The sequence below is a fragment of the Motacilla alba genome, chromosome Z (assembly GCF_015832195.1).
Source record: "Motacilla alba alba isolate MOTALB_02 chromosome Z, Motacilla_alba_V1.0_pri, whole genome shotgun sequence".
Taxonomy (NCBI): domain Eukaryota; kingdom Metazoa; phylum Chordata; class Aves; order Passeriformes; family Motacillidae; genus Motacilla; species Motacilla alba.
In genome coordinates this window covers 17,350,253-17,484,805 of record NC_052046.1, presented here as the reverse complement: position 1 = coordinate 17,484,805, position 134,553 = coordinate 17,350,253, and the positions used below count along the sequence as shown (strand labels likewise).

The 134,553-nt window shown below is 39.6% G+C and overlaps 2 protein-coding genes across 13 annotated transcripts; both read left to right on the top strand.

Moving 5' to 3' along the window:
* The first annotated feature begins 25,121 nt into the window (after positions 1 to 25,121).
* Positions 25,122 to 73,010, top strand: ANKRD55 (ankyrin repeat domain 55). 12 transcript variants are annotated; one of them, XR_005255384.1, is made up of 13 exons: positions 25,124 to 25,757; positions 32,823 to 32,945; positions 34,767 to 34,897; positions 36,969 to 37,078; positions 40,326 to 40,386; positions 44,022 to 44,150; positions 57,126 to 57,310; positions 57,401 to 57,490; positions 58,950 to 59,117; positions 60,972 to 61,636; positions 64,110 to 64,205; positions 67,141 to 67,242; positions 72,300 to 72,318. XR_005255384.1 is itself a non-coding variant. In XM_038124880.1 (12 exons), the coding sequence occupies exons 1-12, from the start codon at positions 25,718 to 25,720 to the stop codon at positions 72,542 to 72,544; spliced, it is 2,046 nt and encodes a 681-aa protein (XP_037980808.1). In that variant the 5' UTR covers positions 25,122 to 25,717; the 3' UTR covers positions 72,545 to 73,010. The 12 variants fall into 12 exon arrangements, 9 of the variants coding, with proteins under 9 accessions (XP_037980808.1, XP_037980807.1, XP_037980811.1 ...); XM_038124880.1 differs by lacking the exon at positions 64,110 to 64,205 and having other exon boundaries at positions 25,122 to 25,757; positions 60,975 to 61,636; positions 72,300 to 73,010; XR_005255383.1 differs by having other exon boundaries at positions 64,110 to 67,242; positions 72,300 to 72,344.
* Positions 73,011 to 99,675: 26,665 nt separating this feature from the next.
* On the top strand, positions 99,676 to 132,509 carry IL6ST (interleukin 6 signal transducer). Its single transcript, XM_038124069.1, has 16 exons — positions 99,676 to 99,813; positions 106,859 to 106,939; positions 107,504 to 107,815; positions 109,620 to 109,752; positions 110,985 to 111,145; positions 111,481 to 111,632; positions 113,532 to 113,691; positions 116,020 to 116,102; positions 116,976 to 117,195; positions 119,368 to 119,544; positions 120,286 to 120,384; positions 120,977 to 121,123; positions 122,059 to 122,199; positions 123,452 to 123,548; positions 124,826 to 124,907; positions 125,775 to 132,509. Exons 2-16 carry the CDS (start codon positions 106,873 to 106,875, stop codon positions 126,495 to 126,497), a joined length of 2,754 nt encoding a protein of 917 aa, XP_037979997.1. The 5' UTR covers positions 99,676 to 99,813; positions 106,859 to 106,872; the 3' UTR covers positions 126,498 to 132,509.
* Positions 132,510 to 134,553: the final 2,044 nt, after the last annotated feature.

Below are 134,553 nucleotides of genomic sequence, written 5' to 3'. Positions count from 1 at the left end.
AGCCTACCCACTGGAACATCCACCAGCCCCAGTAAAGTTCAGTCCAGAGACTGAACCATGGACCACATTTGGCTAGTGCTACCCTTTTGCATGCACCAGTAGGATATTAAGCTCATGATAACTGTGACATGACGTATGTCACAAGTGTAGCCCGCTATTTGCTTCAGGACACTCGGCTTACCAGGAAATCTGGTCGAGAATATGGATGTTTTGGCGGGATGGTCAGGATGCCAGGGAGCAGGATGGTTTGAGGAAGCTGCTGATCAGCGCCAGGAACACAGTCAGCACATGGACAAGATGAAAATGTGGCCAAAGATGATAAAGAAAGCAAAAGGTACAGCAGACCTGGGGGATGGAGGTTAGGACAAGAAGCAGGTGGATCCTCTGTCCTACCACTGTCTCCCAAGACTGTTCCTTGTCTTCTGTTCTCTCTCATTCCTGGTCCCAGCTGACTTTTGGTCACATTCCAGGCCTGCTTGCTTGCTTAACTGTCCTCAATCTACTGTTACAAATGTTTTTATTGGCCAAAGACCTAAAGACTGGCTCCCCACCACACTGCTGTTGCCTCGCCTTGTGGTCTGCCCTTTCCTTCCTGGCTCCATTTGTTAGGATCCTTTGCTGGAGCAGCAGCAGAGGCGGTGGGCTGCCTGCCCTGCCTGCGGCGTTGGGCTGGGCTGGGTGGGGGACAGGGGGACAGCTCCTAGCCAGCATCCCCAGGCCAGGGCAGGCAGCCTGGCAGATAGGATGTGATAGAGAGAGCTCAGCATGGGCAGCAGGACACAGGCTGCAGCCAAGAGGCAAAATGCCAAATTTTAGTGGTGGCAGGAGGAAAGAGCTTCCTCAGAAGCCAGGCGGGAGCTGCTGCCATCCAGAAAAACACCAAAACTAGGCCTGAGGCAGGTGTTTCACCCCATTATCCCCTATTTTTGTTTCTGAGTTTTTCAGTCTTCTTCAATTAAAGCCGCTAGCCATCCTAGCAAGCTGTCCCTGTTATGGGGGGTTTAACGAGAGCAATAGATGCAATGGCACTAGAAAAAATCATACTAACATTTTGAAATAACTCCAGCAGCTGAGGGAATCTGCTAAACAGAAAACATAAGGGGTCTACCCATTCAGTTTAGTGCGTTTTGTGTGTTTTCCAGGGGTTAAAACTGATTTGAACACATCTTTCAGAGAAAGAGCCATTTCTCTGCCTTGATAGGTAATCATAACCACCAAGTACAGGGCTTACTGTCATTTAAAATTAATTTGGAATTCCTTTGCCCCCAAAAACTTCTGGATTTCAGTGAGAAAACTGACAGGTCCAGACATGCAACTTCACGCAAGTGTACTCCTTGTTCAATAAGTGTGCATGTTTTGGAAAACTACATAAACAGAAAATTGTCCCAATGTAAATGGTCTTATTTAGCAGTAGAAGAAAAACTTACAAGAAGCTAGCTATCTTACACAATGAAGTGCTCTAGACTCCTCCAGTATTATTAACATTGAATTATAATGTTTATAAAGGCATATAAATCTGAATTTTGTACACTAAACATTTACAAGACACAAATCGGTCTCTAGTGCATCTGACTCCATTTTAAAAGTGTAACTGCTAGATTGGTGACTGTACTGTAGCTTCTCCTGTGTTTTTATTTTAAATAAAAGCACATTTAAAAGCTGCTGTGTTTTACATGGAGCCTAATCTTGTGGAAATGCATCACATGTGCTCTGATACTTCTTTCCAGTAGCAGCAGATGAACTCATGTTTGTATGACCTAATGGCATATTAGTGGGACATTGGGATTAAGCTATTTAGACTTCCCAAGGCTGAGGTATTTTGACACTGATGCAGAATGAGAATCATGATTTTCAATCTTGAATGTATGGCCCCCATAAATTTAGGCAGGTATACTGAGGCAAGGGTTCTGAAGCTAACAAATTTCAGACACATGATGTCCAGTGGCACATAAAGTTTTGTGCCTATGGCCTTGTCAGCTGCTTGCCTCACACCCCTGCAGCTTATAAAGTCTGTAACATAAATGTGCCAATGGTAGGATTTGGCAAAGGGTCAGCATAAAAAATGAGATGAAAAAATCTTCATGTGAAAGTATGTTACAAGAAAAAGCAGAAGTTTTGATATCAAAGCAAATCCACTTATCTTCTTGCTTCTGTTTTCTAAGAAGAAGTGAAAGTGTTACGACATAAAGAAGGCTGCTGCCAGTAGTGCATTTAGCCTCAGAAAATAATGAAACCCTTGTAATGAAGCACCCGAAGCCAGGGGCTGCAGAAAGCAATGAAGGGTGGCTTAGTGGAGAAGGACCTGTGTCCTTAGAAGTGAACCTGCTGTTATGCAGTACTCAGATATGGTACAAAAATAGCACACACAGCATGCTTGTGTATAAATTTCATGTGAAAGATTGCTTTTGAACAGGAAGCTTCCCCATTACAGGAAGCATCTGGAACTGAGTGTGTTGCAGTCTAAAAGATTATTAATTAACTAGGCAGAAGAATGAATGCAAAGGTTTTTGAAAGTAAACTGGGAGAAACCTAGAGCTCCACAACCAACCCAGTGGGAAAATATGTAGTTCTTAAACCTGTCTGAAGATCTCGGTCATTTGGCAGTTATGTTGATTGATCACATGGAAGTGGATCTTGAGTATACAGCAAACTGATTTCTTCCCCCCTTCCCCACTAAAGTGTACAAGAAATCTAGTGGGTAGGACCAGGGGAAGCTCAGATCAGCCAGCAGGATCTCTGTGCTGGCTTGTGCACTTGTGGACATAGGGCCAGAGGCACCAACCTGTCCCACTGCCCTTTCATGACCAGGAGAAGTGGCTTGTGTGACATTGTGCATAATGCTGATGTACTCATAGTTTGCCTGCCCTTCTTGTTCCCAGCTGAGTCAAAGGAATGTTATTTAACTAACATTTGTTCAGATGTTGAAAAAGGAAGTTAAAGTATCTACCAATTTAGTTTGTAGCACATTACTGAATGCATGACTAAGAATGTAATACAGCTAACATTACCAAAACCTTAAATATATCATAGACAGAAGAATTACATTATAAGAAGGGTTTTTTTTCCCAGTGCATCTAACTGTTTTACTTCTGACATAATAAAAATGAAAAATAGGACACTTGCAACAGAACATTTACAATCTGTGATGCTGCTGTGGGATGTGTTATCTAAAATATCCATACAGAGAAGGGTAGCCAAGGGATGTGAGTATCTCTCACCACATTGTGATGGCTCTGAGTAATCACTTGTCAAATGTTAACATTACATAGAATACTCTAAAAATCAATGAAGAAGCCAGAACATGTTAGACCCATTTACCACAGCCTAATCAACCAAGTAAGCTCAGATTATTAAACTAATTATGAGTCGCTGAAATAATTAAGGATTCCCTTTTCACGTGATATTGTTGGAATTCTCTTTTACAGAACAAGTGCATAGTAAAAACTATGCATGTGTTCAGACAGTTGCTGGATTTGATAAACAGCCCTTGTTTCTGAGAAACTTTGGTAGCCTTTGTGAGCAACAGTCAGTGACAAATAATATGAACAAACAACCTATGTTCAGAGAGGTTTTCATGGAAAGATCACTTGAGTGGGGAGGAGGAGATAAAAGAGAACCTGATAACTGGCACTTGAGAGTGGCTCTGTAAACTGTGGGATTCATTTCCAGACAAATGTTCTCTCTATCCTGTTTGCACAGAGCAAAAGTAACCCCTGATGACTGATTACATTAACTGGATGTTATATTAACTGGATGTCTGCATTCCACAGATCTTTCCTGAGGATTTATACCATACCAGGTCATTTCTCATATTCATGGTTAATCTAGGATAAAGTCAGAAAACAACTTGACTTTTTCTGACAAACATCCAACAAATGTTACAGTCATACCAGCTGCAGCTTTCTGGGTAGGTTGATCCTCATTCATCATAGCTCTGTACACAGATACAAATACACGTATTTTTGTGTTCACAATCAACTCAAACCTTTATACAAGAGCTTAGCCCGGACTAAATTAGACACATTAAATTCTTCATTGTAAGCACTGGATTTGCTTCCTATATTTAAAATATAGTTCTGATTTCATCTTATTAGTTTTTTTTTATGCTAATTTTTATTTTGTGCTAATTAGAGCACAGCATCAAACTTTGGAATTAAAAGCAGATGCAGGTGCAGGACTGGCCATGGCCTAGTCTCAAACCATTAAGTGTTTGCTAACATTCTCTACATATTAATTGAGGTCAAATTTCTGGGAAAGACACAGGAGTCTCTGACATGAACTTAAATGCTTCCTGAAACAATCCATTTTGTTATCTTTACAAATCTGCCCTAACAGTACTGTGGACAGTGTAAACTATCAGTTCAAATATCAGAGCCACTGTATGGTACTTCAACCACAGAGGAATGTGGTTGCTGAGGAAAATACTATAAGCTTAACATGACTGAGAAGAGAGTGTTTCAGCTGCAGGCAAAGCCTTCTCCTTATCTCTCCTAGCCCCATTTCCCTACACTTCTCCTGAGTGTAGGGCCACCCAGACAGACGATGGGGCTACAGCCCTGACCCCAGAGCATGCCCCATGCCAAGCAGGGCTGGAACAGGAGCCAAACAACAGTATACCATCAAAGCCTGAGTCTTCTGTAAAAACGATGCCTGACCATCACTTTCACAAGGGTCATTAACCTCTGTGGGAATGATGGAAGTTAATATTTTCCCTTCCTTTCCCCAATTACTGTCCTGCTAATCATTAAAGCAATTCCTGGGAAAAAGATGAGGGTTCATTCCCTTGGGGCTGGGGTGAATCTATAGCCATTTTCTGGGTGGTGCTGCTTAGATGGGATTAAAATGGTAGATTTTTCAGGAGAAAGCATAAAACTCATCTTGGTTTTGATATTGCTTTTTTATTAGCTGCACATGACAAACTAAGACAGAATTATTTTAAATCCAGAAAGCACTCACATAACAATGGTTTTCAGCCTTTTTTCTCTAGGGCTGGCAATTCTTGGTACAGCACAGCACAGTTCAGTGGATATGAAGCATCCCAGGTATCATAATCAGAAAAACTCTGAATTCAGGAATTAAGATATTAAAAAGCACACAGTGTTCATACATCAGTGAAAGGACCACATTTTATCATTTTTTGCAAGGTGGGGTGGGGTTTTTTTTTTGGTTTTGGGGTTTAGTTTTGTTTTCTTTTGAAAAATAACCTGACAGGAAATATAAACAGGCATTTTCAGAACTGCATTAAAATTACTCTTTATCTTTCATCACATTTGCTAGCAGCTATGTTTCATTATAAACAGTATAAGTGAACCTGGAGAAACAATACAGATGAACATGAACCCATGAAAGAATGATGCAAATAATTATGAGGAGGTCTTACTGGACACTTTTTTTTTCCCCTTGTGCCTTCTTCTGCACATTTGTGCACTTTCTCTGAGAAAAAGGGCATTCCTTCCCAATTTTGCTACAACAAGTAAACTTTTGTTTATTTTTAGAGACCATTAGTGTCCTCATTTAAAAAAAAAATCAATGTTTATATTTTGCATATTTGTTTATAATGGAATTCTTACCACTTTAGGCCAACATACATCCTTCATACATCCTTAACAATTTTCCAGATTCACACAAATCCTAGAGAAGTTACACATCAATCTTAGGACTGTATGGGAAGTGGGAAAAAATGAGAAAAACTGGAATAAGAGAACAAGGGGATTGCCATTGAGTTTCTTGTAATTCCTGGCTTTCCAGTGTAAAATGGTATTTAATTCCACATATGAGTGTGCACAGGCATGTAAATGTAGGTTGTATGAAGAGAGAGAGAGATGCATTTATTTCTAGTGCACTTCCTCCTGGCAGGCTACTTCTACAGAATAAGCAGATCTGTGTGAGGCTTTATCTCTTAAGCACGACAAACCTCAGCTGAAGGGTATTCAACAGAGATGTCATGGACACTTGCAAGTTACATTTCACTTAAAACCAATCCATTTCTTTTCCCTTGGTCTCTCTTCACCTGTCATCTCATCATCTGCCAAATCTCTTTCAATGACACCACATCAGCTTGGATGATGATCTATTTCAGAAAGTTTTTAAAAATTTCTCATATATAAAGCTTTTATATATTTTCTTCTTGCATGGCAAATTTAGACATACTTTATATTTTTTATATCTCACAAATGAGTTTGATTATTTTTATATCACTTGACCCTATGAACGATTCAAACAAAACACTTGCGCAGCCCCCTTAGTACAGTGAAACATTTTGAATGTGAAGTTCATACATGTGATATCAGGATATATTTCTTGACCTACATAGACTTAGCCCAGAACTGACAGTAAAATAATTACAAGTAATTCAAAACTGAAGTTTTAAATTATGCTCTATTATTTTTGTTTCAGACAAGAAAAAATATTCTCCTCTTATTATAAATGCATATATTTGTGATGCCATATGATAGCAATGATATCCTGTCTCGTACGCACAAATAGTTCAGTGTGTAAGAAGGGAAAGATATAAGTACTGGCTCTAAATACTTCAGCATTTTTCATTTAGAAGTCAGTTGAAAGAACCTTGGAGCTGCAATCTTTAAAGTCTGACTGTCTTCACTTTGCATGCAGATAATTTACTGGCAGTGATGCTAGCTGTACAATAGATTGAGGAATGTGTTACACATAGTTTTCTTAAACATTAATTTGTTGACATGTGCTACCAGGTCACAGAGGCAGCTATGGGGTGATCTGTTGCAGATCTCACTGAAGTTCAATAAACCTGGAGCAGAGATGCTCTCATGCAGCAAATGGAACTACCTCATGGCAGTCAGAATTTGCAACTCTCAGTACTGGTTGCACAGACCAGAAATATTGTCTGTCCAGCATTGAGGAGATTGAGGGGAGACCTCATTGCAGTTACAACTTCTTCATGAGGGGAAGCAGAGGAGCAGGCACTGATCTCTTCTCTGAGTGCCCAGTGACAGGACCTGAAGGAATGCCCTCAAGTTGTCAGAGAAGTTTTAGGTTGGATATTTGGGAAATGTTCTCCACCCGAAGGGCTCCAGTTGAGCACTGGAACAGGCTCCCCAGGGCAGTGGTCACAGTACCAAGCCTGACAGAGTTCAAGAAGTGTTTAGAAAATGCTCTCAGGCACAGGGTATGACACTTGGAGTTGATGCTGTGCAGGGCCAGGAGCTGGACTCAGTGATTGCTGTAGGTCCCTTCCAACTCAGCTTATTCTGTAATTCTGTGAAAAAGAACAACTAATAATAGTGCATTCCTTACACCTTAAAGCTCTATTCTGCGGGTAAAACTGCCCAGACAGAAGGAAAAGTAATACTTTGAGGTTCTTTTTCAGAATTAAATTAATATTTATTGAGGCAATAAAGAGCTTTATTATTATTATTATTATTATTATTATTATTATTATTATTATTATTATTATTGTTATTGTTATTGTTATTGTTATTACTAATACTACTACTACTACTGGTACTACTTTTACTATTATTACTATTATTACTATTATTGTTATTTCAGGGCCAGCACAATGCTTGTAGTCACAAAGCCTCCAGAAGAAAAAGAGCATAGAATAAGCCAACATCCACAGCATTGTTCTGTAGCATTAGGCAGCATGATCTGCACTGTATAAATCTGGCTTTCTCCACCCTACATCCCCCAGTCCTATATCCCACTTACCTTCGCAGCTACACCTCCGTTTCATACCAGTGATGCTGCTGGTACTTTGCAAAACAGTGGTCTCTTTATTTCAGATGCCGAGAAATTAGAGTGAAAAAAGCACACAATAATAGTCCTATGGGCAAGAACTGCATGGGGCACAGAGGACACCGGGGAGAGGAGTGGCATGGCACAAGCATGGCTAGCTGGGACTCTGGTTTAGAGCATTACCAAGCTCTGCGTTATTCACAAGCACAGACACAGACTGACAAGAGGACACACCAACAGATAGGTCACTGACACCACCTCCAGGCAAGTGTTGGGGAAATATTCATGGATGACAAAAGATATCAGGCACAAACTGGGAAGGGTTACAATGATGGTCTCAATGACAATGATGATACAATGTGACAGTGACAGAAAAAGAAATTATATGCCAGTATCTCCAGTATTTTCTTTACATTTAATCTATTGTTGTTAACAAAAAATGAAAATGAAGCAAGTCTCTGATTGGGAACTATGATTTTTTTGTTTATTTGTCTGTTTTCCAGCTATGTCAAAGAGAAAGTATAGTTCAGTCAGTGCAAAAGTCACAGCCATTTTGTTTTTCTTATCCCTGACATGCTGTGTCTTTATCAGTAGAACTGTTTAGATAGTGAACCTGTATCAAATGGAACCTTAGCTAAAATATGTCCTCTGTTTTATGTCAAAGTTGGCTGATTTAATGTTTTTGATCTCTCAGCTAGGACATCAAGGCCAGCATTTTTAATAACTCTCACTAGGCAGAATAAAGACTGCATCTGAAAAAACAGGCAGGATATCATTGATTTGTTTCTGAACAAACAGGTTCAGAATAACAGCTCTTTAATCTGAAGACGATAGATCCTGAGATGGAATGAAGCACATAAATGCCAGCCAAGTTCAGTGAAAAGTGAATAGAATGTAGGTCATAATTTATTGTGATGTTATTTTGTGATCTACAAGAAGGCATTCATTGTGTTGGAAGTTCTTGAGAGAGACAGCTACTTGTGATCAATTGGTGTATTTGCTATATGTTCTTCCCTTTTGAAAGACTGGCTCTTTTTCCCCTGTCTATAAGGGGTTTTTTTATTTATCTACTCAGTAATTTCATTATCCTTCCAGAAACTTCAGCAAATGGGCTTATCACTGGAGTACTTCAGGTTACTAACTGGAGCACACATACCATCAGCCTGTATTTATGAATGCAAATGTGCAAGCTGTAGTGCCTTAATCAGTGAATTCAGAACTTACTGTGGTTGAGAAGAATATCTTAAGGTGAAGACTGAAAAACAGCAGTTTTACAGACTTGAGGGGCATTTCAGGATTTGCCCAACCATGATTAGGTAAACTCAATATTCTCTTTCATGGTAACATTCATGGAATTCTTTGAAGACAGTAAATGAGCAACAACTCATGATAATTGAAAGAGGACTAGAGAAAGATATGTAAGCAAAATACAATGAACATATTGTTTAAAAGTTGAGGAATTACATGTACGTAATTCCAATGCTTCATTACCAACATTACAATAAGATGATAAAACATTGCAATAGAACCACTCATAAAGAAATTTTAAAAAACCAAACCAGCAAGGAGTCTTATACCAAAGGAGAATGAAAATGTTTCGTGTTTTGGTGCTGTGTTAGACCAAAGGCATGTTCACATCAGGTGGTGTGCCAGTCACCAAGGCCAATGGTGAAATTAGCATGACATCTAGATCAGAGCGCTTTTCAACATTCTGCAAGCAGCATGCTTCATATCTCAGTTACATCAACAAGACACAGTAGGCACTTTAAAACAAAGTAAAAGCAGATTTTAAGGGACATAATCATGAGACATTCCAATTTATTAAAGCCTTGGCAAAAAAAAAAAAAAAAAAAAAAAAAAGAGCCAAAAGAGCATACAAAGAACTGAAGTCACCTTCAGACCCAGGGTATCTAATGAACTAAGGGCATAATTTCAACTTAGACTTATTGACCTTTCAGAGCTGATGACTGCAGCTTTGTTTTTGCAAGCTTCTACATCTTTACTTTCTAAAAAGCAAAACCACGGATGAAATTGCTTTAGATCAAGCTGGTATGCTTTATTTTGTGAGTGCTCCAAACATACTGAAAGACAGTTAATTTATCAATCTAGAGAGCACTGAAAATTTATTGGGTGAACTTATAGATATTGCTTATTTCAATGCCTGTCCTCCTAAAATCAGGGAAGGACAGAAAGCAGAAATAAAGATGTACAGAACTTGGAGAAAAACAGCAAAACCAACATTATATGGACACAATGAAGTTGTCAGTGGTATCTAGCAAAATCCAGCTCAATAAAAGTTTTGAAAAATAGACTGCTAGAATAACACACAGAAGAATTAAGAAATATTTTCTGCGTGTTGGTAAGGGTACATCACAATGAGCTACTAACAGACCTATCAGTAATGCAGAAGTAAGCAATTTGGTTTTGGCATGCCCTCAGCTGGAAAAAAATGGTATTAAAGGAGAATTGAGATATCTGAAGTCACTGTTGTATAAAAACATAATACTGTAATTAAAAACACCATACTTGTTATAAATGCTAAAACGTGCCAAAAATGTGATAAAATTAAGCAACTGAACAAACTTAAAAAGAACTTCCATATATCTACTGGCATAAGCCAAGTTTAGCTTCTGCATGACGTCTTCAGATATTGAGATATTTGAACTTAGGGAATTCATGACAAAACAAAAAGGTGAAGTATATATAGCACTGTGAAAAGAAATACCTCCTGAGAGATAGGGTTATCTTGGCTTGGATTGCAAGCTAAATGTAAAGTAAATTTTATCAAGCTGCTCAGAAATTCAAAAATATTTTCCAGGAACTGCTTGCATTTCACATGTGACTTCAGTGATTACAGAGAACATGCCTTCAAGAGTTACTCTCACTATTAATGTCAGTCTTGCTCAACTGATTCAACCTGATTGAAAGGCAAACCCATATTTTCCACCAGCATGGATTTTTTTCTTTTTTCACAGAAACTGGAATAGCACATGAGTGAAACATGTCTAAGATAAAGTCTGCATAAATGGAGGATATTTTTTTGTTTCAGTGGCTCTGGGTAATGTTCCTACAATTTGACAGCAGCTTTGAAAACATCACACCAAGGTAATTTCTTAACAATGGGAACTTCCACAGAAGTTCATAGGAACCATATCATAGTGCAAGCAAGAGTTTGTGAAGACACCAGTTCCATGACCCAGGGAACCAGGAGGACCACTGAGTGCTCTTTTAGTGTTCTGTTGACTATTAGAACTGCCCAATTTCATTTCAATTTGAAATCCTGCAAAAGAAGCACATGAATCAAGTTTCTCCAAGTGTAATTCTATTTCTTGTATTTCTCATGTGTCCTATATATTAAGAATGCCATTCATCTGACATGCTTTTCACATTTGCTCCAGGATGAGATTAGTTATCTGCTAGCAGAATCTGTTTTTCTCTTGGCACTAAAGGACTCCAGAGTGACTAGCTCAGAGCCTAGTATCTTCAGTGAAGAAATATCCACAGCATAGTTTAATGAGATAGGTGACATCTATGTAATTCTAAGTACAATATGCTTTATTTACAAGTACTCACTTATTCTGAAAGAAAAGGATTACCAAGTATGTAATGCAATCTCTTTCTTCTAGGATCTCAGTCCAAAACCAATGCCCATTTACAGGAGGGAAACTCTACCTTTAGAATTCACCCTGGTCAGCAAAGATAACAAAAAACTACCAAAGATGTCCAGCTATCTTTTACAGGAAAGTAAACATCTTCTATTGCAGCAGTAGCTGGATGGTTTCTTGCATCACAATAAATTTTAGGAGTCAGTTATTTTCCCTCACAAAAATTTCAGAGACAGAGTAAATTAGCTGAGCTCCATGTTTGTTAGTCTGCACAGTGTTAAGCATCATCAGCACTCACCAAGGAGGAGCCTTTATTAAACCAAACACCTCTGACTTGTTACAGTCATTTTTGAGGTAAATATGACAGGAAATTTGAAAGAATGCAACCTGACAATCTTTTCATTACTTTCCCGTTCCATATATGGATATAATGGATATCACTTGAACAGTCTGGCCTGTTTAGAATATTTTATCTAGAGCTATAACGTATGGAGGTAAAATATTTTTTCCCAGAACGGATTTGTAAAAATTATCAAAAAATAACAAGCTCCATGGACTAAAGAGGCCTCAGCAGACCTTGAAACTTGTTATTTTAATGTTTCTTGATGCTTAAGTTTTACCCTGGCTATGTAAAATATGCAACCATTTCACACACCGTCTCATATACTGGGAATCTTAAAGCCAGACAATGAATGCTTTCTGACGAAACTGTGGTTTCCATGCCGAATTTCTTCTAAACACATATCTTAATTTATTGATTAAAACTTGTTTGAGCTGTCTCCAGCAGATACTTGGATCAGCCAGCAAAGAATCAGACAACATATATTAAAAATTTAGCAAATGCCCTCCAAGCATGTCACACTCTCCTGACTCCTCGCTCACTATTTTTTTTCTCATTCTACTTAGTAATATGGATTTGTTTCCAGGATTGCTCCCCTTCTGCTGGTAGGCACAGGAAACAATCAGAACTGCCTGCAGAGAGCATGCTCCTTTTCAGACTGCTTTAGGTCCAGAGATTAAGGATATATTTCACTCACAAATTCCTGTGTTCCAAACACAGGGTGCCAAGGATTAGCCCAACTTTTCTTTTTGGGTAAAATGGTGTCAGTGTTGCCATGCTGGCTTTCAGCATCTGAGGATCTGCTCTGCTCTGCTGCCGCTGTTTGATCAGGAGGAATGATATCCCCCTTGAAATAAAATCAATCTGGTGATTAACCAGGTCTATCAGGAGAACCAGACTGACATTTTGCCATTCACTAGTTCCAGACATGGATCTATATTTGCCCTATGGGAGCTAGTATTGTGAGAGCATGATTCAATAGAACACTTTAATTACAACACAAGTCCAGTCCACTAAGCTGATGTTCCCTCCTGTGACTGCCTCAGAGAGAAGCTGATCTATGACTCCAGTATGAGAGTATTATTAGTAGTATTAGGCATGCCCTCAGCAACTATTGGAAAATACTCATCCAGGAAGAGTCTTCAAGTAGGCTTGATATGTTTTAGGAGAGGGCTTTACAGATAAGGTATTTTTATTAACATAAATAAGGGGTTGTTTCATAATATAGTTTTGGCAGTCTTTCAGGAATGGTGGCTTGCAAAGCCTTCAATATCTGAAGTCATGGAGGGAGAAGAGAAAACCTCCATGAAAAGTCTTTCCATTTGGGAAGAGCCACAGTAGCCAGATAATGTATACTGTTGAGATTTGAGTGTTCAGCTCTCCTAGATGAGCACACGAGATTACCCAGGGGACAGAACTACTATTGCCTGTGGCACACTGTGCTGAAACTGATGTGTGAGTGAAGTACCAAGCAAATACCACCTCCTTGCATCACCTTGTACTGGACAGTCTTCCTCCCTTCTCCCGTCTCTCCCTCCTTCATTCCTTCGCTTGCCTCTCCACGTTCTACCGAGAGAACTGCAAAAAGGTGTATATATAAAAGCTGTGGCAGACATAACAAGTGAAGGAGTCATAGCAGATGTTGAGCATTAGAGTACCATCTGGGGCTGTCTAATACCAGCTAAAACAGTCTCCTCCTCAACCACTCAGAAGGGTGGGATGCCACAGTTACTCAAGGTCAAGCCAGCAGAAAGAAAGGAAAGCAGAAACTCTGGCTCAAGCTTGAAGATGCTTACAGGAGCCAGCAAGATTGACCTATGCTATTAATTACTAGGCAGTATTAATCCAAGTGCCAGCTCACATTCTTTCTCTAATTACTTTCACTGATGTATCGTGACATCTTGAAATCACCCTTGACTCTGACTGTGTGAGCCAGATTCCAGAAATGCAGTGCAAACCACATTAGCAAATACAGGAAAAGTATAGACCCCCCCCAATCAAGTTTAAATTCAGCTGAAATATTTCTCACCCTTCTTAGACAAAAGCTGAACAGACCTGAGGCCATCAGCACATACTGAAACTCAAGCACCTCTCAAAGCCTGGCAGATGAGCCTCAGCAGGTTATTATCAACAGTTGAAAAGTGAACCAATATAACTCAGTCAAGGCTTCACTTCTGGGCTGAAGCCCCCTTCACAGGGGTTTTTTTGTCAAATGTTCCCCAAGTCTGGCATTATTTACTTATCTGTATTCTCCATCAGCTACAGCTACTGGGGGAACTTAGGGATTTTCTGCTCCAAAACATGGTCACTGCTAAATGTTTCTGCAGTAAAGATCAGCTGAAAAGCACATATTTTGTGTCTGGCTATACTGTGATGATCAACTAGGAAAACACTTGTAAATTCCTTTAATATAAGAATACATTTGACTCTGCATCTACTCTTTTATTGGGAAATTAACATGCAATTTTTAAATTATAATTCATTACATTTAAGGTATCTCACATGCTCAAACTAAAATATGGTGGAGATCTACAATATCACATTTTAGATAATTGGAAGATGATGAAGCTCTCTCTTTTCTGCTGTAGCTTTTTAGGGTTCTTTTAGTAACTTATTTGTATAGCTCTTGTTTGGTAAGATTTCATTAGGTGCTCTAGAGAAATGCTAGCCAGCTACTTTGAACTTGTAGTTCACAAAGTTGAAAAAAAAAAGTGTTATGATTCCAAAAGAACTATTCCAAAAGAACTATTCCAAAAGATGAAGATGAGAATGGCTAGCCTGATTCGAAAGCAACCTGTGATTTATGCCATTGCATTGCACAGCAGAGGATTTATCCAGAAGTGATGGTGAATGCCATGACCCACTGGGGATGCCATGCCTGGCGACACTGCTGGTCATTCATCCCATCTCCTCAAAGGTTCAGACCTCATATTTCAGAGTTAAAAAAATTTTTAAAACATTAAAAAAATAAAAAAACACCCACAAAACAACAACAACAACAACAACAACAACAACAGGGCCATAAATGAGATTTTTTAAAAAGTATATTATATTCTATAATCTTGAAATTCAATTGGCAAGAATTGCATTAAAGTTTCCCAGACTTCTATTTCATATCAGGTAGATGATTCCGAAGAGCTGAAGCCAACAAACTGAATAATGGAATTATTAAAGTTGGAAACGACCCCTAAGATTTTAGAGCCCAACCGTTAATTCAGCACCACCATGTTCCCTGGTGTCACATCCACACACCTTTTGAACACTTCCAGGGCTGGTGAGTCCACCACTTCCCTTGGCAGCCTGCTGCAGTACAAGAGGCGTTGCAAAGGACTTGTGTGGACTTTGAGCTTACCCAGCTGAACACAGGCTGAATACTTTTTAAAGTCTCCACCTTATGACTGTGTCATCTTGTTCTACTGTAAATACGTTGACATTATTATTTCTTTTACCTGCTGAGGTTATGTTTAATCATCATTTCTTCTTTGTCATTCTTCAAATGACAGAATCAATTAGTTAGGTAAGACAAATATTCTTTAATTATATTCTCCTCATATATGCTGAGTTTTATTTTAAAAAAGGATCAGTGGGAAGGAAATTGATGCCGTTACATGCAATATGTATTTATACATATACTTTCTGTGTTTGTTATTGCCATGCTTGTAATGCTGAAAGGAAAACAATGCTGGTTTTATGAGCATAAAAGCTATAAGGCTCTTTCATATTTTCATGTACACTGCATATTCAATGCCAGCAGCTACCAGTATGATCACAACCATCACACAGGAGTCAGAGGCCATATCTTTCACTGGAAAGGAAAAAAGTGGATGTGCTGTCTTGTAATGTGGAAGGGATAAAACCCAAGTGCTATAAATTTTTTTTCCTATATATTTCAAAACCACAACATGCTTTGTAAAATCTACATGTAGGTTTGTTCAGAGGTTTTGAATTCAGTTACTGGCATCACAAAGCCAATATGCTATTATTTCTAACCATCATGATTTTTCTTATTGTAATACATAGGAGTCAACTGCAGATGAAGCACTGCAAGGAAATCTGCACAGATGTGCCCTCCTAGGCAGTCCCTGTTTTTTTAAGCAGTCTATTGATTCAACATAGTAACATCTCAGCTCATTTTGCATTATGTCTTAGAGTTTTGAAAAGGTTGCTCTTGACATATACTTCTTTAAACTACATCCAAATGTCAGTGCTAGGCTTAAAACTACTGGCCTCTCTTAAGAAAAATATGCTTTATCACCGATTATAGGCATTAGAAAATAAATGATGGAAAAGACCTCTGATATCATCTTGTCTCTCCCCCTGAGAATGGGTTTGTTCTCTGCAATACATGTCAGGCAGCTTTGTTCTTTCTAGTTTAAATGAACCTCAGGCTTTCATCAGACTCTTTTATAGTCTAATTTATCTTACTATCACAACATCTATCCAGATGTTCAGCCTACATTTTACTATGCTGCGTTTCATCCAACAGTTTTGAATTGTTGTCCTTCATTCTAAGCAAAGAATCAAGATTTGTGTTCTATTTTCTTAGAAAGTGCAAAGAATCTGGACTTAAGTAGAAAATGTAAGTGGGTCTCAAGTGCATACAACTGAAACTCTCTCAAACAATAAAGGTGCTTACCATGATACAAACATCTCCACCTCAGAACTATTCAGAGCAAGAAATAAGTTTGCTCTTTTCTAATAGTTTGTTTTAGTTTTCTGGTTTGGTTTGGTTTGGTTTGGTTTGGTTTGGTTTGGTTTGGTTTGGTTTGGTTTGGTTTGGTTTGGTTTGGTTTTAACGGCAGTCTGCACACATCTTCTATTCAAATACAATAGGTACATTTGAATAGCATTGAATAGACACAAAAGTGTTACTTCTACAAAAGTGTGTCTATTGTGGAGTTTTCCTAATAATGTCTTTTTAACTGACTCTTTTAAAAGCACGTCTGTGCTAACACTCATGTTTGCATTGTCATATACTCTGCAGTATCCTACCTCTGATTTTGGTTTCACACAGTCACTTGCCCTCCAAAGCATTCTGCTTCATGCACCCGCATGCCCTTCAGAAAAATCTAGTAGGCACCCACCCTAATTAACAAGAAGTGTTATCTAACTAATCTCCTTAAAGAGCATAATCCTGATTAAAATGTCCAGGTGACCAGTATTTAATGGGATGAGTAAAAACATGGATCTAAAGAAAATCTGTGGTTTTAATTGATTTCCATAAAATACTGAGTTCTTCTGAAGGCTGTTTACAAATAGCATGAACTAAAAAGAGTTCACAATAGTTTTCAGTCAACTGAACTTTCAGTACCTTTTCAAATAAGCATATTATGTATTGCAACAGACATATATACTAGGTTTGCCACTATATATGTGTGTGCGAATGTGTATGGGAATGCTGTTTACAGATATTCGTCATACAGATGTGTGGACTGGCTGTTGTGCTGTTGTGTTTATGGGATTCTTAGCACCCAAAAGAAGTAAGTGCAGCAGGAACACCAAGTTAGTTGCATCTTTTGTACAAAGAGAAGAACCAACACTTGAGGAGTGCTGTGCCTCATGGAACAACAGCTATGCCTATCCCTACCTATACCTACTACTCCTGTTGTCACTCTGCCTTTACTTGGTTTGGCATTGTGCACACTTTCTACTACAAAGTATGTGGCCCAGTCACTCCTGGAGTGGTATTTGCTCCAGCTCTGATGACAGCTCTTTGAAATACAGCCCTCCCTGCTCGAAGTAAAATGTTGCAGCAGATAGCAACAGAAATGGCATTACTCTAAGTAGAGTTTGCCAGTGTTTGCTAAGCAATTTAAAGCATGCTAAGCTTTCTAGCCTCTTTGCAGTCTAAGTAAGAACTTTATTGTCTCTCCTCTCTTGAGCACCCTTCTACCAGAAGAAAAGCAAACCTAAGACAGTTCATAGCCTTTCTGGCACAATGAAAAATACTACTGGCAGGTATTTCATACTATAACCTCTGCCTGCTATATTTAATTTGCTTTAGTAATTACAGGTCTAAATTCATCACTGCCAAAAATCCATGGATTCAGCAGAAGACCCCCTATAGCAACCTCTCCCCCAATTTTAAGTGACTGCTATACATACTCAGGCTCAGCTCTACATTGACAATGAGGTCCTTGGAAAATGCTCACAAAAATAGCTCCATCCCATTAGCTCTGCTACGTAGATATTTATTCCAGGAAAGTTTTTCATTATTCATTCAGTTGATTTCAGAGTGCTCAGTTGCAAAGATCTGACAGAGAAAATGCATTTGTTTCTACTGGCAGAAATCACCATTTTTTGCATTGTGGCAGATATTCACCAAAGTCAAAACATCTGCACTAGCTACCGGCTTCAGTAACATCTACATAGAAGGAGCCAGAGACAGAACCTCAGAGGAATGTAGGTCCCTGAGCACCACTGATGCAGCTCCTACACTTGAAAGCACCTGCTGCTCATACTTGCTGGAGAAGATGCTACGATAGATTCCTCTCTGTCCCATAAATATTGGAGATCCTGTAGTATCTTTGAAGATAAATGTCCCCAGTGCCTCTGTCATCATGTAGCCTTGTTGCAGAGTTTTGATGACAGGATTTCATGCAGTCCCACCTGGGGTGAGTTATAAATTTGCCACGAATTATGCAGAGATCAGTACAGCCATGAAGTGGGTTGGGGAGGCTGCACAGTTGCTCTCCTTGCACGTGACATGAAGCGTGTGCCACTTAGGAGAAACAGGGACAGTCTCTTGCCCCCCTCCCCACCATCCACCAGCAAATCCTCTCCTGGATTAAGCAAGTTCACTTAAAGGTTGTCTGTTATCTGGCTTTATTTCATACAGATTTCCCCTTTTTTTTCTGTGTCTGAGCCCTCTGCAATGTCTTTTTGGCGAACTTTTATAATCTGTCTTGGCTTCCTATTAAAGATTGGTAAAGGCCCTACAGTGTGTTTGTGTGAAAATATTATGTGTCTGTGTCTGCGTGTGCATCGGTTTGCAAATCTCAACCATTTGCCTACTCAGTCAGTAGACAAATGACTGTAAAATATTTATTGTTCATCCTGTTTGAATTAACATCTACAGGCATTATGTGTAATAAAATTTACATACTAAAATGCTTTCTGGAGATTGTAAAGCTCCAGCCTTGCTTGCATAAACTTAAATCCCTGCACAGTCAGAATTGCCTAAAAAGATTTATGCCCACTTATCTCTTCTGGGTGGAAAAGAAAGCAGAAAAAAAAAATCTCAAAAAAGGAGATAATAATGGATATAATTTTATAACAACAGAATAATAAAGATTAGCTAAAATTTCTCACTCATCCATAGAGACTCATGACATTTTCATGGTTTGCAGACACAACAATTTCATAATCATGCAACTGCCAAGACAGTTGTGGATTATAACCAGCCCCACAACTCACAGTAAACCAGCTGTGAAATAGAAAAAATTATTTGCAAAGGATTTCTTTAGCATTAAGCCAACTTGAATGTCAGCACAAACAAATCAAGCATGCTTTTCGTATACTTAAAAATATCTTGGCTGATTCTATAGCACTCACTTTTCCTAAAAATGAAAGTGCTTGTTTTACTCACTTCTAGGCAGCCCTATCCACCCCTCGTAATATTACAATGAATAGCTTAGGACATAGAGACTGCCAAAGTGACTCTAAAGTTACTTTAGAAAAGAAAGAAGCTACATAACAGGTAAAAGTGCTATAACAGAAACATGCCCAAGAAACTTCCAAATGCTACTGTGTTCAATCTGCCACACAGCAAATCACAAAACCACTTTTAGAATTTTAAATTTTTCTCAAGGTTGTTCAAGTTGCTTTGCAAAGCGCCCAGAAGGGATGAAGGGATGGGTCTGCAGGATGTTAATTTTAAAGGCTGAGGTTAGTGAAAAGTCAGCCATCAGCACCATTGAACACTTTCCACTACACTTCCCTTCCTGCTGCTGGGAGGCTGGCAGGGTGAGACCTGGCTGCACCTGGCAGCTGCTCCCAGAAGTGAGGGCAGAGGATTGTGCAGAGACCCTGGACAGGATGGGGACATCCTCTCATCCCTGTATCCCACCCACCAGCCAGCAGGAAGCACAGCCAGCAGTCGCAGGAGTGAGAGAGAGCCCAAATCAAAAGGCACAGAGTCTCATAGGAAAAACAGAGCTAATTATGGCATGGGCAGTACTTGCTTCCCTGTATATTCTCTCTTGCTGTCCTGAGCTTGCTGTAGACACCTTGTCTGGGTAAAGAGATTGGGCAGGCATACAAACACAGGTGATTCCATAGCTCCTTCGTGCACATTTCAGCACAACCCCAGGGTGACACTCAGGATGAGGCATGGAAATTTGCAGGGAGCTGGTGGGAGCTTGCTGGGAGCCCTGGCCAGCTGAGGAGCCGTGCTAGCCTCAAGGTGCTGTACAGAAATGCAGCTGCTGCAGGCACAGACCCTCCCTGACACTAGACAGCTCCTGCAGCCACCATGTACCCCAGCCAGGCTGGACAATGCAATGTCCTTGTCACTGCTAACAGCTTCTGCCATGAAAGCTGTGTCATCAACCAGCTGAGACAAAGCAACATCATTTTCCCACAAGCTATGTCTCCGAAGAAGCTGTGCATGTTTCCTTAGCCTGCCTAACCAGACTGAAAAACATCTCCCTCTTTCTGAAAAACAACTGAAGTGGAGCAATTTTGCCAGGAAGGCCTGTACTTTTCTAACCAATTGGGACACAGAAAACCTGGCATGCATCACAGCACTGTGCTGCACCCCAGGCCATGTCGCGCAGCGTCCTGCGTGGGTGCTGCATCCCTTTCAGCTGCAGAACCTCCTCTTGTCTACTCTAATGCTCCTGTTCCTGTACCATATCTATATGTATCATCCATTCATTACTTCTAACCAATATATATTGAGGTTTTTTTCACATTTGTAGCAAAAGAGTTCCTCTTTGAAATTATTTTTTCCATGCATATATGTTGCATATAGTGGACAGACACACCAAGCTGAGAAATGTGAGACTGCATAGGTACAATGCTAGGCTTGAGCTAAAAAAATCTGGCTTATCTATGTGTCAGAGCACAAATCAAGGGAGTTTGTGCCTGTCCATCATATGCAGAATAAACACACACAAAGTATTCAAGTAGTCCCAAAGAGCTTTCAGTGTCTTTTGCCAGGCCATGCTTTGACTCACTTAGAGATGGTTGTGTAATCTCTGAAAAGGTCCCCTATAGTTCAAAATTATTTTATATAAAAGCCACTTGTCAGCACCAAAATATATTTTCTAAATTTCTGTAATGAGTTACACACTCATTCTAGATAGTGCAGTGAGAAATGAGCACACTTTACAACAGCCCTCCTTCAAACACACCCACTGAAGGATTTAAAACTACATCAGTTCTGCATACAAACCTTTTTCTATTAATAACCAACGAACATTATTACAGTATTATTATTTCCCATAAACTGGAACAGCAGAGCTTGGGCAAGCACTCTTCCAATTTAGTATTCAACTAATAAGGCCACCTTGCTCCCACAGCCAGGATATCAAGCGACTGAGCGCTGACCCATCATGGCCATTTGGAAGCCTTTGCTAGTCCCAGAACTGCCAGCCAGGTGTGTGATCCTGCTATGGCCTTCCAAGTCACTTCTATATTGTACTTGACCTTGGCCATTTTTCCTAACCTTTGTATGATCTTCTATAGCTAGATTGGAAAGTCTTGGGAGCTCAAGAGTTTCAGGCTGGGTTTCAGTCCTGCATGGCACCACGGGAGCACAAGGCCTGCTTGGCCCTCCCAGTACCATCATAATTTCACCCTAACTACAGAAGTAATTGTGCAGGTGAAGGGGGTGTTGATAAAGAGGTCTTGTAAGTCTGAGAACTATCACAGCTGCATCAAAACTGCTGTTGCAATCTAGAGTCCTGATGGGCTGCAAATCTGATGCTCCTTGGGATGTGGTCATAGTGTGAGTCTTCTAAAGGATCAGGTTGTTTAGCCCAGTGTGTTTGGGCTTCTCCTGAACCTGCCTTTGCCTATTGAGCTGCTTAACTTCAACCTCTGCCAGTGAGTGCACTACATATACCAAGATATCAGTTAAATGTTTGCGTTTTTGTTTGAGTTTCATCGGCACATGTTTAAATTGCCACTTCTGTGTAAGTACAACAATGCCGAACCACAGACTTGCATGCTCCATTACTGCTAATGCACCTGTCACCTTACAAACCTGAAGTAAAGCTCATAATCCCGAGTAAAATATCAATAGGAGTCCCAGGTATGCAGGGAATGCAGGACTAAATCCTTTGTGTCATAATTTACAGTTTGCATGTTACAGACACCTTTTTTTCTGTTTGTTTCTCATATCTGGGGCTCTGGCATACTTTGGCAGTGAAATGTAAAATACAGCGAATTAAGGACCTTAATGGACACGGACCTTTAATTATCCCAAACACAAGGAAGTAAAAACATGTTAAGCTTTTTGTGTATTTTACTAGTGCAAATCTACTATCACAAAGGTTTTCAGCAAGGCTCTCAAAGCTTACCATTCATAGATGATTAGTCATGCTGTATACTGTTCTTTGATATCTGGAATGGGACTTCATTAATTTGCAGGCATTCTTAATGCACTGCATAAGGTCAGAGATTACTGGTTTCTCACAAATGAACTTTTCCTCCTCCATTTAGAAGGATTTAATGGAAAGTAATATAAATGTTTCTACTTAAGAACTGCTCCTGCTGGCTCATGGAGCCAAGTGCTGATCCCAGACCACCACCTTCTGGAGCTCTGCAGAATCACTGGACCACCTTGGAGACTCCTCTCTGCAGGAGTCTGAAAAGGACTGGAGGCCAGGGGAGTGGTCAGAGGAAATGTCATTCACTGCACACTTGTCCTGCAGATTGCCAGACAACTGCTGGTGAGTGTCATTCAAACACTCGTTAGCTGGCTAGGAGAACCTTCAATCTAACCTGGAACAGACACTTTTTTCCCCCTCTTATGTTATCTTGTAGAATAAACAATGAGAGAATTTCTTAAAAATAAATATAAAGGTGAAGTTTTGCACAGAAATTTCTCTTTACCAGTGTAACACCTCGAAAGTGTCATGCCCCATCTCCAGCTCCCTGCTGTCACAGACAGGACAGACACAGACCTGTGTACCCAGGACAGACACACCAGACATGCCATGACTTCCCTGACTCAGCAGGTCTCCACACCCACCCCATCTGCTCCTCCACAGGAGGCATATCTGGCTCAAACACTCTGACAGGTTCATCAAACCAGCCTTACACCATGCCAGAGGCACTGAACACAGCTTTACACATGGAATATCATGAGGAAGTTTTTGGAGGGTAGCAAGAGAAAGCTAGAAGATGGTTAGGGTGATAAGCTCAGTGAGAGACTGACTCCTGAAGTGGGCACAACAACCAGTCTTAGAAAAAAGACTTAATTTGGTTTACTTAATTTGGTTTAGTTAATTGTAATCAGATTATCCTTTGGTTAGACAATACCCATAAACCAGTAACTGTTTAACAGTCCATAGAGATGACTTTCAAGGGTATTGGCTCGTTAATAAATTTGTTTCACAGGGTGCTTCTGATATCCAAATAAGTCACACCATAAGAGATGCTCTGATCCCATCAAAGTCAAGGGCAAAAAGTCATATTCACTGAGCAGAGGATGTACTTGGCCTTAAAAAACAGGGAGAAAAGTAGAGTAGGTACTCACTCTGTGAGTACTTCTAAGACACAGCTGTGGCTTTGTTCTCCTTTCTCTTGTTACTGTTTATCTGCCATTATTTTAAGGGAGGTTTTGTTCACTTAGAGCATCCTAGATCAGTTCTCAACAGCAAGTACAGCTGACTCCTGCCAGTTGAGTACAGTCTGACTTCTCCACGCATCAGAGCTTGGTGCTAACCTTCCAGACAGAAGCAGATGGAGCTCTAAATCGTATGAGGAGTTAGTATTGTACTTTAAATAGTACATAGCATTGAATTTTGAAAGCTTACCAACCAAATTATTACACGTGGATTTCAAACAGAAACTGGAAATGAAGATTGATCTGTCAATTTTGGCTTCTGTTCCCTGGATTGCATGCTTACCAAGCAATACCGAGGGTGTGAACATTCAGGCTTGTGACACACCCGTGAAGAAAGTAGGGAAGTACAATTTACAGCTGGAGCTGTTGCCTCTGCAGTGCTGGCTGCTGGCAGAGCGCCTTACAGACGGGGGCACTGCTGCTCCAGGCGCTTTGCAAGGCGAGAGGCTCATCCTTCCTTCAAAGCATTGGCTGTGTCATCTCGTCAAATGGATGCAGAACCCTTGCTCACTTGCCAATGTCCTCCGCAGGGGCAAGAGAAGAGAAGATCTCCAAGCTGAGTCTCTGCTCGTGATGGTTGGGGCGTACAGATATTTATAGGGGTGCAGATAAGCTTTTTTTCAGCAGTTTCTATTCCCAATTTTTACGTTACAATTCTATACACTATTGTGAGTTAGTTTTTCTCAGGATGTACCCCAGAAAGGAGTATTCCCAGATGGTGGGGTCCGACTTCCGAAAGAAGAAAGAGGTCTTCCAGCTGGTGCGGTCCAGACTCCAGATGTGGGCCCACCTTTTAATTGCAAAGACTATAAATCTCATAGCAGTGATGTCCAGCTTCCCTTGGTCAAAGCTATCACTCCTTGGGTTGATGTTCATCTTCCTTTCTCAAGCTGCTTTTTACTGTTTTGCTAAGGTGTTGAGATAAGCATGTTTCCTTTACATATATTCTAAACTTATATTTTCAAAGCTCCTTACTACAAGCAATATTCTAAAATTATACTTCAAAAGGTTATTATTGCAAAGCTGCTTAATGCTTAGTTATGTGCAAAAAGTTCCTGTCCAGCAGCAACATCCTTAAAGCTTTAATTCAGATGCTATAAAAGTTAATTGCAAACAAAGGATAAGTTCAAAGGCCTTCTTCCATGCTTTACTCCCTCAGTTATTTTTTTTGAATTCATCCTTTAATTGTCCCATGATCAGTTTCCATACATATCACAATCACAAGCACACATGCTGCCTGTATGTACTTGACACGAAACACAGCTTTGTATCTCACAGGCGGACAGGTGTGTTCAGCCATCCCCAGGACAGCAGAGCTCCAGCACACACAACTCTGACTTGGGAAGACAAATGCCATCACTCTGAACATCCCCTCCTTCCTCCTTCCTCCTGCAGCTTTATTTGCTGAGCATGCCACCATATGGAATGGGACACCCCTGTAGTCATTCGTGGGCAGCTGCCCTGGCTGTGACCCCTCCCAGCCTCCTCGCTGGTGGGACGCAGTGAGGAGCAGAAAAGGCCTTGGTGCAGTGAGCGCTGCTCAGGGAGAGCTAAAACATCCCTGTGTTACCAACAGTGTTCCCAGCAAATTCGCACCTCAGCACCATACCACTAATTTGAAGAAAACGAATTCTACCCCGGCCCAAACAACCACAGCTGTGCACCGTATATCTGCTCCACTGTGCTGTTGTAGCTAACACTGTCCACTTCAGCCGCAGCAGTTTGCTCTCAGTTATTGTCCCTTAACTAACTGTGACTGAGTAGTGCCAAACTGAGGGAGGAAGGTCTGCGAGGTGTGTTCTCTGCGCTGGCGCTCACCGCGGCGGTGTCTGCAGGCACCACGGGCCGGGCCGCGCTCAGGCCCGGCGCGGCGGGCAGCGCGGCCGCGGGCCCGGCGGGGCTGGCTCTGCACATGCTCCGTGTGCCAGCCCGGGCCGCTCGCTCTGCCCTCGCTGGGCTGCGAGAGCTGCGGCGTCGCCGGGCTGCTCGCAGGCTCTTGCGTTCGCTGAAGACGTGGCGTTTTTCAGGATCTCAGATAGGCGTCCGGGGCATCTTTTTAAGAGAGTCCATAAAAGAATATAATGTTTCCATCAGGCTCTTGCCTTGGCAACAACCTGCAGCCGTAAAGCGAGTTTAATTCTTTGAGAAGAAGACTGGTGACAGCTATCGTTTTACTGTGTACTGTAATATATGAGATTCTACCCTGAGAACCCTGGAGGTGGCATTTGTCTGGTCTGGTTGTGAATAATGAGATAGATCACAATGGATTTCAGTTCCTCATCCGTGTTTGACCAGCATAAAGGTAAGTCACGTGCTACTAATTTCAAAATCCTCTGGTCCTCCAATGCGTCCCATGTAAAATGTACTAAGATTACTTGACAGAATCAATAGCATTAATTTTTGGAAAAGATTGGGTTTATTTTAGTTTCATGTGAAGGAATTTCTTCCATCTGTTTTAGACTGGATAGGTATTTCAGTCTATTGCTAAAGTGATTTCAAAAAATTATTTTTTAGCAGAATAGCAACAGCATCTAGCTACTCTTATGGTTAGCACTGAGAGATGTGTGTATATATATATATATATATATGTATCTTTATATTGTATATTGGTCTTTTTGTGGTTATAGATATTTAAAACAGTTGCAATACTAGCAAACAGAGCAGTTTTAAATGGAGTAAAAAATTTAAGAATAGCTGGTTTTCATAAGTCTACACTAAAAGGACTAGAAGCTAACAAGTTAAATACTTTGCTTTAGGAAATTTATCTGTATAGGTAAGTATTGCCATAATTGCATATTTAAGATATCACTAAAATCCCCAACGTAAAGATTTTCTACATTGTAAGGTTGCTATGGAAATACAAATTTCTATTTTGTGTCTATTTTGAAGTTAAACGTTAAATTTCATGTCTTTTTTTGCCACTACAAGCTTTTATGTCTTACGGTTTAATCCACTACAAATGTAGCGACATTCCTTTTATGTTCCCAAAGCCGGATACTGTCATTGCTTGATTATGCCTGCTGCAACAAATTTCTCTTGTAAGTTGGCTTACCAAAGAGTATGTGTGCAGTGGCCACAGTTTCCAGCACAGACCTGCAAAATATCTGAGCTGACATGGCCACACAGGCCCCACAACAAAGGAGCTGACAGTGGAACAAAAATGAAAGCAGGAGGAAGACAAGGCACTGACTTTTGGGAAGCTGAGTGCTACATGTTGTACTATGCTTGCCTATACTTCTTTCATGAACCCAAAGTGAATACAGCCCGTATAAAGCAGAGGGTTTATGGCTGCCCTTCAGCCACAGTAGCACTCGAAGCCTGAGCAAGTCTTGGGAGTACTGGTCTACATCAGCCCGGCTGGGACCTCCATGTAGTTGGGGACAAGTGGGAAGTAAAGCTGAGTGAGAAGAGAGAAAAATCTACTACCAACAAGAATAAAGGAGAAAGGGAAGTACAGTGGTAAAAGGGGGCTCCAGGTATTCCTAAATCATGTGTGAATGACCTAAGGAGCATTTTTCCCAACAAGACAGAGGTGTGGGGATGACTGAGCTTCTGCAGCTCCAAACAGCAATTCCAACCTCTGCTTCTGCAGCACTATGAGTGTCCTCTGTGCCACATGCCAGCCCAGCAGGGCTCAGAGTGGGGAGGCAGAGGTAAAATCCTGCATGCTCAGTGCCATCGGGATGGCTGCCAGGGAGCCAATGGAAGTGGTGCCAGGAATGAGGCTGGAGTATCACCAAGGCTGGGGCAGGCAGAGCCAAATCTCCAGATGGTTTAGGGGGCAGAAAGCAGTGCAGGAGACCTCAGACCCAAACCAGTTTATCCAAATAGAAGGGATAGTGTTGGGAGGCAACATCTACCTATACCTCCCCTTGTTCCTAATTTGCCCCACCTCCTGCTGCCAGGCCACTCTCCACACTGACCCATCCTTATTTCTGTCCAGCATCACCTGCAGCCTGTGTCACTCTCCACCTGCATCAGCTCCTCTGCGAGAAGGTCCCTTCACTATACATTCATCACCTCTGCTTCACCAGTGCTGCAGGAATGCTTGCTCATTAGGTGCTTTGTGATTTACTGCATGCCTTCCCTGGTAGCTGCGTGGGAGGTGGATGGGAAGCAGGAGCACAAAACACACAGTAACAGGATACTGAGCTCATTGGTTACTATGCAAAGAATACTCTATTCAAAACTTACAGTGTATAGTGGATTTTGTCTAAATACCCTCTTATTGTGTTGGCACATTATTAATTTAAGCAGGTATAATTTTTTTAGCAAGGAGAAGGGAAATGTCTTTCATTACAGCAATTTATAACAATGGAATAATACAAACTGTCTTTCAAACACACTAAATTTCTCTCTTTTGGTCCAAAAAATAATTCACCTCTCCTACACAAACCCTTTTTTCTCCATCCCACACATCAGAAGACTCTCCAAACTATAAATAAAAATAAATCCCTAGCATTCCAGGTTTGAAAATCATACTGTCTCTTTGCAATTCTTTTGCTCAATAATATCTCATCATACTTAAAGTAGTAACAGGAATGTGGGACTTACAGAAGGCAAACAGCACCAGAAACCCCTTCCCTCCTAATATTGTTTGGCACCATTTAAATAAATGTCTGCTCTTCCTGATTTCAAATGTTTATTAAATAAACAGAGAAGCCAGACAAAGGCCTGTACTGGTGCATGCACTGCCAGGCACACACAGGGATTATTACTTTGTTAAGTTTTCAATAAAAATGCATTAGTAGAGAGTAATTTACACTTTTCAAAAAGTGTAAAGTGCCCCTCCCACTGACCCTGGACGCTGATGTGCTGAAAACCAATAAACTACACAGTATTGTGTCCTGACAGCCAGGTGTAGGAAATCACAAATGGCCTTTGCCTAGTGGTGGAGACAAGAGGGACTATGAGAGAGAGGTTAGTAAATTACATGCATAAATAGGTTTTTTTTTTCACAATAAACGTGAATTATCATATTATTCTGTCTTCAGTTTTTAATATCATGTGGTTTAGCAAGTCCAAAATCAATCATTGTCATGTACATGTACAGGAGCATGTACACCAAGCTCCAGCAAATTTATATAGAACTTAAAAATCCAATGCGCTAGAAAGCATGCACTTATGTACATCTGTTGTGCACTTTGTAGAACAACAAATCAGACAACATCACAAAGCATGTAAAACATGCATTCTTTATAGTACATCGGAGGAGGATTCAGGAGGAGAATTAAGGTAATGAGAAGCACAATTTCACTGTTCTGAATCCTGTAATAATTCTCTTTTTATATACCCCCTTTTTTGATCAAAAGAAAACTACTTTGCCTTGAAGAAATTATACATTCTTAAAACACTGCAGGTTATTTCAGACAGATTGGTGTTTAACTTTGATTGTTTCTGAGGATTTTAACACCCCCCTGTATGTCATTTAATCTTGTCTTCCAGACCTTTCTACACCACTACTGTCAGCCTGCAGTTTCTCCCCTGCCTTTCTCTATACACAAGCACTTAAATGGATCTTCTGCCTTTCTGAATCTGACTGTCAGCTTCCTTTCACCAGTATCACAACAATTCTCTAAAATGTAAAATGCGTTTGAAATAGGGCTGTGCTTAGTGGCATTTCTTGAACTGCAACATAGTAATGGAGTACCTCTGACAGTTAGAAGGTGAAGAGTCAGGCATTTGGTTGTTCACAATCCCTTTCTGCCACATGGTGCTTGTGACCCAGCCCCAGCAAAGCCCCCCAGCAGGGTAAGCTCAGAGAGGGTGGGACACAAGTGCTCAGTACTTCACTGTTGCCTTCTGCAAAATGCCCACTCTCTGAACCATTTCTCTGCTGCCCAGGAAGATGTCTTCAAAAATAAATGTCCTACCACCTTTGTGCCCATACTTCTCCATTCCTTGACAGGGTAAGCTGGAGGATGATGAAGTGGTCATGTTGTTCACCTGGAGCCAAGTGCATCCAGCACAAATGACATCCAAGCTCTCCCAGCATTTTCTGCTCTCAGTCATGTGAAGCATCAGGGGACCATTTATCTGTCTTCCTTCTCATTCCCCATCCACAATCACACAGGTCAAGACACCCCACTTGAAATTGTGTCATCCTACAGAAATGGAATTCATGTCAGTCATCTTTATTCAGATCCCAACATGAGCGCTCATCCATTCCTTGTGGCCCAGGCTCCCAGGCAGCGTGACAGCCTGCTCCGCCTGCCTCTCCTTGCTCTGGCAGATAGGACTTGTGGGTGGGGAGATGTAAATCTTTGTGGCTTCATGCCACCATCCTTTAACAGGAATGGAGCCTGTGTTCCACAAGAAGAGGCAGGGGCAAAACTTCATTCATTTCTCCATCCATCCATCCATCCATCCATCCATCCATCCATCCATCCATCCATCCATCCTTCCATCCATCCATCCATGTATCCATCCTTCCATCCATCCTTCCATCCATCCTTCCATCCATCCATCCATCCATCCATCCATCCATCCATCCATCCATCCATCCATCCATCCATCCATCCACAGTTTTACTTCCCCTCCTTATACAAAAGGATAATTGCTCTGGGGAAAGGAGACTGAGCCCAGCAGAAGCAAAGGGGAAGTGTCTTGGTTTTACCTAGAGGAAAAAGGGCAGAGATGTTCAGCGATCCACATGAAGGAGTGCACCCTTGTACTCATCTTCCTGTCATAGCGCCCTCCAGGTAAGCATCTGCTCTGCTCAGGAGATGGAGATTTCCCTTTTGTGGCTAGATTTCTAGATTTCTCTGCGCCTGACTCACAACAGGAATACTTAACAGTACCTACAAGGCAAAAAAAGAGTACAACATTTAGATGTGTAATGCATCAAGGGAGGTGAGGGCCCCTTTGATTCGCCGTCTGCCCCACTACATCTAGCAGTTTTTTTGCCAGTGCCTGCAGCATCTTCTCTGTACCACACCCATACAGCACTTGCGCAGCTGTACACAACAGCAGGTGTGAGAGGAGCCATGCTCAGGGCTTGCACCCTCTGTGTACCTCCAGAGACTGGAGGACAAGAGCAACACAAGCTATCAACCACTCAGAGCTGGCTTGTCATTAACATGCTTTTGCTGAGTGTACCGATTGTGGGAGGCATCTTCAGGTCTGATGTAATAAGGAAATACTACTAACTGAACCAGTGGTGAAGTCATTTCTTTTTCTTCATATACTAGTCACTGATGATGACTCTCCCGCAGCAATGACTCCTCATCTCTGTGGATTTCCCAGGCCCACAGCACAAACCTCCTGAGCCAAATGAACAGTTGCCTCAGCAACAGACCCCTCAAAAGAATAAAAATCAAGTTAACATTTTTATTCACAAACTTTATGAAGTGTGTAATTTAAAATACCAGTTAGAAGAAAGAAAATAAATTAGATTCTCTTTAGCTGGGGAGAAATTGAGAGGGAATCTGTGGCAAAGGCAGATTAACATCAGCTTTTTAATTTTCCCAAGCCCACAAACAGAGTTCCAGCTTTGACAGGCTAACCCATTCCAGGGTAAGAGCAGATTGTGTTTCTATGGCAGCCAAATTTTGAAGTCCAGAGTACTGATTGCACCCAGTGAGAGAAGATCATGTTCAGAATTAGGCTGGGCTGTTAAGTCCAGTATAGAGCTCATGTAAGGTCATCTGAGACAACATCTGATCACAACATGAGTAGTGTTGCTAATACTTTACAACATTATTTATAGATATTTTATCACTCAAAAAATATAAATAGTCATGCTATCTCCAGAAGTTTGGCAGTACAGATAAGTCACCAGTCACTCTATCTGTCTTTCCTTTGATCACCTCTGTAGTGTGATTTAGGCATTTTCTCCAGCTAACAAGGTAGTGGAGTGGCTGCACAAGTGATATGTTTTAGAGCTCTGACCCTGTCCTTGTTTAGCCTGGAATAGAGTTGATTTTCTTCTTAGCAGCCAATACAGTACTGTATTTTGCATTTAGTATGAGACTGATATTGAAAGCACAGTGCTATTTTAGTTGTTCATAGTTAGTGGTTGTCCTCAATGTCCTGTGCTCTTCAGCAGTTGGGTGCACAAGAAGCTGGGGGAGTATGGCCAGGAGAGCTGACCTGACCTGGCCAAAGGAATGTTCCATACACAGACCAACATGGCCAGGATGTGAACTGGCGGGTGCTGCTGCATGACAGGCTGGGCATGCATCAGTCAGCAGGTGGCAAGCAACTGTATTGTGCATCACTTGCCTTTCTTGGGTTTTATCCATCTGTTTCTCTCCTTTTATTACAATTAATAATGATGATGTTGTTGTTCTGGTGGTGGTGGTGATGATGATGATGATGATGATGATGTGTTATTTCAATTACTGAACTGTTCTTACCTTAACCCAACAATTTTACCATTTTCTGATTATCCTTGCCTCCCCACAGGGGTCCGGGCAGTGACTGAGCATAGGGGGCATCTGGGGTTAAATTCCAGCAGACCCTCAGACACTGTGAACAGTATAACTCACTCACTGCAGCTGTACTTATTTTTGAGTTAATAGGGATAAGGAACACGAGACTGTTTCTGACCAACAATACATATCTAGAGCATTTTACCATTATATCAGATTTGACCCTGCACCCAAAAATCTACTCTTTTGACTCCTAGAGTCAAGAGGTTAGTAGTCCACTTGAAGCCAAAGGAGGTGCATGCATGTGGAGCATGACATGACAAGTCTGAAAGGAAGTGAAAAGGAAAGAAGCAAAGAGAATCTTATTTCTTTAGAAAAAAAAGTCTGAGGAATGTTCCAGAACAGGTCCTGCAAGGCATCTGCTTTAAATAATTACTCACACTGTAGCTGCCAAGCAAAATAAACCTCTCCTGGGTTCCAAGCAATAGTCCCCTTTTCCTTTTTGCAGGAGTTATCAACACAAGCCATTGCTGCCAGTAGTTTACTCTCCCGAGAAGAGAATTCCCTTGGACATTACAGGGAAGTGAATAGCCTCAGTCTTCTGACTGGTACAAGAATAACACTGAAATTGAAAACACCTGAGTCCTGATTTCATCCTATCTCATTAAAGTGCAGCCAGATATATTACAAGCTAGTTCAGTTATTACATTTTTTTTCAAGTCATGTTACGTTAGTATGATTTCTTACCAGAAGTGGAAACTTTCCAGAATTTTTCTTAAGTCCTTTCAGTGTCTATGTTTGAAGGTTTTTGGAAGAAGTTATGATGAAAAGGAATTTTCAGATGACTAACAAAAACCACAGTGCTGTTTAGATACACTTTGTTCCACCCCAAGTTACACAGTCATTTAAACTCGGTGAGACAAGTGTCATTATTTTTCCTGTTTGTCATTCATACTTGCTCTCTGTTTGCTCCTGGATGCACTCCTTGTCTGCAGCTGGTGCAGCAGAAGAGATGGACTTGGCTGTAGTTTACCAAGCAGCAGCTAACGGCGATGTGAACACCCTGACTGCAGTGATCCGAGAGGATCCTTCCATCCTGGAGTCTTGTGACAGAGAGGGTAAATAAAGGCCAAGCTTGTTCTCAGGAGATCTGTTGCTTCAGCTTGCAAATTAAACTTTCCATTATTTTATTCTGATTTTTTAGTTCAGAAAATTATATTTAGTAGCAGAATATGGGAAATTTGATTTATTCCTTGGAACATCCACTGGAAATGCACAGTTTGGATAATTCCTTCCCCCTGTAATTCTAATATATTTTTATATGATTACAAATAACTTGTTTTGCTATAGTTAGACAGTATCATTTATTTAGTTTATCTTATTTAGGGGTATGCTGAGAAACTGCTGACATTTCAGGGGAGGAAAAAGAATATTTTTACCAATGCCAAATGACATACATTCTGGACATCTCTAAAGCAGAGGTTATAGTATGTGTACAGTCACAGTTTGAATGGTGTGGTCAAGTATTTTTTTGTCAAAGGATACAATGTGCAATTATCTAAATGATCCGTTTTATCTGTCAGGCTGTGCTCATTTTGTGTTCAAGTTGCTATTTAATGTTATTACAAATTATTGTACATTGGCAGGGCTTTATATGCATCTATTTCCAAAGTGAGTTAAAACCACAGACCTCTGGAAGCTGTTCTCAAGGACAACTTTTTTTGTCAGAAGTATTTTTTAAATTGCAGTTTCTTATAAGGGGTCCATATGAACACTGTCTTTTCTAATCTTTAACAGCTTTTACAGCTTTTACCAAGCTACCAATTTTTCATGTACTTTAAACCAGGCATTCTAATTGATATCTTTAAAACATCTACTGGTTAGTAGAGAAAATTTACTCAAGACAAAATGGTCCCTGTCCACTCATTAATGGGAGGAAGACTAGATGTGAATGGTGGGTGGAGTAGGAGAAGATGGACTGGTCAGGAGTACTTCAGCTCTGGAACTAACTTGTCTCCTAGGTTGTCGATGCAAATGTAACTAAAGAGCAGTATTCCAGCACAGAACATACAGCTCATATCCTGCACATTTTTTTAGGCTCTGCATGACCTCAGGTTGAGTAGCACATTTCCTCAGCAATCTCATTGAGTCAAGTAAGAATAATTATTCTTCAACTCTAGATGACGTTTCTAGTAGTCTTATAGTTTCTAATACTCTTGTTTATTCCCAGCCTACTAATTTTAAAATGCTTTGTCAGATTCTGCAGGAAAATCTCTTGCTGATTTTCACCACTTAACAGAATGGAAGGAAGAGGGAGTAATTAAATGGTACAATACTTCATGAAGAAATTAGAGTATTAGGTTTAAATGGAGATTTCAGGGGTTTTTCAAAATGGAAAATTTTTGCAGAATATGAAAAATGTTCTTACAAGAACAGGAAATAAAATATCTTAGAGCAAATCAGACTTCAAATTAAGTTGTTCTCTGCATAAAGGGCCAACTCACACTTTTATACCTTTGCAAGGGAAACAGCTTGATTTCATAAGTCTTTTGAATATACAGACATAATGAAGCTGGGGTTTGAGAAAATTAGACAAGCACCATCTGGTGACTAGTCATTCGGAAGGATGTCAGCCTGCAAAATGGTGTACAAAGCCAAAAGTTCATTTTGGGAACTTATCAACAGAAAAGCACTTTTCCCTCTAGAAGCAGAGTTAATGAGGCAAAGCTTTTGCTAATATAGTCATGCTCTTTTTAAAATCAGCGGTCAGCAACTGTCATAGAAGTTACTTCCTGACTAAAAAAAGCTGAGTACAACTATTGGACAGTTGTCAGAGAAGGGATTTGTTAGCTTGCCAGTGTTAAGATTAGAAAATAAGAAGGTATATCTTATAGACATGGCACAACAAATGGTAAAATAAATTTGGCTTTCTTCCCCAGGTTGCACACCTTTGATGCATGCTGTGTCAGGACGCCAGGTTGACACAGTGAAGCTTCTGTTGAAGATGGGAGCTAATATTAATACTCAAGATGCTTGTGGACGTACCAGTCTATCTCTGGCAACTTATTTGGTACCAAGACTTGGGGGACAAGAATGGAGTGAAGGGAGTAAATGTGCAAATCAAATAAGATTTCTGCTTGTACTACAGGAAGGGAAAAAAAAGCACAAAACATTTGGTTCTAGACAACAGTGGAATTGGTTTTGAAACATTACTACAATGCAAAGCTGAGCAGTGATTATTACAAGAGGATCAGGACTCTGTCAGACACTCCTGTCAGAGTGTCCTTTCTCTTTTGGCTTATAAAATCAGTGCGTGATATGACGATCTCACAAGAAAATTGCTATTTTTTTGTACACCGAAAGTCCTCTCTTGTTCGTATTAGGCAGGTTGATTTCTCTCCCTTGCATAGCCAGCATTACATATTTATGCTCTAGTGAGGGCTTTCCTGTCTCAAGCTCTGGTTATCAGCAGGCAAGTGTTACTGCACACCGCACGAACCCGGACATTGCTTCTTTTCACTGTGGTGCTGGACTTTGGATGGCCAGGTTGAGGGCTGAAGTTCTAGGTGCTGCAGGTGCTGGTGCACTTGCTCAGATCATAAACAATCCAGTCCCTTGATGTTCAGCCTACATGCAAGTGACAGGAGGGGCAGACATCCAACTGAGACATTTGGGAAAGGAATTGTACTTCAGAAGCTGTCTGAAGCAACAAGGAGAGTACTTAGTCTTCTTAGTCCTTAGTCTTCTACTCCTTGCAGGAGGTAATTCAGATTTCAGAGAGAAAGTGGGGACCAAGTTAGCTGAGCAGACTGGGCTTCCATTATTAATTGGACAGAAAGGAAGAAGGAGTGTGCAGCCATGGCTGCACAGTATGAGTTAAGCTGGATGACTGCCAGCTCATTTAAACAGACACCGTGGCAGCCTAATTAAATGACATCCCTTGCACGTAGTTTCTTCCTGAAAATTCAGGATAAAAACAATGTTCCTGCTTAGCTATGCAATATTCAGCCAGAAAATAACAAAATGGGCAGTCTCATCCAGTGCGAGGAGCATGCCCCACTTACTTGACAACAGACATTTCCTCTGCAAGATATTTTAAAAAATCCCATAAGTGTCAAAATTCTTTTTTCCTTCCTCTTTTCCCGGAGGGGAAAAAATATTCTTTGGAAAAAAATAAATTACTGGAAAAGATTTAAACCACCCAGGCTTCTAAGTGTCCGTTTCTGTTTCTGTGAGGGATATAACAAGAGGTCCAGCGAGAATTCTGCTGTGATGTCTGTCCAGACAAATGAATTCAGGAGAGTTGCACAGTCAAGATTGCATGTGGTATTTGGTGGTCTTGCGCTTCCACCAAGAGCTCCAACAGGGGTGTTCTGATTCTACCATTCCACACATTTTCCCCAGAAATGCTCATAATGCCTATCCAAAATAGCTCGTATGAGAGGGAATGGTCTTTGTCAATTGTCTGCTGAAGTTTTAACAAAACACTTAAACTCAAGCTTGGTGTTCTTCAGACTTAAGTATATGCTGAAAGATTTATGCTGTTTACTTGCTTTTACATTGAGGTGATCAATAGAAGGTTTTAGTCCAATAACTGATTCATCCCATCTGTTTTGGTGCTATTTTCAGTCTAACACTGCCACAGTACAAACTTCTGCAACAACATTTATAAGACCACACTCTAAGGCTTTTTACCATTGATTTGCCATCTTTGCTAAAATCTCACAAACAAAATCAGATTGAGTGCTCGTGTTCTTGGTTTAATCTAGCATGATTGAATTCACATGCAAGAATATGTGTAGCATCTGCTAGTGATGCAGGAATTAGCAGGTTTTTAATCACTGTTAGTGCTTGCCACATATGCAGGGGGAAAAGAAACAAATAAACCAAAAACAAACAAACAAAAAATATAGTGTAAATTAAACACCTCATCAGAGAAATGAACAACTGAGGTCGTTTGAGACCCAGACTCCAAAGGGGAACTACTCTCAGTGCTGAGAAGCCTCTACTGAGGAGAAAAATTCCAGTTTCTCTGCTGACAGAAATGGCTACAGTCACATGTGAATGCCAGCACCAACAAGAAAAGATCTGGCCTTATACTTTTCACTTTCCTCTTTGATATGCTCCAATTTCTTTTTTAGGGCTGGCTGGAAGGCTGTGTCAGCCTGCTCAGGAATGGTGCTAAGCAGAACATACCTGACAAGAACGGGAGGTTGCCACTACACGCTGCCACCGCAGAGCCTGATGTGAGGTATGTGCCTGGCTCCCCAAGGAGAGCCCACAGCAGGAATAATAGTTGTGACAGCTACACTTGTGACCTGTGTCTTTGTTTAGTGTTACCATGAAGGGGGTAGAGAGGAGGAAAAACATTGTGCAGTATTTGTGTACCAGAGATTGATGGCTGGGTAAAGAGAGGAGCCTGTTTTAATATCGCAATAGCTGGAGGAGGGAAAATAATTAGAAGAGAGATTGAAACCCTACATTTCTCCTGCCCAACTACCTTTCTGTCCTACCACATGAAATATTACAAAACTCCTTCTCTGGACTTCTCCTCTGAGTGTCATGGCAAATGTGAGAAAAGTTTTCCACAAGACAACCTCTCTGAAAATCCCCAGTCCTAAAGGGGAAGTTAAGGACTGGTGGTCTGGCTCTTTTTAACTACTTTTACTGAAGGCAGAGTAACAGATATAGAGTACAGTCTTCACAGAACTCTTAAGAAAGATTCTCTTTTTCTGATTCTAGCCTGTGACAATAGGACAGTTTAATAAATTTTGATTTGTATATCTAAATGAATTCACTTGAAAAACTCCCCTAAGTAAATCATGCCTGAAGGTATAGAAAGACATTAGAAGCAGGTAAAACATTCAGTACATGCAATATGTTCATGTGGCTTAATCACTGAGTCCATGATTTTTTTGCTGTAACCGTATCAGACCATGCCAGACATCTGGCCATTTCTGCTGATCTTGTTCTCCAGCCTTTTTTAACAGCTTTATTCATTTTTCCATATTGTCTTTGCTTTTCATGCATCACTTGGAGAGAATAATTTGAGATTTCTACAGAAAAATAGTCCCTATTATTAAACAAGCCAACACAAGAAAGAAGACAATGTTCATACAACACCACACATGTTGCTGCTTGAAAGGGAACACTGATCTCCTCTCCCAGGAGCACACTGGGTCCCCTGAATGTTTTTCACATTCTCCAAGGATACAGACAGACCCTTTGCTCTGAACAGTTTTCCTCTGTCTTCCCACTGGGTTTGCCCCATGTGCAGACACAGGCCTGGAGCACTGAGCAGAGGTTTTTCCATCACAGTCATTGTCAGTCCCTTATCATCCTATGTCATTGCCAAAGCAAATATGCAGTGGCCAGTCGTGAAATGCTTTTGCAGCTAAATTTGAAAGGTAGCAGTCTGCTGCTACAACCTCACATGCTGGAGGCAGCATGGAAAGACAGAGACAGTACATGTATTGACTTGGTAATTGATTTATGTGCTCCAGTGCGTTCCACAGAGCCTAGCAGGCAAGGTGGAAAGAGAATTCATTCCTGATCTATGCTTTTAAGAGTAGATAGCAGAGAAACCTCAGCTACTTGGTTGGGTATCTACATATTTAAATGTAGTACTTATGTTGCCATAATGCTCTGATGGTGTAACTGAGTCAAAGTTTGTTCATAATAAACATTCTAGTCAAATAATTTGATTTCTTTCACATACAGTGGTGTCATTGATCATATCAGGAGTTGAACAACAGAGCCCTGTATCAGATTATAAAACTAAGTGATAAATGGGTTTTACAAGCATACTATGGTTATCTCTCTTTGTTTTTCCTCTCTTGTTGATATTTACCAAGACCTGTTGTCAGACATGGAATTTCTGTGATTCTGAGTAATTTTGCTAAACAACAACCAAATCTTTCTTCATTTTTACAAACTTCTGCCCAATCAATCACAACAATCATAGTGTCATCCTTTTCAGATTTCCTACAGTATGACTCCATTTAGAAACAGAGGTGTGATACCTCTTTTCTACAAGAATTTGTATCCATATGCAAATGGATTTGAAGTCAAAACAAAATCTCTATGCTGGGATCTGCCCAATCATCACCCTTTAGGGACTCTACTTTTTAAAAAATCCTAAGTTTGGACTTTCAACGCCTGAGGAAGATGTTCCCTATAGATAAAATTTTCACCTGCAGAATTGCCAAAATCATCCCTAAGCAGCTGTAAATATCTTTTTTTGAATAATTTACATAGCTAGTTCTTTATTACCAGTAGGGAAGAACAAATTTGACATGAAATGTTAATCTGATGCACACACCTGAGCACAGTTCAATCAGAAGATACACTAGAAGTGGTTGAACATAAAAAGCAGCAAAAGATTTTTATTCAGTCTCCTCTGCATGGAAACAAATGCAGAATTTTATACGTTTGTTTCTGTGTTATCTTTACATTTATCAAATTTCCTTCCTTTATACTTCATTATCTTTTACTTTCCTTGCTAAACAGTATGTCTTCTTCATGTCCATGGTCTGAAGGTTTTTACCAAAATTCACACCTTCAGATGAGCCACAGGTTTTCACAATGATCCACTGAGATACATCCTTCATTTTGCTATAATCCTAAGAACTGTACATTCATATTAGGATTGGCTTTGCTACTGCATGTGAATGGATGAAGTTTTTAATTTTCATGGTCCAGCCACCTACATGATCCAAACAGTTAGCATCCTGCTATAGAACACAGCCAAACCTATAGTGATTTCAGAACATCTTCACAAGATTGCAAAAGGAAAAGAAGGTGTTAAAAATATTATTATACAATAATATACAATAAAACTATTATTATTATGCAATATATATTATTGTATTTGAATAATATTTCATTTAACTACTTTATTTTTCCCTCCACCAGACAGGAGTGCTTGTAGTCCAATATTCTATGAAATGTGAACCTATGCATTGCTATGTTTTATGCCCTAATAATGGCCCTATTCCAGCAGACATTTTGTATGGCCTTGTAAAATATTGGGGTTTGTGTGTGTAAACATAGAGCTAGCATGCATATACGCACATATGCACGCAAATGTGTACACTACATCACATTACTCCAAGAGTCAAATAGAGTGAAAATCCTGACAGAAGCTGGCATCTCTGTTACTTTAGGACATTATAAAATATGTTGGCAGCAAATTTCTAAGCTGCCAAAAACTGCACACGTGCAGTATTTATGCATTCTGATTCTAGCCCAGCAGTCAGCATAAGAGTTATTTTGAGTGGATCTTCTTTTAATTCCAAGCTCTAAACTTTTGTTGTTACCATAAGCCATAAAGTCCAATTTGTTTTGCTCATATGACAAAGCTCAGATCTAAGATTCTGACCTGTGCCCATCACTAATACTGATTTTTCATGAAATTGCACATTTTGTTTTTAAAAAGCTGTCGGTTTTTCGAGTTTAGTCAGGAGAACAGCACACTGATTATATCATTACTTCCACAGGCTTCTGAGCTTGCTTCTGCAGCAGTCAAATCTTAGTGAAATTAATCACCAGGACAATGAGGTGAGTGAGCTTGTGCTGCAAGTCACAGTCCCTGGCACTGGAGGCATAGAAGCCATTCAATTTTACTATAAGGCTAAGTCAAAAATTTCTATTATGCTTTTGCTGAACTCTGCAAAGTACTATCCCATTCTTCCTTCTATGTACTGTGCACCTGTAATAAAGCTTCTCTCTATTGAGCCAGCTATGAGGTACCTTGAATCCATCTCTTAAATTATTTGTCAAGACAAGAATTGCCGTCGATTCTTCTGAAGTTAGACACTGGACCAAGTCTTCACCTTTGCCAATCATAAGTGTTCAAGGCCAGGCTGGATGGAGGTTTGAGCAACCTGGTCTACTGGAAGGTGTCTGTGCCCATGGCAGGCAGGTTGGAACCAGATAATATTTAAGATCCCTTCCAACCTAAGCCTTTCTATGATTCAGTGATTCCTTGATCCCACCATTCAACTCCTGTTATCAGGAAAAGTATCAGAGAGCTGGCATTACACAGAACAGTCACGGAAGCACAAAAATTTGTGCTGTTGTCTTCCATGTGGAATTGTGTCCATGTTTATGGACTGTCCATGTTTATATACTGTGCATAGGAAAGAGCTAACTTCCCACATGTTTTTCTCCAAATAGAGAAGCCAAGACACAAGAGAGATTCTGAGTGTCTTTTCATATATTTCTGTTTATTTTAACAGTTTCTTAAGGATGTGTCTCTTTTCTACAGTGTCAGAGTGGCCAGAGGGCTGTATGTTTTTCCTCTTTCTTACTCACTGAAAGGTTTGCAGACCCTGCTCACAGCACTCTAAACCAGAGTCATGCATTGTCTTGATATAGAACTATGTTACTAATGACTTGCATGTAATGGTGGATCATCATTTCAAGCCATAATATTTTGCTGTAATGCACTGCTACTTGCAATTTGGAACTTTTAATCCATCTCATTGTCATTTGGCACTGACAATGTATTTGTTCAAGTGTCAGTACTAAGCCCTGAATACTCATGTTTTCTGAAAAATGTGGATCCTAGTAAATGATTCCAGCTAACAGAGCTGTTCTCTTGGCATAAGTAAAACACTTCAGTTTTCCCATTTGATGCTTGAGAAAATAACCCTGATGAATGCATGAACACATAAACAGTAAGAAATACATCTGGAGGCTTTATAGCTTCCACAGCCATGTCTTTCTGTGGGTTTATTTTTGAAGCCTGTGAGATGACAATGTGAAGTAACATTCCCTGTCAAAGCCTTGAATCTGAGCAAAACAAGTGTCACACTATGTTTCTCAGAGCCATTTCCTGGGGTTTGTCCTTTTATGTCCCGTATTGCTCCTTGTTTCTTATGAATGTGCAGTTGTTTGTCCATCTCATCTCCAAGACTGTTTTCTGCTGGACCTTCAGCTTTGGCAGTTCTGATGCCACTCTCATGTTTCCACTTAAGAACAGCAGTCTGTTTACCTGCAGATGCCACTCCAGGGTGGTAGCACAAAGCACAAATGGGGTGGGCTAGGCAGCCATGCTGCAGAAAGCCCACAGGAGTGAGCTGCTGCAACAGACAGCTCAGTGCTCTTTGCTTAGCTGGGCGCTCCGAAAGGACACGTGGAATGTACAAAGTATTAGAAAGGAAACAGAGAAGAAAACAGGAAGCTCTGTTTGAATCCTTTGTACAGCCACATGGCTACAAGAGTAAGAAAAAGATACACAAGAAAAGGAACAGAAAAAGGACTACAAAGATGATAATAGTTACAGAGCAGCTTTCTCACATGGGCAAGCTAACTAGAGCAAACTGACTATAATGGGACTTTTAGCTTGGCAACTACATCAGAGGGATGATAGAAACCTATGATATCATAAATGGCATGGACATAAAAAGATAATTATTATTAATAGGTCTGGGGTTTTTGCATATAAAAATATGGAGACTTCTACAAAATTTATAGGCAATAGTTTCAAAGAAAATGAAAGTAAATACTTCTTCAGAAAATGCATAATTATCCTTTAGAGGGCAGGATGCCATATGAAGTCTGTAATCTGATTACCAAAATATTAAGTGGCAGTATATTGTCAAGCCTTGTTTCTTATATTTTTGCACTAAGCATCAGCTACTAACCTCTCTGAGTTTTGTCATTGTACTATAGTGATTTTTTAAAACTATCCGCAGTTTTACACTCCTATGGTACAGCTGATTCTGCTGGCTACCACAGTAGAAACAGAGAGAAAGTTGAGTTTTCAAGGATTTTTTTTTTGTCCATATCAGTGCACTGAGAGAGGATGACAAAAAGGCAGGCTGGTACACTGTAGTTTCTCCTTCTTCAGTGATTTTCATGCTCTCCAGGACCAGTGGCAAGTACTCATATCCCAGCTGGAAATCACTTCACTGACGCCTCACAGATAATGTGTGTCCATCAGCAGTACTAGGTCCCTCATATCTACTGACATAAATGGCAGAGCTCCCATTAATTTCAGTTGGTGCAGGAGTTTACTCTCAGTTTTGGTTTTACAAAACTGAAACTCCCATGATTAAGCTTTGCAGACCCTAAGTAAAACCAAAACTCCTCTCATTCAACTGCTCTGTTTTGTTATCACAAAGTATATTGTTATATACTTAAGCCACATGGGAACTTAAAAATCTTATAAGATGTGATGAGTGACAGAAATGAATGCTAAGGTATTCAGGCTTTTAGTCAGAAAATCACTGCAAACACCTTCCGCTTTAATGCACTGATAAGCTGTGTGCATCAATATAGCTCATGCTTTACCTGGGTTGTTACCAACGGGCTCTATTTGGGTTCTATTTCAAGTTTTAATTGCTTTTCCACTCAACTTTTTTTAATGCTTTTTATCCTTTTGGAAATCAGGCAAGACCCTTGACATACATTTTTTCTGGTAAGAGAGAAGACAACACCCACCCAAAGGAAAATGTTACCACACCTGAAAAACACTAGAAATTTGTTAGAAACATAATAAATTAGTCAATTTATACAATTGACTATAGCAGTTATTATGGATATAGAGTAAAATACAGGTGTAACAACGCTGAAGGTGCAAATATAGGCCATGAATTCTCTGATCTATTAAGACAGACTGGATGTAGCTAAGATGGAATGAAAATGCAGCTGAGTACCTTACCATTTGCTTTGTTTTCTCCCTGAAGAGTAAATATAAAATGTTTATATTGTGATTTTTTGTGGGCATCACTCCGTCAGTTCTTTAGATTGCTGACTAGTGCCAGCTGCAGTAATAGCTTATAATATTTATTTTGGATCAAAGATACGACCAAGCACAAACATAATGCTGTGTAATGCCAAAGCACCAGCCTAAACCAGGCTTTTCTTGCAGGATTCAAGCTGAGCAGTGAGGAACTGTCCCCCCAGCCATCATGGCCCTGACCACATGTTATTTATAACAGGCTATAGGCACATATGGAAGAAGCATTTGTATTTGTATCCATTTTCTGTAATAATTCCAAAAAGCTAATTGCTTGGTTCCCCCTTGTGACTCCACTAATTCAGAAGCTGCTATATTTCAAATCAGGGTGAAGAGGGAAGAATTTGTCCACCCTGGATGGTTTCAGGGCTGCCTAGCTTATCTATGTAGACTTGAAGGGTGCTCCTGTGGGTGACAATAATTTGCCCTCTGGGTTTGTGGATTGCAGGGAATGACTTCACTCCACTGGGCTGCATTCCACAACAGACCCCAGCACACCCAGACTTTGCTGCACAAGGGAGCAGACCCGACTCTGGTGGACAAGGACTTCAAAACAGCTCTGCACTGGGCAGTACAGGTAAGCCACAACACGGGCCCCAGTGGGATGTTTATTGAACTGAGTTAGCTATTGTGGTGTCCTGAATACTTCTTAAGAAGTAGTTTGGGCTGTGGAACAAGGAAATTGGATGCTAAAAATGCCCACTAAGCCCCAGCATTTTGCCAGTGGGTATAGATCAAGGATCTAGCACCTTCTTTGGACACCAAGGCATACCTAATAGAGGCTTAGCCCTGTTGCCCCAGAGTTTTCGTTTTATCTCAGTGGGACTGTGTGTATCCTTCATGTTGAACTTGTGCCTATTTTTTTTCACTAAATCAGGGTTGCAGAAACTAGCAGCTTACTTGCCAAAGGCCTTTGGGAATAAAATAGCATAAACACATGTTAAAATACATTTAAAGAGCTACAGCTATTATATGAAAGGTTGAGACCCTTGCTTCTCTGGAGACTGGAGAAGACATGGAGCAAAATACATTTCCTGTTGAGCTGTATGTTTCTATCTCATGTGCAAAAGAACATTGTCAAATACTCGGGCCATCATTAGAGAAAAAACCATACAGGTTTAATATGACATTTAAAACTGTATTATGTAATTGTGTTAGTAAGTGATATCAAATACAGCATAACTTACTGGTTTTCCAAGTTTAGTGCAGAAAACTGCCCGGATAAAATTGTACGTTTTCATGTGCTCTCTTACCATAGCAAGTTCTAGTATCAATGTTCATGGCATGACAGGCAAGCCAAAATAGAACTCACACAAAAATCAAGCAACCTTTTCGTACAATTATCACATATTTGCATTCTCATCTTTTGGTCTAAGTTTGCTCCTCTTCAAAGAAGTGTCAACAAGGAAATTTGAAATTCTGAACTGCCATACACTATATTTATTACAGGATAAGGACATCTGAACAAATAATCAGTTTTCTTCAACCACAGCCTCACAAAGATGATTAACATATAATAGGCCTAACTTTTTTTCTGAAGTCAAGGTATATTTTGACCTCTGCAACTGGTATTATTTCAAAAGTTTTGTTCGTATTTAATCCTAATCAATCTTAAATTTGACTTGTTATTTGCCTTAGAAGATTAAAGGTATCTACTCTAAGGTAGAGTAGAAGATTAAAGGTATCTACCTGTTGTGCATTTTCACCAGGCTTATTCCAGTTCTGTCTGCTTCCAGTGGGAAACATCTGAATCTCATGCCAACTCCTGCATGATAGCCGGTGGTCTGTACCACAGCTCTGGGGACAAACTGTCTGACAAGCAGAAAGACAAAAGTGAATCCATTTTAAAACCCTCGGAGCTCCCCTCCTTCTTTAAGCTTTCCCTGATTCTGTATTTTGTATGTCATTATTTAATTCCACTGTTAACTCTCACCTCCACCCTTCTCTCACAAATGTGCAAAAAAAGCCTTGAGAAATGAGGAAACGGAAACTGCACAAAACCCACTTGGCCTCAGGTGAAAGGAACTCACAAATGCCCTCTTTTCCTTTAAGCTGCTCCCGGAAATCAAGAGGAAGCGTGCAGAATGACACACACACACACACCCCTTTTTCCCTTATTGTGAGATTTCTGACATGAAACCCTTTAAGTTGCTTCTTCCATCCACATGCTTCTTCACATTCTAGGTCCAGAAGTGGCAGTTGAAATACCAGAGTATGAAATAGATCCGTGCACATTTCTCTTATTCAAATAAGAAAACTCTTGACCAAGAAAACAACAACTTGCAGCCAGTGCTCTCTGCTGCCCATTTAGGCCCAGGAGATTTGGATACTGTGGACAGGCACAACTGTCTCTGCTGTGACAGAGAACAGAACAGCAGCTCTGCTGCATAGGATCATCATTATGTCTAATAGCCTCCTCTGTGACTGCTGGAAAGGAGATATTTTTCCTTTAAGAATTTTATAAATATCTTCAGAGAACAAGAGACTCACAGAGCTCAAGCAGTACAGCTGCAGGGGTTAGTTTTGGCTGAATAGGGCCCTCTGTTTAATTTCTTTTTTTTTCAAATGCAGTGAGGGGAAGACCAGACACTGCACAGAAACTTGTTTCAGAAGTTGCAGGAAAGAGGCAGTTTGTTCACACTGGGCTGAAACACACAGTAGGACCATACTAAAATCATTGCCCATCATTCAAACCCAAATTCATGGGCATGAGACGTATTTCATATGAAATCATTGTTCCATGCCGACTCTTTCAAAGACTGCATGTTTGTGGCTTTGTCTTCCATCAGGCATTGTGGGATGCTCAGTCCCATCCATGTAACCAGACAGACCTTGCCCACACCAAGGTCTGCTCTTTTGAGAAGCTCAAATCTCCTGCCATTCAAGTTCCAATTTTAAGTGCAAATGCATCAGTGTCAAAAACACTGCTCATTACTGTTGGTGTGAGAGTATCTCAAGCTACATTTTTTACACATGCAGTATTTCTGTGAGCTGGTGCAGACAGGCCTATTAAAAGTGTCTCAGGAGGTATTTCTCCCCTTTCACTTCAGCCAGCATTAATTACTGTAGTGGAGACACACCTTTGAAATACAAAACTGTTAACTGATACAGGGGCAAGGGATAAAGCTATTCTAACAATTCTTCATAACAGTATTATTGAAATCCTGGTAAAATATAATATATACCATATAGCATGCACTATGATGCTGTACACTTCTATACTGTAATGGTATTAGTAGTACCTTGGAAACAGCCTGGGAAGATTTGGAATCTTGCTACATTGCCTTGCCAGTTCTCATCATTTTTAACAGAATTTTCATTGTCTCATTCTCAAAGTCCCTGACTCCCAAAGTCATATGATAATGTGAAAATATCAGCTTTCCACTAAAGGGTAAGCAAAAAAACAGATTTTTTTTTAAAGTGAAGAAATACAAACCTGTAGGAATAAAAAAATGCTACTAGAAAGAAGCTTTTAAAAATTATATTCTGCTGTGGGGAGATGTGCTTATGATTTTTTAATAGGCTGATTTGGAGTGCAAAGTTTAAAAAAATTAGAAGCCAGCGTATTTGTTCCATAGTGACAATGCAGTTATTTCATTCTCTGTTTCCAGAGAAAAGAGTGAAATACCTGTATATACAAAACACACTGTGAAAGAAATGCATAAATAAGTATTAATTTGTGTTTGGCTAACCAAGCATTGCAGTTTCTCAGTAATTGGTTGGAAGGTGAAAGCACACTTAAATCTCTAGGAAAGAATGTCTCTGTTGCTGCAGGACATCTCGAGGACACAGCTGGCTATCCAGCCAGGGTAGAGGAAGGGGCCAGAGAAATCACTGGTGGCTCAGAATCTCTCCCAAGGGATCACTTCTCTCCTTCTCTCTGCCCAGCACCCCATTTTTTCATGTGGGCTACATACAGTGGAAGAATTGAGGGAGACTTCCAAAGACATCTTAAAACCCAGTGAGTGTTTCTCTTCTGCAGATATGTCTGTTGTTAAACTTACCAGAAAAGGTGCATTTGCTGGGCATGGTTCACTGTCTAGTTGGTTTCAGGCAGATTTCTTTCCCTGTAAAGTTGTACTTCATTTCTCCTTGTTTCATGCAGTTTTCTAAAGATGGCTTGAAAGGAAGAATTGTGATTTCCTTTTTTATGTCACTAAGATAATTTTAAAGATAATTTTGACTGTTAACAAACAAGTCAAAAAGATACTCAATTTTTATTTTTTAAATATACTTTTAAAATAAATTTTCATTTTTTAAATATACTTTTAAAATCACTTTCTTTTGTAAATGTTGTCATTCCAGCAATGGTACAACTCTTGCTTGTGGAGCCTGGAACATTACATAGCAGCGAGGATCTACAGAGTGAGCTGTGAAGTTGCAAAACTATATAGAAGAGAATTTGCAAATAGTTTTGAGTAAGAAATAAACTTGCTTTAATACCAGCAGAAGCTTTTTCCATAAAGTGCCCTAAATATTTGTGACACTGTCTGCAACAGTGAATTAAATGTGCTTGAGTCTTGGCTCTGGGACTGAGGCAAACTATCGTGGGACAACCTGTGTCCCAGCTGCTACACTCTCTTATCCAAACAGCATGGTCATACACAGACCACCTACTGGGAATGATCTGGCACCCATATTAGCTCCAGGAGTTGGTATGGAAAATATTAATTGAACCAGGCCTAAACCATGCCAGGGAGGATTTTAGGAATTATTTGGTACAGACAACTAAATTCCAGTGCTGAAGGATGTTCCTGAGTGCTACTTCATTTTTTATGCATCTGCAACCTATTTCTTCACTTTAAGTTGTCACGGAATAAGCTGAGTTGGAAGAGACTCACAAAGATTGTTGAGTCCAACTCCCAGCCCTGCACAGGTCACCCCAAGAGTCACATTGTGTGCCTGAGAGCATTGTCCAAACTCTTCTTGAGCTCTGTTTGGCTTCATGCTGTGATTACTTCCCTGGGGAGGCTGTTCCAGTGCCCAAAAACCACTAAGTAAAGAAACTTTTCCTGATATCCAACCTAACCTCCCCCAACTCAGCTTCAGGCCGTTTCCTTGGGTCACGTCGCTGGTCGCCACAGAGAAGAGAGGCCTGTCTGCCCCTCCTCTTCCCCTCACAGGGAGGTTGTAACTGTAATGAGGTCTATCCTCAGTCTCGTCCAGGCTGAACAGACCAGGTGACCTCAGCTGCTCCTCAGATGGCTTCCTTGAAGTCCGTTCACTATCTTCATTGCCCTCCTTTGGATGTTCTCTAATAGTTTAATAGCTTGATTATACTCTGGCACCCAGAAGTGCCCCCAGCACTCGAGGTGAGGCTGCCCCAGTGCAGAGCAGAGCGGGACAATCCCCTCCCTTGCCCGGCTGGTGATGCTGTCCCTGATGCCCCCAGGACACGCTTGGCCCTCCTGACTGCCAGGGCACTGCTGGCTCATGTTCAACTTGCCATGGACCAGAGCCCCAGGGCCCTTTCCATGGCACTGCTGTCCAGCCTTCATTCCCCAGTCTGTCTGTACATCCAGGGCTGCCCCATCCCAGGTGCAGACTTCAGCACTTTCCTTTGTTGAACTCTGTATGGTTGATGATTGCCTATCTTTCTAATTTATCAAGGTCTTTCTGCAGGGCCTGGAGGCAGTCAGCAGTTCCTCCCAGTTTTGTATCACCTGCAAACTTGCAGTATTGATATAAAAACTCACCAGTACACTAGATAATCAGAAGAACTCTTACTGAAATAATAAACTGTTAAAAAGTAAGCCCTTCAAGTGTGAGCATGCCATAGACAATGTAATTGTTCATGCCAGTCAAATGTCTGAGGTAATCAATTGCAGAATTCCCACTGAGCTTAGCAGGAATTTGTCTTGGGCAAATCCTGTAGGTAAGTACAGAATAATTGCCAGACTTCTTCCCAGCGCACAGTCTATGTGTAACTGCACAGTGGATGCCAGAATATGAGTAATGTACATGCAACACACTTCTTGCATATCTGTACATGTCCTGATCTTCTGTGCTTGACAAAAGGCACTTGGAAGACAAATGCTTCCATTTCTCTGATATAATAAATCCTTATTCTTATGCAGATTTTAAAAATTACTTCTTTTCCAAAGCGTGTAAACAGCTCATTTTGAGAAATCAGTCCTTCCAACAATGCAATAGCAGGGGAAAGTTGCCGAGTGATTTTCAGTCATAGTCATAGTCATTTACACAATAAATCATACACACTTAGACTCCAAGGGAAAATAAATTCTCAGAGAGACTTGGCCAGTGTTTCATACAGTGTTTTGTTTGAGCAAAGAGAGGGTTAGAGAGGCAGGGACATATGACTGCCAGAATCATGCCTCCATGACTGCCTTTGTCATTTGGTACCTTTTTCCAACACACATTAATGTTGCTAAAAGGAAAAATACTTTAAAAAATATCATGTGCCCTAACTGTACCAGAGGCAGCAATGCTCTTAGGATCACAGGACAAACTTTCCTTTACAGCAACACATTCTCTTTCCCACAGTACCACAAAGTCAAGCCAAGCTGGGTCACTCTGATTCTGCAGAGATGCTGTCTCAGTGGTAGTGGAAAGCTGCAGCACTTGGGTTGGGAGAAGACGAATGAGCTTCTCTCTGAGCTGACTGAGTCTCACCAGTATATCTACAGTGGTGTCAGAGGAGTTGTTGTTAATTTGTATTGGTTTGCCATCAGAAACACACCCTGTGAAGTGCCTGGGCTGCATTTAGGGAATCTCTGTCACAGTTTCCCTGGCAGGAGGAAAGATGAAGATGGTATTATGACTTGCTTCTTTCCTCAACACAGAAACCAGTTTTCCATGTCCTCTCAAGGTAGAGAAACCACAGGGTGCTCTGAATTTTTGCTCACTTCTCCACTGCCAAGTTCAGCCAGGAAATCTAGCAGCCAGGAAATGAGAGCAGTCAAGGTAGGGTGAAGGTGTTTCCATTCCTTAGCTTTGTCTAGTCGGGTGCAGAAGGGGGAGGTGCTGAAAGTCCTTGATACGTGGGGGAAAGCACCAGTGTATGCAAAACTCTTCGGTAAGCCAAACTGCCAATATAAGTCCCATAACACTATTTGCTGCAGACTAGAAGCAACATTATGTCTCTGGTTTTGAGTCTGGCATTCTCCATCCTTAAAACAGCAGACACTGCACCTACCACAAGATAGATTTCTGATACTGTCTTAATAGCTGATTCCAACCTGACTTATCCTCACAGCTGATGCAACATTTGTCTTGCTCTGATTCTAGGATGAAGTTCTAAATCATATTACAGTAAAAATAATGATGTGATGCACTGCTCCAGTGCTCTGCCTGTGAATATGAAGAAAATGGCACTTCAGTGAAATTAATCACATAAGGGAAAAGAATGTATTGGAAGAATAGCTGAGTTTTGCCATATGGCTGTAACTAAACATACAGTTTCTGCCAGAATAGCCTTGAGTTAAAGATCAAGGCTGTTCAAGATCCAGTGAAGAGAACCATGTAGAAAATAATGTGGAATGGCTTCTGCTTTTGGTAAATACTGTATTTCAGAATAAAAAAAAAAAGGTTAAAAAGTTATTTGAACATAATAATTTCATCTGGGGTTATAAAGGAAAAAGTCCACAGACAAGTTATTTGTTCAAATTTTGCTGTGGGTTACTCAAAAATACTTTAAATGGCTCATGTTTCAAGGAGAAAAAGATTTTTGTTTCATTTGGCTCGTTTATTTTCTAATGGCCCTGCTGGTGTTACAGTTGATTTCAGATTAAAGTATTCTATGTGTGTCTGTTTGTGGAGGATAAGAGGAAGGACAAAAGGGCTTGGATTCTCTAACATAAAACTCAAACAGCACCCAGTGATACACATAGATGGTTTCCAGGAGGAAACTGGAAGTACTTATGTAAATGTAATTCATTTTGCTTTTTTTTATAAAAGTGAGTTACCTCCCAGAGTAGTGCAGTGGTGATAGTATTTGTTTGTTGCTGCAGAAAGGAGTGAAATAATGCTTAAATCTCAAGCCACTCAGGGGTGGCTTTGGGTTCATAATTGAGAAATCAAAAAAAAAGACAGAATGAAAAAGAGGAAAACAGAGGCAGACCTAATGTTCAAAGCTAATGATAAGAAGCAACATCAAGAGCTTCTAGTGGGGACTTTCCACCTGGCAAAGATGGCTATAGATGTGTGTTGTGTTGCACTAAATAGTTATTTAGTTGTTGTTTTGCACTGGGTGATTGGAAATGTGCACAGAGTAGTCTTTATATTGCACTGAATGGCTTATGTTATATCATGTGGTTTGTTCTCCCTTTCTCCCACCACATGGTCTGTTCCTCACCCACCCCTCTGCCCAATACCCCCTGGTGGATTATTCCCTGGTCAATCCCTCCTCTCGCACCTCCTCACTGGTATCCCATTGGCTGTTGGCCTCTTCTGCTGTCCCCATTCCCGGGGTATAAAAGTCCCCTGCCATCAGGCACAGTGCTCCTTTCCATGTGGGTTTCCCTTGTGGTGGTTCTCAAGACAATAAACGGAGGACATTTGTCCCCACATGGAGAAGAGCGTTTCTCATGTTTTACTTTTGTCCATGTAAGACCGTGTGGGCTGGGGTACATAGCTAGCGGGAGTGGACCCTCAACAGCCCGAGAGACACGGATTTACAGATGTAGGAAAGCTTTAAACTGCATTAATACAAAGAGACAGGAAATACAGGAGAGTGAATATGATCTAACCATATAATGTCCAGAGGCATTTACTTGGAAGAAAAGTATTTTGTCTGGATTTCATGAGACCAGTTAAGTGATCCATAGCTTGCTCCTCTACCTGTCCCACCTCTGCATTACTGGTAGAACGCTTAGCAGACTCCTTTCATACAGCTTCTCTTTGACACCCCATTATCTAGTTTACTAGAATATTCTGAAGAGGAGAAAAATACCCATCTATACAGGGCAGTATAAACAAAAAACAAGCATCTCAATGTTTATGACTGAAGACCTGGCAGAATAAAATGCAATGTTATGGTAAAATTTAACAAGAAACTTTCTAAGTAAAATTATTGTTCTGCTTATCAGTTAGACATAGAAAGGGCTGAAGTATAAGAACCATGGTTGTAGTAACAATGAGGATAAATTGAGTAGACATAGCTGAAAGAAGTGACAAAACTAGAAAAGTGTCCCAGAGGTTCAGGATTCTCCTTATGGTACTTGATTAGGTAGATACTTCCTAAATCATTATTTTCTTATTTGGAAAGCACTGAGAGACACAAGTCTCAGAAGTCTGACTTTCATTAACCAACTTACAGAAACCAGAGTTGTAATCAAGTGTCAGAGCTGAATATCTGTTAGTGATTTGGCTGTTTGCCACTGTCTGGAGATGATACAAATCTCAGACAAAAATTTGCATAAAGCACAGAGTTTTTCTTACAGGGGCTCATGGATCCAAGCTTTAGGACATTTCTTCTTCATAAATATCCTAGTTTGGGACAAGTAAAGTCACCCTAGAACAATAAAGTAAAATAAACAAAAATGTTTAATTGAGATAAGGGATCTAAGGAGGAAAATTTCACTGAGGAGAATCAATAATGGGTGGAAGCAGATAAAAGTATGAGATAGGATAAAAGTCCTGGGGGAGGGGCAGGGGAGGGGTGGGGAGAAGTCCTGCAAAACTATTTAGAAACACTTAGCAAAAATGACTGATAATCTCTGAGAACATTTTAATCTCTGCTGTAAAGAATTTGAATACAAAAAGGGAAGATGAAATTTAGTGATGCGTACAGTAAGGTTACAAAAACACATAATTTTCCTATGGTAAATTTACCGGAGAACATCCTGGTCTAACAATAGTACTGTGGTAAATTTACCACAGGAACACTATATTTTTGGTGGCCACAGCTCACAAAGCTATCAATCTCAGAATAAGGACACTGTAAGCATTTTAGGAGAATTTTGAGTACAATTCCAAAGAGCCAAGAAGAATTTAAAGATTAGAAGACATTCCTAAGAAGAGAGAACTGGAAAGCCACTGAGCAGTCACCCAGAAATCTCGTACAGCAGAAGGTTCAAATATTAGGAAATATGCTTTGATTACTTAGCAAATGGAAGTAACAATTTGATTGAATTGTTGAAATGAGGCAGAATTTTCATAGCCATCTTCAAAGCAATTACTGCTTCCTCAGATAAGAAGCTTCTATACCTAATAAAGTGTAGTATGTTTGAATGTTAATTAATCAGTTTAATCCCATGTAATAAAACACAAAAATTCTAAAAAAGTGACAAGATAAAGTTCATCTCATGGCACAGAAGCCTTGCTAAACATGTGGCAAATACAGTGGTCATTAAAAGTCTAAGTCTTTGTTCCTTTCTCATTTAAGCAGTACATGCAAGTTTAATCACATTGAATAACATCAATAGCACAATTTTTATAAGCACAACTTACTATAATAGACGCAGAATTCTGTCCCATGGTGTCCCACAGGAGAAGAAGAAGAAGTGATTCCATCAAAATCAACCAGAGACTTGTATCACACATCATATAGTCTCTATCAGTCACATTCAAGACAGTTCAAATAATCTTTGGAGGTAAGTATCTCATAGACTGTCCAACCAGGGATGTATCATAAGAATGTTTTTATTTGTTCCATAATGAGGTGTCAAAATACAGAACACACACATAACCCACCGTGAAAATCAAATTACAGGGACGTCAAGTACTTCATGGGTGAGGATGAAATTCAAAATTATTTTGAGAAATTGTAGGAATTAACTGAAGTTAATAAAATAACACTGTGTACAGAATTATGAAAAATTAAAGGTTTTTGTGCAAAATTAAGAGTAATAGACTAGCAGATTACAAAAGTGAGAAGCAGTTTAAGTTATGGTGTTGATATAATCAAATAATCATCATTCTGGGACATATTAACAGAAGTATGGTACTTGTGGGCTACAGGAAGTTACTTTCAATGTCAGGAGAGAAGCCTCTGCTGGATAATTGTGTTGTTTGGAGTGCCATGGTTGAAAAAACTGTAGACATACTGGAAACAGGCCAAAAGCAAGCACCAAGTATGGTAAGTGCATTGGAAAACATGACCTGCACAGGGAGGTTGAAATTATTTGTTTAGTCTAGAAAGCAGAAGATTGGTGGGAGACAGAACAATCTGTAAAAGTAGAAAATGCCAGTCAGAACAGTGGGAAATTTCTTATGTGAATGCTAAGAATTGTGCAAGAACATGGAGGGACTGAAACTGCAGCTGCAGGGTGTGAAATCTGGACTTAGCAAGACTGTGTAAAACTGTAGGAATAGTAGAGTCACTAGAACATGAATACAGGAGCAGTAAGGTACTAATGTAAACTACTTTTTGTATCAAAACTAATTTAGAGAAGGATGATAACAGATATTTATTGTGGTAGTACTAGAAGTATGTAATAGACTTCTAGATTTAGTTAGCCCTGAATGCGACTAGAGATTTCACTGATGCTAATGATGAAAATATGTAACTGGGAATTATACCAGTATGCAAGGTGTTGATATCTGGCATAAGGACGGACAATAAAAAAACAGTTATTCATAGAACCTCAGTATTCATCAAGATGAGGCTCAACACTCCTCTTTTCATTAGCTATTCAGACAACTATAACTTAATTTGAACATGGTTAATCAGGATGTTCCAAAATACTGGCCACAGAAAATAAGCTTGGATTACATGATCAAGATGAGACTCTAAATTAAGCAAAGTACATATAAAACAAAATTCCTGATTTCAGGTTATGTTTTGATAACTTAAAGGAATTCCCAGCTAGACTGAGTAGTTGTGAGATCAGAATGTTCCAGGGACCTGGGATGTATCCCGTCAATGGTGCAAAATATGGCAGGAAGCTGAATCCCAAGAGCAGAGACGAAAAGTGTGTGGTAGAGTCTTGAGATAATGGATGTCTACCCACCTTTAAGAGATATATTTAGAATAAATAGCTGTCTTACAATATAAGATACAAAAGTGCAGAGAAGCAAAAGAATTTGTCTCTTAAAATCCAGAAAACAGGAGTATGATTAAATGTTGAATAGAGGCTGGAAGGAAATTACTTTCAGGGATAGGACTTGATATTACTCTTGTTTAATATTTTCATAATAACTTGACAGGAGCTTTCTGATAAAATCTGACAATAATAAAAAACTGAAAGATGGTACCAGGAAGGAAGGGGGATATCATAAAGGGATATGGATCGCATTTAAATCTTGAGCAATACAAATGGGACAAAATCGAATAGGGTAAAATGTGTAAATCAGGCACTTTGGTGCTAGTAACAGAAGGTCTTCCCCAAAAGTAGAAACTCTATGCTTGGAAAAATTCTAAGGAAGTACTGAAGTGTAAAGGGTCATTCCAAAATGACTAGGAGCTTCTAATGGGACACAGCTGTGAATGAGGCAAATGCTGTTCTATGACATATCAAAAGAGGTATTTCTAACACAAATAAGGAAGAGCAGTGTCACTGTATAAGATCTGGCAAAAACATCATTGTATGACTAGTACAATTTTAATCATCCCTCTTCAAGGAAAAACAACTAAAACACAATAGGAAATGGGTTACTAGGTTAATGAGAGAAACAGAAAGCATCTTTAAAAAAAAAAAAAAAAACCTTAAAAGACCATGATTGGTTAGAGCAGCAAGAGAACAATTCAAAAGAGATGTGATGGTTGCCTATAAATACATCTGAAGAACAAGTACCAGTAAGAGAAAAGGAGTATTTAATAGAAATAATAGTGCTGGAACAGAAACAAAAGGATATAATCAGCCCTGAGTGTGAATAGAATTTAGAGATACAAATCATAACAACAAAGAAGTTCTTGAACTATGTTCCTTTGAGAGTAATGGGGGCAAAAGGAACCTAATTGCCTTTAATGGACAAAGTTTATGAGATGAATGATGTAACATAGCTTCAAGTGATTGCAGGGATTGAATTTGATGACACAGAAAGACCTTTGCAACCTTGTGTTTCTGCTGTTATAAAAAAGTAATGAATTCTTTTGTTCTGTTTCCACTAAGGTAGGATATAAAATGTTCAATTTCATTTACAGGTTAGACAACAATGTCGACTTTCTATTAAGACACCAGACACAGGAGCAAACTAGCTAAGAAAGTTTTCAAGAAGCACTTGAACAAATATTTGATGTGGCTTTTCTAAGTGTACTGAGACAGACTCACAGATATGGGTTGGTTTTCTGAGGTTCTTTTCAGCCCTAAATTTCTGTTGGAAAATATAAGCTTGTGTTTCTAGACTCTGGCTTAGCAAAACAGCAAAAACCACAAGTAATTTCTATTAAGTAATTTACACTTTACAACTTCTGGAGACATTTGCAGTGGTTCATTATTTATTATTTTTCCAGCGTTCGGAGTGTTTTATAAAATTCATAAAATAAGCACAATTCCCAGCTGGAGATTGGAAGATTTTGGCTTTCATATCTGGAGATTCTGGTATAAACACAGAAGAATACTATTACTATAGTTAGCATTCTCTAGCAGAGAAGATGCAGCCTAGTGTGAGCTCCATTGTAAACACTTTCCTTCTCTTAACTTCCTTCCAGAGTGGCAACAGGATTCTGTGTTCCATCATTCTGGACCACTGGCAGGGACCATCAATAATAAATTATGATGATGAGAATGGCAAAACATGCATGCACATTGCTGCTGCTGCAGGCTACAGTGATATCATCAGTGAGCTGGCTAAGGTCCCAAAGTGTAACCTGCAGGCCCTTGATGTGGATGACAGGTAACCATGGAAACTGTGAAGTTGCTGCTCCCTTTCTAATAACCTGAGACCAGCTCTGCCTACTATGTAATCATGTTTCCTGTTTCACAGGCCATGGCCTAGTAATGCCCTGCACTCCACAGAGAACTCTGCTTGCTCAGAAACACTCCAAACCAGTCCAGCTCACATGTATTGTACTTGGTATGATAACTGAAAGAATGATATTTAGCTTTCTGTTTGTGCTAGAAAAAGAGACTTTTTTTTTCCGTAAGGACTTTGCCACAACTCACCTAAGTTTCTTTCAATCAAAAGTGAACATTCTTTTTAAAACAATTCAACAGGGTCCTGCAACTTGAAGCCAAGATCCTGCTTTTATTTGTATTTAAGAAATGACAGTGTTTTCTTGTTGTATTTAAAATCAAAATACCATACTCCTGTAGGACCAGAGGACCCTCACCTTCCATTCTGAAAAGACCTGTGATTTCTTCTGTGATTAAATCTGTATTTCATAAGTACAGAATAGTCATCTTTCCTCTTTTTCACCCCACACCTACCTTCCTTGGAACTTTGCTCATAAATTTATTTAATGCAAAGAGAACCAGCTGGCTGTTCACATTGATTATTCTGCTCAGTGAAGCCAAAATTTTCTTGGCTTAGGCCTTTAGGCACTTAAAATAATATCATTCTTCATGGAAAAGTGCAATAAAATAGAACAGAAATAAAATGAACTGGGTTCTGGAGCAGTTTCTAAACGTCATTAAAATGTAGTTGAGCAGGCTGTGTTTCTATGGAAAGAAGAACAAAGGGAGGAGATTACCTACACTTGAAAGTTCCTTAAGACATGGCCACCTATTCCACGTGCTCAGATATTTTCACAAAATATATTATACTTGGAGAGGGAAAAGGTAAGCTTTTCGCTACAAACACATCTATAAGATTTTCACTCTATTGTGTTTCTGATTGCACCCAATCTGAAATCACTGGGACTGAAAAGGAATAGAAAGGAAAATGTGAATTTTCTTTGTTTTTATTCTTAAACACTTTTTTTGTGGTGTTGTCTGTTCTTTCATATTTTTCACAAGAGCAATTTGGAAACTGCACAAAAGTTTCTAAATACAAGATGCAAATTTTATGCCAAGAACACAATCAGTTTGATTCTCCTGCACAGATTCAAAACAATTATATGTGCTCTGGTCTGTGCCTATGGTAGAAACTGGGAAAGTCTGGTAGATGTGTTCAGTCCTTGTCATTCATCTGGGAGAGGCTCCTCTTACTACCTTCATGGACAGTCCTCTGCCAACCATGGCTAATTGTGGTTGGTGTAAAGATGAGAAGAGTTTGCCCCTATGCAGTGGACACTGTGAAGGTTTTTTTCAAATTCTACTCTGAAAACTTCAGTCACTTTTCCTACTCTACAATTCTAGCTGTGGAAGAGATGCTATTATATAATGTATAGGTATTCTGCAGCCCCATATCTACTTTATCTGCAGCTAAATAAATGCAGCTACAACAGTGTGGAATAAGTTGGCTGGAGAATTTCTTAAAATGTATATTATTAATCTGGACAAGTAGCGTATCCTGTGCACACGTCACTATGTCATTAATAGCCTTGATTGTAAATCTCTTAATCTATTTTAATGATACTCCTCCTTTCCTGTAGGACTCCTTTGCACTGGGCTGCAGCAGCGGGGAAAGCTGACTGTGTGCAGACACTGCTAGAACTGGGGATAGACAGCAGCCCTCGAGACATCAATGAAAACACTCCTCTGACATATGCAATATACTGTGGGCACACGGCGTGCATCAAGCTGCTGACTCAGGAGAGCAGGTAACAGTAAAGTTCACGTCTCCCTCACATGTTGCCACTGACTAGAAAACAAATGTCTTGGTTTTTGAATGCTCCTGAAGGGTTTGGGCCCTCAGTGGTGTTTCCTTGATCCATAGGCAATACTCGTTTCATTTTCCACCAATGTTGAAACATTACAATCAGTTCTCTTTACACAGACTCTTCACTGAGGTTGAATGCTTCTCTACCAAGCAGCAGAGGGCTATGAAGATGTGTATAGCTCTTGCTCAGTCAGCTTCATGTAGAAAATTTGTATAAGAGAATAATTTCAACCTTCAGATATATGTAACTTCCACTTCTTTGAAATATCTGTGCACTATCTATGTGCTCATATAATCAGGCAGACAGATAGACTGAACACAAAAGCAGTTTTGACAGAAAATAAAATAAATCTCAAGTTTTCATCATCAGAGTAAGGGTTTGGTAGTATTATCCTAGCCTTCTTTAGTTCTCTACCTTGATGTGTTTTTTTATTCTGAGTTCTTGTCTGTTAAAAAGGGAAAAAAAAAGACTTACTGATTGCAATCTTCCTTTCTTTGTATTCTTCCTTTTTCAGCAGCTGTTATCTAATTAGTTTCCATTCTTCTACTTCAAGTATGCACTTACATTTATCTCCCCATTTCTTAGTGCTTTCCAGTCCTTTTCAGTCAGAAGTTAGTATTATGTGAGACACAGGTAATATTACCTCTCCCCTTTCTCCTGCACTCTGTCTATTAGAGAAGGTCAGAGATTAACCAAAATTTCATCTCAAAACCACCACAGCAATACTGATACCATTTGCGTTTTTGCCTTTTTCTCTTTTATATGTTCTCGGTATTCTTTGCACATATATTTGTAGCTCTGTCGCCCATTGTACTCGTGGCTAGTTTTCCCAGTAATTTTCCATGGCCTTTCCCTAGGCAGAAAGACAAAATAAATTCCAGAGCTCCAAGTCCCAGAGAGGACAAGACCCCATGCTGTCTTGGTTCTTCCTGGCTACCAAGGTTGAGAACAACTCTGCGAGATACATTCTCATGGACAGAGTACAGCTAGTACCAAGGGAGGGGCTCCAGACAAGGGGGTTGACCTGGGGGGGAATTCCATCACCACCTGTCTTCCTAATTGATGCTTTTTATCAATTATGCTAATTTCCTAAAACCTATAAACATGTACTCACCCTTATGGAGGTGGGCTTTTGTGGACATCTTTCCATAACTGCTCCTGAAGGCCTTCAGTAAGGATCCACTTTTATATTACCTCCCAAAGTAAAATTATCTTTGAGTTTCATTTCTAGTTTGGAAAAGGCAACAACACCAGTGTAGGTAATTATCTTGACCAATCTGAAACTCTGCTGGACCTCTTTAGCACAGGAAAGGCAAGGGAAAGGACTAGAAGGGAAAGGGCAAGTGGGAAAGAGGAAAAAGGAAAGGGGAAAGAGACAGTAGGAATGGTGAACTAGTGCCTTTTTTACAGTGTTTGCAATGACCAGAAACACCTTTTTCCAAGTATGACATAATACAAATACCTGACTTAAAAGATCACAGCATGTTCTTCTCATTATCATTAGATCTTCACATCTGGTAGATACTGAAGCCGCAAAAATGTGTTTGTTTTTTCCCAGATAGCTGTGCTAAGTTACAATCATTAAGATGATTGTAAGGCAATTCACCTATCAGAAAGAGTGAATTAACACAGTAGCATTTTCAGTCTGTTAATTACAAATTTGGAATGCTAATTTTCTTGAGCCACCCGTGCAAATGTATTTGGACAGAATATTGCTTCTTTAAGGGAGCTACACAGTTGGTATTTTCTCATTGTTTGGTAATATTGACATCACATTTTGTTTTGTATTTCCAGTAGATATGAGTCAGTTCATCAGTTTCACTCCCAGAACAACAGACTTATAAAGAAAGAAGGACGATTCAGTATGCTGAACCAGATCTTCTCTTGCAAAAAGAAGAAAGATGATCAGAAAACCAGTCAGAAGGAGAGAAGAAGGGATCAATATCCTGGAGAAGAAACTTCAGAAGTAGATGATATCATCACCCGTTTTGATTGCATTATGAATAAAAATTGCAGAGACATTCCAGATGAGTGGAAGACCACCCCTGACTTTAAAAGAAAGACCACAGATACTAAGTACCTCATAGCAGAAAAGAAGAAATCAGTATGTCAGGGACTCCCACCCATCACCACCCAGAGCTTCCCACCAATCACTGCAGGCAACTCCTTCTTAACTGCTTCCCAGAGCAAAATGTCAAGCTTCTCCTCCAGCTCCAGTACCCACCATTTTCCATACAAATCTCAAAAGAGTAGGAGTGAGCACAATTTGCTGGACAACACACACAGGTGCCAGGCTTTGCTGAATGATCCCTGGAACACAGATTCTAACCAAAGGTTCTCTTACAAAGTCTGTACTAGAACTTCTTCAGACAAACTGATGAATGGCTTAGACTCTGATAGATCTCACCATGTGCTTTTGTGCCCTCCCTTCCTTCCCTCACTTCCCAGTTCTCCATCAGGTAATTTTTTTCCTTCTCTATATTCTAAATCCTATGGTATCTACTGATGTGGCAAACTGAGTCAGAAAAAAAGTAGGGACAAATAACATTTCTATTTTTAATTTTGTTTTCAGTTTCTCCTTTATGTGACCATCACAGATAGCGTGTGGGTAGGACATGAGTTGAAAGCTGACAAGAAATAGGAGATTTAAGTAGGTCTGATGAGCAAGCAAAAATGTAGGTATCTAGGAAGTATATAAGGCACCTCAGCAATAAGTGCATCCAGGTGATATGTATGTGCGTTGTGAATTGCACATTAACACCCACTACCACACCTGCTGCGTAATCCTGGATATAGATATGCTGGGGAGCAGTCTTGCCCTCAAACCTGTAACTGTGCTGAGAGCTGCTTCAGGATCCAGCCAGGTCCAGTGCCATGCTGGATAGCTTTATGCCATGCCACTTTACCCACATAGTTATCTTCTGACTCCAGGCTGCAGTGGCACCCCTTCCCACCCTGAATACCGCCCTGGCTGCCAGCTCTTTGGCCTGATGTGCTGTTCTTATGGTTTCTCCAAAGCTTGCTAAATTTACAGATGGGGCAAATGCTTTTATGCTGAGGTCTGGAAATTGTAATACAACAGTAATGAAGCAAAGCATTAGAATTCTAAGGTGAACTTGATACCAGAGTTTGGCTGGATTTGGGATCTAGTATTTTGTTTGACTCTGGTCCATGTTTAAATGAAACTTCCTGATTGGCCTGCATTCTGGAGTTTACTTTAACATATCACTGTCTCCAAATTCATCTCCTTTGGGATTAGTCCGATGCCAAAACTAAACACATCTAGCATACCTTCCAACCACTGAATATCTAACTGAAAATGAAGCAAGCAAAAGCAAACCCCAAACTTTCCAGTATACCATTAAAAGGAGTAAAAATTTTACAATAACTTGTAGCCATTACCCTTCTGTGGAGAGGGGAGTGAACAGAAACCCTAAGAAGAGCCCCCAGTTAGCTGCATGATAGTGCAAACTGTCCTGAAATCTAAGTGAAGTGAACTACAAAAAAGCAAACCTTTGCACACATGTCTGACAACTAGAGCAGAGACAGCAAATTTCAGAATGACAGGTTATTATACATACATTGTGCAAATAAAGGCTGGAAATAGCTTTTTGGTGTAAAAAGGAACTACTTTAAAAGTGCCACTTCCTGAAAGCGAGGCCACATTCCTGAAAGCTTAATAGAACTGCTCCAAGGGTGTCACTACTTTTTTACCTATGCACTCTTTAGCTGCTCAGTCAGCCATACGAGTCCCAGACTCCACATGCCCAGCAATGATTACTTCTGCACGACTCCTTCTACACTAAATTCTGCAAGGTTCAGCTCACATGTGGAACACAAGAATACCTGCAGGGCTGCTTTACAACCTCACTGTAATAGGGTACAGTGAGGCTAAGATATTTAAGATCATTGAACTTGACAGCAGTAGCAGGAATGAGTTCAAGCTGGATAAACCAAACTGCAGGACAGCTATTTCTGGGAAAATTTCTGGTTGGAATTTGCTAGACTATTAATACATTTGATATGGAAGTAACTACCATCTTATTTAAAATGTGATTATAGATTTTCCTTAATATTGTAGTATACTACAGTGCTAAGAAAATGGCTAAATCCTTGTCTGCTCTGGACAGAAGGATAGGTGGTTTACCTAGAAAAAATGTTTCTGTGGAAATTCTATGACAAAAATCTAGTTGTTATAATGGGAGCCATCTTTGCATGCCCAAAGGGAAGGAAGTAATCTTATTTCTGACAGTTTGTTATCTCTCTCAGAAAATAAAAAGCCTGAATGTCTTCTTTATGTCCAGTTTTCTTTGTACTAACTCCATTTTAACATTTAACACCATTTTCCAAGAATGAAACTATGCCTGTAGCTGGCAAAACGGATCTTCCTCTGAAACATGTGAATTAAAATCCTCTGGGAAGGAAGAGTGTCTGACAGGAATGCATTGCACAACACAGATATTGTCCCTTCGTGATAAAAAGATCTGCTTATCCCTCTTCATGCCAATGTGTGTGGTTTAAATCTGTCTGCCCCTGTAATTAAAACCACCTGAATTTCTGTGAATTAGAACTGCATTTACTGTATGAGCTTCAGGGCTTCCAGGTCTCCAGTGTGCTGTGCCTGCAGGACTTACAAGGATCAGAAGCAAAGTCTGGTTCCAGCCCAGCCAGCAAGGCTGTGCAGGCAGCCCTCTCTCTGAGGAAAAATATCTTTTGTTGGTTTTTGTTGGCTTTTTGTTGGTTTTTGGGGGGGTGGTTGTTTGTTTGGTTGGTTGGCTTCGATTTGTTTGGGGTTTTTTTGTTTGGGTGGTTTTTGGTTTTGTTTTGGGTTGTTTGGTTTTTTTGTTGGTTTGTTTTTTGGGTTTTTTTTGTGGAGTTTTTTGTTATTTGTTTGGTTGGGTTTTTTTAATTGATTTTTCTTTCTTTCTGCAGGAGACTTAGCTGAGGGGGGAAAAACAACATCCAGGTTTTGAAGACACTGAAATGTTAATACTTCATTTCTCCATTCATGACTGTGGGGGACTACATGTAATTTCCTATCACTGAATATCTAGGGCAGGATTATGGGTACCAATAATCTAAGAAAACTCAATTTTAAAATTATTTTCTCTGTTGACAGAGAGTGTTGATTGTCTTGCATGACCATGTCTATTGTCAAAGTCAAAGCTAGTTTTTGTGCTCACGTGCTACAAAAAAGGCAGCTAGCACATATATGTGTCACAGCCTTTGGAGGTTTTTTGTTCTATTATCTGTGCTCCTGGGAGTGAAAGATGAGTCAATTTACCAGCTGGGCGTTAACACTCACACAAAGGGGAGAGGTTGCTGTGTGTAGCAATGAGAGTTACCTTACTACTGTGCCATTGGTATCTCTCAGAATTACTGCCCTTCACTGAGAAGAGCAAATCCAGTCTATACTAAAAACTGTCATAATTCCATGAGAGTTTGCCACCCACAGTACTGAGCTAGCATCAAAAATCTGAAGCATTTGCTTATGAGCTTTGCAATCATCTCTTTCTGCAAAATGCACTGCCATCTACATTCTACAGGGAAAAGTAGTGGAGTAGAGAATTCCAAGTGATATGGGTAACAGGAAGCCTGTCTCAAGTATAGGACTGCTCTGAGGTGCCTATCATCCACTCATCTTTTGGGTTACTGAATTTCCAGATGTAAGATGATACTTTATTACAGGCTTTATTACAGTACCTTCTGTTTGCTTGAATAGGTGATGTGGAAAATGGGCTATTGTTAAGTTTATGATGGTATAAGCAGTATGGTATAGTTCAACAGGAAGCATTTTTTGGCTAGGAAAGCAGAGCAAAACTGATCAGGGTGGCTGTCACTTTCTCAAATTTAAGAACCCATTTACTCTGAGACATTCATCATAACATTAACAACTTTTTCACAAAATACACTACTATGTGGTTCACCTTCCTAAATGCAAGGAAAAATGGGGAAAAAATACAACCTCTGAAAGGACCCAAATGCAGACCCTGCATTTTATAAGAACGAAATTGCTTTCTTTCCATTTTTTCAGTAATAACTGCACTCATAAATGTGCTCTTGGAGACAGCAAAGATGATGTCTCAGAGAGAAAAAAACTATTTTTCCAGATGTTATGTTAAACAGATAGAAAGGAAAAGTAGAAGAAAACTTCTACTTGATGCCAAAACTTTTAACTAGGATTCTTTTCCAAGCATTCATCATCCTTGCAAACATGGTTATGTTTTGTACCATTGTTTTGCTGACAGATATCCCATTTATGAAATGAACATATCTCTTGATAGCAACAACAACCTCCCATCATCAAAGCTATAATGGTACTTACACAATAAGCCATTAGTTCTCAGCATAAGCATCACAGAAACCAGTATAACTTGAGTTGCTCTAATGAGAGCAACAAACAATTCTCTGCTACATATCAATTCCAATATATCATTGGAATTGATATATTTAGTCCTTTGTGCAAAGTGGATGCGAGGTCTATAGAATAAATTTACCAACTAGACACTAGAGAAGTTAATGAGTAAAACACAGAAAAACCAAACTGAAGTCTGTTTCTGTTAAGCAGAGATTCTTCATGCAAGATTCTTCATGCTTTAGCATGAAGAGAGATTCCTCATACAGATTCTTCATGCTTTAGCTCAAACACATCAGCTTAACCACAAGATCCAGCAGACTGACCCGATGTTTATCAGCTGTTGTGGCTTTCAGACCAGAGCCTTGCTCCATGTTGAGCTGAAGGCTGCACCGTAACATGGTGGTTTGCCTGACCAACGCCACAGTAACTCCTTTCACACAAAACCTGTTTAGTCATCGACATAGTTACAGCAGCCATGACAGCTACTTCAGTGCACCTGTAGAAAACTTCTAGAAAACTATTTTTCTACATCTTTATCTAGCACAGCCCAACAACACATAGGTATTTTCAAGTACCAGCTGCAAAGCCACAAAGGCAATTAATATCATTCCATTTCTTCCTCCTGCTTAGGATGTCCTGCTACATCCACCCCGTGTCTCCTCCTGTCTCTGTGTGCTGACAGAGCATATGCCTGCTCTTCAATGAGCTATGTTGCAAAGCCGTGCTGGATGAGCAGCTGCTTGCTAAAACATCTCATTACATGGCTCATCACAGATTTGGTGATAACAAGAAAAATAATTAGAGGGACTCAAGCATCACAGAATAAGATCAGCTCAGGAAAAAGATCGGGTAAAAATGTTGACTTAGTGCTTGAGTTTCTACTTTTTCAGTATTAGACGTGTCCTTTATGTGATGAAATGCATTACATCATCTAACATACTGTCTTTTTTAATAGTATTAGACCTAAGTTAACTTTAATTTTAACCAGTGACATGCCAGAATGAACCAATTAACCTTTCCTTTTCCAGTATATACTCTTCTTGGTGAGAATTATACTGCCATAAACATAGTTTAATAAGGATCAGTATAGCCTTCCATCGGTTGTGATATGCTTTCATCTCCAACAAAACCCTTCAAAGCTCAACTTTACTGCTAATAGCTTTCAATGTCCTTTTCCAACCAGCAATTGAAGTCTATTTTTGTTTTAATACTTACAAAGGCTGAGACCCTATCAGGACATTTTGTAGACTAAACCTTCAATTTTGAAATCAAAACATCTATTTGAATAATTTTACAGATTTCGAGTCCAAAGATTCTTACAGAGACCTAGCTAATAAACGGTGCCCATTTTAAGACCTAAAGCTATATTATACGAGAGGAAGCTATAAGGGTATATGTGAAGGTTGTACTAAATCAATCTGTCCTTTTTATGAGTGTAAAGTGAACTAAGCAACAGCTTCTTTTTTTTCAGTCAGTGGTTTCTTGTTATTACATATTTCTGAGAAATACTAATTAAGTTTTCTTTTCTTTTCTGGAAGCCAGAAATGCACAGTGCACCACACTAGTTACAATTATTTCCATTATAATTTTCTTTTTCTTTCACAGGTAGAAGTTTTCAACAGATGTCCATAGACCAACACAAAATGAAAAATGGTATTCCTGTACAGAACAGCCTAGCTCCAATACCCAACCACAGTGCTCACAAAAGTAAGTACAGACAAGTGTCAGTTACTGTATCACATTGCGTGCCTCCATCACTAGTGTCTGAGGGCTTGAGAGGGGTTTCATGTTTTTCACTGCATCCTAGAATGGCTGAGGTAGGAAGACACCTTTGGAGACTGTGTGTCCACCCTCATGTCCACAGAGAAGTCACCTACAGCACATTGCCTAGAATCACACCAGTTTTGTTTTAAATATCTCGGAGAACGGAGATTGAGATTACACGCTTTCACTGGGCCATCTCTTCCAGTGTTTGACTACCCTCAGAGGAAAAAGTTTCTTAGTACTTATTTGTGGCCATTGATTCTTTTCCCTCGGTAGGACTCCACTGAGAAGAGTCTGTCTCCTTCTCCATTACTCTGCACAATCAAACATTTATACATATTGACAAGATCCTTTGAGGTGCCTTCTCTTCTTGAGGCCGAATAGTCCCAGCACTGTCAGTCTCCCCTTTAAGGCTGACACTCCAACCCTTTAGTCATCTCCATTGTCCTCCATTGGATTTTTTTCAGTATGTCCCCCTCCCTCTGTATACTGGGAGCCTCAGAACTGGACTCAGAACTCCAGATGTGTCTCACCCAATCTGAGTAGAGGGAAAGAATCACCTATCACAATCTGCTGGGAGTGCTCTTCCTGGTGCAGCCCTGGACGCTGTTGGCTGTATTTCAGCATGGGCAGGTTGCTGGCTCACGTTCAGCTTGGGGAAGCAGTGATCCTAAAGAGCAAGAGAGCTTCACCCCACTCCCAGAGTCCCAACAGAGTGTCAAGACCGTGATTGTTCCAGGCTGGATCAAGCCAGCAACTGGAGTTTTCTTCATACACAGATATCAGCCCTACTCCCAGCAGTGTCCTAACCTCACATTCTTGTGCTCCACAAAGCACAAGTCTCCATTGGATGAGAATTTACAGTTTACTGACTGTCATCCTGTGGATCAGCCAGGTCCAAAAGCATCAGACCTAAATTTAAGATTCCCTGCTGCTTATAATCTAAATGTCAGAAGCAATCCTGCAGTGATGACAATATTGCTATAAATGAGGTAGAGGCAGCCTTACAGGGTTGGGTTGGATAGGGATATACAAAATCCTGCACTGCTGCTGTTTTCTACATGAGACAGGAAGAAGAAAAGGTGTTTGAATTACTGAGGTGGTGTTCTCTGTCTGCTCAGAAGGAAGAAAATAATTTAATTGCTTTTGATTGCTTTTAAAACCCTAGATCCAAGCATTCTGGTTTTTAAGCTTTCTATTCATGTTCTCTGTGTCTTCCAGTTAAATCATAGTTGTAAGCAAAATCCTTTAAAAAATCTTTCATAATAATTGTTGTTCTTGCATTAATTCATACAAGTGGTCATACAAGAATTTAGTTCTAGTCTCATGCCAAAAACTGTTTTACAAATAAGATACAATTGTCACAATTAAGAATTTCAGTTTTATTAACTAACACAGCACATTTATCCAGGTGCTGTTACTGCTTGAACATTAGTTGAAGCCAGTAACAGAAAAGCAAAATTATTTGCAAAATAGACTGTATACACGAATGACATATTTGCTCACAGAGCTTTCTAAATAACTGTTTCAAAGTCTCATCTCAGTATGAGATTAAAGTTTCATTTCAGTATGAGATATCACTCCTCCATCCAGCCCTAAAAGTATTACCCTTTTGGACATCCAGGTAAAGTGCTCCAGCAACAAATACTGAGTATAAATATTTGTGTTTTCTCTAGTATTTTTAATACAGAAGATGTGTGTTATAAATACACTAAGGAAAAAAGAAAAAAAAAAACAAAAAACATTACCAAGAAGTTGAAACAATAAAATAAGCAAAAACTAAAATGAGAACTGAAACTACTCAGAGATAGAGAAAGAAGAAGTATCTCCCCACAAAAAGGAAGGGCAATGAAAAAAGAAGGAAGAAATTATTAAATCTCTCAGTAAAAATGTTTTAAAATACACATTAGAAAGAGGAAAATAGGAATGAAACAGTAGCCTGGGAAGAGTACTTGAGTGATTTTAAACAATAAATTCTAACCCTTAGATGTTCCCAGGGCAAGAGATCCCTCATATGACTTCTTCAGTAGCATCAGCACAGACTGCATCTCCTATTCTGCATGCTGCTGCTTCATCCCCCACACACTCTTTCTATCTCATCATGCAACACTTCAAACAACCCCTGGAAAACAGACTGTCACACACTCCTCACAAAATGCCAGAATAATTCTTCAAACAAATATGGGACTTGTAGAAAACTCTGCTGCTCTTGCTTCTTCATGTAGTTAAGAAGGTCTGATGTTTCTGGAAACATCAGAGGAGACAACATGTGTCTGATGCACAAAAAGTTGACATTATTAATTGCTGGGAAAAAACCACAACAACAAATTTAAAAAATAAACATAAAATCTACTTCTACAGGTCATTTAACAATATTTATGGAGATCTGTGGTTGTTTTTTGCCATTATTTATCATGATTTGACATTTCTTCTTTCCCGAGTTAACAGCAAAGTATTCCACAAAGCACCTACATCGCTGCAGAAGGCCACTGTTGTCCACTGCTTGCAAAGGAGGGGAGTCTAAGACCCATTCTTCTGCCAGACTCCATACTTCTTGGGCAGTGCCTTTCTGACAGCCTTATTTTTGCCTCTGCAGTTTGTACTAGCAGCCACTCCAGAGTCTCTACTGAGTGGAAAAGGCTTCCTGAACCAGTAGCTCTTGCTGTTCAGGTCTTTGGTGACTGACTCTGCCCTCTGTGTGTGAATCAATAATGGTGCTTTTCCTGTATGTAGCTTCTGGGGCCTCCCACAGATCCCAGCTCTGGTTCCAGGCTCATGTGTTTCAATACATGTACTAATACTAGTCATTATATGCACTGTTTCAGAGCCATCCATGTACCAGCCCTGAAATCCTAAATTGAATATCCTAAACTGAGCACAGTATGTGGGACAATGTGGAAAGCACTGATGTTTGGATTCTTTGAATGAGCATGAGTTTGTGATGGCTGCTCTGTCATGGGGTTGAAGTTAAGCTACAGTGGTTTTGGCCTACTTAAGTCCATCATTTAAAGCTTTTAATTATGTACATAAAGCTTTATAGATACTTTCACACAGATGTGAACTTTGAATATATTAACATATGACTATGTTCCAAAGACGGACACAAGTGAGCCTTTCAATATTTGTTGAATGCACACCCGAATTTTAGTGAACTCAAAGCATTCTACCATGTGCCAGAAAACAAATGGTCTTATTTATTGTATATAGCCATCCCAGCTTCACACAAATTCATCACCAACTAAAGCAAAGTATTAATGGTTTGGGTGTTTTTCATGGAAAGGAGAAGTGATTTACTGAATTTCTGAACATGAATGAATCTTAAATATGACCCATGAATTACAGTACCCTGCTAGAGGCCAAGCAGTTGTAGTAAACACTGCCTGCTCAGGTAATCACAACTTGAATAGTAATTGAAATTAGCTTAAAAAGAAAAGAATCTACCAATTTTCTAAATCCTTTCCATGAAGATTCTGCTTTGCCCTAAATCCATACCTGGTAAGCTTTAGGAAAGTACTGCTCCTGAAAAATAAATAATCAATTACTAAATTAGTATAAGGTGCATGCTTCAAGGGATTATGACAAGAACTTTAGCCTCTTTTGCACCACGTGTATAGTTGAAATAGATACATAGATAGATAGATATAGATAGATAGATGATACAGATATCATCTATGATACAGATGATACAGAGATAGATATAGACATAGATATATATTACACATATATATATAGATATAGATACAGATATACATCTAGATATATAGATGGACAAATATATGCAGTGAGGGCCCACTGCCAACATTAGAGAGGTAACATTTGTTTTCAGTGGGGCAAATTAAATGAAGCACAAAATTTCCAGCTAGAACACTTCAGAGGAAAGATAATTCATCACAAATATGCAGATGGAAGGAAATCACAAATGCAATGAGAAGACAGCCAATGAAAAATGAATGTAAAAAATTGCAAGAAGATTCTGTTGCCAAAAACAGAGATGATATAACTCTAGAAAGAACTCTTCTTATGCTTAAACTATAAGAAACAAAACTGTTTGTATACAAAGAGCTTGTGAACAAAATAGAGATAAAATGAAAAGAAGCTAATGCAATTCACAACAAATGGACAGCACAGAAAAGTAGGTCTACAATTATGGTTTTGAATTCTCCTTTTGAAAAATCAGGGAATTAGTGAGTTGTCTGTATGAAGACAGATGATTTCAATTTAGACAGATGATTTCACTGAAGACAGATGATTTCAGTTTAAAGAAAATACAGAACTATATTCGCTTTGAAGCACAAACAATGTTGCACTGATGACTGTGAGTTGGAAATTAAGGATGATCTAAATCCACAGTTTGTTACAAGAGAACAGAGATACATAATGGGTGTGCCTCTCAAGTGTTTTGGTGTGTCTTGGTGTGCTGTAGGGTAATGGGCTGCTTTTGTGGCCTGTGAACAGCAGAGCATGTGTGGACCTGCATTTATGATTGACTGTGCCTAGAGAAACCCAGATACAACATCCCACATTCTTCCATTTCATCTTCTGTAGATTTTGATCAGCATTTACCTTCAGCAATAGACCATTTTTGTTAGAAATAATATATTCCCATGGAACGCCTCTGTTACAGTCAGCCTGTGATTTCTGATGAAAAAATATATTATAAAAATTTCTCAAACAGACCAAGTCTCCTCCAGATAAATGATGGGTTCTCTGCTAATCAAAAGTAAATCTTTGAACTTTTTAAGACTTACTGGTCACTAAATCAAAAGTAAATCATTTAACACTGGAGTTGTTTCCTTCAGATGAAGATAACCCTTGCCAGGCTTATCTTCATCTGAATACAAAAATACAGTATTTTGTTAGTATTTTGATTACATTTTTCAAGTACGGGCTTGAGTACACACAGTAAGAGACAACAGTTCAAAGGAAGTTGCAAAATCATTTGTAAAAATGCCACGCTTTTCACTTTCTGTGCACTTTCTCTTTTTTCCTATTTCCTCTAGTTCAGCTGCCATCTCAGGATGCTGAGTCCTTACGGACTGGTGCAGTTATTCTCCCACCAGCTCCAATCTCCAGATCTCCAAAACCAGGACATTCTCAGAGTCAGATCCTCTATTCTCTCTTGCCTGGTCTATCAGGACAGCATCTAAAACCAAGCTGTGTCCTACCTGCTATCCCAAACCAGAAGAAATCTCATCCTGAAGAGGAGCTTGAGAAATCACTTGCCAAATCAGATGCTGAAAATTAATTCATTACAGTGGCCAAAATTAGTTGAAATATGTCCAAGTGGCTGTTAAAAAATAACTTTGCAGTTAACTCTCATTATTTTGCACTAATGATACTGTTGTGAGCTGGAGCATAACAAAAACCAAGATAGCACATAACAAAAGCTGCACTGTGTATGTGTGTATATATATATATATGCATTTGCATTATAGTTTTCATTTATGATGAAATTACTTAAACAGCATCTAATATGCAGTAAATTTATTTTGTGAATGGAACCCTCATAACATGATTTTGTTGCAGCAGTGTGCTGTTAAGCCTTTCATAGAAAAAAGGAGCAAAGAGTAAGGTTTTCTGCATGATTTAAAAGTTGAAACTAGGGAAACAAATTGTCAGGGCTTCTCTGTAATTTGTAAATGCAAAGGTGCTGATTCTGATGCTGTGTGCCATAAAAAGAATCTTTTTTAAGATTGAGAAAATAAAATAAAATGCAGCTTTAGCAACTGAAGTCTTTTGTCTCTGTTTTTCACACATTTTCTAAATTGTAAGTTTGTGGGCTTTGTGAATTCAACAAGTTAAAAAGTACAACGAAACACTGATTCCTGTGGAACAGACAGACCCTTAGCATGCACTGTTCAAAACTGTTCATTTCACAGACAGATTTATGTCGTATTTAATTCTTCATACTCCTCAGTGACAAAAATGCAATGGTGTACTGTTATCTTCATAAAACAAGGATTGCACAGTCTTGAGTTTTTAGGCATTATTTCACTTTGATCACTGAACTGGAGGAAATTTAACTAGACTGCTGTTCAGTCAAGAACCTTTACAAGTGGTAAAGCCTTTAACTAAACATTGCACAAGACTGTCCTTTCCTAGAGGCTACCAAACATGCCAGCATTTGCTTGCTGCAGTGTTCTTATCTAAATCTTGCTGCAATTGCTTTAGAGGCTTCTCCACTTCTGATTATAAAGGGGCTGTGGGCCGGGGGGAGGTTGTCCCCTTTCGTCACCCTTCTGTATCACCACTTCTAGTAAGCCGGACCAAAATTAGCTCTACATCAGCAGCTCATTCAACAAGGACATGGCACTTCTGCTTATCTCTAGATAAATGTCTTATTAGCTGTACAAATATTTATTTTGCTGTGTCACAGTAAAAGACAAACCTGACATGAAGAAGAAGATAATCATGTTCCAGTAGCTCCAGTTTCCAATTTCCTTGCGCTAACGACTGTAAATAGGATGGCTGGTGGCTGTCACAGACAGTCCCAGAAAGAAAAAAGCAGAGCACAACAACAGCTGCTCTGATGCAACACAGGGAAGAGGGAACTTTTGCACGCAAATAAAATAATGTTTTATTTTTAAACATCTCACCCAAATGTCAGGGTATAAAGCTCAAATTCAACAAGTGATGTAAACATCTAGCTTCTTGATGAAAAACATAAGACTAAAAAGCTCATGTGTTTGGACCTTCCAGGCAACCTACTCCCTGAGGCTAGATGCAAAAAACACTGCATGACAGATGCATGCACTTTTAAAGGAAAAATCAATTCTAGCATGCTCTGTCTTTGCACCTGAGCAATCCTGTTCAGGCCAGCCTCACTGAAAAGTCCAGAATTTCTCCTGCAGTATAGCAGACTGGTATTTGCTCCACGAGGTCACTGGCTGAGCTGCTCTCTCTCTGCTCTACAGAGCTTCTCTGCTTGAAATTCTACCTTTGCAAGTCCCAAAATCTCTGTCCTGATTTACGCCATTTTGTACCTGTGTGACCTCATACAATAGACAAATGGTTCATAAGTTATTTCCTAGAAACATTAAAGCTTCAGCACAGACTTTATGCCACTACCACTTGGTACAAAGAAAATGGTTTTGGTTTGCACAGATTGCACAGATAGCACAGAAGAGAAGGGAACTCTAATTCCTACAGCTTGGGCTGTAACAAGAATAAGGTTTGTCTTCACAGAATGAAAGCCTAAAGTAACCATTCTGGCAGAGATTATCTTTAGTTCAACAAACTGCTTGGGAATGGGTACAGCATGTGGAAGTGTGGGGAGACCAAATGGCACAACAAGGAAATCCTAGTGAGGTCAAACATTTGTAACTCCTTTGCCACATTAGCCCTTTTCAGTGGATATGGAAACCATGCCTTAAGCTATCTACTGGGATGCCTCAAAAGAGGCTGGTCACATGATGCAACTCCAGATTTTCCTGAATAGAAGGGAATACTCATTGCTACTGCTGGATTTGAGAGAAGACATGAATTTCTCTCATTTTTTGCATTACTCTGCATGTCCAGGGTCCAGGAGTCCTGGGCTGCCTAATGGCAACCATGAAAGCTGTGGTGGCATTCATTTGTTTGCCAGCTGCTGTTCTATGCTGGAGAGGAAGACAGAGCAGTCTGTGTTGGCTTCCCATAGAAGCTTGAACAAATTTTAAATGTTTCCAGTATTACAGCAAGAAAGAAAGGGAGAGAAATTCCCCCATGCCTTAGGCTAGACACTTCCATTCCCAGAAAAGAAGCAATCAAATTTCTGGTTTTCCTGTTCAGCAGTGTTTTGTTAAGGCAGCGTGAGTGAACAAAGCTGAATAATGAACAATTTCTGATCAAAGATAACACTGTCTTTAAAATTAAATTCCTTTAAAAAATGTAGACTTTCAGGTACAGTTACTTGTCACCTTGCATGTTACCACTGTCTACACAATATATTTGTGTGACAGAAGACAGGTGCTAGGTGAATTTTTCCTATCATTTACCCCTTTTTTTCCTCATCTTCTTCTCGGAATTAATGTTTTTTTCCAGGAGTCTGCCACCCAAGAAAGGCTTTTTTAGGAAAGGAATGCAAATGAACTGCCTGTTCAAAGGTAAGCATAGAATACAGTTCTTACCCAAACAGAGGCAGTCTTAGGAGCTGGTAATCTGAGTTAAGATCCAGGCCACTTTTCTAATGTGTTTTTTCTGTAGACTGCCAATGAAGAAGGAATTTGTGATTTACCAAATATAGATCTTTCAAAAATTAATGCTCATAGAAAGCATTAAAAATTATTCTCAGAAACATTCCCACCAGAAAGTATTCTTATCTTTTGAATTTGGTTGCCAAATTCTACAGTAGAGGAGCATGAATTAATTAATTTATTTAAGGTGAGGTATTTCACCTTCAATGGCAAGCAGACTGTTGACTGCAGCATACTGCATGAAAGATAACAAATGAACCAATACCTACTTAAGCTACTCTGACCTCCTGCTCAGACCTTTCCTGGAAGATAATGGCAGGGGAGACAATAAAAGGCTAATGTTGATTAGCAGTTGCCAAGAAATGTCTGGTCGCTAGGTCATGACAGATTTTTTTCCCCTCTGTCTAATGATTAAATAATCCTGGCACATTCTTCTCTGACATTAGCTGAGTGTTTATTCACAGAGCGTGAATATTCAGGTGACTGCAGAGTTCAGCTTGGCACAGGGAGCTAAGAAAATATATATGCACAAAGGATATATTTTCTGAATAAAACACAATGTATCTCCTCACTGGCATAGGCTCAACATTCTTTATACCATTCCTATGAACATAATTTCAAAATGCTTTTAAAAGCAGCCTTTATTCCAGTGCTTATACATTCATACTGAATGGACTGGTCCACTCTGCCAGTAAACTGTGCAGGTGATAAGCCTTAGTCCATTATTTAAAACACAGAAAAACATTCACATGTATAACAAAGGATCACCCACTATTATGATGATCTTTCAAAGGCTGTTCTATTGCTGAACAAAATATCTGATGAGCAGGCTAATTTTCTTGTATAAATACCTACAGAGGAAGCTATATCCTCTAAAATTTAGTCCTAATAAAGCATTTAAATACCTCTATCACTGGCAAAGGTGGAGATCTCTGTTCCCTCACCACTTAACAGACTGCATTCTGCTACCATCACCAAAGGATTGTCTGCACAATCCATATATTTTTCCACTGCAAAACCCCAGAAGCATCATAGCTACCACTTCAGCTAGGGAAATTAAAAGCATATCAACTTTTCAAACAATTGTAAGAGGGCTTAAAGAGTTCATGTGGTCATACTGTCATCATGGCTCATCACACCTCTTCCTCTGCATTGGCATCTTCATAATGATTTAGGAGAAATACTGCAAGCATACATTATTTACCTTTGTATTTTAAAGGTAGATTTTTTTTTCTCATTATTTTCATGGGGTTTTCTGAGGATTCAGAGAATCATAGGAAATCCCTTAGATTCTAAGGTTTTTCTATGCTGGCCGTATTTATGCCAAAGCTCACCGTTATAACAGAGGCAGTTTAGACCAGTTTGTCCAGTGTCCAGCCTCAGAGCCACCTCAAACCAAGGGCACTTGATGTAAAGCAGTTGACACGGAGACAAAAATTAACCCCATGCCTCTCAGGATCCTAAAATCCAAGTTTTCCTCACAGAAAGCCAAAACTGACAAGGACCTGCCTGATGCAGCTGCTACAGAGTTTGGTAAGGTCACACAATCACAGAATCATTGAATGGTCAGGTTGGAAGGGACCACACTGGGTCATCTCATCCAGCATCTCTGCTCACTTACATTGTACAGCCTTCTGTAGTTAAGTTTCCATTCCCATCTCACTTTTTGTGATGCTTTAGGGTACTTGGCATCATGGTGTGACTTTCTGTGGCTCTGCAAACACTAGAAGAACCTGCAGAGTCAGGGGTATGTTCATATCCATCTAAGAGTATTATTTGACTCTACACATATGTGCCTTCCTTCTCCTTTCGCAAGTTTCTATGCTCGGCATGTGGAATTCCATTCTCTGGAAGAAGAATGTGCCAGAGTTCCTTGTGTCACATAGGAGCAGACTGAAACTGAACGCACTAATGCACTAAGAAAAGGTTTGGTCCAGCTCTCCCAACGTGTCTCTGTTGCCATCATCACCACTACAAAAGATCTCACAGTCACAGCCTTTCAAGATTACATCAGGAAGATTAGTCAGCAAGTGTAGAACTGAGGAGAAGGGGCAGGAGAAGTAAATCCCCTTCTCACACACAAACTTCAGCTATACTTTCTTACTGTCCTTCTACTGCCTTCTGTTCTGTTGGGGGGTTTTATGCCAGATAAATTTGCATCAGGACTTTATTGTTTTCACTACTGCATACATACCTACTGTACAGTTAATAAAATGCTGCATTTATAGGCACTTTAAAAGCACAGCTAAAGCCTCTCCTATACTTTTCCTGATGCAGACCTCATACTGCTTAGTTTCAGAAATGCAAAAACCAATGTGTAAGGACTTTCAGCAAAATTACTCTTTACTGGAGTAGTTCTTCTTAATTCAGACACAACCTTCTTAACTGAGGCAATTGTTACACACAATAGAAAGAAATACTTTTCCAATTTCTTTTTCACAAATAAAATTTCATTTTACTGTCAGATTTATCGACATGAGTTTTCAATATTTTTGTAGATGTAAGATCAGCACGTGTCAAACAAAGGTAAAAGGAACACTGTAAAACTGGCAGGAATCAGGGAAAGTTCTTTATGCAAATAAAAAAAAAGCAAGTAGTTTCTGCATGCCTCTGGTGTTTTCTGGTAAGGTGGCAGACAGGAAGATAGTCTGCTTTCACAGAGGTTTTATTTTCCTCTCAGCTTTTATGTGATGATAGCAAATGGTTACTAAAATCCATAGAGATCTCATAGCAACCTGGAGGATATATTTATATGTTCTAATGAAATTAAGCATTTAACAAAAAAGTAATAATTCCATAACTGCAAACTTCCCCATAGGTTAGTAAATAATATTAGCCCAATGTCAGATACGAAGAAACTGAGGCAGAAAGATTAGACAATAAATTTTCAATAGTGGCTTCTTAGAACTGTGGCCAATGGGAGCTAACTTTAGTGCTCAGTGTTAAACCTCCAAAATGTGGCTTATATATTCCCTTCTTACGGGAACTTGCTTTGAGTGCTCTGTATTTATGACAATCAGGTGGAGGAATGCAGGAAGCAATTTAAGGGCTGAAACATAAAGATGATAAATGATTTTTCTCAGGGTACAGTGCAGAGAGTCAGAGTCTGACAGCAGAGCCTGACCACTGGCTATGCTTATTCTTGACCAAAAGCCACCTTGGCCAGCTCAGCTGCAAGGCTTCTCCTGGGGAATATGTAGTAGTCACAGTGCTGTCACTGGCAGACTGGAAAGTAACATTACCCATGGCTATGGACAGTTCACTCAGGATACTGGGAATCTTAGCCCGGAACCACAACTTCAGAGCAGTAGGAAAGAACTGGAAACAGCCTCTATCTTCAGAAAAATTAAGTGGAACCTTCTCTTGGCAATTACTTTCAGTGATTACTCTCAGGGCTAGGAAAGGCACAGAGCTGCCAGCTGAGACTAGCTCTTTGTCTCCTTAATACTCCTTGTCCTCTCATCTCCATAATCTCCTTAGATGATGGAAAAGAATAGGCAGGGGTTTTGGAGTCACAATACCACTCTGCCCTCCCAAACTACAGAAAAGAGATTCAACAAACTAACCCATAAAGAGCACGTTCCAGTTGTTCTCCTGACATGTTTTGTGAACCCTAACTGAACCCATCACATAACACTCAACATCACAATGGATGGTTATGCTTCACATTCCCTAGCTGATACAAATTAAAATGCTGCTGCCTTGTAGTGCCAGCCATGAACGGACACCAGACATGGTACTTGTGGTCAGCACAACCTCTCTTGGGCAGCACCCTTTGGTTAGCACCTCGACACATCATTTTCAACCGAAAAAAGATGCTGGGTGAACAGCACTTGAGAATGCACAGCTGTATTTACAGCTTCACTATAGCAAAATGATAAGGGCATGATGAGGTTGTCATGTTCTCCATTTGTACCAAACTCTCACAGTAAAATCTAAATCACAAGTTTATTTGTTCTTTAACTAGTCTTTAAGATGAAAAAGACCAGTGCTTACAACTGACTTCTGTGATCTGAACCAAAATCATCAATTCGAACCACAGAGGCCACTGGAAAGCTACAGGATGAGTTCAGTTCTTACTGACACACTCTACTTGAGGCAACAGGCCTGAAAATTTTCTTGTGTTACTATGCCAACCAAATGATATGAAAATAAAATCCACATTAGCTAACTCCCTTGTTTAACATTCTAACTCCATAATGCAAGTTTGCTAATGCAAAAATTGCTGACACTTGGCCAGCAAGTGTCCCAATTAACTGTCAATAATTGGGACAGTTCAAACTAACAAGTATTAATTGCTTCAAGTGATGATTTAACCTATCCTAATTTAAAACATGAACCTTTTCTCTTCACTAGATGTCACTTTTTTATGGTTTTCTCAGTACACTCTTACAAAAGTAGAAGCTTTAATTGCCTCCTAGTCCATCTTCTCAATGCTGTCAAAACATCAATTCATATGCAACATATGTTTCTGCAACATTACAATCTACAAGAGCTTGATAAATTCTGCATTCCACACATCAGTTTGGGTGGGGGTTTTCTGTCAGTTGCTATGCATAACCACGTTGCATTATTTAACTAAGTAGCAATATTACAGTGGCAACCAAGTTGATTTTTTTTATTCCAAACATTTTCAAGAAAAAATTAAATCACTCAGCTGACTGAGCCTGAGAGATGTCTCAGATCTGTGTCAAAATGTTCTCTAAATGAAGAGACCTTCAAAGAAATGCCACCACAGGTGTGAACGACTTCCTTTCAAGCATGTCTGCCAAGAATTTCAAACTTAGTCTGAAAAATTGTCTCTCAAGCTATTTTTAAATACATTTTCATAACAGAAATCAAGTCTCAGATCAAAAGAGAATTTTTACAGAGAAAAACATGCTAGATAATGGCCAAAGCTCAAAGAGTGTTTAACATGCCCATGGCCATAAAAGACAGTAAAAAATGTTTCTATAAATACATCAACAACAAAATGAGAGGTAAGGATAATCTCCATCCTTTACTGCATATGGGGAGAAACATTGTGACAAAGGAGAAAACAGAAAAGGTACTTAATGCCTTGTTTGTCTTTGTCTTTAATAGCAATACAAGCTTTTCTCTAGATACCTAGCCTGCTGAGCTGGAGGACAGGGAAGGGGACAAGAATGAAGCCCCCTTAATCCAAGGGGACATAGTCAACCACCTGATGACCCACAAGTTTATGGGTTTAGATGAAACCCACCCAAGGGTACTGAGGGATCTGGCAAAAGAGCTCACCAAGACACTTTCTGTCACTTATCAGCAATCCTGGCTAACAAGACTGGTCCCAGTTAACAGGAGGTTAGCAAATATGATGCCCAAATACAAGACAGGCTGGCAGGAGGATCTGGGGAACTACAGGCCTGTCAACCTGACCTGGATGCTGAGAAGGTAGTGGAATAGGTCATCTTAAGTGTCATCACACTGCACTTGCAGGACAACCAGGAGATCAGGCCTAGCCAGCATGGATTTATAAAAGGCAGGGACTGCTTGACTACCCAATCTCCTGAGGAAGAAGCCATGGATACTGTCTGACTTCTGTAAAGCCTTTGACACCATTTCCCAATATTCTCCTAGAAAAGCTGGCAGCCCATGGCTTGGACAAGAGCTCTGTTCACTGGGTAAAATCTGCCTGGATGGCTGGTGCCAGAGAGTGGTGGTGAGTGGACTTACATCCAGCTGGTGGCCGGTCATGAGTGGGGTTCCCCAGGGCTCAGTACTGGGGACATTTCTGTTTAATATCTTAATCAATGATCTGGATGAGGGGATTGAGGGCACCCTCAGGCCCTTCACAGACGACACTAAGGTGAGTGTGAATGTTGATCTGCTGGAGGACAGGAAGGCTCTGCAGAGGGATCTGAGCAGGCTAGGTCAAGAGACCAAGGCCGACTGTGTGGGGTTCAACAAGGCCAAGTGCCAGGTCCTGCCCTTGGATCATAACAGTCCCAGGCTGGGGATAGAGTGGCAGGAAAGCTGCCCTGTGGAAAAGGACCTGGAGGTGTTGGTTTACAGTGGCTGAACATGAGCCAGGTGGCCAAGAAGGGCAATGGCATCCTGGCCTGGATCAGCAATGGTGTGGCCAGCAGGAGCAGGGCAGGGATTGTCCCCCTGTGCTGGGCACTGGTGAGGCCACACCTCAAGTGCTGTGTCCAGCTCTGGGCCCTCACTGCAGGAAAGACACCGAGGAGCTGGAGGGAGTGCAGAGAAGGGCAATGGAGCTGGGGCAGGGTCTGGAGCACAGGTCCTGTGAGGAGCAGCTGAGGGAGCTGGAGGCGTTTATCCTGGAGACCTTATCACTCTCTACCACTGCCTGAAAGGAGGCTGTGGCCAGGTGGGGGTCAGCCCTCTCTCTGAAGTAACAAGAAATTGAACAAGAGGAAACAACCTCAAGATGCACCAGGGGAGGTTTACATTGCAGACTAGGAAAAATTTATTCATGGAAAGAGCTGTCAGGCATTGGCGCAGACTGCCCAGGGAAGTGGCAGGTCACCATCCCAGAGGATGTTTAAAAGCAAACCTTGATGTCGTACTTCATGACATGGTTTAGTGGTAGACTTGGTAGTTCTGGGTTAACAGTTCGACTCAATGATCTTAGGGACCTTTTCCAATCTGAAAAATTATGTGAGTCTATAATATTTTTGATTAGACAACTTTTTGGATTTCTTCAAGAGTCAGAATTTTGCAGGTGAGTATTCTTTTCTTCTGTTTATGGGTGACTCCTGAAATCTGGAGCATTGATCCTGTAGCTGTTACCTACATGGTAGGATGAAGAGTAGTAAGCCCTCAATGCCAACAACACAGAGTAATAGTGATGTACTATTGGAAATTATAACATGAATTCTGTAAAACAACCGTGTCACAACATTAAGCACCTGCAATTTGTTGCAGTGTAATACTTCACTGTATTGACATGCATTTGTTCGGGCATTGTATTTTTGCCCGACTCAAACTTTCAGTTTGTCATTTTTAAACTGATTACCCAGTCTTCCTGGGCAGGTCTCACAGAGTGTGTAGTTTTGTCTGTGCAATGACTAAGAAAAGATTGAATATGAGCATGTGGTGATGTGGGGTAGTTGGGTGTGGTTTTGTTTTGTTTTTAATGGTAAAGGAGTGTCTGCTGAATGTTGAACATGCATCTTGGAAAACACAAATGGCAATCTCAGATCATCGCTTAATTTCTGCTGTGTACTCTGAAAAAAAGTCACTTGCTTTATAAAAATAGTATATCACATTCAGTTCTTTTAGTGGTGTTTTCAATAGATTAGTAAGATACATTAAACTGGAACCAAAACATGCTTCCTGAAGCTTACACGTTTCACCCCAACCTCTGCAAAGAGGAAATTGTAGGGCCTAGTTCAACAGAATAGAGCAGCAGAGCAACAAAATGGAACTCTGTGTGATGAGCTCTAAGTCCCATGCATCCACACAGAAGCATGCTGGAAAGCTCTTGCAAGGAGGAAGGAAGGAACTGATGAACAACCACGTGATGCCCTGTTTCCAAGGTGTACCTCACAATGTGATTTCAGTTAAATTAAGAATTTTCAGGGAGGTATTCCTGAAAGTAGGAAAGTATTCACAGTAGTTGTGAGAGCAACTACTGCATGGATCCTAAGTGACTGGCAAATAAATCTGAATAAGATCCCTAAGAGATAAGCAGCATGGTCTCTGACTTGGTCTGATTATTTTTCAATATCAGCAGGGTTATGCTTCCTACATACAAAAAAACAAGCACTAGAATCAAGTTTCTGTTTCTGTATTCAAAAATGGGAACCTTCTTTCCAGGCAGACTCACAGAAGCTTATTGTTTCTCTTCCCATTGTCACCCTAATAGCGTCTCTCCCAGTGGATTCCTGGCCACCTTCTGCAGTGATCTGATTTTCATACCACCTGTTCATACCGGCCAGCACCAACGTAGCTGGCTCACACACCACCTCAGGAAGGTTTTCTATGTACACCCAAGCTGTTTAGCATCATACAGCTATGCCATAAAATGCAGGACAATGTTAACAGTTTTGACTTTCTGGGAATACTTACCCAGTTTCAATTAAGATCTCACCAGTGAGTACTTTAAATAGTGTCTAGCAGGAGTTTAGGAAAGTAAGCAATAAATATGTTTATGAAAGAGCTCAATGTCACAGAGCAGTAGGGCACATGACAGTAATCTGTACTGTGATTTATAAAAGAGCAACCATTTAGGGTATGGTTCATGCAGTTGGCTTATACAGAAAAAAAAAAAAGGCAAATTCCATTATGCAAAATATTCTTTCACTTTGCAGTCAGCATAACTGGAAATACAGCTTGTGGCAGAAGCCAGCATTGTCTCAGACTGCATCCATCCTCTCCCAAGCTGCAGGCAAATCTTCTGCTATTCATTCTTGTTCCATTAGGCTTCAATTGCACTAAAGTGCATCTTTTATACATAAGATGTGACTACTTATTTAACTGTAATTTATTCCCTCATATCAAAGTAGCACCTAGGCATTCCAGTGAAGGTTTAAACCTCATTGTGCTTCTTACTTTGCAAATATGTTACAATAAATAGACCCTGTAATCCCCAAATTTATAACTGAAATAAGCAGGCTACACAGAGGGGGAAAATGAAACTATTTTGGTCAAGGTGATACAGCAAAGATATCTTAGTTGGTTTAATGATTCAGCCATGCATGATGCCCATTTGCAGTTAATCACTGAAAATGGTGGTATTCTCAAGTCATCCATTAATATCAGTCACTGGTCATCTGACACATAGAATCCTTGTAGTGCTGACAAGACCTTTTGAACAGTCACTATTTCACCCTAGGAGGGGGCTGCATTTTAGCAGTGGATAAAGCATAATTATCACATATGCATGATTCCTTAGACTTTAACTATTAACGGGTTTTTAATTAATGGTAATAGCCCGTGCTCCTTGAAACATGTCAGCAATGTATATAAACTAAGAAATACATGCTCTTTCAGCTTAATTCTTTTGAAGAATCTTTTACAGAGTGCTCTTTAGTCTTCCTGCAAAGCATCTCTCACCCTTCACCTCATTCCTGTTACTATTTTTACAAGCCAGAGATGTAAACATATTGTCTAAAATGGGAGATTGCAAGGCCAGTTGAAAAGTACAGCTGTTGCAATTCTTGCATATGCTCATGTAAAATGATTGTAGAGGATCGAGGGGCCAGTCAGAATCAAGCACTGACTTAGCTTCAGATGTTCCAGTCAATTCTAAAACAATGCTTATAGAGCTCTGGGATGCAATCGCACTGCAAAATATACTAGTAGATAAGTGCAGCAGGACTGTCAGAACCCTTTATGTCTTTGTGTCACAAGAGCCTCAAGACACATTGTGTATAAATTCTTCATGTTTGTTAGTAATTCAAAATGGTTTTTTATAATTTTACCATCTTTTTTTAGGCTTAATTACACTCCTGAAGTGAATAGAAAAATGAAATACATGCTAGACTCATTTGTTGCAATGCTTATATGGGTGTTTCTCTTAGAGAAGAACATTACAAGAAGTAAAGAGGAAATGCTATAATCAGCATGCACAAGCTTTGAATGATTTAATTCGGAAAGTGAAAATACAAATACAAATATCTTTATCCCCAAATATTTCTTGGCTTCTTTAAAAGAAAGTCCAATTTGTGTCCGAACAGTATTTATGATGTAGTTCAAACATTTTTTTTTAATAACAAAAAAATATATCTTTATGTTCCCCAGTGCTTTAGGAAAAAAAAGTTTCTCTGTCATAGGGTTTGAGGCTCAAGGCCAGCTAGAAAGTGTGGCAGCTGCTCAACAACTATTTGAGGTGAATTGTAGACAAAAGTACTTTTATACATACAAATTCACTCCTCCCATTTCAAACCAGAAAAGCAAGCAAGATGCCAGGAGCTACAGGCTATGAGCATGTTTTGAAGGGGGAATTCACCTGCCAAATCATGAGCTCGTTGAGCACTGCATGACTTTCTACATGCATTCTTCCAGAATACACTCTGGAACAGCTTCTGCCTGTGAGCCTAGAAACATTAGAACCACAACCTACTCCCATGATCCTTCCCTGGACTTTTCCCACCAATGTTATTTGAGCGTGTTCTGTGTTCTGTATAATAACTTCTTTATTCATACAGAGACTCCTAACGCACAACACTGCCCACAGCCTTTCTTAAAATAAGATTGAAAAGTTTCAGAAACCTCTATGACAGCTTTCTAAAGTACACTGACTTCAGCCCATTCAAAACTGATTTAAGGCCTGATTTAGATGAACCAGTGGATGGATAAAATGGGAAGGCAGACTTCTTGCTACCAATAATTATTTAACCACAAAGTTTAGATCAATGTTTCTATTTAATTTCTTACCTGTATTTCCTGGGCTTGGCATTGAATTATTTCAGTGGAAATCTAGTAGTCTGTCTGCTGAGAATGCTACCTAGGTAAAACTTGAGAGTGAGCCACAAAATACACAAGCAGAGAGCACCACCACCCTTACCTTTCTTCTTTCTGACAATACATTAGGCAAGGTGGAGTAAAGCACCATCCTCATTACCCTTAAAAGTAAACCACATCTGCATAACTTCACCTTAGCTTCACTGGTTTCCCAACACTGCTAAGTGCATGAAGAGTGTGTGCTTTCCAGTCTTGTAGAGGTATTAATCAATATATTTAGAATGTAAACTGTATATTGAACAGAGGCTGGAGAAGCCATGTTACTGGCATAAAGCACTATCAAAACTGTTGTGTTTGTCTTTATAACGCAAAGCTTCCACAAGCCTCCACAGCATGCAAATATGGCACTCTTCCAAACCAGGAGGAAAACTACAGAAAATGTTGCAGTGGGGTTTTTCCACTTTTTTAACAAATCTTATCTTGGAATTGAGCACTATTTTGCTCTTCCTGTAATCTGAAGCAGCTGTTTGTTTTCTCAGGTGTAACTGTCAGCCACAGTTAGCATGAATACAGAGCTGTATGAAGCAGGGGAGAAGGCCTGGAGCACTTCTTTAGAGCAAATTCATTCTACAGACTATGCTTCTGCTTTTATCCCATAGTCAAAGCAACACAACGCAAGCTGAACAGTGGCATCTAAGAGATCTCTATGATCATCAAGAAGTGCGGCCATGAAAGAAACCCCTTTTGAAACATATTATTCCAGTGGTATCTTGTTTCATTATAGCTCTAAAAAAAAAAAAAAAAAAAAAAAAAAAAAAAAAAAAAAAAAAAAAAAAAAAAATCTGCATTCTTTGGAAATGTGCTGAATGTGAGGAAAATGGAACATTCGGAACATTCTTCCCCATCTGCTGGAAATACTCTAAAGTAAACAAGGGTGTTAAGTACTGGGCAGAAATACTGGAAGTAATTTTTAAAAATAACAGAAAGGCAGACGCCAATGGAGGCCCCTGGTCATCCGCCTAGGCTTAGCACTGGAAAGAAATTACGGTTTGGGAAACTAAATCTACAGATAGATGCCAGATGGCTAATCTTGGTTAGTGGAGAACACAAAGGGCTTTGCTTGATGATCAGGTTTAGCAAAATAACAGATGTCCCAAAAAAATGAAAATTTTACAGATTCTGAAAAGTCTGCAGTCTGTAAATTTATACAGTCTGGCTCACAAATTCAAACCTTTATTTAAATGCTAGGCCTTGCTTAGATGTTGACTGTTGTCTAGGAAATACAGGCTGCTAGGAAAAGCTTTAACAAACTTGTACCTGAGGAGAATGGTGCAGGGTTTGACTCTACTACTAGTATACCACAACCAGACTAAGATGATAAAATTATCCAAACTCCTCCTGGTGTCATTAGATGGGCTAAGAAGCATTTCCTATACCTACATTAGACAAAAAAAAAATGCTTGCTATACCTAAAATGCTTACTACACCTAATATACCTCTGAAAAATCAGCAAATACTATCATCAGTAAGAATCCAAAGAAGTGAGCTAGGTAATATAACACATTCATGATAATTAGAGAAATATGTTTGGTTTCACAGAAGAATCAGTTATATGCCCATTGTATCAATGTAAGCAAAAAACAACAGAAACCCTAGAGGACCTGGCGTAAGAAATAGCGAAGGTTAAAGGTTGAAACTTGGTGGAGTTTTGAAGAAATCTGTTGCTTAAAGCAATTTATTTGAAGCATTATTTGTGTAAGGTAAGCAATTAAAGATAGATTTCCTTTTCCTTGCAGTAGCTAAAATTTATACAGTACCCCAATATCATTAACAGAGGCACAATGTCCTTCGTATCTCTTCAAAAATCTTGTTACTTGTGTTTTCCTCCTTTTCACCTTGACAGTTTTTTGCTCTTTTCACATAACATACTCAGTGTTATTATCAGTGATTCTTTTTTTAGAACTAGGCTTTGACTCAAATAGGAAGTGGATTCACTGTGCTTCCCTTCCTTTCAAGATGTGTCAGTCAGTCAAGCAGTTGGCATCCTGTCTTTCACCATTACACTGTAGCTTCATTTCATAAAGAAATTGACACTAGTATTGTCATCCCTGTTTCAAAAATCAACTGTAATTGAAAAGACACATATTGTTTAAAATGTACCATTAAAGGCTGAAAATGTAGAGGACCTCTACTACTGTGACATTTCTTTACAGCTTGGCTAGATTGCATTTACTCACCTGGATAGTCCATTTTTGGAAAACTGAAGATGAAAACTGACCTTCAAGAAGACAATGGAAAAATAATTAACTTCACTGAATACAGAATTTCCCTTAACTTCTGCTTTATATATTAAACTTTTCCAAGGAAACACCATTTTTCAGTCTCCATTTGTACATAAGCAATATCCCAAAGCATTATTTGGGCATTACAGTTTTTGTTCACAAAACATTAAGCTTCCTTGCAGAAAATCAATTCCGTCTACCAGAGGTGACTTTTTTTGTCTGCATTTTGGACTCATCTACAACAACAACAACAACAACAACAAAGAAGTTCTACAAACAGGCACAAATCGATCAACTCATTCAACATAGATATACTGCATTAACAATATCAAGTTTTATACAGCTTAAGAAGGTTGCTGCTGAAGTAAAGACTCTTTTACCTGACATAGGCTATATGTATCCTAGAAAACTTTTCCTCCTTAGTTAATCATAACAACATATGAAAAGGAAGAAACAATACCATTGTGTCTTGAAATAACTTTACTTTTGTACCAATATTTTATAAAGTTTCTGAATATACACAATGATCCTATTTTTTTCTGTAAGTAACAGTAACTCAAAATGTCTTGCCTGTTTTAACTAAAAATCAGTATTTTCTTCTTATTGATTTCTGAGAACCAACTTGTTTTAAGAGCACAGTGACCGATGTATTTCCATTGTTTTGTAAGTCTGAATTTCATCATCCCTAAAGTTATTTTAGAAGACAATACTAGCATCACCCTAAGGTATGGGCTATAACCTCTAAAATCTTTTAACTTGTGTATTAAGTCAGATTTGAAGTTTGAGATAAAATAAGATAATTCTTATGAAAATTCATTCTCTTGAGTATTTTCTTGAAAATCTTTGCTCATTCATGGTACTGATACTTTAGGCTCCATATAAATAAGAGTGATTAGCAGAGGTCAGCTGAATTTTGCAAAATTCAACAAGGGAGTCCACACCAGCTATTATTGAACTCAACAGCAAACACCTATTTATTTAAATGAAATAAGAATTAGGGTTAATATAAAATCATATTTGTGTTTAACTTTCTAATAATGGCTCAAGATTTAAATTCTCAGAGAACATCCTTACCCTACAGGGTCACTAATAAAACACTCATTAGCTTTGCTGGTCCAGATTTTAATCAGCAAGTTTCACTTCATGGTTCAGGAATCAAATCTACCAGCCCTTAATATGATGAAAATTTAGCTGAGATTCTTCAGAATAATCACACCACCAAGACAACATCACATTACTACAAATGAGAACATTGGAAACATACTGGTCATGTTGACCCTGACCATTTTGAGGGGAAAAAAGCAAAACCAAGGGATTCTAAATGATGACCTGGAAAGCTTCTACTTAGATTTTTTTTTCAATAAATATTGGAATATTATGTTAGCTTACATTCCTTTTCTCAAGAAAAGTTTAATTGAATAATGAACTGGTAAAAAGTTGTTTCTTGAGCTGGCTGGGAAAACACCTTCTTACAGCACAGCACATGCTCACAAATGATTAAAAAAAAAAAAAAGTATGTCAGTTACCACATTAGAGCTATCAAGTTTACAGTGTGTGAGCCAACAAGCCTAATACTGATCTGGATCCAGCTTTGAATAATTAACTTCTTCCTGCCTACAAAATTCCTCTACAGAATGAGGTGGATGTAATTTAAGACTTCACATTTTTAAACAATTGTTACATTCGCTCCAGACATGGCTGAATTCAATCTGTAAAGCGACTTCTTACACAGAGAAATGAGACTGAACTTTCTGTCTTCAACTCAGACTTTTTTTCTTAAGGCTGAGGACTAAGAATTGCTGCTTACTGAGAAAAGAATTGTGTGAACACAGATAATGGTTTCCTCTCATCCCTCAGATACAAGGGTCAGCAATTTGTCAAGGATTATATGTCAGATTGTGTTTTTCTTTTCTAACTCAGTGGTTGAACTTGCTGGAAGGAACTCAGCAAGAGCCAGGAACTGCAACTTCCCAGGGGACAAGATCCCACCACTATACCGTCAATAGCTCATCTGTATGTGAGGTACTAGTTTCACATAATCACAGAAATCATATAGGTTGGAAAATACCTCTATAATCATCAAGTCCAATCTTTGACCGATCACCACTAAGTGTCACAAGCACTAAGTGCCATTTCCAGTCATTTCTTGAACACCTCCAGGAATGGTGACTCCACCATCTCCCTTCGCAGTCATCCCAATATTTAATAACCCTTTCCATTAAAAACTTCGTCCTGCAGTCCAATCTGAACCAACCTAGGCACAGCTTGAGGCCATGTCTTCTCACTGGATGCTGGGGAGAAGGGGCTGACCTCCACCTGGCCACAGCCTCCTTTCAGGCAGTGGTAGAGAGTGATAAGGTCTGCCCTGACCCTCCTTTTCTCCAAGATAAACACCCCCAGCTCCCCCAGCTGCTCTTCACAGGACTTGTGCCCCAGACCCTGCCCCATTGCCCTTCTCTGGACTCACTTCAGCACCTCAATGTTTTTCTTGCAGCAAGGAGCCCAGAACTGGACACAGCACTCGAGGTGTGGCCTCACTAGTGCTGAATACAGCCACCATAAATTCCTAATTCAGGCACTGAGAATAGCACCTTGTTATTCACAGCTTTCTTTTCTCCCCTGTCTGTACCTGCTCCTAGTACTTTTGTCAGTAGCAAGGGTTCCCTCCAGTCATAGGCTGTGATACCAATCTATCTAACCAAATTTGCCTCTGAATGGTGAGACAGGCCCTGGACAACAATTAAATAAATTCAGAGGAAAAAGTCAGGGAAAAGAAATGTAGTGGGAAAAGATATAAAGAAGACAAGGCAGAAAAAGGACAGCCTGATACTTAAAACACTGCAGGAGATCAGGCAACTACCAGGTCATTCCTGAGAACACCAAGTGTTCTACAAAACCCTGAGCTGCCAACAATTTGCAAAGCAACTTTAGATCATGGCTTACACAACATTTGAAAAGCTTTCCCAGAACTAGGAAGGGTAACACAATGACACTTATAGGGTAGCTTTTTTCAAAATGACATATGGAATACATCTTTACACTAAACATGGAATCGCTCCAAAGGAGATGGTTGGTTATTGTGATGTATTGCTGTATTTCAGGCATTAATGGTCATCTAAGTCTGTATAAAATAGGTAGTGATGCACATTTAAACTTGTAACAAGGTATGCATAAAAATAACATTAAAAAATTAGGAAGACATGTTGAATAAATTTCAGTAATTCTGTAAGTAGTAAATGCATTGGGCAGCATATGGGCTAATAGCCCAATCTTTAGCAATAAGTTATTGATTACCATAGAATAGTAAAATAATTTAGTAAATAATTTAGAAAACAAACTCTGCAGGTGCTGTGGGTCTACCCTTCTCTCAAAGCTTGTATTCCTCACTTTTCAGCTTATGGAGGAACAGTGAACTCAGCACATCCAAAGATGAGATGATCCAATTCCACACTACTGGTTTTCAAAAATTTAGTTTAAAAGAACCTACATATATTTTCTATACCAACATGTTACATGTTGACATGCATACAATTTACATTATGAAGCTGACTAGAAGCTTGGAGGAGAATATCAACACAATCTGAGAAATTTTCATCATATTCAATGCATTAGAAGTAATTTATTAATGACTCCTGTTGAATCAAGTCTATCAGGCAATAATGAGTGATATATGAATTTATAAGCATTTCTGAAATACATTTATTCACATCCTGATAGTAAAAATGTTAATGCCTCTTCTGATTGGTGAATTAATTACTATTTTAGTTGATATTGATTGTCATGGACAGTCATATAATAAAATTCAAGTAATATGTAATGAACTATAACTTTGGAAGAAATATTAGCAAGCAGTTTCATAAAGGATCTGTTTAAAAAAGGCACTGAAATATGAAAAGTTTATATCTCTCAGGATATACGGATGACGATGTGACTTGAACCTGATTTTGAGTATGTAGAACTCTTCAAAAGGATTCTCCCACTGCTTAATTAACTATTGATGAAATACATTTAAGTAAACCCTTACAGAATGAATGACAAATGGCTCCAATTACAGAATAAAGGAAAGGCAAAAGGAAAGAGACAGGAAAGTAAAAAATAAATGAGCAGACAATGATAAAGAATGATGGAGCACCAGTCTATGTTTACGCAAATAGTTTGGTGTGTGTGTTACATCTCTTACCACTAATGTTTTTCTGCCATTCTCATTTAACTTTTAGGATCTCTGATTCTGGGGAAGATCTACATTTTTTCCATACTTTTACACACCAGCAAGACAATGTGCTCCTACTCCAGTCTGGGAAATGTGAGTAAGAGAACAAAACGAAAAAAAAAATCGCAAAATGTACCAAGCTCTGTTCTTGGAAGTTAAAGTTTGATTACAAATATTCATAATAGAATTTCAAGTAACAATGACAATTTCTATATTGAGGCATTGGCTCTAAAAAGAACGCTTCACAGATCAGTGAAGAAGATGCTCACAGACTAGGATTCATATGTCTCTGGCTTATCTCTTAAAGCAATCTTTCAGTGCTACTGGCACTATGGAGGAATTTCAATACTGAAAAACTGGGATTACTTATGTGCGACCACCATCATTTTTTTTTGCTAAATTCTGACTACAAATTCTCACTACTTGTTATGCCATGTTGGTAAGGAACTCTGTCACTTCAGATTTTTGGCAGAATTTGATTTGTTATATAGCTGAGTGATAGTATAAATTGAGAACAAAAGTATTTTTACGCAATTGACCTTCTCCTAAAATAACTCTTAAAAGGAATTATTTTGACAGACTTATGCTGGAGAACTTGTAAATACAACAGGTATTCTGCTAAAAGGAGCAGAAGTTACAGGAAACAGGAAAATACATGAATGTGAGTTTGGCAATGGCAAAGGACAAAAAGAGCAAAAGGAGATAAAAGAAAGGAAAAGCTCTTAAGAAATGGTAAAGAATGGTAAATAAATGATAGGGTAGTGGAAGAAGAGAAGATAGATCAGTAAGACCATAAATCTAAAATACAAAGTAGATCCTCAAAAGCAGTGAAATATATAGGGCAAAGATTTTTACCTGTCTCTTTGTACCATGTATGAAGTCACCACATGAATTGGCTAATACAAATTACAAATTGTTACTATTTCTTTGACATTTTTAGTGAATGTGCAAGTTTCTTAGGTACTTTTTTCCTCCAGATATTAATTATTTAGTCTTGTAGCTGATGGAAGCTATACTCTCTCTCTCTTTCTCTCTCTCTCTCTTTATATATATATATATATATATATAGTATATTGTCTCAGCAATTAGAAATTATTACCAAAAGCAAATATTCCCCTTTCTTCTCTTTCGTTCTATTGTTTACTTTATGTGCTGTATACATTACTTTCTGCATCTCTTAGTTGCTCATTTACACACAAATATACCTGGTATGTTGAATTTTGTTGCTGCTTTTTCAATTTTTCTTATTCTGAGGTCTTCATTCCTTCATCATACAAAGTTGTTACTCTTTCTCACAAAGCATTCATTTTGGTGACATTATCAGTAAAGTACTCAGGATTGAATTTATTTTACCATGTCTACATTGCTCTGAATAGCATTAGCCAATTTAAAGAGAAGGCAGCAGTCAGTGAGGGGTTATCTAATACTAACTTAGCTTCAGTGTTAGTGATGAGAATGTACTTCCCTGTGAATTCCACAGTCTTTACTTGTAACAACAGGCTCGAGCCTTTTGTGTTTTCTAACACTTCAAGCAGAAAACTTGAATCACAATGTTGTCAAGGTCTCTTTTAAAATGTGTCACTTCAAGACAATTACCCATCTATCACTGATGATAGCTCTCTTCCTGGCAATCTAGTGGTATCTCACTGTACTGATTTCAGTGGTATAGTACAGAACACTAGGTATAGCATGGAAATATACAAAAAGGACTGGTCAGTAGCTTGCCGGTAGCATATTTCCCCTCTGTAAGGTACATATACACTGTTTCTTAAATATGTCTCTACCATCCTTTATTGAGTCACAAGCTGTAGTATCAGAAAGCCAACATTTCCAACCACAGCTTAACTCATACACGCTCTTTGTGTTTAGAGTATTCCACTAAGACCAGTTCTCACACAGACAAGTTTTAGCCTTAGTCTGGAGAGGCTACGGCTAAATGGAGCAACCACAGTGTGTTGCACAGATTTAGGTACCCCCATGCTGTGCCTGCTACACTCTGCAGTTGAGGACCAAGAACACGAGCTCTGTTAGTGATTCTACACCTTGTATGCCAGTGATCATACAACCTGAAAAGGCACGTTGAGGGTGCTGGTCTGCACCAACTAGAATCTTGTTACAGCCTGCCCGAAACTTAAGGGAAGGCCTGGATAACTACGGCCAGTGCTAATTTGCCTGACTAGAACTATTCCCTCACTCACTGGAAAGGACAGAAGTGCCACCCATGTGTTTTTTAAGAGGTCAACATCAGAAGGGAATTCACAATTACATTGATGTAAGGCAGATTGGCTTCCTGTAACAGAGCAGACTGCACAACAGCCTTGGTTTCAGAATGCCTTTTTCTATTGCTAGCATGCCTTTTGTCAACCCAAATAATTAGGCCCAACTCAGCTGTTCTTCACACATAACTTTATTTTGTGCATACACTTCATTACTTTGGCAAAAAAAAAAGTATTGACTTACATTTTCTGGCATATTTTTTATTGGCTAAACAGCTCATGAAAGCTTTTGTGGCCAAGTAGGAAACATAATTCCAGTCAATCTGAGATGTCATTTTCTTTTTAATTGTCTTCTGCTACTCTTAGTTGGGTCTTGTTACTCACTGCCCAAGAGTTCTGCCTTAAGAACACATCCACCTTCTGGTCTGTGTGTGCAGAATTACTCCAAAGGGATTTTAGCTCCAGCAGCTGCCAAAAGCATACTAAATTCATGGGCAGCTCTCCCATCTGGTGTAGGAGACTGCAGCATAACACCTTCACGTCACCTTAGCTCTGAATGAGCATTTCTTCTCAGTGAGCTGCATGGCTCATTCTGACTTAACCATTTTCCATGTTTGATCAATTTAATACTTTACAGTATTTTTATCTTCACTGAAATTTAATATTTGTTTTCCTTTTTCTGATCTCACCTTTGGTCTTGTTCCTCCAGTGAAGACCACTCCACTTTTTTTCTGATCATCCTACCCTCTATCTTTTCATAAAAAACACCCCCTAGCAACATGTTCCATCATGTTTAACTGTAAGTTAAAGCTTCCAGTCTGGGTCCAAAATGACATTAGCTCTGTAATTTCCACTGCAGGAAAACAAGCAGATTGCTAGGCACACTGCTCTATTAGGTGTGCCATTAGTTTAAAGTGGGCTATAACCAATCTCTTTTCTATTCTATATGTCAGGCTGCATTTCCATTCTTACTTTGAGAATCAGAATGAAGGAACTAGGTAAAGCCCTCTTCAGCATTCCAAAGCTTTCCTATCACACGTGGAGGAGTCAGCTATCCCCATTCCTAGCTTCTTCCAATGATCACAAGATTCTCCTGAAGTTCTGAAGTCCTGATGAAGCTCTACAGGCCCTGGCTGAATTTTGCAAGGTCTTGTCCAGAGTCTCAGGTTTTATGCCTTTCACTAGGCATACCAGTGCTAAGGAATGGGGTCAGTCCTGTTGCAATATGCATCACCCACTCTCTTGAAAGAGATGCCATCAAGTATCCCGCTGTACATATGAGGTTGCCATAATGACTGCTTGTGGCTCAGTGAAGTTCACTTGTTTGCCACACAAATTACAAACACCTACCTGCTCTCAAAAAAAAAAAAGCAATATGCTCCCATCTCTTCAAGAGGAAGTAGTGAATTACAAAGTCCATTTTTTGCTGCCACTGAGCTACTCATGTTTGGTAAGTTAAAAGGCTGTGAAGTGCTGTAACTATCACTAAATCATTTCCAAAAGTTACGTCAGCCATTTTTTCCCTTGCTGCTGTCTCCTCCCTACCTCTTCAGAAGACTTCACCATGACTTTTTGACCTACAAGACTGTGGCTTTAATGCAACAATCTGCTTCTGTTGTAACCATTCAGGCCAAAGGGGGAAAAAAAAAAATAAGTGACTCTTCTTCATGTTAAAGAAAGTTAGACATTGGAGATTCTAAGTTCAAACCCAGGAGAAGTGATACAAGCTGAGACAACATTATCACTTCAGCAAGAGGCTTGGATGTTTTACTGAACCTCCCAGGCAAATAGTTCTACATAGTGATTCACTCATCTCACAGAAAACATCTTGGCATGGGTCAGAACATTGCCATTAAAGGGTGTTGTTGTTCACCATCTCCCTTACTGTGAGAATCTTTCCCAACATCCCTGTTCTGAGAGTCATGCATTACCAAAAAAAAAATCCGTGTGTAGTCAGAGTGAGGAATCTTTTCACACCGCTGATGCTCCATGTCCTTATACCAAGATAATAATACATTCCAGAAAGATTTTTCCTCTCTGTGGCTCACCTATTGTAAGATTCAGTGGATTATGTAGACTGCAATTTTTTTCACAACTTGTTACAACTGCTGAAAACATCCATTGTCGTACAAGTTGGTTCCTCAGCAATTTCTAACAGCTTCTCCAAAAATATCTCTGCTCCCACAGTTGAACAGCTATCAACCTTTGCCAACAGCTACATGTTTTTCAAGTGTCAATGCCCATCTCTACACTTCCAGGCTATCTCCTTCCTTCTGAGACTGAGAAAGCAGAGGATGTGCAGGCATGCTTCACCGACTCATATCCTAACTGTGTATCACGAGAGCTTGGAAATATGCCATATAGTCCTGACGTGAGCACTATGTTGGAATATAAATTGCAATGTGAATAAGCAGAGGGTAACTGATACCAAAGACCTTCCAATCCTGACAACTAGCTTTCTTTTATTCTTGCCTCATATATTTAGGGAATACGTGACAAAACATTTAATTAAACATATAAAATAAATGTTTGATATAATGCTTTATTCAATGTGCAGATTAAAATGCTAGCTGGCAGCAACATTTTTAAAATGTGGTCAGAATTTTTCATTTCTCTCAGTATTTGGAAGTTTAAAGAACTGGTTATTTGGTTAATGGTTATGGCTTATATTACCTATATACCAGTACTATACTACATACACAGTACAGTATAAAACCATGTAACGGTAGGGAAGACTATGAAGCAGTAAATCAAACTAAAGAGTCTTTCCAGGAAATCATCCATGTGCAGAAAAGGTACTTCACAACATGCTTGAACAGCTTCTTTACTAGGGATCCCAAATGTCATTAATTTATCCAGTGGCAGTTATAATGCTATTAACTTTTTACCTGCTTGTATCATTAAGTGGCTGGTGTCTAAGAACAATCAGATTTTTGGAAACTGAATTGTTAATGAATAAATCGTACTTTGTGTCAATACAGAAAAGTTAGGTACTGTTGCAAGCAAATTATTTTGTTTCTCATCACAACTTCAGATATGTGTACATAGTTTTACACTGTGTCCATAGTCAGTCTGTGAAATACACAATCGCTTGCGTATTTGAAGGGTTACAATGCATGTCATATGTAAGTGAAGCCTGTCTGGTTTGGAAGGGAGGTGGAGGATTGTACTACAAGTTCTGGCAATAGACCAGGAATCGCTTCAGGCTATAGGATTTCAGAATAAGAATGTCATAAGAGGCTTTCTGTTGGCTGGGGGAGGGAGGAGAGTGAAGAGTCTACTTCTGGAATGTCTATTTAGCAGCAGAACTCAAGTGATTGTACAAGAGACAGAAGACAGGCTAAAACAAGAGAAAAAACATTATTTTTTCAGTCCTTCTAGTTAGAGCCGGGTTCCACTTAAAGTTTTGTTGCCAAAAACTGATTTTTTGAGGATGCTGAAACATATCCATACACACTGAAATTTACCAATTATACAATCAAACTGTAGTTGCACAGGCACAAACTGTAACCCAGAATCAATGTAGACACAAACATACTAACCATTATCTGGTGAGAAAGCAAAACTGACCAACTGTAATGCTTTTGTTGTACTGAAAAAACTCTGAAACTTATTCTGCAGATGTCATTTATCCTGATACCTTAGGAAGGGTTTGAACACCAAAAGTTCTGTAAGAGGCAATGGAAAGGACTGAGTCTATTGAGCACAGACACCACCAGTGGGAGAAAACAGCAGTACCTACAATATCTAAGGTTACTAGACAGCATCAGCTGCAGGCAGGGACATAAATTAATTAATTTAATCTGCAGACTAGATAAATACCTATCAGAAATTATTTAAGTACAGACAACTTTGTTGTTAGGAAAGCAGAGCAACTAAATGACTACATAAAAGTGTCCATCCAGCTTTACTCTGTTACACAGAAAAAATTCAGCATTTTCAGAATCAGCAACAACATTTTTGTTGGATATGAAGTCATCTGAGATAGTATACCCAGCATAATCAGAGAAACAGACTATGTTCCACTGTCTTTCTCCGAAGTTCCAAATCTTGTCTTATTTGCAGCACGTCAGTGCCTGAAACAGGGTATTAAACTAGATGTCTTTTTATCTAGCCCATCTGCCCACTCGTCTAATGATATAACTAGTAGTGTAATTTACCTCATATCCTACTTGAGCCCAAATATAACTTAAGAACTAAGGGGGCAAAACCCCAAAGCATTCGGCAGGAAGAAACTCGGGCATGCATCAGATGTCTCACACTTTCCTCATTAGGAACAGCCTCCTTTCACACTCTCAGCATCAAGCTTGTGACATGGCACTGTTCTTTCTTACTCATGAACTAAAAAAAAATTACTCTGGAATGAAGAAAGCATCTTAGAGCACATTATTCTGACTAACAAAAGTAATTTTTCAGAGTTACTGAATAAAGAAATGTCCAAGTTAAGGCAGGTCATGATCATATTAACGATCTATATTGAGCACCATTCCTCAGCAACCTAGCCTTCCACAAACACCTTCATCAGGGACTGGAATCCTGACCGATTTGCAGGGACTGAAACATCGAGACTGCTCTGGATCGCAGCGCTTTGCTCGCACGGCAGCTGTTGAGAAGAGCATTCTCCAGCCGCCCGTACTCCCAAGGGAGTCTTGCGAAACGCCGGGAAGGCCGCTGGCTCCTCAAGCCTGCTCAGGACGACACCCCCGCCGCGCCGCTCGCGCAGGCCCGGCCGGGCAAGGGCCAGGAGAAGCTTCCAGAGTCCTGGCCGGCTGCGGCCCGGCTAGGGTCCGGCCGTCCTCAGCCGGGCGTCCCGCGGCTGCCGCCCAGAGCTAAAACACACCTTGATGGGACAGCCCTGCGGGGGCCGTCTGGCACGGCCGACGGAGGGGCTGGAGCGCTGCAGGGGAGGGGCAGCGCCTCCCTCAGGGCCCCCGCCGCCGCTCCCGCCCCCCGCGCGCGCCCCCCGCGCCCGCGGGATCCTGGCACCGGCCGCCGCGTTACGGGAAGCCCCGCCCCTTCCTGCAGCCCTGCCCTTTGTCATGACGTCACTGACACCGCGGACCAATGGCGGCGTGGGTGGAGGAGGAGGGTAGGGCGCGCGGAGGCTGGGGCGGAGCGGGAGCGTGACCGGGCGCGGGGCCGCGCGTGCGGGACGGCGGCGCGATGGCGCGAGGCGGCCGTGCCGCTATTTAGGGGCAGGGGCCGCGGAGCGCGGGCGGCGGCGCCGCCGGGTAAGAGCTGAGGTGCGCGGTCGTGCGCGGGGCTCCCCTTCCCTTCCACCTCCCCCGCGTCCTCTCCCTGAGGGACGTCCGCCGGCAGAGATCGTGCTGGGCCGTCCTTTTCCTCCGGGCCGTGCGCCGCGGGCGGGGGCAGCGGGGCGTTCGTTCAGGGCAGTCCGGGAGACGGGCCGGGGCGGGCTGGTGAACGGCAGTCTTGCGCCACTCGGTTCCCGGGCCGATCGCCAGCCGTGCCCCGCGGCGGTGTCTCGTCTCGTCCAGCCTCCCCTCGCCGGCGCCGGCGAAGCTGCCCCCGGCGGTGACGCTCAGAGCGCAACATGGCCTCGCCCGGGGCCGCTCGCTGCGGGGCCTGAGGGTGCCGAGCCCCTCGCGGGGCCGCTCCGCCGGGCCCTATCCGCAGCCCTGCCGCCGGCGTGGCGCGGAGGGTTAGGCTGAAGGTTGTCTGCGCACTTCCCCAGAGCGGTGGTGGTTAGTGCCGGCCGGCCGAGTTGGCAAAGGTGTCGCGACCCTCGCGGGACTCCTGTCTTTCGGCTTTTTCGATTGTCGCATAAACGTGGCTGTGGCACCGACGCGCATTTCCTTGATGAAGAGATTTGCGTTTTGTTGCCGTCACCGCAAGTTGTTTGTTCTTGTTGCCTGTAGATGGTAGAAAACTGCTGCCTTTAAAGATACGCACACTTTGTCTTACTGCTGGTCCAGGTACTGGAGGGGATTCCCTGAGGAATTAGGGAGGAGCGGGTACAGTGTCCGTCTGGTTACTTCCCATGTGGTCCTGGGCGCTAGTCATCCCTGTAGCGGGGCTCCTATGCTTTCCCTAAAAAAAAAATCGGCATTATTATTTTCATCTCTCGGATGATGAAACTGAGGCACAAAGGAAAGCAGGCTGCCAAGTGTTTTGGCAGGATTGAGGGGAATAATTCCCAGTCTCAGTTTTCATGCTTGTTTTAGGCTGACTAGGGGTTTGTCAGCTGGTGGCTGCATGTTACTGCTGAGGCATTCTAAAGGCATAGTTCTACACATAGTTGTAGTTCTACAACCAGGTAGTAGAACTGTGTGGGATTATAGTTCTCTCGTTAGTGATCTGCTCTGTCACAGAGGGACAGAGGGAGAAAGGGAATCCACAACCTTCACAAGAAGCTGGATACTATTGGGCGTTAACGTCTTTTTTCTTATACTCTCTTTTCTATAGAAATACAACATTTGTGCTTCCTATATGCTGTTACTTTCAGAGGCACGTAGAATATACTGTTCAAAGCATGTAACTTCTGAACAGACTTATCTATATGTTGGTGTAGCACAATAAGAATGTAAATGTGGATGATGAAAATTTGAGATTACTCCCTAGAAGTTTAATATTCAAAGTAATTGTTTGGATGTTGTTTATATGTCTGGAAGTGTGGTGCCTCGAGTAACATCAATAAATAAATATTTTTGGTGGAGGAGAAAGATAGATATGCACATCGATAAGAGAGTACACCAAATGGAGATACTGTTCCCATGCTGCTTGTCTGGAGGATTAGCATTCACACAGTTATGTGAAATTCGGTAACCTTTTTGGCCATTTTTAAAATCAATTATTCTTGTATTAGCAAAAACTGTCTAGATTAGAGAAGCAGCCCTGCTTGTGATCAGTCTGGAAGTTTGATTTCAAAATGCGAACACTGAGTGCTATGACATTACTTTGTATAAATTAATTTGATATTTGAACTAAAACTACTTGCTAGCTGTGAAAAAATTCTGAAGTATTCCAGAGAAATTGACTTACAGTTTTAAGAAGGTACCAGAAAGAACTCAATTGTTGCAAGCAAATATTTGGTGCCTCTAGTTAGGTTTTTCAGTCATTTTAAACTTTGTACCTGTTTTGGTTTTCTTTTTTTCTGTATATTATTTGTTCTGAGGACTCTACTAAAACTACAAAGATAAGCCTCCTTCTAAAGGCAGAGGAATAAGTACAGTAGAGAAATTACTTGCTTAGATGGTGAAAGGGATAGACATATCCCTTGTATATAGAGATTTTAAATACAAAAATGTATTTCGGAATATTCTGTTCATATAATGTTACATAATATTTTCAAGTGCTTGTCTTAGATGTGTCTGTTGTTTTTTGAGTCTCATAAATATTTCCAAGAAGGAAATAAGCTTGGAGGAAGGAAGGAGGCTTAGAGATTAAATACGCTTAATTAGAAAGCAGTTACGGTTTGGGTAATCAAAATTCCTTGAGGATAGTTACAGCTTTTTGATGGCTTTAAGTACAGTCTGGCTTGTGATAAAACCTCAAGCAGCAGCTGCTTTGTGAAGCATCCCTGGTTCTGTCTGCCTGAGCTATGTGGATTCCTAGTGATAGATTACCTCTTGAAGCTGTAAACATGGGTCTTCGGAGTTTGTTTTGAGGAATTTCTGGAAATCCATTTTCCCGCAACCATTGGTCTCTTGTGATTGATGTGATAATGAGCCATAATAGACTGAACACCTTCCTGTGGTGGTGGTTGTGGTGTTATCTATGCTTCCTGACTTCCAAGCTGGCTTTGCTGGCAAGTACATGTTATTTTAGGTATAGTTTTTTACATTGACATGGTGATTTGTAGGTCACTTGGACAGGAATTGCGACTTCTCTGAAATGGAGAGATAACCCATTATATAATGGCATATCCCTGTGTTCATTTTGGGGCAGATCTCATGATTTATGAAATAAGATTAAGATTTCTCTCTTGCTCAGAAGAAGTAGTGATACCTGTTTTGCATGAAAGCCTGATACTTCTTCACAAACTATTGGTCACAGGTTGATCTTAAAACTCAACACTTGCTTCTTTGTGCATATAAGGTGTGATTTTAGGGTTATTAGCTTTTCAGAGACACTGCATGAAGCAGATCCAATTTATGGATCAGACATAAAGGCTTAGTACTTTCCTTTCAAAATGGCTGCAGAATATGAAGAATAATAGAAGTCCCATTTTATTTGGATATTAAATAGGATAATCTCGTGGCATACGAGTTTTATAAGTCTGTCTTTACGGAAATAAGGAAAGCATTTTAACACTCTTTTTCCTCTTTGAGTTAATTTCTTTTCTGTGAGTTAAGGACTGTCACCAGCAGCATTCTAAATTGACCATGTTGGTTTTACTCAGTAATATTTTGATGGATTTTGATCTTTGGCCACTAAACCATGAGAACAACCTGGCAAACTTCTAAAGTCAGTTTCTTTCTCTGTCTCCCTTGCCTCTTCACCTAGTGATCCACAACAACTGCATAGTATTAAGTGTTGGTTTGGCTCTTTGGTTTTGTTTGTTTTTGATAGAAGGCATCTGAACTGGCCAGCTGTTTCAGTGTTCATTCAGCATTGGGTTCAGCTTTCACCTTAGATGTGTATAGGTACACTGTACCAGTCAGTAAAACATAAAACTTGGGTTAAGCTGTGCATAGTGACTGAAAGAAACTGAGTTTTCTGTTGTCTAGACTAGCAGCTTAGTCTGACTTAGAATTGTGAATTGTGTACAGTTACTGTTTAGCATTACTGTTGAATGATGGCACTATCTTTAAAGGTTTGATGTAGTTTATATGCAGGGTTTCTGCGCTGTTTTCACCTGAGCATTTTTACACGCTCAGAGAAGAAAACACCAGTTTGCATAGAAGTGTTTTCCGTATTCTAATATGAAGTATGGTTCTTTGTTTTGTTAGTTTTAAGTCCCACCACTTATTTTGTTTTTTTTTAAATTTTCTTTATGGTTTTCAGGTAGGCAAGATGGATGGAAGTGTCTGGTGTAAATCTGGATCTTTCCCGTAGAACTAAATTTCAATTAAGAATCAGTCTTGCCAGAGACACTAATGTGTTTTAAAATAGCACACATTAGAAGAGATTGTAATAGCCCCTTTGTGGGTTTAGAGGTGTGTAGCTTCAGTCTTGAAACCGCGTTGATCAGCGGGGGTGGGGGTAAGTAAAATACATCAGAACAGCCTAAAGCAGATAAATGCTGAATTGTGCCATGGCTTTGACACTACAGTTTCAGCTGCTTGGTTTCAGTACTGGGGGTGGGTGGCTTTCCACTTAACTCTCCTTTGCAGGTGATGGAGCACAAAGCTCCATTCTCTTGCCTTTCAGGAGCTGACTGCAGTGGAATTGAGTAGTATGATTTGTGGAGGGCTTATCTGCTCCCTCAAAACAATTGCTAACTTTCCAAAGTGCAAAGTAGTAGAGATTTGAACTTCAGTATCTTACGTGTGACTGAATTTCCTTGAAGCAACTGAAATGTTGTTTTTCAAGTCCGGAAGACAGTTGAATATAGAAATGGCATTTATATGAGAAGATAGTAATTTAATTTTAATTTCCAGTGAAAAATACTTTAGGACAAAATGTGTGATAATTACTATTTACTTATTAAGTTGGTTGTTGCTTTTTAGTTATTTATTCTTTCAATTTCTTTGCAGTATGTTTCTAATAACCTGAGCCATACTTAATAACTGTTTGTGTGAAAATCAGTGAACAGTTTTGTGGAAATATTATTTGACTTTAATAAATAATGAAATAATGACCTGAAAGAAAACCAGTAACTTTGTAATGATGTAATAGCTTAGGTGACCATGCTGTTATTCTGAGGTGGCATGAAGCATGATGGCAAATGGGAGAGAAATTAAGCAGCACTTTAAAAACTTTCCTTTTTACGTCTGTTTCATTCTTTCCCGTCCAGTGTGAAAGGTGCTTCTGCTGCTGTTTGGCAGCTTTTGGCAATTAGCAGTGAAGCAAAGCTCCTGCTTCTTTCCACCTAGCTGGTAGCTGCCCTCAGGCTTCTGATGAATTTCAGATCTTCTGCAACTCAAATTGTTCCAGTTAAATAACTTAAATGAATCTTGCTTGAAATAACAGATCCTAAGGTCTATCTGTAGTAGAGCTCAATTGGCTTTGGTCAACAAGCAGTATTCCGGTAAGTGTTAGCACAAGTCTAGTCATTAAAGTAGATCCCTATGCGCTGGTTTTATTTGGTGATTTAAACTAAAAGAGAATACTGTTTAGAATTTGGTTGTATTCACCATGCAAATTTATAAAAATGTGTTAAACTAGCTGTTTTGGTTTTTTTTTAATTCAGAAATTCATTCACCTTATTTTTCAGATATTGGGCAGTTTACTTCCACAATAAACAAGAATCAATTGATATTTCACTGTACCCTTGTAATAAATATCCAAGTACTCATTGCATTTAAAGCAGTATGGTGGTTCTTATATCCCACCCAGTGAGAGTAGTTAAGTAGAACATAGAAAAAATTAATAGCTTTTTGGTTCTCAATGCCATACAGTTACAGTGTGATGACAAACTACTTGTTATTTAGTCAAAAAAATGAACTAACAAACTTCCAGTGACAAACAAATGCTTGTTAATATACTTATCAAGTCTTTCAATCAGCAATGTTTCTACTGTAAAGTTTCTATACAGAAACTTCAGTGGGCTTTATGTAATGAACTCACGAGTATAGAAGCAAATAAAGATACCTGGGTGATTCTAATGGCTTTTTTTTTAAGTTCTAGCTGAAAGACATCTAGGTTGGCAAACCCTACAAAGACTCTGCTATAAATGTTTGAGATCTGCTTTCATTCAGCTGTTCCTGTGAACAGAGATTTTCTTTACATTACACTGTTTATCTTGATTTGTAAAGAAAAAATGGCTTAGTTGTGTTGGTGTGTAAGGAATGAGATTCTGGCTTGGGGGTGATCCGTGCTTAAATGTGTGTCTAGTTTTACTTTTATAAACTTTTATCCTTTTATATATATATTTTTATATATGTGTGTGTGTGTGTGCATGTGTGTGAGATACCTTGTGTCTGTCACTATTATGAAGTAAATTACATGCAATCAAAGCAAAGGGATGTTTGCTGTCATGAGTGGCAGTTTCTTCTGATAAAAAATAATTTTCCTGTCTAGGGAATACTGTTGAATTCCCTTAAAATTTTTAGTGAGTTTCCTTTTATGGGTAAAGCTTAGAATACTAGTTTCCAAGGAAGTTCTGTCAGGTTAGTGTAAAATAAAACTTGGGAAACAATGTTGCTGTAGGCTGTCTCTCCTCAAATCTTAGTAAACCTCAAGAGCCTATGCTAAGTTCTCTAGTTGTAAGAATAGCATGAAGTCTGCTTCTAGAAATCAGCTTGTGAACTAAATGCCTTATTTCACTAAGCCAATCTACCTGTTCCTGTAAAGATGCCTAAATGTAGCTAAAAATAATATGGCTCATATGCTTAGTAGAGAGTGGTCACTTGCTTTTCGTAGTTTAGGGCTGCTTTAAAACTCTAAGTTGAGAAAACCGGAACATACTTAGTAGCCTCATAACAATGGGAGTGGAAGCTACTGTGTGAATGCTCCAGTATCTCTGAAGTGTTTTCTAGAAATGTCAAAACTTGAGAACGAGTGGGCTCTCTCTCAATACAGAAGTAAGTATGGTGTTATAAAATGTACTCCAGCTTTTGGGGAATTGCAGGCTCCCTTGTAAAGTTTTGAAGAATTAATTAGTGCTTTTTCTATAGCAGACAGCAGTTCTTGATATGGAAGCATTGTGCTTTGTAATTCCTGAGTGTATTTTAAGTCACTCTTGTGAATGAGACACGTGGTTTTGTGGTGAGTTGTTTTGAACCTTGTCTGAAGATTTTGTATCAGTGCCCTTGAAAGTTAGGTAAGTATGAAAACCACAACCAAATTCATAGGGTTATATTTTAAAACCTGAACCACACTGTTACACCCTGTATTCTAACTGAACCTCCTGCAGAGTTACCAGTGAAGTTTGTTTTCATATACAGTGTGAAAACCTAAAGCTGATACATTTCTTAAACTTGTAATTAAATCAGGTTTAAACAGCCTTAGTTTTTTTTTAAGTAAGCATTTGATTTTGTTTTAGCAGTGAGGAAAATGGAAACAGTTTGCCTGTTCTTAGGTGAGAAGATACACACATTTATTTTCCTGGAAGTGTTTGTATGTGAGATTATTTTAGAGCACATACAAATCTGATTTTGACATTGATCTAAAGTAAAGAGCAATAGTTTAAATTTAAAAATAAATATCTTTCTCTTGTTACAGAAATTCGGTGCAGCATGTTTTCTAGGTGGAACTGGGTGGCCTGTGGCTTCTCTCTGGTGTTGAGTATTTGTTCTCCTGACGGTAAGAGTTCTGTGTCTCAAATACAAGAGGATATAGAACTAGTTACCTCAAATGTTTGAAGCACCTGCGTGCTTTTTGTCTAGATACTTACTGGATGAGGACAGAAAGTAAGGTGTGTTAGGATAGACACGCCTAGTCTTCTAACGCTAGTTCACCTCAACACGGGTGCACACTTGCCCCAATTTTCCTATGCCAACTTTCTTAATAGAAAATACTTTTTTTGTCAAAAGAGTAACCTCAAGTATAACAAATTCCTCCTTCAAAAGATACAAACATGCAACCCTTGACTTTCCTCTCTCTCTTATGTGCCTCTATTTATTGATAGAGCTTTCCTAGCTTGGTGAAATGCTTTTGCAAAGCCTAAAGATCAGTACGCTGGTTTTTGCCCTTAAATCTTCATGGTGGTATACTAATGTGTTTCAGTTTTATTATTGTCAGGTAACTACTTAACTTGCTGCTTAGACACATGTAGTGTTTTTAACATTGCCCTAGTGATGTATCAGCAATATTGGTTAGGGAATGTTGTATAGTTCTTAATAAATGTAAAATCTGTTTTATTTTTAGCTTCAGGTGGACTCGTGCAGTCATGTGGTCACATCATCCCGGAGTCACCTGTACTGGCCCTTGGTTCCAATTTCACAGCACTATGCATTCTGAATGAGAGTTGTCTTGATTTTGGCAATATCTATGCAAGTCAGATTATCTGGAAGATTAAAAATAGACTGGTACCTAAAGAACAGTATCGTGAAATAAACAGAACAGTTTCCAGTGTCACATTTAATGACACTTCTTCACTAGCTACTCCTCTGACATGCAACATTTTAGCAGATGGACAGATTGAACAGAACATTTATGGAATTACAGTTACAGTAGGCTGTGAGTACCATTTTTTATGTTTTATTCTGGTCTTTAAAAAATTGTTTCTGAGAAATGGGAAAATGCAAAAATAGAAAATGTGCATATCTTTAGGCACTTAATTTTTATTCCCTCAGTTCTTGGATAATTGAGTAAAAATATTGTCAGATTACATGCTGCCACAGCTGCTCAATGTGCACTGAAGAAAGAAAGTTTTCTAAAAAGTAGGAAATACTCTGGAATATTTCAGTGTTGAAATAGGAAAAAAAGGAACAACAAAAAGCAGCAGATTTTAATTACAGAATAAAGATGTCTATTTAAATGAAATAGGAATTAGGAAATTAACTTTTCCGTACTTTTTCATTCTGTATCAGAGTAGGAGGAAATACTTTTAGGTGACATGTCCTGGTTTCATACTAACATTTTGAAAATAATGGTTTTTTCATTAACAGACTGAGAAACATTTAGTCCATCTATATCACTAAAGCTAACCTGAATTGCCTTAAGGATGGAACATATTTGGATTCCTTTACCTCTATTCTAAAGAAAATACTTTTAGACTGACTTCATTTATTCTAGACTTCATTTATTCTAGAATGATAGCACTTGCATGGTTCAGATCAAGTGCTTTTAGACAAGACTGACTTGAGAAAGTCACATGAATAAATGCTGCTTCTTAATTACTTGGTGTCCTGCTAGTAGGACAAATGTTGTAGTGTCCTAAATATCATATATATGGCTGATGAATTATGTTGTCTCCTAGTGATGGCAAAAGGTACTGCAGTTGTGAATGGTCTGCATGCAAAAGGCCTGCTTGAGTTCACAATTTAAAATTATATGCTTGTAGCATGACTTACAAAATACGATCACAGGAAAGTAATTTCATTTCAATTTCTGAGGAGTAAATATTGTATTAGAAAAGATAAAATAAAAAATATTTTTAAAAGGTAAAATACATGGAAAGGTGAGGACAGATAAATTATTCTAAGATTATAAATGTAATGACAGTACAGATGACATTCCGCATTTGTAATTCATGTTACAATTATTGAGATGAATTTTTATTTAAAGCCATTATATTTTGATACTGTCAATTAAAGAAAACTAAATTTTGAGACTAGCAACAGGTTTGAGAAGAACACAGTTATTCAGTAAGAAAGCAGTAAGGTTCATAAGATTCTATTGAAACTAGCACTCGGCTTGAAAGCAAATAAAGTTCTGTAAGTACCTCATACTGTTGTAAATAGTGATAATATTGGAGATAGAAACAAACTCGTACATTATAATTTGAGTTTAAGAGGGAAAGAAAATAGTTCGGCTGCATTCTGAAGAAGTTCCTTACACACTACAGTGCATAGATAAGGATCTCTAAGCTTTCTTGCACAGGTTTGCAGCTCAAGCTTCTACCATACCACAGCAGGGGGAGAACAGCCCTATCAGATTGCTTATAGAGCTCAGGTTACTGGCAAAGTCACTATGTGCCAATTCAGTAGTGGTTATTAATTTATTTTTCTTCTGTGTGAATTAAAATATATTTAGATGAGAGATGGTTAATACAAGGTTTTCTGCCTCAGAATGAAAAGTCTTTGTTGTTCCTTACTAGCAGGTGCTGAATCCTTATACAGCCTACTGTTCATCAAAGCTCTTAAGCTTCTTTACTTTGTTTGTGGGATGGTATCCAGTACTTTTTGCCACATCCTTTAGAGAAAAATTAATTAAATACTTGCTGATGTTCACAGAAGTCACTCTAGTGGGACACTTAAAAGGATTCTTGCTGGATTGAAATGCATGCATAGGTTAATTATTGCTATGTCTTTCTGTACAGTGCCCCCAGAGAAGCCCAAGAACTTAAGTTGCATTGTGCATCAGGTATCAAAACTCACATATGTTATGACTTGTACCTGGAACCCTGGAAGGCATACATTCCTGGATACTCAGTTCAGGTTGAAATACCGCTGGTAAGTAGCACTCTATAGAATATCTAAATAATTCTGAAGAATATTTTTATGCTAAACCAACAGTCCTTGAAATTCCTGATTCTCTGGAAGAGTTCTTAACGTTAAGTCCAGTTTTTTGGAGCATTGCTGTCTGTCTGGTATGAGGGGGAAAGGAAGAGTTAAAGAAGTTGACATTCAAGTAATTCTAAGTCAGACGTGAAGTTATGTTGCTGAACTTGGAGTGACAGTAATCTCATATTTTTCTATTCTTCAAATACATAACTAGTGTGGCTTGAGTACAATACATCTCATAATAGGGGGCTGTACTCGAACTCTTACACTTTTCTGGGTTGACAGTTCTATTCTAAACAAGCAGAAGATGTCTACTCATTGCAGGAAGATCAGACTGTGTGACTTCTGAAAGTCCATTTCAATCCAAATCATTCTGTGATTCTAAGTAGAGAAACTAACATAAAATGACTGAGTTTTGTAAAGTTATTGTCTGCACTTCCTAGGAACTGTGGACAAACACTATTCTGAGTTAATCCTAACCTGAAAGCTTCAGCAAAATATTTCCCCTGTGAAAGCAAATTAAGTTACTTTCCAAACTCTTTTAGATGGTCTCTCTTTTAAAATGGAGTAAACAGGATTGTTGCATTGCTTTGGAGACAGGAATGATGATGGACAGCTTTCTAGCTACCTCATTCTGCTGAAGTGTTTTAGTAACAGGTGTAGTTGAAAATATGTACAGATAGAAAATGTTAATGCTTTTCAAATTTCCTGATGCCCCTAGAATTGTCTAATGTTAGTGTAGCAGAAGATGGTGAAGAGAAATTGTTTTGCACTTCTAACACTGTACTCCTGAAGGTATGTAGCACTGACTGCATTTTCTAATGCATTGTAGTTACTGGCCATATTGCTTTTGATTAATTTTGTATCGGTTCTTGTTCTTCTTTTCTTTTTTAAGCCAAGTCAGGTTTTTATGCAAATTTATTTAGTGCTCTGTGCTTTTGAAGATACGTGAGTGGAAGTCAAGAGATTTTGTTTTGGTTTCAGTTCTAATGCAATCGTGCATTTCTGGCTGAACAAGCCACTCCCACTTTTTCTTCCCCTCCCTCTGCTTACAAAGTTAAGGCAGAAGGGAACCATACAAGATAAACTGATTGATCACTCTGACCTACTTTAAAATATTTTCTAAAGGAAACCAAACTTACTGCTTTGAATCTTGTAGGGGTTTTTTTTCTTTTATTTAGGCCAGAAGAGATCTTTCCTGACTGTATACCAAAAGATGTAAACAATTCTTGCACCATTAGTGATATTCAGTTCTTTGTTAATACGGAGATCTGGGTGGAAGCAACAAATGCACTTGGGAAGGCTGAATCTGATCATCTTGTTGTCGATCCCATTGACATAGGTAACTATATGCCCCTTAAAGCTTTAATAGAACATAAGTGCTGCTTCTGTGTATATTGCTGAACTGGTATGTTAATGTTTCTTCACTATGGCCACTACATAAGTGTTGTTGACTGGAGCTTGAACTGTGCTGGGCAAAGGTAGGGATGATGAGAGATTTCTTCATAATTCAGATAGCAAGTTTGTGTTGAATAGTCTTATTTAGAAGATAGTGTAAAGTAGCAGCCATTTCAGGTCCTGAAAGACTTTAATAGTAGTGCTGCAATATAGTGTGCCAGCTTCTAAAGGCATGGTAAAGTACACCTGTGGAGTTAACTTTAATTTCTTCTCTTTTAGTTAAGCCACTGTCTCCACAGAATGTATCAGTCAGCTCAGGAGTACTGCCTACTGTTCTGCAGCTTTACTGGGAGAATTGGATTTCAGATGCTGTGATGACGCTGAAATTCAATATTCGCTACCGAATTGTTGGCGACACAAACTGGATGGAGGTAATACCACTAATGTCCCTTGCTGTAATCCAGCCATCTGCCAAACTGGAGTTCCCCCTGTTGCACTTCAGAGCATTCAGTTTCATTTCATTATGTCTTATATGGTCATCCAAGGAAGTTTTTCTGGCCTGTTCATGGAGGTTGTGATCTAAGTATTTTTGGCACAGGTCACCATTTTGGTATGGTGACCTTTTCATATCTTCGTGGACTTTTCTGCTGTCCTTCCTGTCACAGTGCAGTACCTTTATTTTAAATTTTATTTTGCACAACATACAGAACATTAATGAATTCTCATCTTCCCATGGGTGTGCAAAATGAGTGATCTAAAACTTGGGTAAATACTGTATCATGCTGGAATGTGCTTTAGAACTTACTTTACCTGCAGTAGGGCTACAAAAGGTCCAGGCAGGACCACAGGCTGGGGCAGAGTGGCTGGAAAGCTGCCCAGTGGAAAAGGACCTGGCACTGCTGGTGATGGCAGCTGAACATGAGCCAGTGTATGCTCAGGTGGCCAAGAAGGGCAATGGCATCCTGGCCTGGATCAGCAGTAGTATGGCCAGCAGGAGCAGTGATTTGTCTACCTTTATTTGTCACTGGTAAGCCACACCTTGAATCCTGCCCTGTATAAATGCCTCAAGTGTAAGGAGTAAGCCTTACCTGTAATGTATTGTACCTGTAATGTTCCTGTCATGAAGAGTTGTGGGGTTTTTTCTTTATAAATCAATCTTTATACATCAATCTGTCAACATATTTTTAATAGCTTCTCAGTTTTTCCTTACTTTAAGCCTTCTCTCAGAGCAGTAGTACTTCAGCAGAGGCCCAAATGTATTCTGAATTCTTTGAGTTCTTGGAAGGAAGACTGCTTTTGATTTTACCAAAATACTCTGTTTGGAGCAGGTAGCCTAACACAGCTCCCTATGACTAATGTGGCTTTAGGTGCAGAAACTATTTATTAAGGTCACCTGTATTGATATTTTAAAAAGCACTGGCCTGTACAATCTGGTCTGCAACTCCAGGATCGTATATATGTTGTCCTGATAGGATAGTAGCACAAGTTCTTCTAACTTGTCTTGCCCTTTTAACATATCCACAAAACAAACAAAATAGTAACTTTTAAGTCAGTTGAACTTGCTTAGCTGTGGTAAAATGGGACTATTTTGATAATTCTTTACCTTCAGGATTAACCTCTTAAGTGTTCTGCATTTGTGTTTAATCTGTAGTCATTCCTTGCAGTCATTCCTCACTGTAAAAAGCCCTTAGTTGCAAGTGAAATAATGTGAAGAGTGAGTGTGTTACCTACTTGTATCTGTTCTCTACTCCATCCTGCTTCCCTAAATACATACTAAGAGTACTTTTCTGACATTTGGTTGCTCACCTAAGATAAGTAAAAGAGCTTATGAAAATAATTTATGAACAAAACTATGAACTATTCTAAAACTATTTTCAATTACACTCAAGAAGTACTGCTGTGGATCAGTGGAAGCAATGATCCTGGACTTTTAACTTCCAGTAACCAATAATTTTGCAATCAATAATCAAGCAGGTCACCTAGCAAAGTTCTGAATTGTGAGGCAGGGTACTACAGATCAGTAAGCAGAAGAATTATGTGGAAAGGAAGGAGAGCTAATTTTCAAAAAAAAGATAATGAGATTGTCCTGAAGTAGCTGCCTAACTGTTCTAGTGTATGTTCATTCTTATACCTGATAAAGACACACAACTCTGACTGAACCTTTACCAGACAATGTTTGAGAATTGAAGTTTTTGGAAATGAGAGGGAACGAAAGCTTGTTTGTGTTGTGTGTGTGGTGGGGAGCCTTCTTGGATGACAGCTGAAGTAGCACAGAACTCAGCTCTACAGTATTTTGAACTGCTTTTAAAATCTTTGTCACATCTTTGCAGATTCCTTCTGAAGATACAGCTTCCCCAAGAACTTCATTCAGTGTTCAGGGTCTCAGACCCTACACAGAATATGTCTTTTCCATTCGTTGCATGAAGGAAGATGGAGAGGGCTACTGGAGTGACTGGAGTGATGAAAAGACTGGGATTACCACTGAAGATGGTAAGTAGTGTATAAAAGTAGGTCTTTTATACTGACTTCTCAAGCGTGAGTGGTCTGCATTTTGGCAGTGGCCAGCTGAAATAGAGTATCCTTGCTTGAGCTGCTTGCTTGTATAAGCAACAAAGCTCTCCTGAGTTAGTTTCAGCACTAACTGACTTGACCCATGCATTCCAAGGAGCATAAGACTAGCTTCTTCTTAAGCTAGTGTAGAGGAACTCCCTGAAAACAGCTAGAACGGGAGCAGGGGAGAAGAGCCTTCTTCACAAAAAACTATATTCTTGAAGTCTTCTGGAAGAAATCTAGGCCTTATGCTTGTTTTTTTATTCTGAAGGTTATTCTCTGCAACAGAAGTTATCCTGCCTAGAAAAGGTTTTCTTAGTAGACCAACTGCCTTAGTTTATGAACAACTTGATGTTTAGGAGGCTAGTAGAAGTCATAGGTGAACAATCATCAACAGTTAAGAAACAGATCTTAGTCATACAGGATGCATAGATTTCTTCACAAACTTAATAAAGCAACAATATGAAATAATGTGTATGTGGTTAAGTGTAGCCCCTTATGCACTTAAGCATCCAAATAACACATCTTCTACATTTCAACAAAGTATTAATTTTCATTTCTTTTCCACTTTGATAGCCTGCAAGGTTGACTTTGTTTCTGGCTTATGCTGATGCTACCCCATAGAGAGCCAGTGTTGTGTACTTAATACTCAGTAGGGAATCTATTCTTACATCCAATTGCTATAAATAATTTGTAATAGCTGTTTAGCTTCAGTTTCAGGCTAATTGGTATTTTTCTGGTTTTTAAGTGTGCTTTAGCTTTTCCTGCTTGCACCTTTATAATCTTGTTTCTGTAATATCCTGTATGTCCCATAGTATCTTCCAAGGCATGTCTTTTCTGAGCAGTCTGTTCACTGCAGCATTTCAGTGCACATCAAGTTAAACCAGTACAAGTTCCATTATTAAAACAGATTGGAAATCCTTCCTTTTTTTATCCTGATTGAGTTAATTTGTCATCTTAGGATAAGAAATAAGATGGATTATTGTAGTTTTTGTTTAAAACAAGAGGAATTTGTATCCATGATTGTATTGTTTCAGTTCCGTGCAAAATTTACTTTCTCTGGGAGAGATACTGTAAAATATGTCAATGTGCTAATCTCTGCTTTTCAACTCCTAATGATATATTATTACTTCATTTTCTGTGTTTCCTGTCTCAGGCTGAGCAATGATGATTTCAGGACTGCCTGCCTATTTAGATTGCCTTGCTGTTCTGCTGTGGTGACTGGCTTTCCAAAATACTGCTAATATTGATTAAGTACCTGTGTCTTACTTTAGCCTCAGAACAAAAGTTTTACAGTAGCAAATGAGCATCAGGCAGGTCATGTTAGATTCATGATCTCTGTTAGGCAAGATGTACATTTGCTTCTCTTTAATGTGAATCAAATTTGGATACTCAAATGAGTAAAAGAACTCCCTTTGCCTCAATTCATAGTTCTTCTCTCACAGTGTAAAGCATAAAAGATGAGATGCATGCTGTACACTTGGTACTGAGGGGTGTTTAAAGTTAAAAGCCAAAACCTCATAAAACACTAAATGCTATGAAAGAATTCTGAGAAAAAATAGTCTTAAAATAGTAAAGATGTAATTCATTTTGAGATCAACTTTCTTTTGGGGCTAAGACCCTCACAAAAGATTGGCCACTTTTTGTTGCTTTGTGCAGTGTAGTATTGGTTGGTTCATTTTACTTTGAAATGGAATTTGTTTTGGGAGTACCACTTTTTCATAGTACAGATGCCAAAACATACTACAGTATTGTACAAAAGTACTGCAGTTCTGTTATCCTTTTAGAATCAAGGAGTCCTACTGCCAGGAGAAATTTGTCTCCTTTTTAACTCATGTTAGCTCACTTTCATTTTTTTCAGGTAACTTGATATTGAGGGGTAGGAACAGTGTTGGATGCAGACTGTAGCAAGGTTTGCAGGGTGCAAGCGTGCCAGAGGCTGTGCCTCTGGATGCAGGTTGCACAGTGTGGGTGTAATCATGCCTCGCTCAGCATTGTCACCTTTAGTCTAATCTTGCAGATGCCCACCATTGTGACTCATACTTTTTTTGATACTGTACACTTAAAGCAAAACTGGTGTCTTGCTCATCTCTTCAGGAAATTGTCCACTTAATATGCCAAGCATTATTATCATTGAGAAAGCAAGAAATGGTTTTTAACATGCTTTTATTTTTTTAAAGAAGGCAAGCATATAATGATAATCAAAGGATGAGTTCAAACAGATTAAATAAAAACGATTCTACTCTCAAGCATTGTTTGTTTCATCAGAACCATCTAAAGGACCACCCATATGGAGGATCATTGATACATCTCACTCACCAGCTTTCTGGACTGTGCATCTATTATGGAAGGTAAAGCGAATTGAAAAAATTGAGCATTCTTTTAAAAACCTAAGTTTTTAAGTGGAAAAATCTACCCAATAGCCTTGAGAGATGACTGGGATAGTATTGGGTTTTTTTTATATGAGAAGTGATTTTAGTATTCTTATGATAGTAGCTATGAAAAATTAAATGCGTAGATGTGAAGGCCATCCTTTAACTGACACTCGTCTGTGACCTAAAATACACAGAATATACTCATATTCCTCTTTTGTTGACCTTCTGTGGATTTGGAACTGCCACTTGAATGAAGCATAGCTTCATGTCATGTCTTCTGCTGTAACCCAAAATGTGGCAGCACTATGTGAACAGTGATACCTCAGCTGCAAAATCCATTAAGCCTTGAGATACTGCAGAGGCCAAGGGTGTTAAAAGCAGCCCTGTGCATTTGTGTCCAGTAAGGCTGCTGTGTCCAACTGCATGATGAGTCCATCTGAGAAGGGTAATGTAATTATGGTCACTCTCCAAGCTCTGCTTTCTTTTGGTCCATGAACTGTGTCATATTTGTCATATTAACACAACCAAAGGTGAGATTCCTTTTATGTCACTGTGTTGTAAAGTCATGTAAAATAGAAGTTTTGTCAACAGCTTTTGCAATCCTTACAGAATAGCTTTCATTAGATCACTAGGTATGATCAAAGAAAAAGAGTATTTAAACAAGAAATAGGCTTTGAAACTGACTGCTTTATAGAAATATGCACAGGTTAGTTATGTTTTTCTTAAATGTACAGGTATTTGATCTATGGAACTTGCCTTGGTCTTATATTTTTAATTGTACTATAAGGACAGTAAGGGTTACATCACATATGTTCCGTATCAGCTTAATCAAAGATGTGTTTCTGACAGGCACTGAAGCCATTTGAAGCCAATGGAGTAATCTTGCAATATGAATTGACTGTCAGAGATAAATCATCTCTTTCCAGTCCACTGAAGAAATACAATGTTACCAGCACCAACCATACCTTACAGCTGCGGGAAGGAACTTACGAAGTGACTCTGATCGCCCGTAACAGTGTTGGGGCATCTCCTCCTTCAGTTTTACTTATCCCAGCAAGTAATTCAAAAGGTGAGTGTCCTAGTAATGTCTCTGTCAAGTAAAACTGCATGGCTGTTTTTATAAGAAATCTTCAGTGTTGTAAAATAATACCTTTTACATGGGCACATAATTAAAGTATTACTGAATTATCTGCAGTCTCATGCCTTTTGTTATCCAAATGGCAGTATATACCTGCCATTTGTGTGCCAGGGAACGTGTGGATTTGTGTACTCACAATGTCATTTGAAGCTGTATGTGTTGTTCTGCTGGTTTTTAATTCTTAGAGCTTCTACATACTAGATTCCTTGTTGTTTCTTTTCTTAGCACAGCAGGCATTTTGTGTCTTTCTTAAAAGAAAAAAATTAAAGGGTTGGTATATACTTACATATATACCATTGTGTCATTGTTCCTCCTTTAATTTCCTGATCTCCCTCCCGCTCCTTTTGATGTTTGTCCCAGTCTTATTCTCCTATATTTTCAGTATCTTACCTGGTTGTTTTGTCATCTGCTTCCACTATTTCCATACTGTTCATGTTCTTTTTTGTGTTCTATTCATTATGCACTGATAGTAAGGACAGGCTGGTTTATCCTTCTTTCCAGCCTTTTCTTAGACAATCCAAAGACTACCAGCATAGGAAGCGAAAAAATAGGTATATGGATAGGTGCAGGTAAACATCAAGGGAGAGCCACTGGTTCTCAAGCTATTAGATGAATTAGTTAAGGGTATAAATTCAAACAAAGTACTACTGCAGCCAGGAGGAAGTACTTAGTAAGGATACTTATATGGTATATAAGCATATAATATGCATTACAGAATAAGCTAAGTTGGGAGGGACGCACAGGTATCTCAAAGTCCAACTCCTGGCCCTGCAAAGGTCACCTCAAGAGTCGCACTGTGTACCTGAGAGCATTGCCCTACTGGGTCAAACATTACTTGAACTCTGTCAGACTTGTTGCTGTGACCACTTCATTGGGGAGCCTGTTCCAGTGGCCAGCCACCCTCTGGGTGAAGAACCTCATCCAGCCTACACCTCCCCTGATACAACTTCAGGCCATTCCGTTGGATGCTGTCACTGGGCTCTGAGAGAAGAGATAAGGGCCTGCCCCTCCTCTTCCCTTCACAAGGAAGTTGTAACTGCAGTGGGGTCTCCCCTCAGTCTCCTCCAGGCTGAACAGACCAGGTGACCTCAGCTGCTCTGCATATGGCTATGGCTATCCCTCAAGACCCTTCTCCATCTTTGTTACCCTCCTTTGGATGTCCTCTAATTGTTTAATAGCTTGATTATACTCTGGCACCCAGAAGTGCCCCCAGCACTCGAGGTGAGGCTGCCCCAGTGCAGAGCAGAGCGGGACAATCCCCTCCCTTGCCCAGCTGGCGATGCTGTCCCTGATGCCCCCAGGACACGCTTGGCCCTCCTGGCTGCCAGGGCACTGCTGTCCAGCCTCTCATTCCCCAGTCTGTCTGTACATCCAGGGCTGCCCCATCCCGGGTGCAGAATCTGGCACCAGCCCTTATTGAACTTCATATGGTTGGTGATTGCCTGGCCCTCTACTTTGTCAAGGTCTTTCTGCAGGGCCTCCCTGCCTTCGAGGTAGTCAGCAGTTCCTCCCAGATTTGTATCATCTGGGAACTTGCTTAGTGTCCCTTCCAGTCCTGAGTCCAAGTCATTAACAGACCACAGGACTGATGATGGAGCCCTGGGGAATGCCTCAGTGAAGTCCCTGGAACAGGTCCCAGGTCCCAAGTCTCATGTCACCACATTCACTTTGTGCCTGACCCATGAGCTGTTGCTGCCCCATCACAGGATGTGTTTATCTAGCCCTGGGCTGGACATTATATATACTATTTACTTCTATATATACACATTATACATAAAGTATAAGTACTTAGTATGGTACTTAAGTGTAACTGTTTGGTACAATTGTAAATTCCCATTCTGATTTCTCTCTTGAAATAAAGTGGTTTTTTGGAAGAAAGAAACATAGAAACAAGTTGAGTCTAACTTCCAATATATAAATAGCCTGATACTGCTTTTGGATCTCTGATACAAAGATCCATGTGTAAATCTCCAACTTTCAGAAAACGAAATCTACGTTTACTTTGGTTCTGTCAAATTGCTACCATTTCCTAAAAGTAGCAACTTGAACAGCTCCTATCGTGAAAGAACTGTCAATATTGATCACTTTTTTCTTTCATTACAGCTCCTGTGAAGAATCTTAGAACGTTACCTAAACATGACAAGTTGTGGGTAGGGTGGACTGCTCCTAACAGTTATGTTCTTAAATATGTGATCGAATGGTGTCTGATGTCCAGCAGCTCAGACTGCAGCATAGAATGGCAGATTGCACTAGGAGATGTTCAAGGAATTGACTTAAAAGGTATTTAGCTCATAAATCTACATATAGTTTGTAGGACAACCTGCTTAGTGGTCGGAAGATGAGAAACATTCTCACAGTGATTAGAATTTTATGGTAGAACAGGGGTTTAATGCTGAGGATTCCAATTAGTTTATTGGGAGTGTATGGAAGTATTTGTATGTTTTTGTCAAATATACAACTGTATCTGATCTTGAATTTTGAAATTTGTATAATGTAACAAGGAGTTTATCTTCATTTTGGTTTTAGTATTGTCATTCTTGGAAACCATTAAAATAGTGAAAAGACTGAGTTCTTTCAAAATCAATTGAATTCTTTGATTACTGAGTTCAAACAGTGAAACTTGAACAGCTTTATTCTTTTGAGATTATGATCAGTATCTGACATCAATAATTTGGGGACTTAATACTACAGATAAAGGCTTTCTATTTAATTTTTTTTTAACCTGACTTCTCTAAATTTTGCTTTTTAAATTTTACCTTTGAATGTGAACCGTTATATTGTTCCTTTAGTTAATATTTTGAAGCAGTATTTTTCCTTCAGTTAATGTTTTGGAGAAGTGTATCAATGAGCTCTGGAAAATACTCAGCTGCATTAGGTACTAGTCCTAGTTAGACAGTGGTCCTTCAGAAGCCTATATTTTAAGTAAATGAAAAGGATAGTGAGCAATTTGACTGTCTGTGAAACTCCACCTTTTAAGTTCCTTTTATTAGGTATATATTTATTTTTTATTCCTTTTATTAGGTATAAAGCCTTTCAAGTGTTACTTGATAACTGTGTACCCTCTGTATGCTGATGGTCAGGGAAGTGGGCAGTCTGTGAAGGCTTATCTTAAGCAAGATCGTAAGTATAAAAATATTACCTTGAAGCACATACACTGACTCTTTTTGACAAAAAAATGAAGAAACCTTTGCCTTAATGTGGACTGTGTAATGAAAAATGGTTTAGTACTTGAGGGTCAGGAGATATCATTGATCTTTTCCCATCTATCATCATCCATTCTGCTTTTTTACAGTGTTTGGGAACTAGACAGATGGCCGACTATGGCTGGCTCTTTGTTTTTCCAACCTTTGTCAGATAATTGGACATAAATTTGTTCTTTTAGTGATATATTTATGTATATTATATATTTATTATTTATAATAGTGATATTTATATGCTGATTTATTTTAAATTTCAAGTGTAAAATGAAGACTTAACTTCATTTGAAAGTTTCCCACAATGTGCTGATTTTTCTTTTCATATGTGTTCTTAATGTTTCTTTTTTAAAACATTTTTGTAGTTTTTATGTTATTTGAAAATGGTGCTTTCCAGATGAGTCAGTCAAACTATTCCATTGAAGTTTTTATGCTGTTACAGTTCAGTGCTTGTTAATATGTTGCTTCTGTGAATGCAAGATTGCCAAGCAGAAACTAATCTTTATCTCCCATTACAGGTCCTTCAAAAGGACCTACTGTTCAGACAAAAAAAGTGGGAAAAGCTGAAGCTGTTTTGACATGGAACCATCTCACAGTTGAGGAACAAAATGGATTTATCCGAAATTACACCATACTTTACAAAACTATTGATGGGAATGAAACAGGTACTAGAAAAGAGAAGTGTTTTGGGCACTGAAGTGTTTCATCTGTCTCCTTCCTAATATTTGTTCCTGAAAAAATACACAGAATCAGTTATAGCTGACAATCTGTTCTGAGAATGTAAAGCAGGTGTCAGAGCCATAATTCTCCTCCATACAGAACAGTAGGTCCCCAGTAAAGAATTCAGAGCATTCAGTCTGTATATAGCAGGGTACTGAGATTAGTTTCTGAAAGCTGATTTGTGAGTATTGTGCTCCTGTATTGCATCTGAACACAGAATGAAATGATAGTATATCAAGATGATGGCATACCATTCAAAATACAAAAGGAGATGACTGCATTTAACTATGGTAAAACCTTAAGAAAAGGAAGTAGGGAGGAGTTTTTAATCCTTCTGGAGCTGTGGATCAATATATTACTGATGTAAATGATCTTGTTTGAAGTGCACCTTAGTTTTCAGTAGTGTGTATGACCTGCAGGCATACTACAGGCAGCTGGCACTATGAAAATCTTAATTTTTAGGTTTGCTTAAATTGGAAGGGCCAGGTACTTATGCATACTATGTCTTACCATTCCTTACCTTGTTTTTTTTTCCTAGTACTAGCAGTTCCTCGTTAGCACTATGTATTTGGCTTACTAGACAGACTTTAAGCCTCAATTATACTACTAGTTTCATTTGTAGATGCATTCTGGGGGGGGGGAAATTTCACAGGAAATGAAATATAGAAAGACTAAATTCAGACACCTAAACAGAAACAAATTAATCCCAGCATTTCTTGTACAAGTTTGTAGTCTTTGACTGTTGTATTTTCCATCTGTTACATGTTCTGTTAAAATTATCTTTCACATCTGACATCTTGATGTCTTAATGTTGCTGATTTTGTGGAGATGCAATTTGTTTGTAGTTCTTAGAAAGCTAGTATAAATTTCTTCTCTTTAGTTGTGACTGTGGATCCTTCCAAGACAGAGTACACCCTTTCCTCTCTAACCAGTGACACATTGTATACTGTGCGGATGATGGCATCCACAGATAATGGAAGCAGGACTGGTCCTGATTTCACATTTACTACGCAAAAATTTGGTAAGGCAGTGTGGCACAATTGGTAGAAGTTGGAATTAATATTGCAACAGTACAGCAGGGCTCTGTGAAAGATGTGTTAGAAGGGGAAGGTGATTTTATTTTGAAATTTCAGTTACAGTCAACTTGCAATGTTCATGGTACCTGGGTGGTTTGTCTAGTGCTCTTTCACTAAGAGGTAGTTTCATCAGGATTTTTCTGATTATACAGAGAACATGATATTCTCTGCAAATCTCATGAATTGCAGTTTTTATGTTATTAAGCATGCTGTTTTGGATGTGTTTTATGTGTACTTCAGGTTATAATGTTTTGTCCTTACCTTTAAAGAGTTATTAGGATTTACCCAGTGCCCTTGTCACTTTTGGTGTCCAGTGGCCTCTACCCCTAGTCAGAGTCTTTGTTTTAATCCTGATAAGGTGTGCTGAAGAAGCTGTAGAGATGTGTGCTTGTATCTTAATCTGCTGATGTAGGTACCAGTCAGCATTATGTCATTCTCAGAGCCCTGTCATTTCTTTCGTATCGCGATGAAAGTTTTCTGCGGTTCTTTACAGAGACTTGTTTTGAATAGTTAAATTTATTGCATGTTCAGCTTTGGAGTGCTTCTTCTATGTAAGGGTAACAGCAACATTACTAACTGAATTTTCTTGTGGAAGACACTTAGTTAAATTTAGTGGAGGCTTTTTTTTTCTGTATAGTGTTGCTCTTCCCTAAGCATTCTCCAAGGTTTATTTCAGAATGTGTGCAACACTGGAAGGAATACATAACAATAATGCAAACATTAGTGCTTGCAGGCAGAGGAGATCTTCATGTACAGAATAAACTGATGGATGAGTAATGATGTTGTTTGCTTTACTTACTTGACCATGACCATGTTATGAGAGCCACTGGGGCACTGAAATACCTGGGCAGCAGATAAATTGGCAAAGATGTTACTGTCATACCTGCCCAAGCTACAAAAAAATATTTGCTCTGTCAGTATTACAGCTTCTAGATCAGCCCATGTTTTTTGTTGATGCAAGGCACTAGATTGTTAGGGCAGAACTTTTCATGTTTTCACCAGGAGACACTTTTCATATGGTGAAAAGGTTCTTCTGAATGTGAAGTTTTCACATTCAGCTTCTGAATGTGAAGTTTTAAGACTGAGCATTGACATATTTCAGTTTCAGGTTCTCCCTAACCTTTTGGAAATATGTACTGCTGTTCAGTTCTTTAAATGCCAAAGTGGGCTATAACTGCTTCTTTTCACCTCCTTCAGGAAAAGGAGAAATTGAAGCCATAGTTGTACCTGTGTGTCTAGCATTCCTGTTGATTGTGCTCCTTGGAGTTTTGTTTTGCTTCAACAAACGTGACCTGTAAGTACAAATGAATTCTTCCTCTTATATTTCTGAGCATAACAGAAATGGCAGTAATTTATACCAACCCGCTTAAGTATTCTTCAGTTAGAGCTGAAAAAAGTTAAAACATGCATATATTGATTGGTTTTAAAAACTTCTGTTTTCCATGAGAAACCAGGGCCTCTTCTGGTACTAATTTTCTACTGTTAATTACACACATAGTAAATGTTCTATGATTCAATACTGCAAGAAAATTAATGCTTTTCTTGCTGGACATAGTTAGGATTAGCTTTGTTAGGTTTTGATCAGGATAAACTGTCTGTTTCTTAGACATCCTGTGAATGGAGTTATGGTTCCTAGTTCGTGAAGATGTATTTGGGCTATTTATTTACAGCATTAACAAACAGGAAGCTTTATGACAAAAAAAAATTAGGCAGACATCATGATCTCCAGTAACTCTGTGCCTGCTTACTGACTTCTGGGAAGCAGCCTGCCTCCTCCTGCTCCCCCACCCCAAAGCTCTTGTCTGTGGCTTTAACCAAGATGTCATTGCTGCAGTGTTTCCCCTGCAAGGCATAACACCTCTCCTATGACCCCTGCCAAGTATCCTTTCTTTCTAATTAAAAACAGTATTTTATGCCCTTTTCCTTTTGACCTCCCTGCTGCTCCTAAAATTAGTTCTTAATGGATGTCAGTTGGAAAGCCCATCTTGAATTGTTCTTCAGAATTTTTCTTCTGAGCATCTGTTGTTGGATGTGTTTATAAAGAGCAGGATAGGTGCATCAGTTTCAAAGCCGCTTTGGTTGGGGGTGATGTATCAATAGAAGCTTCTCGTTTTAAGTAACAGTACATTCTTAAAAGTTACAAAGTAAGTTTTCCTTCCAAATATTTTTTTTTAGTTATGAAGTTAGCTTAGATTGTGACCTTTGGTATTCATAGTTATATTAAAAAGAAGCAGGATTGTATTTTCATACTGGCATGCATCATAAACTACCTGAGTAACAGCTTTGTACATTCTAGAGTGCTATAAATTGGAAAATCTCTCACTCTTACCATTTGTTGTTTTGTGTTACATTGATAGCTGCATCTAATGAGTGGAGGACTCAAGTGCAGTGCTGTGTTTTGCTAAGTAGTACAGCCTCTTACAAAGATGAAAAGTAACCCAGACAGCATTCTTATTTGGAATACAAAATTCTATGTAAGGTAGTGGTGTTCTGGATTCTGCTGTAGTTGCTATGAACAGGGAATTTGGGGAGTGCATCTTATGCCTTTATTCTGTTTTTAATCCTTTACAGAATTAAGAAACATATCTGGCCTATTGTACCTGATCCATCCAAGAGTAACATTGCTCAGTGGTCCCCTCAAGTTCCAGCTAAGGTAATACTCACCTTTCTGCATCCTGTATCTTCCTAGTCTGCAAGGTTTCAGATAAAATAACTAGTGGGGATCTTCTGTCTTCTAGCAGACATGAATTTCGAGGAAAAACCTGAATATTAAGTTTCACTTACATTATACATAACCATATACAATATGGTTAGAAGACTTCATTGCATCTGTAGATTCAGCATTAGATTTACATGGCTCTTAAAACAAATTCACAGTCCAGCATGGGCTTTAAAGTTGTGAGTTAGTTTCAGTTTACTAGTTGGAATGGTCAAGTACTTATTTCTTTGCTCATTCATGGGAAATCAGCATTAAGTAAACAATTCGTGATTCCCGTTCTTAAAACCCTGAAGTGGCTTGTTAGCACAGTTCAGTCATGAGAGAGAGAGAAGACTATAAACAGTTCCTCATGAATGAGAAGATGGCAGCAAAATTTATGTCACATGTGAGATGAATGACCAGGCAAACTCTTTTCAACAAACTGTAGCTAATTTCTTTGAAGAAATATTCTGATGTTGAGTACATTATTTGAAGTAATGTATGATTCTCAGTATAGAATGTTCTTGTGCTGCACAGCAAATCCTTCTATCTTTATAGTTCTTAAGAATAATTAAAATGAGAGCAAAGACTTGCTCACATGTCCGCTATCACTTTAGAATAGCTGTATAATTAAGACTCTGTATTGGAAACAAAGATGTATCCTTCATTTTTTATTACATGCTTTGGAGATATTGCCAGACTTAGTAAAGAGAACTTAGATGAAGAAATGCAAAGACATTATGAATAAAAATTGATATTTATTGAGGCTTTTGATTTGTAACATAACCTTCCTCTTAGGCAACATACATCTCTTTCTTTCAGCATAACTTCAGTTCCAAAGATCAGATGTACCCAGAAGGCAGCTTTACAGATGTAAGCGTTGTAGAAATAGAAGCTGATGACAAGAAGTCTTTTTCAGAACAAGATCTAAAACCCTTTGACTTGCTTAAAAAAGAAAAAAGTACTTCAGAAGGACACAGCAGTGGTATTGGAGGATCCTCGTGCATGTCTTCTCCTAGGCAAAGTGTCTCTGACAGCGATGAAGGTGAAACGACACAGAACACTTCAAGCACTGTACAGTATTCGACTGTAGTGCTTAATGGCTACAGAGACCAGACACCTGTACAAGTTTTTTCAAGGTCTGAGTCAACTCAGCCCCTGCTAGATTCAGAAGAGAGATCAGAGGATCATGCTGGAGGATCTGACAGTACAGCACAGAGGCAGCAGTATTTCAGACAAAATGGTGGTCAGGATGAAACCAACACAGACAGGCCGTGCTTTGAAAGAACAAAGCAGATTACTCATGCTAATGAGGGAGATGTTGGATTTGTTCAACTGCAGATCTCAGGTCAGAGTTCACAGCCATTGGGACTTGGGATGGAAAAAAATACCCAGGAAGCTGCTGTATCAAATGTTTTACAGATATGTACTGAAGGACTAACTGTGAGACCTGAAACAGTGGAAGAAAATCCACTTTCAGTTGATGAAATGCCAAAAAGTTACCTCCCACAGACTGTGAGACAAGGGGGCTATATGCCTCAGTGAGAGAAAAGACTGGCTCTGTTTAGGCCTGTTCATTAGTGCCTGTTCACATCTTCCCCTGTGTTTCTGATAAAGTAAGCTAGGTATTTTTATCTTACTGCAGATAGAAAAACTGAAATTAAGCAAAGAGTAATTTGGCAAAATACAATAAGGACTGTTTTTGTGGAAAATTTCCAGTCCAGACCTACTGGAGATTTACTTTTACGCACTACATAAAACTTTACATCTGGATAGCTGAACAAGCCTTTGTGCTACATTGGGCATTTTGTATCTCTTCATAACAGAATTTCACACGATTGAAAAGGTCAAGTTTTAAATACCCACATCAGCCAATAGACCTCCCAGAAGAAACACATTGATGCGTGGCAGTGTACGAGCCTAAAAAGCCAGCTCTAGTTGCACAGTGCAGCTTTGTGCAAAAGTGAGACTGAAGCTCAGTATTCTGACATGGAAGAATACTTGTGTGATACACTTTTCAGTAACTTAATTGACTTACTGAATTTTGACTTGGCCCAGTGCCTCAATTTTCAGCTTACCAGACCTGCAAATCATGTTCATCCCTGTTTAAAACCCATAAAAATTAAATAGAACTTGCTATGTTGTACAAATAGGAAAACACCAAGATCATTTGAATCTGAATGCTACTATAGTAACTGATATTTTACTTACATTTAGATATGTGTACACAGGAACTATAGAGTAATTTGGCCTAAAAAATGTGCCTTGCAACTTGACGCACAGCAATTCAGTCTCATATTCAAAAGTTTGGAAATCAGGTGACAACACAGATCAGCAGTGATTTAAAGGCTTTGTACCCCAATCACCATTTGATTATATAAACGTCTGTGATTATGCATGCCTTTGTTTAATAAGTGCACCTCTGTTGTGTACAGCTCAAGTAACAAGCTGTAAATTTTACCATTTTGCTGAGTGTTCAGGAGAAAGATCATATTTCCTTCTTCCTGACAGACTTCAGCTATTAGTGTGCTATAATGTCACTGCTAATACTGCAGGACATCCTTGAAACTGAAAGCAGCCAAGGCATTGAAGTCATTGGTGCTCTTGGAGCTAAAACCAAAACCTATACTCTGAATTTGAGCTTTGCTGGTAGTACGTCTTTGTTAGCAATCATGAGCCACAAAACACACCTAAGTGGTTGTTAAAATTTCTTACTTTTTTCTTAATGTCTCACTTTTTCCCTGCTTACACAGTTTTTTTTTTTTTGAGGAAGCTACATGTCTTGGAAACTTCCTCTACCAGTGTTTATACAAAAATTAAATTACAGGACAATAAACCCCTTTTCCAGTGATAACCAGAAATTTTATGGCACTCTTAAAGATTTTTTTTAATTCATTCTAAATCTAATATAGGCTAGTCAGCTTTCTAATCTGACACTAACAGAAATTATTTCAAAACACTAAATGCTGTTTTGTGAGACTAAAACAAGTGTTTTATTTCTCCTTCAGCAAAATAACTATATATTTAAGACCACCTGAAACCTTTTGTGCTGTGACCTCTGGTACTGCTGTTCTGCAGAGCACTTGCTAAAAGCCCTTGAAAGGCCTGTGTCAGTATCATTTCATCTTCCCTTGTCTGCCAGCTTGCGTGGAAGGATGGGTGTACATGTAAATGTCCACATGTCTTATGCTTTTGTTCCAAAGAAATTAAGTACAAGAGTAAATTCATAAGATTACCTCTTGAAGTTTGGAATATGTAAAACAGATAAAGAGTGCAGAGTATTTAATAACATTTCAGTATTCCACAGTTCATTTCTCCTGACAGTATTTTTCTGTATCTAGGCACTTTTTTTAATTAAAGGGCTACGTTGCAGCTTACTATAATTACACCTTTCTTCAGACCTGTCTTCTTTCTTTTCACCCCACTGCACCTCAGCACCTTTAAACTCCCTCCCAGAGGGCAAAGGTGTAATGAAAACTGCTGTCATGAAGCAGCAGAGAGACCATCTTTCACTTTTCAGAGGTTGAAGGAGCATTCCTTTTTTGGAACACATTCCTCTTGGGAAAAATAGCAGTTACTTTACTGGGGGATGAGTTATCTTCTCTATGCAAACTTCACAGTGATTGTAGAAACTGCAAGTAAAAGGGAAAGTCTCTGTTGAGCAGTGCACATGCTTATTGGATCTGCCCAGCAGCCACATGCATTCAACCCATCTTCTCATCTCTGAAGTATTATAGGCTACTACCTGGCTATGTAGTTGTCCTGGTTTAGGGCAAATTTGGGAGGAAATTTCCAAAGGGGTCCCTCTAGAAAGCAAATTTAAGTGACCCCTCCCCCTACTGATTTGGGAAAAGATTTCCTTGGGGAAAAGTGGAAAAAAACCTGTTTATTTAACAGGCAAAGTATTCACAAGCATAAAGAATGAATAATATTAAACACTAAAACCTCTCAGAGATGGCAAATTCAGAAAGTCCTTGTTGTGGGGTGTACCTTGGCTTGCTCAGTCTCTTATCAGTCCCTCTTATGCTGGACAATGCCACCTCCTGGTTCCCAATGGGCCACAGGTGCGAGCTCCCGGTGTTTTTCTGGGTGATCAGTCCAGAGCAGGGCTGAACAGCTCCAAGAAAATGAAAAGCCACAGTCTGGGGAACTTTTCTGCCTCAGCCAGCTAAAAACTAACTAAAAACAAAGGAGAGCTTCCCCCGCTGTCCGTGCTGCAGACAGCGCAGGCTGTGAGGAGGATGCAGGGAGCAAGTACAGTCCCTGAGAACAAACTCTGTGCTTCTTCTGCCCCCTCAGCTCTCAGAAACAGTCTGAAAGGTGCAGAACTTATTACCTAGCATAAACAGAACAGACGACTGGAGACACAAGCATCATAAAGTCACCCTAGGACAGTAGTCTAAACAATGTTGCAAAGGTCTGGATGTTTTCAAAAACAAGTTGATGATTTTTTTAAATTATGTTTTTGTGATTCAGTAATACTAACTTTTGATTGCATATGTTATTTGAGGGAGAATATCAGGTAGTCCTTAAGTTGCTATTGCCTTTCTGTAAAGGGAAAGCATTTTCTTGTCAGTTGCTGTTAATCATGGACCACTCAAAACTTAACTGCTGCTTAACAGCAGCAAGAGATTCTGATTTTTAAATTCTGTGCTAACAAGAGTTCTGGCCTGGGATTTCTGGCATCTTTCATTGTTGTTTATGGGCCAGTGGTAATAAACTCAAAGAATTGAGTGGGTCCTTGAGAAAGTTCTGGCTGGTTGGCAGTCACATGCTCTCTTTTGAGATAGAGCATTTATCTAGGGCTAAAATATTAAAGACTGAGGAGGAGCTCCTAGTGGGTGAACAGCTTGTGGAAGCCACAATACATATAAATAACAGGTATACAGCTAGTTCATAAGCCTATGTGCCAAATACATTGTGCAGTGTTCAGGGTTTAACAAGATTTTATACTTTGGACTGTAAAAATCTAAGTGTATGAAACAGTTGCATACAGGTTTTTAAGAGTATCTGTGCAGTGTAATTATAGAATCCACTGAAATTTTCTGAGCTTGGCCCTAACATATTAACTCAAGAAAAAGTTTTCTCCTTCCTCCACCTTCCCTCCTCCTTCACCAATGGCTATTGGTGCACGTAACAAAATAAAGGCATTATTAAAGTCACATTTCAGTATAGACACTTTCATGTCCATCTTGATTTCCTGGACTGGAATTTTTCAGGTGGAAGATTTAACAGGTGGAAAACTCGTAAGGACTGTTAATCTGGTGGTGGGGAAGGGAGGCTAGTGGAAATATATTAGCATATTTGAAAAACCTCTTAAATGCAAGCTGGTAATGCTCCTCTGTTTACAAGAGAAGTGAATATATTACCTTTGTAGTTCTAGTGTGGTGTTTTTGTTAGACCAGGAGATGGTTGGTATTGTTTTCTGGAGTGTGTTGGATTACTTTAAGAGCAGATAGTCTAGGACTATCCTCTCCTGCTGTAGTGAAAATCTTGGGATTGCTTCATACGTGCTATTATAGAAAATTAAGCTGCCTGTTACACCTTAACGTGGCAGTACAAGCACAGCAGAGGAAAAATTTTTTAAACTTTATTCTGGAGAGTTTATGACAAGTATGTGCTTGTCTGGTACGGAAGGGTAGCAAAAGCAGGAAAAAACCTTGGCCCTGGGAGGATGAGGGAGTTTGCATGCTAGGGCTGAGTCCCATTCTTGGGCTCTGGAAAAGTTCCGTAACCTGGGTGGGAGCTTCAGCTTTTTAAATCATGAGCTTTGTCAGGTGGTTAAAACATACACCAGTATGCCCAGTATGTGGGGTCACCTCTGCTGATTTAAATTAAGTAATAGTTTAATTAGAGACAGGTCTCAGATACTCAAGATCCACATGAGTGTATGCTGCAATGGCATTAACTTCTCAGTGGGATCTGAAACTCCAAAGACAGATGGTAATAGTCTGCCCCACTCCAGGATGTACGCATTTTGCATTGTAATTTATGTGCATTAAATGGGGCTAAATACACTAGTTTATTTCCCCCATTAGGCAGTGGTTGTAGTTGAGATTAACTGTTATTTGAGTGCATTCCTTAACTGGGTTAAAAATTCTCTTGACTGAGACTGTAAGAGTTCCTTAATGCCCATAACCTCTTGTCTGTCTGCAAGGATGGATACATATAGCCATTTTAAATTCCAGGAGTTGCTTGTAATGTCATACAGGAGAAGTTTATGTAAAAATGTTGAGTCTTCTCTCATGAAACAGCTGTTAGGGAATTGCAGCCAACCCAAGTCTTCAGCTTTGCTTTTGATCCAGAAAACTGCATTAAAGTGGAGGTATAAGTGCAAAAATCTGGAGAAGGTTGAAATTAAATATCTTGTATTGGATTCACGAAATTCCATTTCTCTTCCTTTAAAGTGAAAGCATCAGTAAATCAAACAAACAAAAAACCCTAAAAATCATGTGAATTTGCTTTCACTGTTGTTTCCTTTGTAGGACTTGTGCAATCTGAGCCATTCTTGAAAATAAAAGCAGTGCTGACTTAATGCAAAAGGATGCATTTCTAAGGCCACAAGATGTGATAAAAGAAACCTAAAAATAATAATGAAGAGCCAGATTTCAACAATTGTCTGCTTCCCTGCCTCTTAACTGTAGTGCAGAGAGAGGGTGGGCAGCAAGTACCTCCCAGAATGCAGCCTTAGCCAGTACTTGTATTTATTTGCAAAGACAACCTGAAGGGGATATATGCAATAATGTCATTGCTACTCTGCAGAAGCACACTTCTGTAACAATAGATGAAAAACACTTATGGCACAACTGTTGACTGATGGCTGGAAAGCTCCACATCCACATCCTCCTGCTCAGACTGAAGTATCAGCTGTTCTTCTCTGGGGATCACAGGCATGGCAGATGGGCATTCTCTGCAGTGTGAAACTGTTAACACCTATCACTTTTCATCATGAAAGCACATTTGTTAATGGATCCAGTCAACTTGCCGTTTTTTTAACACATCAGTTTTGTTTACAGTGTCACATCTAGCCTGACACTTTCATACAGCGAGGGATTGTCTAGTAACCAATTGCTTTTATTTGGGGATAACAAGTTACTGGTCACCCACTTTGCTGTGCCAATATATGCATCTAGGTGAGCGGAGGTGTGGGACACAGGAACAGATGTACCAACAAGGAAAGTGCCTTGATGCTGGATTGGATGGCTAGTGAATGTAAACATTAAGTTAAATTTTGCTATGTACCTAAACTAAGTATGGCCGATTAAGCTAGTGGTAATTTGAATGCCAGCTTTAAAGGGCTTGCATACTCCGGCCAGAGGTTAAACTTGTAAATTACTGCATAAGCTGTCTCTGTATGGAAATGTGTTTTAATACCTGTTCACTGTCTTTATTCTTTTGCAAGCTGCATGTGTATTGTCATATAAAATCTGCTTTCTACAATTTATTTTGATGGTCAGTTTTGAATGGCTTCCTCTTTGTTACCTGACTGAGCCTGAATGTTGCATTTCTGTAGTACATAATGTGCAGAAAAAAAACCAAAACAAAATTCCATATTTACCTTTTGTGCTGGAGTCAGTGTTTTGTAAGGCTGACCAAGTAGTAACCAGAGAAGAAGAGTCTGGGCCACTGCTTCACACGCAAGAAACAGAGAGACAAGACCATGACATTCCTGGATAAAAGGCTACCTCATTGCACCTGTGGCCATATTCAGCAGCAGGTCAGTGCTCTTTAGTCCTGCCTTTGTAATTGCTCCTGGAAACAGAAACAATGATCTCTACCCACACATCTCATTTCCATGAAAGGCATCCCTGACATGGCTATGTCTGGCTCTGCTCTCAGTCTCACCTGGGTTTAGTTCTTCTGTTTCTCATGGGTGGAGGATTCTCACAGACTTATATCTCAGTATTAAAAAGTACTAACGTATCACAGTACTGAAAAAGCAGAGTTGGGTCCTCAAAGGCTGGTCACCTTCACAAAATCCTGTAGGGTGGACAGCTGAGGAAAGACTGCTCCCCCTTCCTGGCTGAAGTCCTCGTTTGAATAGACAGATTCCTGCTGAGGGGAAAGCTTGAGGGGGCAGTGGGGTGGGGAAAGGGGTGTTCCATTATATGTCACCAGAAATTATTATTGCCACAGAAGAGCCGTCCCAGGCGTGTCATGCATGAGTTAATGCTTGGTGGTGTTAGATGCAGACTCCTTTTCCAAAATGTTGGTTACCTGCGCAGTTGTTCACTGACCACTGTTTCGCATAAGGCACTTCACCTTTCTAGAGAGGCATAGCATTTTTGTGTGTCCTGCTCCCCTGTGCTCACAGCTGATGAGCATTAGTGCCATTGAGCTCCACAAGGAGGACAAAGTGTGTGCAGAAGAGGAGGCAGCAGTTTGTCTTTTACAGGGTGCTCCCTGCTGCCAGAGCAAGACAGAAAACATATACTTGGGCACTGTACACTCAGAACTCCAGAAGCAGCTCGGTTCCTGGAAGGAAGCAGTTCTCCATCCCCATGGCAAAGGCCAGCAGAGTCTGGAGCACTGGAGCAGGAGGTGCACCTAACCATGTTCTGTCTTTGAAGCAGCTAGGTCTGTCCAGCCAGGATTGGCACTGGACAGCAGCACAGCACCCCTGAGAGGGGCACAGGGGCCCTGCCAGCCCTGCCCAGCACTGGGCAATGTGATTGTAGTGCATCTGAGGGATCTCTGCTTTGTTCTGACCACTGATAATCACAGTAACAGTGACCCTCTCTTCTCTGCAAAATCATCTTACATGTATTTTCCAGTCATTTGTGCTATTCATGGCAAAGTGATCCAGTGCCTCTCTGACTTCCCAGCAAACTCCATCTGCGCAAAATAACCAGCAGAGCCAAAATATTCCTCCTACTCCCTACAAAATAGCAAGGAAATTCCTGGCTCAGCCAAGGAGGCGGAGCACTAGTGACCCAACTGGGAGATGCAGTATGACTTTCCCAATCAGTAATCTGACTCCAGGCTTGCCTGGAAATGGAAGTGTACTATGCACTAGTGTGCAACTAGGCGTTGCCCTGGCTTTCCTTTTATGATAACTCCTGAGTCACACAGCCAGCCTGGGCACTGAGCTGGGTCAGGGGCCAGCAACAGGTTTCAGTGGGAGGACAGCTCTGCAGGAGCCACGTAGCTCCAGCAGCTCTCAGCTGGTCGTCTGCTGCTGCTGTCACAGCCTGTTATCTGACTGCAGTGCCATGCAGCAGGTTCTGGGCACCAGAATCCCGAATAAAGCTGCTCAGAGAATGTCCTGTAGGGCTGTGAATGCCTGGGGCACTCATTACTAGGATGCAGCTGAGCAGACACATGCTGGGACCAGCGAGAGCACCGTCGTGGTGGGGCAGCTGGACAGCACCTGGGAACCCAGAGCGCTGCAGGTCCAATGCTCTCGGCAGCACAGCCCAGCCCAGCACAGCCCAGCCCAGCCCAGCCCAGCACAGCCCAGCCCTGCACAGCCCAGCCCAGCACAGCCCAGCACAGCCCTGCACAGCCCAGCACAGCCCAGCACAGCACAGCCCAGCCCAGCACAGCCCAGCACAGCCCGGCCCTGCACAGCCCAGCCCTGCACAGCCCAGCCCGGCCCTGC

Coding starts and splice junctions, on each gene's coding strand:
- IL6ST (XM_038124069.1), top strand. CDS start 106,873: ATGTTTTCTAGGTGGAACTGGGTGGCCTGTGGCTTCTCTCTGGTGTTG. Junction 120,385..120,976: donor GGCTTATCTTAAGCAAGATC/GTAAGTATAAAA, acceptor CTCCCATTACAG/GTCCTTCAAAAGGACCTACT. Junction 124,908..125,774: donor CCCCTCAAGTTCCAGCTAAG/GTAATACTCACC, acceptor TCTTTCTTTCAG/CATAACTTCAGTTCCAAAGA.
- ANKRD55 (XM_038124879.1), top strand. CDS start 25,718: ATGGATTTCAGTTCCTCATCCGTGTTTGACCAGCATAAAG. Junction 57,491..58,949: donor GCTCACATGTATTGTACTTG/GTATGATAACTG, acceptor CCTTTCCTGTAG/GACTCCTTTGCACTGGGCTG. Junction 61,637..67,140: donor ACTTCCCAGTTCTCCATCAG/GTAATTTTTTTC, acceptor TTTCTTTCACAG/GTAGAAGTTTTCAACAGATG.